Source organism: Silurus meridionalis, chromosome 11 (assembly GCF_014805685.1).
Source record: "Silurus meridionalis isolate SWU-2019-XX chromosome 11, ASM1480568v1, whole genome shotgun sequence".
In the NCBI taxonomy this organism is placed as follows: Eukaryota; Metazoa; Chordata; class Actinopteri; order Siluriformes; family Siluridae; genus Silurus; species Silurus meridionalis.
In genome coordinates, this window is record NC_060894.1 from 20942862 (window position 1) to 21087040 (window position 144179).

Sequence of the window (144179 nt, forward strand, 5' to 3'; positions counted from 1 at the left end):
TTGTCTCACTGGGAAGTGGTGTAAAGACCTTATTTCCTGTCTGTTTTTTTTTTTTTTGACCAGTTCTATATAAATACCAAGGGTCCTCAAAGCATTTTTTATGTTGATTATTCCAGATCTGCAGTTTAGCATGTAAAACTTTGAAAAAAATGGTGAGATTTTCTCGAGGTCTATGTTAGATGCAAATCCGCGGTTCTAGCCCCACCTAGTGGATGATAATTATGTTGTTTTCACGTCTCTGTAAAGGAAAAAAAAAGGAAAAGTCCACCATGAAACAAGTTTTTTGATATCTTTTTTTATTTTTCCTACAATATCAGTTCTGTTCTAACCTTCAGTTAAACTGAGAATTCTTTAATTTATCGAGTTCCTAAATTTATTCACCTTTTAGATCATATCCAAACCATGAAATCACGTAGAACTATGAATAATGCCAACTTGGACATGATGTGTTCTGTAAGTGGGGAAAAAAAGCTGTCCGGCTCAAATAAGAAAATACCTGTAGACTTTTAAATAATGCAGGTGTGTAGAATAATTTATTTTTTTCAGTTAAATGATTTCCTTCTGCAAATAATTTGAAAACCCCAGTGCTAAATAGTGTACATCAAATTTTCATTGTAGAAATATCAGATATTGTAGGTGCTGATTTGCTCATAAAAAGGTGTGCAGCAATGTCCAGCACAAATCATAATGTCCAGATTTTCATGGACTCACCTGTTGGACACAAAGTCTCAGATTGCAATGCAGCTGTATGAAGCAGTCGTGATGAATTAGAGCTCTGGGTGTTAGCAGTGTGCAAGGTGACCTGTTTGAGCTAGATGTACCAATAGGTTATTTGGAAGGTTCGTGTTTTAATCCCCATGCCACCAATCTGCCACTATTGGGCCCCTGAGTAAGGCCCTTAACCCTTTCTTAATCTCACTTTGGGTAGAGACGATGCAAATCTCACACCACTCTCAGCAGGTAGACGAACGGTATTATATGTAACAAAGGAATCAGAGTTGACATGAACCTACATGTCAAAGAATGAATGAATTTTAATAACAGACAAATCTGAGGTTACTGAGGATCGAATGGTGCTTATAACGGTTTATCTACAAGCTCTTCAAGGTGGAGTTTTTCCTTTAAGCTAAAAAAAAAAGCCCAGACACAGACTAGACGCTTGCTTTTCATTTCCGCTCGTAACCAAATCCTTCTTTTAATCTCTCGAAAAAGATTTCCGTGTGGTGTTTGTGTAATATCTAAGGCAGCTACACTACACCAAGTTGTGTGTGATTTTGTGGAAAATGAATGAATTTGCTGATTATTACACTAATTCTTAAGGGAAACCCACCAACCGAATTTAGCTTTTTTGTTTTCTTTCTTTTTTTTTATTCACAAATGCTTATTGGACGAATAAAGCAACCAATGAGGTGTGTTTGATTGTAAATAGCATTTTGTGCATATTTTGTTGAAACGCTTTGTAAAACCCGCTTTGTATTGCAGAGGAAACACCGCGTACGGCTCGAGGGGGAGAAGTTAAACACGACTGCGTATTTTATAAAATGAATATAATTTATAGACCAAAAAACAAAACCCCAAGGTTTTTAGCCCTGTGTTCTCCCTTCTTTGTGTGTAAATTGTTTACTGTAACATTCATGTAAATGTCAACGTTTCGATCGCGGAGGGAAAAATGGCATCGATGTTTCGAAGCGATATCTTTAACAAACATTTTAAATATTGAACCGATTAAAAAGGATTGTGTAAAAGCTTTTTTTGTGTATTTTGTCTGATTGAAAATGTTCCCCAGTTCATTGTGTACAAGGCCGAAATGTTTCGAGACTAATGGTGTAAATGGTGAACACGTGCGTGAACACGATTGAACAAAGATTCATATATTTTTTTTTATACATTTATTTATTTATTTTTAAGTGTTGACCTTAAAGTTTAAATAATGTTCACAAGTAAATATAATCAAAGTATTAATAACAGGTTTGTATAAATAAAAAGCTTAGAAATGATATTTATTTCAAGAGCTTTTTATTTATTCTGAGCGGTAAAGAGATCCTCCGATAGAGATTTTGCCTTCCAAATGTCTAGAACCGGCCCTGGTTTGACGAGACAATACGGCGAAGCTGCAACGAGTCGTTCGAGGTGTTTCGAGCGGCATTTGATCGGAAGAACATCACTGGAAGACGACCAGAGTTCAGGAAGACCTTGAACCAGTTCAACCCCTGACAATGTCAAAAACCATTCAGCTACTTGTGCATGATGATCGTCGGAAAACGATCCGCATGATCTCATCTCCGCACCCACACTACTCACCTGATTTGGCTTCTGCAGATTTTGCTCTCCTCCTGAAAAGGAGCTCAGAGGTTGCAGTTTTGAGAACATTACGGAGATCCTGCTCAAATGGCAGAAGGTGCTTCGAAAAGAAGACTTCTAGGACACATTGCAGTAGTGGCAGGAACTCTGCGAGCGCTGTATTGCTGTGCAAGGGTGATCGTGTGTAAATATAGATAAATAATGTACTTTCTTGAAAAGAGCTTGAGTCTCGAAACTTTTCGATTCCACCTTTTATGCTACAAATTCTATAGACATCAGTTTTGACCATGAACAACGATTTTCAATGTCACACAAACAAAGTCCTATTGCAATATAGAGAGTGAATACTGAAATTTAACGATCGAAACTTTTTAACGGAATAGTCACTTTTTGTGCATTTTCATACAAACCCTCTCAAATAAAAAAACACACCAAGTCAAACCATATATATATATAAAAACTACACACCACAGTGAAATAAAATAATGAACAAAATCTGCCTCTAAAGATGACTTCAGTAATTAAAACTTTCGCTGTATGGAAATGTATCACACAAAGTTTAATTCGTTCAGCATTTATTCATTCTTACTAAGTAACTGCTTCATCCTGGTAAGGTCCATGTTGGATCCAGAGACTGGGAATACACCCATGATGTGACACCAGTCCACAACAGGGCAACTTATTTGCAAACACTCGCACCAAGGGGCAATTTATTTGTGGTTCCACCTACTAGCAACTTTGGTAGATGAAGGAAACTGGGTGAACCCAGATGAACACATGGAGAACCTGTGAAATTCTGCACAGGCAGAATGTTGAACTCAGGATCAACCTCGGAGCTGCCTTGCATGAGGGTTCAGTTCCCTTTTAAAGTCTCTGATAGCGTTCCTGCCTTGCGGTTCGGCACCCGATAATGCTGCAAAATAAATAAATAAATAGAACATTTGTGATAAGTTTTAGTGCTGAAGGACTAAAATTTTTTGGGATCGCACAATCCATCTTACCTGATGGGAATCATAGCGAGGAATGTGATGATGCTCGATAAGGTAAAGACAAACCCTGGAAGGAAATGCAGTGTGGACTGGTAGACTTTGGTGTACATAAATGTTGTACCCAAACCGACCAATTGGAAGGACAGCTGGAGCCCAGTGAAGGTTTTTCCTGTGGGTATAAGACAGTACAATTTTGAAGACAAATGTAGCAAAGCACTGCTCAACAGCACCACCTAGTGACTGAAGTTAGGGTTGGCCTAATTAACTGATAATTCAAATATAAGGCTGAACCAGTCATCAAAGTGTGGGGCGCGCCCTCTAGTGGGTAATGAAGATACGACAGGTGAGGCACAATGAATGGCAGGATTTATATAATTTTTAATTAATCTTTATTTTTGATAGAAAAAATTATAGATTTAAAGTTCATACACTCAAAACACCCACAAACAAAATTATTTCATTAATGTAAGTAAATTAAACACATCAGTTAGGGTACCTTACACAACTACACAACGATTTTATTTTTGAACTTGATGCTGTTTGATGTTATAGATTTAGAACTTGATATTTCAATAAATTTGACATTTTTAAACTTGAAGTGTTTCATTACCTTTTTTTGGGGTAAAAATGGGTGGGGCTTAAAAATCCACCCCCTCTAAAGTGGGAAAAGTGAGAACCACTGGGCCAAACTGTTCTTTCACTCCAGCCCTCACGATCAAGAACAATGAAACATCAATATATACAAAAAAAACCCCCCAAAGAATATATTTGTACATTTTTTAGGTTTTTTTTTTTTTTTTTTTTACTATCTGTAACCAAGGAACTCCTTTAACTGTAAAAAAAAATATTCAACAGACCCACATTTTTTTTTTTTTTTAAGTATTTTGTGGTTTTATTTGAAAAGATTTTATTCTTAAGTATTATTTAAGAGACAGCAATATTTCCCCCCTTTTCAAATCATTCTTTAGTCATACGGTGAATCTGAGACTTGGCCAAGAGACACAGTAGTGGAGGTTGTCTGATTTATCGGTTTTGCCAATTAAGCGGCACTGATATTTAATTGCTGAAACTATCTGCAAAAATCCATACCGATAGTTTTTCTGGGTTGCATTATACAGCACGAGAGCGACATCTAGAGGCAAATCACTGACATCATGTGAGATTTATTTGAAGTGTCTGAACTGTTTTTATTTGGGTCACCTGCCCTTTCCTGATATATATGGTTCTTTTCCAAACTTTTACCACAAAACTGGAGGCCCTCAATTGTACAGGACGTCTATAGATGGCACTATAATAAGATTTTGCATTTACTTAAACTTGGAAACCCAAAACCTGTTCCAGCATGGTGATTCCCCTGTGCACAAAGTGAGGATCTGTTTTACATGTTTTGAAGAGGAAGATCTTGCTGCTATAGAGCTCTGATCTCATCCCTACTGAACACCTTAGGGATTAATGTGACTGCACCCCAGGTCTCCTCACCTTCATCAGTACCTGCCTTTCATAACACCCTTGTGGCTGATGAACACAAATATCCATAAACACACTCCAAATCTAGTGGAACATCTTCCCAGAAGAGTGGAGGGAATTATAAGAGCAAATTGAGACTAAATGTGGAATGTGATGCAGACCAGGTGAAACAATACTTTTGGCAATATAGTGTATGTTCATACTATAAAGTGAAGTTAATTTAACAAATGAAATATTACACAATATAAAAACACTTGTAGGCGGAGTTAACCTGAGGTTGTAATCTAGAGTACCAGTGTGGATTTATTCAATGATTTAAAATTATAATCTTGAACATAATTATGCAATCGAACAGAAAGAAAAAAACCTCACTGGGGTCTGTTGGTGCTTGAACAGCTTTTGCCCCAAACTTGGACCCCACATCTGTAATGTCCATGCTGTTAAATTGATGGTCAAGTCTTCAGAATGTGAAAAAACAAAGAGGCTTTTACTTGTCACATATACACTATAGCTGGGGGTCTGAGCTCAGGGTCAGCCATGATCCAGCAGCCCTGGAGCACAGACAGGTAAAGGACTTGAACAAGGGCCGGGAAATGGCAGCTCGGTGGTGCTGGGTCTTAAACCGGTGACCTTCTGATCAGAAACAGTGAGTTCACTTCACCTTCTCACTTCCAGTCTGGAAAGTTCTCATGTACTATTCTTATAGTTTCATTTGTACTAAGAAGCATTCTGGAACACAGAATGCACTTCAGACATTTGTCTCTGGGTTTAATCCTTCTACTCTAGCAGCAGAATGGACATGTTCCTACAGCTATGATTAAAATAAGATCTAGTAGAACGTCTGCCCAGAAGATATATAATGCCTTTGTGCATCCATTCACACAACAAGATGTGAAATCAGATGAACACAAACACATGCAGTACAAAAAAACAGGAAGCAGTGATTCACGCTGAGCAGCTTCACTTGCTCTTAGTCTAATGTTCCTCTGGTGCACAAAGTAATCTAGATTAAATAAATGGATTATCAGAGAGCCTCTTATGAGCACCCAGGATCAGATTGAGAGTAGAAGATGGATGGATTATGGATTCTTCATAATTACACCTTAAAAAAATAAAGGGAAGTTCTACTGTAGCTCAACTTAATTTTAGCTCAACCCAATTCCGTGTCTGAAAGTTGATTTATTTTGGGTTTCACACAAATGGTGCAGAGATGAAGACAGCAATGCTTTTGTTCCCAGAATACAAACACTGAGGCTTCGAGCAAGTGTCCCCTCCCCTCCATTCCTTCCCTTCCCTCGAATGCACTGGCATGTGCTTTCACTTCTTCTTTTGCACTCAGCCTTATCAAAAGGAGCCCCCTAAAAAAGTTTTTGAAAGCTGTTTTCAACCCTGACGGAGGCCTTAATGATATCGTTTCAACCTGAAATCTAATCAACTCAGTGAGATGCAGTGTTCACAAAACGTGCATCACATAAGAAGGCCAACAGATTAAAGGTACAAGAGAACTTACCATATGATGATCCATGGATCTGCTTGGACAGTAGCGAGCGAATGATGGGCATGGGGATGAGTGCGAGCAAAGTGAGGGAACGTGCTGCAAAAAAAAAAAAAAAAAAAAGAAAGAAGCAGAAGATTAATAAAATACACAAAATTTGCTGAGTGTTACATTTTAACACGTCATGATATTTTTCCCCCCAGGCTGAATAATGCCTCGTGATGGATCTCGTTTGACTTCTTTGCTGAATGGGTTGCTCGAGTGACTTCGTTCACATCATTCACACATCACTGACTGCTGGCTTCCCCATCTCAGTTCCTCATTTTGTGTGCTTTAGATTCACGTTTTTATGCTTTCTTCATAGCCTGCTTTTCTCACCTTGAAATTCAGGACTGTATTTATAGCCTAGGCTTTGTGCATTTTGTTTTACAGCTACACAAGCATCATTTATCTCCAACTACATTCGAACGTCCAAATCTATCCAATCGCATCGTATACATCCGAGAATGCGTACAAGAAGATGGTGAATGTCAGTATTTATTTTTTATTGTATCTTTTGTTTTGAACTGAATAATTAATGATAGCTACACTGAACAAAATTATAAACACTGTTTTGGCCCCCATTTTTCATGAGCTGAACTCAAAGATCTAAGACTTTTTCTATGTACACAAAAGGCAAAAAGCCTATTCCTCTCAAATATTGTTCACAAATCTGTCTAAATCTGTGTTTGTGTGCACTTCTCCTTTGCTGAGAGAATCATCCACCTCACAGGTGTGGCAGATCAAGATGCTGATTAGACAGCATGATTAATCATAATGCTTTATGATTATTGCACAGGTGTATATATATATATATATATATATACATACATACACACACACACACACACACACATACACTCACTATATTTTATATATACACATACATACATACATACATACATACATACACACACACACACACACACACACACACACACACACATACACACACACACACATACACACACTTATCTGCACTGTCTATTTACACAATTTATACTTTTTGCACTTCTGGTATACGCTAATATGCATTTCGTTGCTGTGTATCTGCACTTTGCAATAAATAAATAACAGTAAATATGTCTCTAAGTATAATGTATCTATTAATCAGAAGTGATTGAACATAATTAAATGGCATAATTACTTGGTATATTCCACCACAATGCCTCAAGTGTAAGACGCAGAAAGAAATCACCACCCATTGTTTCTGGTCCTGATCAACTTCAAATGCACGCAAAGACACTTCATTAATTTATCAGCACTTTAAAGTGGTGTCAAAGTGGACTCCCTTATCCTCATCTTTCTTCTCATAAAGCTCATTGTACAGTAATACTTAACCCTGCTACAAGGAAGAACATCATTTTGGACAGGGTTACTGATGAACACCAGACTATGAAGGGCTGCTAATTAACTTTATACCACTTGAATGAAAGACGTCTCATGGTACCTTCACTGCACCAAGCTTTTATCTGTATCTTTCCTCATGACGTTTCCCTTCAGGACATTAAAAGCCATTCAAGATATTTGGCACTGCTTCTACCTGTAGCTCGAGCTTCCATTAATATCAGGATGATTTAAACTGTACCTCTGGTTTCTATTTCACTGGTAATGCGCTTGGTTTGAGCAGGTTTATAGTCAGGATTTAAGTGCATCTCTGACTAACAACTAATGTTCCTGAGATGGGTTCTGGATCTGGACTTCCTACTAAATATGAACAGAATAACAAGCGTTTGCTGAATAAATAAATGCAAGCTGAACTAATTATCAATTTCACCATAAAGTAATGATTTAGGATTAATGTTCTAAAATAATGTGGTACTGAATGCATTTATTTAAATCCTTATTTGCAACTTGTGGAATAGTTGGAGAACTTTGTTTACTAGTTTTGAAATATTATGCCTTTTTATTATTATTATTATTATTATTATTATTATTATTATTATTATTATTTATTAGGAAGCTGGACATAAGGGTGATTTCAGACAGTTGTTAATTAGCAGATCATTGGATTGGTTGTAAGTCTATTCCAGGAACAGGATCAGGATCCTGGAGCCTGGACTCCTTATCAAATGCGTAATTGGAAAGACTTGGCACGGTATTTACCTAAGAAATACGTGGTGGTAGTTGTAACGAAAGTCATGAAGTAGATCCCGGTGAGGAAGGAGAGCATGCCTATCAGGACCATGCTTGTGTCGCTCATGGAGAGCCGCGTGAACATCTTGACGCCCAGGAAGCTGGTGATGAAGATGAGCGACCCGGCGGCGTTGCCGTAGCCCACCTGGGTCGCGGTCCAGCTCAGCGGGTTGACCAGCACGTAGATGCTGAGGATCTCCACGCCGCCCGTCACCGCCACGTCGTACAGGATCCCGGCGGCGAACAGCAGCACGATGTTGCCCCTGTCTCCGGCCGGCGTGCCCACCCTCTCACCGCCCAGCGTCTCCTCCGCGTCCTCGTGCGGCGCGCGCGTGCCCACCTGGAAGACGCACGCCGCGTACACGAGACACGCGAAGTACAGCGCCACGCTCGCGCACGAAAGCACGACCCCTTGCCCCGGCCCGTCCGCCTCGAGCTGGAACAGGTGCCCCGATGCCAGGCTCCCCAGGAAGCCCGCGACGCCGTACGTCAGCTCCGTGCGCATGATGCGCAAAGACCTGGCCTCCTCGCTCGTGCTCAGCGACACCAGCGCGATCACGCCGGGCCAGTAGGACGAGAAGCCGCCGCAGAGGCCGCTCACCACGGGGGCCGCGTACATCACCTCCACGCGCCAGTCAAAAACGATGACGAACAAAAGCAGCGCCCGTGAAACAAAGTAACCGATCAAAGGCATGACTACAGGAAGCTTCCGGTTGCCCTGGTCTGCAAGTCGTGCCAGGAGACACGCTGGGATAATCGCCACCAGTTTGGTTAAGATGTTGAAGATCATGTAGAAGCCTGCGATGGACTGTGTGTGCTCTTCTCCACCTCCAAGGCGGGTTGTGTTGTTCTCGAAACGCTGCTGGACAACCAGCTGGAGGCCGGTGTCAAAAAACGAGCTGGCGACCTGCGCGCAAAACACCACAGGAGCCAGGTGTCTACGGAGGAACGCCATGTGTCCGGTACGGTACGGTACGGTATGGGGTGTGTGTGTGTGTGTGTGTGTGTGGCGGAGGAGGTGAAGAGAGAGACAGAAAAAAGTTTCTAAAGTTTCGAGTCACCCGGTTTTATTAGCGCTTCCGCAATGGCGTCACTCCCACCGACATCTCGCATTCACCTCCTCCATATGATCACAACCAGCAGCCAGTCAGTGAGGTCGGGTTTAGGAATGAACAATTGCACTGACATTTCCGTGTTTTAACTCCAGCCCAGCCTTCAGATCGTGGATTGGAGAAAGTAAACATTCATCCATGAGGAAGTTGCACAAGCTGAAATAACCTGCTGATTAATCATGGTCTACAGAGATAAAGTGGAAAAACACTGGACCACCATATCAGGATTTTTTTACAAACCATATATGAACTTTATCTGGTCCAAAAATAGTTCCTTGTGACTTATCTTTATTTCTTCAATTGTTGCTCCTTGGTTCTTAGTGATGTCAGTAGAATTTGTATCTCCACCTGAAGAAAGAAAGCACTTCTTTACTTCAGTCCTTTGTTCTATTTTGCTCTTTCGCTTTCTCCTCTGTCCACTTTCCTCATCACGTTTCCAGCCACTAGCAAAAATCTGATTAGAAGGCAAAAGTATGTAGACACGTGACCCCAACAGCGACATGTGGCCACAAAAAGCAGGAAGCACACTCTATGTTCAGTCACAGAAAACTCCAAGCCTGGTCAAAAAGCAAACTCAAGGTAGGATTGCCAAGGCTGGAGTGGAAGAACTCAAGTGTCCTGCATGAAAACTTGAACATGACCCCATGATCATCTTTGGGAGGAACAGAAATGGAGACCGTGCCTCAGGTTTTCACAGCCGACATCATCTTCTGGCTGAAGAGCTCACTTGAAAGTAAGGAGTGAAGGTTATTAAAATGGCAAAATATGGAATGTTAAACATGCACATATGTTTTTTGATAGCCAGGTGTCTACAAACGTTTGACCATAGAGTGTGGTGTAGATCATTGGAAACTTTTCCTCTACTAAATGCCATTGTAACTCTGCATCACTGAATTTGAGAGAATGTTCCCAAACTGGTACTTCAACAAAGACGTGAACACGTCAAAAGTTTATTCAGACTCTTGAGAGTCTACATTTAGCTACTTATTATTGGAACCATGATCCACCTTGTAAGTGTTCTTCCTTGTATTGATCAGTGCTCAGGTTCTGACAATAGAATGACTGAACATGGACTACTGACCTCCTTCAGGAAAACACTGCACCCATTTCCTACTGTATTTGGACTTGGTTAAAATAGTAATGACTTTTCATTTTCAGAACCAGTCGGTCCTGTTTGTAATTTCTTTTTCCTTAAGTGTAAATCTTGATGGTTGCTAAAAGAAAGAGCTTATAATGGGGTTAGACTGCTGAATACTTTTGTCATGACCTACAAATGTTCTTTGGTTTTTTTTTTTTAACTATACAAGAATGTATTACCAAAATGCACTGATTTGCAAATCCCATTTTTTATTCACAATAAAAACACATCAAATGTTAAAACTGAGGTCGACAACAAACAAAGTCGTTTTTAATCGGATGGCTGCGATACGTTTCCAAAAGATTCAGGACCAAACCATGTTTACCACAATGAAGCATCACCCCTACTTTTATCAACAGCCTGTGTATGTCTGAGAACTGAGAATAGTTGAGTTTTGGGAGAAGAACGTTGTCCAATTTATGTCTGATGCAGGAGTCCAACTACTCAAACTGGGTCTTCTTTGTCATATTTTTTGCTTTATGAATGTTCTGAACAGCAGGCCAGTTTAACACTTGTTTCAACTGATTGGTGAACCTCTGCTTAATCTTTATTGTCCTAATATACTGTTTTATACCCAATCATGTTACTGACATGTTGGCAATCAGACTATTTAGTTGGAACATTTTTATTTTTAGTGGCTTACATTTGTGACTAGCCATTTGTTCCCGTCACAACTTTTCTTAGGCGTGCTGTGGCCATCAAATTCATTTTTTTCTTTAAAATGGCACTTTTCCTCATTTTCAACACCTTGATATGTTTTCTGGGTTCTACTGTAAATCAAATATGGGTTGATGAGATATGGCAAATCATTGCATTCTTCATGTTTTAGTTACATTTTACACACAGCCTCCTATCTGTTTTCTTTAGACTTTAGGTTGTATAAAGGAGACAAATTACGTGACTGGCTGCTCATACAGCTTCGCTCTTCCCAAAATTCACTGGAATTGTGGAGCGATGAAAACCATTCTTCAAAAGGAAAAAGTGTGTAGCGTATAACATGAGCTTCACCTCTTCATCAAACTATTCAAAGAGCTTTTATATCTTGTAAAAAAAGATTTAGTTGGAACATGCCAATGGTTTTCTACACTGAATATATCCTCCTGGTAAGATCTCAATTAAAGATATTGTAATCAATAATCAGCATTTTTTTGTATGGTCCTAAACTTGCTTTATATTTTCAGTCTGATCATTTGCATATGACCTTGTTAGCGTAGTTTTAGTTGTTGTTTTGCATATACACTATTTCCACATTTCCAAAATAATTTGGCTAGAAAAATACAGGTCTTGAATAATCAAGGTACTGAGGTAAAACCGTTTTGAGCGATTGAGCAATAAGACTTGGCCCTGCCTTACGTTCACCAAATTATTATCATCTGTTCAGCAGCAACTTCATGTTTATAAATTTGAGCTGTTTTGCAGTGGCAGTGGCATCTCCAGGATTGTGTGATATTAAAGTGTATTGAGGAACATTTTATGAAGAGCCGCAGTTCGTAATGAGAAAGAAACCATGTTTTTGCATTTTCATTTTTTAATGAGAAAATAATTATATATGTGTTTAAGTGTAAGCCTTACAATTACTATAAAACAAAATAAGCAGAATATATTAACATACAATAAGTGGTTATCAAATGAACAAAAGTGTAAAAAAGAATTGAGACACGAGCGCCTTTCACTTCACAAGTGAAAAAAAAAAGAAAATGTACTTCCATTTTTGAATATTAAAATGTATATTTACCCAGCAGATAAATATTTGGGGAAAATATTTGAATATTTCATTTAAATTCGGAAGATACTTTATGAACTTTTCTGTTCCTGCAGTTCTGACTGTTTTAGTTCAATGACATTTATTCACCCAAATACACTGAAAATGTTCAAATACACTTCAAACTCATTGCTACTAATCTTTTGTAGATTTGTAGAGCTTGTCTGCCCTTTTGATGTTTCCTCCCTCAGATGTTCTCTTTTCTATCACACTACTTAATCACACGTCACTTTTTATATAATGTAGCCTCAGATCAAAATAAATCAAAGGCTGCTTTGTTTCCAGACTTTGTAAAGAAACACATCTTTGGAAAACACAGCTTTATCACAATCAAACCCACCTAACAGTCACTTATGAATTTGTTATATACTAAAAACTGCCTGTGTGTAATATATATATATATATATATATATATATATATATATATATATATATATATATATATATATATAGGCAATTAATTGCTACTCAGGATGTCCTGCCGATTTCTTGCATATATTTCTTGAAATTGAAACTTTAAAAAAACGTCTTATCCTTCAGACACACACCCATGCTCGCAATCACAACATGCACACTCTCGCACAAACGCACACAAAAGGCTATAACTTGCAGGAATGCGAAAACGTAATTATAAAATACCAGCCTCCATAAAACTATGTCCCATTGATAAATACACCGTAAATAGTTCACTGCACAAAAAAAATATTTCCCTCTTCTATAATTCAGAACAACCTGCCCACTAAGGTCACAGAGCACACTGAAATATCTGATTCAGAAACATGCTTTTCAATGCGTATGGTGTTTTTTGATTCCATCGCCAACCGTCAGATCCAGCCAGACTATACATACTATAACACACCATCCAAACGCCATCTTCAACGCCATTCGTGTGGCTGCAGGCTTTCGTTCCAGCCAAGTGTCAGGCACAACGGATAGCAATCAGGTGTGACACCTACATGGCCAGAATGATACCCTGCAGCTACACTGTGGATAATGGTGGTCTATCGCATTTAAAACTTGTTACTATTGAATCAACAGTGTCACTTCAGTCCAGATTTAGGTCGTGTCTCATCTTGCCTTTTTGCATCACAGCGCACAGAAAAATGGTGGTTTTGAACTCACACTTGTGCCTTACAACTAAAAACACATTTTTATATCAGGACAAGTGTATATTAAATACTGCATTTTCATGTATTATAGTATATGCATGTAGAAGAAAAAGAAGAAGCTTTTCTGGTGAACGAGTGTTCTTATAATATATATAATATATATGTACTATTCAGGCATAAAATCCGTAGCTTTATTCCTTTGTAGCTGGAACAAGTCCCCAAAATGAATGTCCAGAAGAGTATCTCACAAGCAGGAGGGTGCTTTATGATTTCACGACGATTTCTCCTTTATTGGCGGTGAATTTTGCTTTTCATTCTATGCTTCAAACTGCTGGTGTTTTTCCATGAAGAACCATCGTTCTCTCTGTTTCGTAGGTATACAATTATCTACAAAGAATTCATAGAACATTTTTATCGTTTCACTGCATAGCATCTAAACATTCTAATCAAAATCTGCTGAAATAAGGCGACGTATAAAAGAGAAACAGTTCAGCTCACTAATAAAGTGTTTACTTCCTAGAAACCTCCAGAGAGAAAGATTAAAGTGATTAATTGTAAGGACTTTTCACTGATAGTGCTTCTAAACACCTGTATTGCTTTTTCCGTATCACAGCCTGACATCGTTCATTTACACAAGCCAAAATCTGACATCACTCTTGTATATGGTGCACTGCACATTGTATTTATTCAGAGTTGCCAGATTGAGGATTTCTTCAATAATATCCTACTGTAGAAAAAAAAAAAGAATGAATATTTGGGGAAGCGTGTTTTTCTACCGCTATATTATTCTCAATCTGGCAACCCTAGCTGTACTTCTATATATCTTACATTTTATCACACATAACATACACACAGTATAATATTGTTGTCTCCAGCCACACAATACAAAAGGAAATTGTTTAAATAGGAATTAGATAAAAACTGAAACTGTATACGCAGTTCAGTTTTGTCAGTCTGTGGTTTCAGTTGTTGTTTTACATGGGATATGAGCAGCCCAGCTCTTAATCCTTTATCTGTTTCTTATTTTGTGCTGACGGCGAAGTCGTCTTTTTAACTGAATTGCTGTATTAATTATTGTGCTGTATTAATGCAATAGCTGACTTTCAGAATACTAATGTGGATTACAAAACTTTACAATGCGGCTGTTGTTGCACTACAAGTCTTCAAGCCAAACATTTGTGACCTACTTTAATTTTCTGTCTCGAAAATATTGCCCATGTAGTCTTTCATTTTCAGTGGATGCCAATATTGTTTATAAAGTCCAGGAACAAATTGTTTATACATCTAATTGGACATATTGTGCTATAAAATATGCATGTTGTTCTAATCTTCTGGAGTATAAATAACACAAACTGCATTCTCTGTGTTCTCATAACCAATCCTTGTTGATTACGAGAAGCGGAACCCTGGCAACCCACTCTACCTGAAATTCTTGCTTATCATAGGAGCAATCTTCGTTATAATTACCCACAACAGCTGCTCCTATTTTAATACAAAATGTTTTGTTCATTGTATAGAAATACTTCACATCACCCCACAAATCTTCATACTGTATATAATCTTTCTTAAGCCATTTGGAAAACCCACACGTTGGCATCGTCGACTCGAAGCTAATTTACATTTTCCCAGCCATTAAAATAATGGAATAATGGAAATCCAAAAAATGAAAATAAGCATTTTGTTCACACACGTCCCAAAATACTGCACACATCAACTACATTTTTTTTTAAATGCTGGAAACTAAGGAGAGACAGAAAGCACAATAATATATCTGAATACCAAATTGTATCGTATTGAGTTTTTTATGAGAACCTTTCCACAGATCCCACTACATGACTGAATGACCTTCTGTGGTGATCATTTGGAAATCCAACGATTATTCGATCCTGCAATATACATATTCTCTGAGCATAAATACTTGGTTGGGGTTCTCCAACACGCTTTTGGTTTTGTTATTTTTTCTTTTTTTAAATAGCGAGCTGACTTCATTCTTCCTCCTCTCCCTCCTCAGCGTCTTCCTGGTTGGCGTAGATTCCCGCTTCCCATCGTAGTGCCATGTTACTTTTCCTGCGGGTAACTCGGGTAGCCTCTAAAACCTGCCCCACACACGACACACAGAGCAAGAGGGTGTTAGCGTGTATGGGTGAATATAAATGATTCACAAAATGTACATTTTTGCTAAATTCACAAAAATAAAATTACAAAAAGCGTCTGTCATCAAAGGTGGATGTAATCCTTGATTTTGAAAAGCTCTCTATTAAAACACATTTATGCAAGGAGTCCAATTGTTAACATTCAGTAGGTTTTCTGCCATAGTACAGTCTTCAAGGCAGAAGTCTGTGGTTTCTCCCGAACTTCATTCAATCTTTTATTTCTTCCTTATTAACTTTACAAAAAGAAAAAATACAGGCTAATGAGACTTTATAAATGCTTTAGCACAAACTATACCTGGAACTAACTCGTTTAATATGTTCAACATGACACGGTCGATCTAAAATAAAATATTTTACATTTCTGCTTTAAGAAGTATAAAACACTTTGGTAAAAATGCTGCGTTTGGAAAATAATTAATTTTAGGCCTGTGGTTATTAAATTCTGCAGTTTTTTTTGCTATATGGACATAGAAATCATATGTTTTTGATCACTTTTTTACCCTCCAACAGGTGGTAGTCTTTAAGGCATTGAACTTTGGATCAGAAGGTCGTGCATTCAAATTTTTAGACATACCAAGATGCTACATTTGGGCCCCTGAGCAAGGCCCTTAACCCCATAGCTGCTCAGTAGTATGAATTACATAAATATAAAACGCTATGTATAAGAGTGTTTGCCAGGTCACTGTGTACCAGTTCACTAAAATATATTTGTTAAAAATCGATGTTTTTTTTCCTCCTTTTGGTTTACAGGTTATAAAAGCAATGTGTAAAACAGGCTGAATTATATAAAATGTAGTATTATGTCCAGTCAAACATGCACTTTGCATCATTGACCTACATTTACATACTGAGCACTACGTCTCTCTGAGCCTCATTTTCCATAAAAAAATGTTTTTAGGCTGTAAATACACTTGGCATCACACAATACACTCCACAGCACACAATACAGACTTGAGTAAGTGTGAACACAAGTTGTCCAGGCTGATTACAAACAATGCAGGGGAACAGCTACACAGACATGCTGTACCAGAACACCAAGTGGAACATCTCGAACTTTCACTGGATTTTACAATCAAGGGTTATGTATATATTTTTTCCAATGAATAACGTCCAATCCAATATACTATTTAAAAAAACAGAAGCAAATCAAAAGTTTTCTCCGCTGTGTTGAACCTGAAAATGTTACATACTGAAGAATGGTAAAATGATAAACAAGGCTGGACAATCTTTGTTCTATGTCAACGATATGAGGGAAGTGAGAATGATGGATAGGGTTAATGGAAAAGAGGTTTGGGTCAAACAGGAAACAGATGAGGTTTCACTTTGTGTTAACAAGGTGGACAAAAAGGTGCAAACAATTTGAGTGACATTTAAAAAAATTATGGAATTGTTCAATATATGGTCAACAGTAAAGTAAAGTGCTTTGCATATATATCTGTCCCTGTCAAACCTTTTCCACATTTTGTAGTTTTACAACCTGGGGAAGGTGTTAGCTTAATGGTTAAGGCATTTGACTTGTGACTCATGAGGTTGTGAGATCAAATCCCAGCCACACCGATCTGCCACTGCTGCGCCCCTGAGCAAGGCTTTTAACCCCATAACTGCTCAGTTGTATGAATGAGATAAATGTAAGTCACTCTAGAAAAGAGCATCTGCCAAATGCCTTAAATGTAAAACCTGGAATTGAATGTCATGAAAACCCATAACGTTACAGTTGTAAATGACTTCTGATGAAACCAGTTACCATCAGAACTCACATAAATACATGGTCTCAATATAAATACACCTTTTTCCAAAAGGCCCTAAAGTTTGCTAGAAAATGTACTTGAATAAACAGCATCATAAAGACCAAGCCTCAGAAAAAGGTCTGGAAAAATTTCAACTCTAAATTATACCTCAGTCTGTAAGAAGCTCTTTAAATGACATTCATAATGCAGGTCTTATACATGGATCTGAAAATGCCTTTTCTGTTTGGAGAGTTGTAGGAAAAGGTTCTCTGGTCTCATGAGACCAAAATGGATTTGGATTTGCTACAAATGCTAAACACCATTCCCAGCATGAAGCATGGTGATGGTAGGATTATATCTGTGGGGATGATTTTCATCACCAAGGACTAGAGAAGACAAATTGATTTAAGGAAAATCCAAACATTTCTGAAAAGAAAACCTGTTCCAGTCTGCAAGTGAATTTCCAACAGGACAGTGAGTCTAATGATTACTGCCAAAACTATACTCGAGTGGTTACTATAAGGGAAGTGGTGGCTGAGTGGTTAAAGCTCTGGGTTACTGATCAGAAGGTCTGGGGTTTAAGTTCCAGTATCGTTAGTCAAGCAGACACTGTTGGGCCCTTGAGCGAGGCCCTTTGCTATATGTGTTCCGGGGCAATGTATCATGGCTGATATGCTAAGAAAGAATTTCAGTGTGGTGTAATGTACATGTGACGAGTTAGAAAACCCCCACATTTTTCATAAAAACATTCATTATTTGCAGCTATACATATGCAGACGTATTACTTATTGTGCAAATCGAATGGTAAAATCCAAACAAAACTCATTTCAGATTCAGGTTGTAACACTACAAAATGTGAAAAGGTGGAGCAAATACATATGTAAGTCACCGTACATAATAAATAATACTGCACACAACATGAATCATTACTGACGTTAACTTCTCGTATGTCAAACAGTTTGACACCAATGAAACGTTACACCATTTGCAAAAGGCAAAGAAAAGGCATGCAAGGATGTGATGAAATGGACAGGTCAAGTTTTCAGGCAAGCAAAGTACCAGTACCTCAGATGTAACATCTTTAGCGAGCAATAGACGCACATACTGACAAGAAGGAAAGAGGAAGTGTTAGTCAATGATAAACACTTGCAGAAGAGAGCAGCTTTAGAAAAGTACATTTTTCACAAACAAGTACAGTGTTCTTTATTTTCCAAATATATTTATACAACTCCAATAAAAAAAAGTAGGGACAATGTGTAAAAGATTTATAAACCAAGAATGCAATGGTTTGCAAATGTCATAAACCTATATTTGATTTGCAACATTACATAAAATACTGAGGAAATTTATAATTTTTAGAAAAAAATACGGTAACTTTTTATTTGATTGCTGCAAGTCTGAAAAGAAAAAAAAAAAAACTCTGTAGAGCATCACCACTTATTTTTAAAAAAAAAGTCTGTATACGGTATGCCTGGCAACTAGAGAAACCAGTTGCTGACGTTTTGGGAGAGGAATGTTGTCCTATTCATGTCTGATACAGGATTCTACCTGCTTAACAGTCCTGGGTCTTCTTTGTTGAATTTTTTGTTTTATGATGCAACAAATGTTTTCATTGGTGAAATAGCTGCTGTTGTAATAGATGCAGTACGCAGCATTGTTTTGCTAAAATATGCAAGGCCTCTCCTGAAAAAAGTCATCTGGATAAAAACATATATTGCTTTAAAACCTGTATAAACCTTTCAGCAATTGATGGTGCCTTTCCAGATGTGCAAGCTGCCCAGTCCATATTCACCCCCCACCATGCTTTTGATCTGAGTTCTAATAACAAGCCCTCATCTCAGCCTTTTTAAGACATGTTGCAGCCATTACATTTTAAATGACCTAAATTAAGATGACATTGCATTCCGTGTTTGTTGACAGTATACACAGCGTCCCAATATTTTTGAATTGTGGTTGTAATATTGGGTAGAATTTTTTTTTAACACACACACACAAATAATTTGTATATGTGTATTTTAATTCTATATTTGAAAAAGATGAGATTTTAAAAAATTGTTTTTTTAGATTCACAATATTTTATTGAGAAAAATCCGCCTCAGACACAAGTTAGGCTGTTCAAATAATTAATTGAAAGAAAAAGTAAAAGAATTCTTAAAACTGAAAAGATACTTATTAATAGGACTTCTCATGTGCCTCAGCCTGTTGTAATTCTTTCTCTTTTTGGTGGTGACCTGGAAAGTCCCTTGCCTTTCCCTGTCTAAAAAGTTTTCAGTTTACATATGACCTAAAGAGGAATTGCCATTGAAAAGCCACAGAATTGCAACACTCTCAGATGAGGTATTGGGGGCAGAATCATTCGGAGAATTCCATTTAAAGTTGAACATAACAGTGCTACAACTACAGTACTGTTGGTGAGCTAACCAAACCATATTAAACTGCTCGTTTCAATTGAAATGCTAATATCATTACATAAGCGGAGAAAATGTATCTTAAATAAATAGCCCTGTGAGACAGTTAAATCATTTCGATGTTTTAGGGAAGAGGTCACCAGCCACCAGGTCCTGACTCAGTACTTTCCTGTGGAAGGATCTCAAGTACATTCTGAAGAAGATGTCTATAGATATGGCACTGTATTATTTATTTAGCATTTTGCCCTTTAACAATGACTGTACAAATGTACATATGTTGCGATCTGATATTTAAATATTAGAGGTCGACTGATTTTACCGAGACCGATTCAAAAAGCTGGGGTTGGTCATGATACAGTGCCCCTGAAGGACCCAGGGTTAAGGGCCCTGCTCACGGGCCCAAGAGTGGCAGATTGGCGATAATTGGGTCTTGAACCTCGACCTACCAATCAGTAACCCAAAGCCTTAAATACTGAGCTACCATCTCCCAAACAGTACTGAATCATGAAAATGTGCTAAATGCAATAGATATGAATATATTGATTTTATTAATAAATTATATAGTAAATAAATTAGAATTAATGAATATAATATACCGCTCTCCGTCTCGCATTTCAAAACAAACAGCATGTGGCATCAGTGATTCGCCTCTTCAGGCCGCCCTTGTAATAACAGCTGACTTTCTCAGTTGATCCAGCAACCCGGAAAAACTATCGGTATGGATCATTGCTGATAGCCGATAGTTCCAGTAATCGAAGATCAGTGTCAATAAAACTACAAAATCAATGAATCTGTCGACCTCTAAATAACACCCTCCATCCCCCCGCATCTTCATGAGAATATATATAAAATAAAACTGGTGTAGAAAAGGTTTGGAGTGCCCTTCACTAGACCTGATCCATGTCCAGTTGTGGAGATCTGCTTATTACCTCAGTTATAATAATTCCTCTTATTTTTAAGCATCAAGCTATATGCGGTGTGTGAGGTGATTTGGGTTCCCCAGCAGAAGAACCCCTGCTGTAGATGATACTTAACTACTATAATGCAAAAAACCCTGCTTCTCTATTTATCATGAAACTCACAGTGTTGTCCTCAGCCTTCTCCCGACGCCTGACTTTGTGTGTCTCATAATCTTCCATTAGGGTCTGCATGAAGTTTTTAGGCCGCTGGTTTCCACCTGAGTCATCGCTCCCCAGATCGGAAAGAGGGGATGGGAGTGCACCATCTGAAGAAGCTGGAGATACCGGCGGGGCAACACGGATCTTTTCAATTTTACCTGAGCCAACGGAAGTAGAAAAGCATGTAAATGAGGGTAGAAAAGCAAGATGATGTTAAGTGAAAGAAGTTAATGAGTAGGTCAGTAATGGATGGAGCAAATGGATCCAACAGTTAGTATCAGGATATCCCATGCCTTACAGAACCAGCTGGCTACTCTCGCTAAAATTTGCTAAAGCACTTTTTTATATACTAAACATGTTTGTTGTTGCTACAATAAAAAATACACCCATAACAGTAAGGAATTATCCAGTCCTAGGCCAGTTAGCCTTGTATTTCAAGACTGAGAGCAGATGATAATTTAATGAGGAACAGAGCAAATGATGATGATATAATTAAATATAATTTGAGGTGCAGAACTCAGACTACAAAATCCACAAGATCGCTCATATTGTAACACTTCCTTAGCGCTAATATTCTGTTGGGTGAATTTATACCTCAATAACAGTATCTCTTAACTTTACTGGTTTCTTTCAACAAAAACATCAAATGTTCCAGCATCAGCTAACACACAGGAGAGAAAATATGAAAGCTGGTGTAATAGAAGAACTTTGTTGGCCTAAAGACCATGACTTGCTAATATTCTAAGCAAAATCTTAAGCAAAACATTACAAAACGGCAGTATTTTTTAGGAATTGAAAACAAGTCTTCAGTGACGAAATCCTTTGAAAGTCTTTAAAGGTTTTTCGATTACTGCCGTTAGCAATGATCCAGAAATGGTGTTATTTTACAGTCTTGCATTTGAGCATATATATATATAAAAAAAAAAAAGGTATAATATAAATATGGACTGACTAAAGGTTCTTTGATAATAGTAAAATGTATAGAGCCACTGTTTGCTCCACTGTGAGCCTTGAATTCAAGTAAAACCATAATCATATTGTGCAACTCACCACCAGAGGGCAGTAATTGACTGCAATTTAAATAGAAGCACGCCATGTCACGCCTTACCGCGTGACTCAATTGTACAAACTGTTTATTCAAAAACAATTCACAAAGCATATTTAAGTTTCATAAAATCAGCCCATTCCTTTGAATCTGAATTAAAGGTGGAATGTCAAAAGTAGGTTATGATGCCAATTAGGTCAGGGTTTTGGTACAACCTTCTGTGGGATCCAAAAGCAGCACAGGTGGTGGTATGATCCTTTAGGTATAACGATTCTGTGACTTGTACTGCTGTTCATGGTAATGATATTATTCTGGGGCATTTAAGACCAATTACTTTTAATATTCCTCCTTTGGGTGGGTTCATTTTGAGCAGGCATCTCAAATATCTTATTATTCGTTATAAACGGAATATAGAACTGGCTTACCAGGAGCTGTCTTCCCACCAAGGACCAGTTTGGCTGGAAGGCTGTTGGTCTTTCGCTTGTGAATGGGATTGATGCTGGGACGAACAGTTTGGGCTTGCCGTTCCTTGCGAAGCTCTTCCTCACGTTCCTGGGCAGCTCGGATCTCTTCTTCGATCATGGACAGTGTCCTCTGCTTGCGTGAGCGCAGTTTGAAAGGCCCTGAGGTGATCTCTGGGCCTTGTGCAGGAGTCACAGATGCTGTGCTTCGAAGCTCTGCTGCTTCTGAGTACTTACTGAAATAGCTGAACTCTGATTTCTCGTTTGGTGGGGAGGACGGACTTGGGGACCTGTAAGCATTTGTGGTTATAACAGGAGTTGTAGGCACATGTACAGTAATATTTGGAGTGATGGTTTTCTTTTCTTCCACTGGGAATGGCTCTGGATCAGGTGGTATATAAGGAGATTTCTTTTCAGGTGTTGCTGGGGAAGGTACTGAAGCCTCTTCCTGTTGCACTGGGATTGGAGAGGACTGCTGCATTGCCTGGAGTGGTTCCCATTGATTTGTTTGGTGTGCAATAGCTTGCTGGATGGCATTTTGCACCAATATGCCGGCGTGATATTCAAGATCCTCTTCCGTGTAGCTGTCTGTTTGGTAGGGGAAACATGGTGATTTGGTGCTGCTTTCCAACTTTCCATTAATTGGTGTTGTGGCCTGTGGAGTAGAGGGAAAAGAATAGTCGCCGAGCGAGTTCTCCATGAAGGCACTGATGATTTCATTGGAGGCACCGCTGTCGCTTATGTTATCCATGCTGAAATCATTGGACAAGGTCTCGAGTACTGTAGTATCTTGTGATCTAAGAGATAAGTCATCCAATCCAGAGTCTAACTCCTCAGGATGATAGGAACTGTTGATTGATCGCTGGTGCAATTCTGAGTCTTCATCCTTGAGGATGGTCATCACTGCTTTGGCACAGGTAAACTCATCACTTTTTACTTCGTTGTCAGACGATGGGCTTTGGATGGGAGAATCTCCAGAACTGTAAAACACCTTTTCGATTTTGACATTGTTCATTTCGCCACCACTGTCCAGGGTGACTCTGCCTGGGCTGGTGACTGTAATAGAGCTGCCTGACCGATCAATATCAGAGGACCTGAAGAATGGTCTGGCAGAGTATATCTGAGGAGACACATTTCTTTTTGTGGCTGGCTGTTGCTGTTTGTGCTTACTGTGCTCCGTCTGAAGGAACTGTTGGCGGGCTACAGAGAAATCAATTCCCTGAACAACAATGTCGTCCTTATTTACTATTTCCGACTGGACGAAGGAGACCGTTTGTTTAGGGGGTGCTTGCGGTACCCTGCTTGTTTCGGGTCTCTTCTGCTTTCTCTCTTCATATCGTTTTAGTGACTCTAATTTTTCTGGTTCCAGTTCCTCCTCTAGTGTCTTTTCCTGTGGTGGGTTCCACCATTTCGCTGCAATTCCTGGATTTTTCTTTACCGCCTGATCACGAATGAGCTCTAAGCGCTCTCTCTCCAACTCTGCGACCTCCTCTGAAGGCCTGACCTTTTTCACCCTTATTTCTTTCTCTGTTGGTGTATCGAAAAGCTTTGCTGGCTTTTTCTCTTCAAAGAAGGGACGGAGCTCAAATCGGGCCTCTTTCTTGATCGTTTCATTGTCAGGTGACGTATTGTAATCATCACTCATCGTTCTGGGTGGCCATTTGGTTTGAAACTGTTCACATTGCCTTCAACAAAGATGGTCTGTTGTTTTCCTTCTATGCTTACATCACTGCTTATTGAGGATGGTGCATCAGAAACCTGAACAGATGGCCCATTTCCATCAACATATACTGCTTGGAGCACCGGGGAATAAGTTCCATTTGAAGTCATCTCAGCTCCGGTGTCACAACAGTTGGCCTCAAGGACCTCATCGAGATAGCGTATTTCCTGGGCGACTTCACCCTCATCCAGCACTTCTCCTTTGTGCTTCACACCATTCTGACCATTTGTTGCATGGTTGAGCTGGCTTTGGCTTTGTACCTCAACCTCCATGTCAATCTTATCTCCACTTATAACAGTGACCGGATCTAAGAAACTGACGCTTTTCAGGCTCTTCTCTGAGGTCCTTCTGCTTTTTAGTTCAGTGTCATCCTCTATGAGCTGGCAGGATTTCTGGGAAAAAAACAACAAAACAGAAACCTGAAGTGAACTAATTTGTTTTGACTTCTCACACTAGTAATGGAGCCACCATTTGCGAAACATAAACGTAAGCTCACGTATTATTCGTATGTTTATGTAATCTGTGCACTGCACGTAACTGACAGGAAGCATTGCATCAGACCATCATGCATAATGGAGGAATACAACATGATAAGATGTGAAGGATAATGAGTTTGAATGGGCTTGTTGAACTCTGACCCAGGACATCTGATGCTAGCTAGAAATAATTCATGACGAATCCACAGTGACAATCGAATTATAGGATCCCTCACAGAGTGAAGTATACAATAAACCTATTCTTATGGAATAACATTATACTCAATTCTACTTATTAATAGTTATAATAGTTTGATAATAAAACTTTATTAAAATTAATTAATTAATTAACATAAAATTCATTCAACAGATTTTATTATTATGAACATTTTTAAACAGCAACAGTTTTAAAACTATTTTAAATAAAATGCCTGCTTGGTTTATATAAAAAATAAATACAAATATTTTTAAAATAGAATAAATCAAAATAATAAACAAAATAATATGATTATATAATAAAACACTTTTTTAATTATATTGATTAAAATAAGTAATCAATTAAATTAAATTGATTAAATCAAATTAAATAAAAAAAAAACGTTTTATTTAATAGACCCCATTTTGTTAGACCATACAGATGTGTATATAAATGTGTATGTTTTACATTAATGCTTTATTTTCTAAAAATATGATCTACTTAACTGTTCTACTTATCTTAGCATACTTTAACAAACGTCTGTATTCCTACCATCCTTCATTGATTCAGTCCCTTGATATGCGGAATTGTCGAAAGAATCCATATTGCTAGACGACCGTAAACGTTGGCGAGGACGTGGCAGCGATTTTAAGCATGTGCAAATCAAAATCGTGAGTAGCTACAGTAACATGGCGCTCAAAGTTCGGGGCGGAGACTAATACAAACTTTGGAGTCCACCACTTTCGTGAGGGAACTAAAATTTGAACTGTGGTACGCATTTTATATTTTTATACTTTAAATTATTGTTATTTTTTTTATATATTCTATTTCTATTTACATGTTGGACAGTCATAATAAGCATTTCGCTACATCATACTCTGTATGAATGTGTATGTGACATAAAATTAGATTTGATTACGTAAAAGGTAAAAAGGATTGCGTTCAGTACGTATGAATAATTGGACCGTTACACCCCTAGTTGCAAGGTATTTGCAGCATATTATGCAGCAATTGGTACCAGATGAACATTTCTATAATTTAATTATCTTGAGTAGAGAAGTAATATTCATAGGAACCTTTAAAGGCCATTCTGTTGGGCTCAATTCCCTGTCTGCCCCAGATGGTGCTGTTTAATGTCCAAACAGTGAATAATTCACTGAAAAGGGCGCATTGATTTTAGGTCAGCGGATTCTTCTTTGTTTACAGGGGACTAATAGAGGGATAACCTACTAGGGGTTTTGACACACTCTGAGAAGCTAAGTGAAATTGAGTCTCTGATGTGTGAGGTCTAGAAGGGTGTCACAAGGCTCCTAAAGCCCATCAGTCCACAGGGGAAATACCATAGAGTGAGCTCATTATGATTTGAAATGGCTGGTAACCCGATAAGCCAGACTGCTTTTGAGGTCAGAATAATTAATATAAGCATTATACTGTATATAGTAGACAGACGTAATCCCAGATTAACCAAAAAATGTAGCTGATAAAAAATAAAAAAAATGATTGTACTATATTATAAGGAAACCTGGAAAACATGGTAAAGCGTTAACGTTCTTTCTATATATAGGTCGGAAAAAGTATATGTAAAGCTTGCTTTCAAAGGAGCATCACAAACATTTTCTGAGTCGATATCTGATTACAAAGAGATATATTAGGCTTATTGTGCTATGGCCCAGAGCTATCTGGCAACTTCAAGCGCCTTCATTCAAACGCCTGACATTCACTGTGCAAGGAATCACGCTTAGCTCCGAGGGATTTAGATATCTTTGTGACTTTTCATAGACCGTCACATAAAATCCTTGCGATCCTCATGCAAAGAGGATGGAGCAGTAAAATTCCAAAGAAGTTTACAATGTCAAATTTTACCGACGTTCCGTACGAGTGCACGCTGACAACGAAAATTTGATTGCTCAGCAATTATGTTTTACTCGTTGGTCTGCATGCATGAGCAGTTTTAGTTGTTTCCTTTTGGTTAACGGTTAATGTTTGGAAAAGACTTCGGGTCTGTAAATAACATGGCGTGTAAATAAGACCTCATGCAGATAACAAGAAGGGATATACGTTACGCGTCAACTCGCCGCATGCCCACGTGTCCTTTAAGCGTTCTAGTGACTGTCTCTCGACAACCAGACACGTGAATATCACATGAGGTACACAACATGACCTTTTTTCTCTTAATAAATAAAATATATCAGCAGACAGCATTGTGTTATGTTTGTATTTTTATCATTAAATGAACCATGTTCAGTTCTTCAGAATGTGAATATGATTAGGATCTACATTCTCAAATGTCTAGCAAACCAGATCATTCCAGTTTCAGCACTTATTCCCAGGTCTTTGTTGTAAAACTAACATCTGCACAATGTTTTGCATTGTGCAAGTCCTCTGCAACGCTCTAGATAAAATATTCTCGGTCCCTTAATACCCACGAAACTAATTTGCACCAGACAATTCTGTTTTGATTCTACGGAGAGACTAATGCTAGTGAAACGTTCGTCTCGTTGTCTATACGTGCTAGCAGGGGTCATGTTTTTAATGCGTTTATATTGCAGATTGTTTTCAGTGAAAGTCCTCGTCCTCTCCCACTCGTCTCTGCCTCAGGGTGTGTTCGCTACCACAAGATGATCCGTCTCCTCTATACACCCTCCTGATTTTAAGTATACTTCTGAGTCAGTGTGGAAAAATTCTGTCATGTGAGCCTGTCACAAAAGATTAGTCTACTGACTCAAAACTAGCAGTTCCTCTAATGACCTCTGACACTGTTATCGTTGGTACAACACACATCTGGAGAACTTGATTATTTGATCTCTGAACCCAAACCATACAAACGCAACACAACATAAATCAAAGGCTCAAATGAAGAAACACAATACAAAATGGCCTTCGGATCTTTTGTGGAAAAAGTTAGTGGACACATTTTCAGTGTGAAGGAACATTTATTGTATTGCTATACAGGGTTGTTATTGCCCTCAGTGGCTATTAGTGATGTAATGCAATGACACTATATCCATCTGTTTAATAATCACAGTAAACACACTGGAAATCATTAAAGGAAACTCACACGTGTGGGAATATCAGCTGTAGAGATGCCCTCATTTGTCTTTGTACCAGTCACTTGTGTACAGAAGTCCTAAGAGGGATTATAATGTTTTTGTTTCTTTCTTGTTTTCTTTCTCACGACTTAATTTTCTCCACGCGTCCGCACTGGTGCGCATTAACGCGCCCGCTGCCATAAACGGTTATTATCTATGATGCTGCATCTGGATTATTCCTTATGATCAATACTTATTTTTTCATGTATTTGGCCTAAGAGCATGTTCCAGAGGCAGCATTGTCCACGCGTCTGCTACCACAAATGGTTATGGATATTATCCATGATGCTTCCTCTAGAACACGCCCATATGTCGAATACACAGAAAAATTAACTGCTGATCGCAAGGAAATGGTGTTTATGTGAAAATTACCAGAAAACGAGAAAAATAATAATGATAATGCACGGCCTCATAGGACTTCCTTACTTGTGCCTGTCTGAAAGTAAAACTTCCTGCATCCTTTTTTTTTTTTGTTGTCACATCCCTGCCCTGATTCAGACTTCTAGTTTCAATCAGATGCTTACACTCCTAGCTATAGGGAGGTAATAGCTTAATTGTTAAGACATTGGGCTCTAAAGGTCATGAGTTCAAATCCCAGCCACATCAAGCTGCCACTCTTGGGCCCTTTTAGCAAGGACCTTAACCCCAAACCTGCTCAGTTGTATGAATGAGATAAATGCAAGTTGCTCTGGATGAGGGCGTCTGCCAAATGCCATAAATGTAGTGGATATACTATATACATATGCATTTGTAAATATGACATGAATAAGGCTGCAGCACAATCATCATCATTCCAACACATATTTTCATCATGTCATAAGCAAAAATTTTAACTGCTCTCTTCTCAAGCCATGTGTTTCCTGCTCAAACTCCACCTATTTCTTCGCAAATCTCCCTTACTCAGAATTCCCCTCGTAAAGTTTTTGACCCCTGCATGCCTCCCTTCTTTCTCTCTTTTTTTCATTTTCTCTATGTCTCAGTCCTGGTCATGCTACTTTGGCAGCATTAGGCTGTAATAAGTCGCACTCTCAGTGGGGGGATGTGGACACCCACTGAGCCGCCTCTGACATTCCCCACATAGCTCAGCTGTCCTCGAGGCTCCCGCAGCCTAATACAAGCGATGAAGGATACCTAGCCCTGGCACCGTTAATAAAAGCATGTGTTTCTATGTGTTTGTGTCTGCAAAGTAAACAAGACCACCAGACGCAGCATTTAAATCGATATCACTCTGTGATTATTCGTAATATTCTTGAAACTCTAGCATTTGGAAATGATTAGCAGATTATACGTGATTTAGACAGTCGAGCCTCCCTCGATGCATGGGGATTCTTTGAATAGCTCGCTCAAACAAAACTCGCTGAAAGCATGTTGGTAATGGTAGAAGCCTTTGGTCAGCACTCTGAGGGTCTATAGGGCATAGAAGACAATCAAAAGAGCATCAGACAACACCGCTAAAAGAAAAATCCTCAATGAGATCCTCATTGTCCTTACAGAAATAACATCTGACCAAGATTAGAAATTAACACCTTGGTTTTAATTCACCAGAATATTATTGAGATTTGTCTTGACCATATCAAAATGACCAGGATTCTAAAAAACTAAACAGAAGATGTAGATATTGAGGCATGGTTTACCTTTCCCTGAAGAATTTCCTCCAATTCGTCTTTCAATCTTCCTCTAATTCGTCTTTTAATCTTCTAGTCAATGAGTGGAGAAACTGAAGGGTCCCTTTCCCACCAGGCAAATGATAAACTCCTAACTTTAAAACCAAACTTCCTTTTTAATATATATACACTGCAGAGCAGTCATGACTCAAATGCAGCTCTTCATAAAAAGTTCTGTTGGTCTTTCTGACCCACAACACAAGCCCTTTCCTGGCTACTCCTTCTATTTCCCTCTTTTCCTCCTCCTCCTTCAGAGTGTTTGTGAACCAGAGGCACACCTCACTCACCCTCCATGTGCTGTTTCCTCTTGATCCCCCCCTTTCCTCTACAATGCCTCTCTTCTCTCTGGCTCTCTGATTTCTTTCCTTGCCTGGCTAAGGGCTATGATGTCATAAGCAGAGGGGGTTTGGTCTTGAGAGAGGGGAATGTGCTCCCTGGATGCTCATGCACAAAGACCCCTGTGTCAGAGCCAGCCAACTGTCCCTCTGCTCCAACTACATTTATCCTTATGCTACAACAAAAAGCTCTCAAAACACACTTTAGACAGAGGTAATGGAGTTGTAACACCACGTAAAAAGACGATTGCTGGGTGGAGAAAGAATGTGACATCCAGTCTGCATGTGCACACTCATGAGCCAGTCTCTATGAGCCAAGCCTAAATGTAAGCGACACTTTCCAGATCATCTGACCGTGACGGAATAAGGAGTAACCTAAAAGTTTTATCTTGGAAAGTTACACCAACAATTACACTGCTGAAAAACAAACACTTCCCCGCTTTTAGCGGGTGGTTCATCAACTGGTGGAATCTAGTCTGGGCAAAAAGTACCGAACACTTACTGTAGCAAAGCTGACAAACATATGAAAATGTGGGCCGTAGAAACCTTGCAGATTCTGGAGCAGCTCATCCTGTTGTTTCTTAACGAGTCACAAAATGATTTTACACATAAGACCAGAGAGTAGCGACAGACCAGTAAACATGAAGTCAGAAAGGAAAGTGTTTTCACAGACTTCAATACATTTTCTCGCCTCTGCTTTGATTAGCAAATCGATTCATAACTTGTTTAATCCTCTTTAGGGCTATACCTTCATCCCATACTGCTGATGTAATCGAAAACGACGTATCGAACATTTTCAATAAGTGTAATCAAACGAATTACGAGGCGGTATCAAAACGTTTCAAAATTAACTGGTGCAATTCTGTGTAAAACAGAGACGTTTGACATGACATACGTTTGACATAAGGCGATGCTGCAATGAGTCGTTCGAGGCTTTCGCATCAAGAGAACATCACTGGGAGACGACAAGAGAACAGAAAGACCTTCGACAAACTCTACCCCCGAAAAACTATTTGGCAACTTGTGCATGATGATCGTTGGCGAACAATCCACATGATCTTAGTTCTGCACCCACCCTACTCGCCAGATTTGACTCCTGCAGGCTTCACCCTCTTCCCGACGATAAAGATCGAATCTAGGGTACTCAAGGTTTTAACTAATCATGGCAAAAACACACCAGACCCTGTAATGTTGTGCAGTGTGCAATGACTTCCACTTTTCATTTTGTGTATGTAAAAGAGTGAACCTCATTATTGTCTATGAAATGTTGCAGCTAAAATTAGCACAATGAGTCCTTTCTCACAGGGAAAATGCCATCAAACACTTTTAATGTCCTTGTGGCATAATAAATGAACTGACTATTTTTTTCTTCTTTCAAATTAAACACAAGAGACAATTGCTTACGGATAAGAGTACTTGAGGTTACAGAAAGCTCTCACTGACAACTGAATGGTGCTAAATTTACTCAAGGTTATTGACTGGACGTTATTCTTTACTAAACAGTCTCGTTATTTCAATTAGAAAGTGATACTGTATCTGTCCTTTCAATGAAAATAGTTAGCACTTTACCACTCAGAAGTGTCTTTACTGTGAGTCAAATACAAAACTTTTATGGAGCCAGGAATGGGCTCTTTTTTAGACTTTACAGTTTACTTGGAACATTTTGTGAAAGAGAAAAATATGAAAAATAAAAACTACTGAAAATACTAACATATGGTACACACCAAGTGAGCTAGCCATCGGAACTTAGCCTAAAATATACAGTAATACAGATCTACTGATTTTTCTATAGGTCATTTTATAAACTCCTGAAAGCACTTCGTTCAATTTTAAATCCAAAGTCAGGATTTGCATTATAATAAATTTAATAAAAAGGAAGAAAACTTTGATTTCAAAAAGTTTTATAATAAAATTCATGAATAATATGCTACATGTGGTTTAGTTTACAGCCTCTAGCTGGAACATTTCAGGGGAAATTTCATAAAAAGCAATATCTGGATTTAATTGCCATAGCCTGCGTTCAGTTACATATTTGTGATATCACTGAAAGGGGAATTTCAAGAAGCTTTGATAATCAAGCAAAGGCCTAATACATCTTATGTAATGCAGATTAGCTGCAAATGATTAGCTCAAAAGCCATATTTCTGTTACACACAGCCGGTTGGATCGCCACCAAACTGCACCAAATGGATGTTTTACCAGTTTTGCATTTCACTAAAACACCACCGACGCCTGAAACTCACAGCCGTGTGTCTAACAATTCTGTCTGCCAAGTCACAGAGTTGCTTCCATTAGCAGCCCACACAGATAAATCCCTATTGTTAAAATTAACACCTAGCGTGTTACACTGGTCCCCAATGCACACACTGTAATTACACGAGCCTGTGATGTACCAGATATCGCAGCTAAAAGCATGTACTCACTTATTACAGACCTTTTTGTCTAGTCATAAAAGTCCATTTGATGTCTAATGGATGGTGTTACACATCACAACAAGCCTACAATACTGTTATGCAGAAACAAGTGAACGAAAACAATCAAAGGGACAGATACTGCTTCAGAAATGCGTACCCTGCAATTACCTCAGAATTAAATGCTTCACAAAAAGCTTTTAGAGATGCTTTTAGATCTCAGAGAAAAAACTAAGCAAAGAACTTTGAAAGCAAGAATGGTTTGTGAAGGTCATGACTAGGAGGTTTTGCTAAAATGTAGGTCAGTGAGAACAAATCAATACACAAGGCCTCTGAGGGCTGTTACACATGATTCAGAACAATAGACAACACATAGCTACTGAAACCAGGTTCCACCCATTTCTTAGAAACCTTAAAGAAACAAACCAAGTGCTAAAGTAATCAAGTGGCCAAAGATTAAATGGCATCCAGTAGCATATAGGAAAGGAATTCTGAAGGAAAAAAAGAGCTCATTTAATTTAAAACAGGACTGACTGTGAGGTTTGTGAGCCATGTGAGAGTTCTTTATACTGGCCAGCACATGGATACTGTATACTTTGAAAAGACCTCTGGAAAGCTCTGGAGAAATCATTAAATGTTCACTTGCGACAGTGTTTCTCCAGTAGATAGACAGGCAACCTAAAACCCTCAGCTCTTTAAAGTATAGAGCCGTTTACATTTATGGTGTTTGATGGACACCCTTATGCTTAGATATATCTGAGCAATTTAGGCTTAAAGATGCTTGCACAAGGGCCCTGGAGTGGCAGCTTGATGGCAGTGGGATTTGAATTGGGTTACAGTTCACCCTTACATGCTTTTGTTTATGTGGGTTTTCCTGATGTAGCTAAAAAATGTACATATTTCGGTTGCCTACGGATTTGGATTAAACCCTTCATAACCCTGAAGAAGATGAAGTACTTGCTGCAATACACAAGATCTTGAAAATGGACCTGCATCAGGCTTTCTTTTAATAGTAAAACCCCAATAAAAGATCACTATTACACCATGTACATTTAAAAGGCCAAAACCAGATTCACCAATACTATGCTGAATGAACAAACACGTGGTAGACATGGTAGGAATGACAAACTCATAGCAGCTCTTTAAAGCTTTGCGTATTGAGAGGTAGATAAGAGAGAGGACATACTGGGAGGACAGGCAGGCTAAGGCCTCACACCCTGCTTCAAGGACTGCTGCAAATATAACCGCTAATCTGGATAAGGTGGTTGCATATACAGTGTAGGATGCTCCTCTGGAATACTGTCAGCAGCCTGAGACAGTCTGGCAGCACATAAAAACGCTTCAGACAAGAAAAGTGACACAATTTTTGTCAAATTTGTTTCTGTATTTTTCCCAGTGTGTTTACTTCTGCTTAGATCATTCATTTTCAATTTATATTTTTCATGTGTAATTGTTCTGGACCCGTCTCAAAATACAGTTTCCTGTTGGAAAGTGGTCTGTTTCCATCCAGTAGTACCTGCCTGTCATGTATACTCTGAGACTTGTTCACAGTGTTATATGAAAATGAATACATAATATTGAATACATATGTTTTTGCACATTTTACACACTTCCATCCTGCCTCATATAACCGCTAATTACAGTTTAGAATCAGTGTTTTCTGAATCATATGAGTTTAATCGGAAGTTCTGTAGGTGTCAAATCATTTTGACAATTTCTAAACCAATAAAAAACTTAATTGGCAAAGATTATTTATCCATAGATTATTTTAAACCCGACCTGGCCCTCTTTTCATTTCCACCCGTCAGTATATTTGGCAAACATCGAACTGTGGAATGCAAATCTGAATCCATAGAAGACTGGGCTTGCTGTATATTTCTGGAAATGTTGACAGCTTGATCTTTTACTTTCCTTTGAGATCTGTCTGAACACATTTCTAAAAATGTATCATTCTGCATATTGTTGGAAAATCCGGGTCGCTATAATCACCAAGACTTGTTTTTACTCTTCCTAAATTCACCCATAAGACATTGCCAAATTCACAAGAAATATCTGAATTTTTTAATGAAAAAAAAAAAAAGCATGAATCAGATGTTTTCTTCGGAAAGATACAGCAGTGTGGTCAGTGGAAGCAGAGTTTCATCTTCTTAATCAAATAATGAACATTACACTGGAGACATCAGTGACGCAAGTAGCCCAGTGAAATTCAATATTGCAGATGGACAGCGGAGCCGAAACTGTCTCTAATCACAATAACGATTACAACTTTGTTAGAATCAACATGACAATTCTACATGACCTGATTTATAGCTACAGGCTGATCTTAGCCAAATCCTGTTTTATTACTATTCTGTAATAAAAGGAATTTTACAATAATAATAATAATAATATCTGACATGCAGGACGATGAAGGCTGAGAGAAAAGCGTTGGTTGATTCTATGTCCTGCTTGTGATTTATGAAAGTGCACTGTTCTACAAAGGTTCATCCTCAGATGTAGCCTGCTTTACAGCCCCAGGGGAGGATGGGAAATGGAGCACTTGCCACTGCTCTAAATTTGCTGATCAGATAGCAGGCTTATACACAGTGTAAAGAATTCTGCTTTTCAGAAGAACCTGCACTTCACTGAAAGCTCCAGACAGCTTTATCATCAAAATATTTCTAAGTATGATGACAGATTGCATTGCAATAACCAGGGTTACCTGAGTTTCAGAAAGATCATTATGCACACTTTTCATACAGCCAGACGTGGTTGCACATTCTGGATTGGATTTTGATTGGCCAGGAGGCATTTATTCATTTTTGTATAGCAGCACGGCGCTGACAAAAGTGAAAGACAGTCAGTAGCTGTTAAAGGGAGGTAGTAGAATTGGATATTCCACAAAATGAAATGGATCATGTGTTGTTCTTTAATAAATCTAAATTGTGTTAGAGAAATAAAACACTTTAGGACTTCCATCATTTTGGGTTTTTTGTCACAGCACTTATTTATTGATTACTTTCCTTAAACAGCACTCTCTGTGTTGCATTATTTCTTAAATAACCAACCAATTATTACACAGATTAATGATCGTAGCTTCATTTCTATAACTGATTAATTAAATACAGAATATTATTGATATAAATCAACTCATTTACGTTTAGAGCATTTGGTAGACGGTAGCTCAGTGGGTAATGCTATTGGTCCCTGATCAGAAGGTCGGGGATTCAAATCCAGGTATCGCCAAGCACCAACTCTTGGGGCCCCTGAGAAAGGCCCTTAAGGCTCCCCAAGGGGCACAGTATCATGGCTGATCCTGTGCTTCTAACTCCTAACATTTCTGAGATATGTAAAGAATTTCACTGTGCTGTAAAATACATGTGTTAAGTATAAAGCACCTTTAAGGGCCTTGCTCAAGGGCCCAGCTATAGCAGTGCTGGGATTCAACCTCATCTTCTGATCAAAAGTCCAACACTTGAGCTACCACTTCCCTGAACCCCAATATTAATATTATAAATACTTCCATATTAAAATAATTAATATTAATATGTATAAGCTTTGGATTATTGACTTATTAATTAATTAATTAGTTTATTGTCTATCTAGTTTTGTTTGTATTTGGAAACTGATGTAATTACAACATCTGCGACTGAATATTGATATATATTTTAGCAAAATCTTAAGCAATTATTATACTTCTATACAACTACTTCAGCAATTACTATACATAGTTGCTAAATACTATACTGTACACAATACACAAGTACAATAACTTTCCCTTTATAAAAACATTTTCAGCCACTCTACAGCTGTAAACAGACCTGATCTGAAATGACTATAGCTTTAAGGAGTTATCCTCATAAGAACCATCCTCCTCTGCTATCACATATCCTTAAAGAAACATTTCAGGATTTGTATGAAGCAGGAGGTTAATGCTGGAGGACTCTCCGGCTAAAGTTCAGAGAGGTTTACATGTTTTAACAAGACAGGTTATCTCATTTGTCTCCCAGTGGAAAAGGGGAACAAGTGAAGAGTTTGTGTCCAGAATGCTCATCTTTTATTCTGTATTCACATAAAAGCATGTAGGCTTATTAAAAACTTTCACATTAGACTGCTATTATGAACATAGAATTATTTTTTGGAACAGGGATGTCAAAGCCATTTAGCATAACATTAACAATAATTCATATGGACAGCAAAAGTTAAAAAAAAAGCTAAAAAAAATACAGTAAAATAAGTTTTTCTTACCAAGCGACTTTTAGCCATTGTACCAAAAAGGACTTGCCAAGGTGCTGTATACTTCAGCATGTTCTTCTATTCCTTGAGGCTTTTGCACTAAATACCAATTACTTCACCAGCATTTTCATTACATGCAGGTTCCTCCTTTAATTAAAGCTCACCAGCTATCTGTACTCCTTACAGGATAGAAAAATAAAAGCAGGCACACTGGGAGTATGTTCTGCCATACAGGAGACGTCAGGAACAGACGGACATTCGTGCGAAGTCATCCGCGAGGGCTTTTGAGCGGAAAATCTTAAGCTTAAGATCAAAAGTAATTATATGGTTCTCCTGCATGTTCTTGTAAGGCAAAGGATTAGAGCTGGATAGCATTCGCCTGATCTGGATTGAGATCAAAAGCAAAGTGACACGGTTCTTCCTTTAATGACGAAGATCTGCAACACCGAGGCTCTACAGGCTCTGACTGAACAAAGTAATGTTCTACAAATAAGTAAATAAATAAATAAAAGTAAAAACTTCCATCCAAAGCACATGAGTAATGACTAATACCTTATTTAGGATGCAGTATATTTAGAGAATAGAGTACAAAAGTACTCCCCCACCCCCCGCAAAAAAAAAGAACTGCATAATTAGAACTGCGATGAACTTCATTAAAAATATACCTTATATTATAAACCTGTGCAAAATAAGGGCCTATGAGGAAAAAGTGGGCTGAAAAATCAATGAGTGGTTGCACACATAAGTATTGCTGTTGCTGTAAAACCCAAAAGTTAGTTCTAGTGGAAGCACCTGTCATTAGAATCAATGCTTTGGGTTTTGGACCTGAAGGTCATAAGTTCAAATCCCAGCCATAATAAGCTACCACTCCTGGGCCCCTAAACAAGGCCCCTGCTCAAAAAAGCACATACTGTACTTATGACCAGGTGAACTACTTTTTGCAATATTGGAAAGATGACACAGACTGACAAAATCAGTGCTAATTTCAAACATTGGCTACAAATCTGAAATGGATGCACATAACTGAGTTTCTGAGGAAAAAATCTAAATAAATGGAATTAATGCTCTTTGCCAGGGTACGTTAGGATTTCCAAAAAAACAACCTCATAGCACACAAGGCCATTAATGGCTCAACCCAGTAACAGACACTTTCAATGGAGCTGAGAGAAGGTCGTCCATAAGGGACTCATCCTGTGTGTGTGTGTGTGTGTGTGTGTGTGTGTGTGTGTGTGTGTGTGTGTGTGTATGCTGCTGGCAACCTAACTGAATCTATTCGGCTGTCAAAGATCAGAATGTATGTCCTTGTTACACACAACCTCCGAGAACCTGTAACTCTAACACACTTTACTTCCATATGATTTTACTCTAACCAAATCCAGCCAAAATGTTTTGAGCCAAGCATGGCGTAAACACTAATACAGGTCTTCAAAGCTATCAGACTGTACAGAAACACATGAAGGAAGGATGGACGATTGTTTACACTCTGAGGAAGTATTTTTGCATTGTCTCTGCAGGACGTATCCGCCTGTAGCATACCAATAGCTCAGACAATGCTGGGCACTTTTTTCCAGATGCAGAAAGCACCAGCAGAAAATGCCACTGCCTCTTTAGAGAACATTAATAGCAGGACGGAGTGAAGGAACAAGATGATTTGTTTGTGCCTGCGGAACAGCGCGAGAAATGAGTTCGGAGAAAATGAATTTAAGGCTGTAGCCATGGCTCAATGCACAACAAAACAAAACAATAAAACTCATTGTGTATTTCATATTCATTTTATATATTCATAAATCAGAAGAGGTCAACCGATAGTGGATTTTAACAATACCAATAGCTAGGTTGTATTGTACTTGCCGATAACCAATAGTTTTTAAAATTGATACAGGATATATAAGGAATATATTAAGTAATAAATATAATTAATAAGTTATAAATTATAAATAATACATTTAATTAATATAACGCTCTCTGTGCAGCGCGCAGTCTCTCGTGTAAAAACAAACTGCACCCAGCAACGGACGCAACCCGGAAAAAATATCTATATGGATTTTTGCCATTAGTTCCAGAAATCAACTATCAGTGCCGTTTAATCTGCAAAACTGAGAATCGGTCCACCTCTATAATCAACCACAAACCCCTTCTAACAACTCCAAATGCACAATCATGTGCATAAACATCTAATTCAAGTTAATCTGCTTTCTAAGGTCATGACCCCGTCTGGAAAATCAAACTTCGGGTACGTCAGGACCACAGGATGGTCAACATTATACCAAATGCACTTTATGATCAGAGAAATTAACATTTCAGTGTCATTACAGTGTGTCAACGCATAAGTGCATATTATACTACTATCGTACATCTTCTTTAAGCTGCTCCCATTAGGGATCTTCACAGTGGATCATGAGTTTCCATGTCATCCTGTCCTCTACATCTGGCTCTTTCAAACCCACCACCTGCATGTCTTCTCTCTTCACATAAATAAACCTCCTCCTTGGCCTTCCTCCTTTCCTCCTTAACATTCTTCATTCTGATGTCCCCCATGTCCCTCCTCTGCACATGACCAAACCATCTCAATTGCATCTCTCTCACTTTGTCTCCAAAACGTCCTACATGCTCTGTCCCTCTAATAAGCTTGTTTCTAATCCTGTCCATGCACTGTGCATCCCTCATAACATAACGCACATTAATTCTTGAATCCTGCACACAAAATAATCTTTAAAAAGTCCACCTTGGCAAGTATTCAGGTAAATTGCATCAACATTACACAAAAACTTCATTGTGCAACAAAAGCTAAAAGTAGACTAAGCTTAAATATCTTTGCTAAGGCTAAGCACATACTGCTGAGTATACATACTGTGCACATGACATATTTTTTAAACAAATCCCATTGGAAAGACAGGCAAATGGCCAATTGGAGAATAAATCAGTAGTGATTGAAGACTGCGGACGGAACCACAAAAGGCTGTGGTTTTGCTGTTCATTTCTATAAATCAACAGGGGTAATGAAATGTCTACCATTCCTACATAATCCCATTCGGTTCCTATTGGCTGAATGAACATGAAAATGACTTTAGATTCCCCAGACACAGTTGGTGATGTAAATAAAAAGAGAGCAAAAATGACTTTTGTGCACGGATTAAAGAAGGAAAAACGCAGCCATAAAATTCCCGCCCAAAATAAAAAGAGATAATAACAGTGTGTCGACAGTTTTTTTTTTCATCCTGCTAAACAGATGAGCTTAAAGCAGAATCTCAAAGTTCCACTTGGTTTCAGAAGCGCAGCTGCAAATGCCAGCTTTGTTCGTTTTGCTTTCAAGTGCAGACGCACTCTATGCTTTTATATTCCTATCCTCTCTGTTCAGATTATGCAATTAATTCTAGCCTTTGCCGTGACGATCTATTGTGCATGTGCCATTTTATTCCAGGGTTTGCTATAGAGAACAGTGGTAATGGATGATTTTTAAGATCTAATGCAGTTATGTTGGGAATATCTGTGTAAACTCTGCTAGTTTCTTTAGCAATGTTACAAAAGCCTGGTAGGAATTAGATGAAAAAATCTATATTAACTGTGTTAATGTGGTTATGTGTGTTGTATCTTCTGTTGGAAGTTTGTGGTTATTACATTGGCATTAAACAGAAGAAAAACTGGGACATAAGACTTCACACCCATATAACACATTAAAACAATAAATGGCATTGTTAATGATAAATCCAACATAGAACTAGTAGAACATTGGACTCAAAATTCCAAATTTCAATGTAGCTACATGATGCATTCGTATTGATGCTCATCTTAGTACAAGATCTATGAGATAACAAGCGAAGTGATGTTCACAGTGGTATCTTTGGAAACATTTGTGTTTGAGGACTGTTATTACGAGATGGTATCAAAAAGATTTAAGACTAGTAACATGCCAACAGATGGCAGCACAGAGCTGCACGCACAGTCACAGGGAGCGGCGACCTTCATAAGTCAGTGTGCCAAAAGTCATCATCCTGCGTACAACGGAAGCTGTCCAACTGGTGTTCTACCTACCATGTGTAGTACCACGTCTGCAATTTCATCAAGTACAGCAATTTAGAACTCCCTGTCAACGAGCTCTCCTCGCATGTAAGTTTCTCCCCAGAACCAACATGATCTGACTTCCTCCCTACTTCCCACCCTATTCTCCAGATTTGGCTCCTGCGGACTTTCCCGCAAGATGAAGATCCGGCTCAAAGATCGGCATTTTGACACCATTGCGGAGATCCAGAGCAAATCTCAGAAGGTGATTGAGAGGCTTCGAATAGGAGACGTCCAGAACACGTTCCAGTGGCAGGAACTTTGAGAGCGCTGTATTGCTGGAGTGCAAATGGACTATTTTGAAGGTGATAATGTGTAAACTTCAATAAAATACTTTCTTTTATATATATAGAGCTAGTTTTGATACCGCCTTGTACAAGTGTATGGCTGTGTAGCATAGAGCATAAACAGCTGTATTAGGTAATAAACTATTGCACTATTAAAGGGATTGTTTCCTGGTTTATATTGTTCTCTTTCTAAGCTTCATTAACCTTGAAAACTTTGAGAATAAAATTGCATTAGTCAAGCAGATTACACAGTCATGTTTTATATTTATTCATTTCTAAATATTATGAAATCTTAAATGTGGTGAACGATGAACTTTTATATTTATACAATACAGATTGCTATAGTGCAGCATTTAATTTTGTTTTTAAGCCCTTTTGCTTTAGCACATCTGCTGGTTTTGTGAACTAGTGAATGGAGAAATATGTGTTCATTGTTTCATTGGTGATTTTATGAACAAATGAACCGAGTGGACTTGGGTGGACTGTCATCTTGATAATATTTTTAAAGTGAGTTCTTGGCTATTGGAGTATGCTATTCATTGGGTTCAGACTGGCACTAGGAACTTTTTTCCATTTTCGTTCTTTATAAACATTCACACAAAAGGCCTGATGCCTGTGAAACAGCAAAAGGAAAATTTCTAAAGATGTGATTTGGCCTTTAGCTCTCGTCCGGTACACAAAGATCTGAACAGCTTTGAGGAAAAGCACAAACTAGACTCCTAATTAAGGTCTTATGAAAGAAAGTCCCTTTTCTTGCAGTAGTATTACTATTGGAGCTTAAAACATAACTCTATTCTGACCGTAACAGCTAGAACAGTGCATTTAAATTTGAGTAGCCCCCTTGGCCTAGGCAGATGTATGATGGCACACACATGATGAAGACATCAATGGCCCATTTTTTTACTGTTCAGTCAGGATTTATTGCTGTGCTGTCATCTAGCATTGACTAATGAAGCCATATGGCCTCCTCATAACTGTTGTAAACACAACAAAGTCTATATAATCTTCATGTGTAAAGCTTTATAGACCTTCTGTCAATATGGCTGAACGTGCATCATTACCCTAAAGAAACTGTCAACCCCAAATAATCTCTTATTAAAGGAGCATCTGTTCAGTTTTTTTGTCATCAGTCCTACCCACATCTGCAGAGGCGGTTATTCTTTCAGTTAAATTTCTATGAATGGACGACATCATCTTTTCTGAACAACAATCACAGAGGTATGTGGGCATTTACAAAAAAGAAGGAAATCGTCATATAGCATCCTGTTTGCACAATGCATTACATTATATTACATTAGCGACTTTGCCTCTAGTTACCGATTACCCCAACTAACCACTGCATAGTAGCTTTTCTCTTTCTTCTCATTTAGCAGAATGGTTTTGCTTCAGCTAGCCTGCCAAGATGTGTGATCGCAAAAAAAAAAAGAAATTATGAAGTGCTTTGTGATCACATGTAGGGAAGCCTAATTACTTTTCTTATTCAGAGTGTCAGAGAACTCTTTCCATTTGGGTTTGGTGTGATTCAGGAACAACCACTAAACTGAGACTGATAAATATTATATGCTGAAGCTTTATGTTGAAGCTTTACATTTACATTCACACTCTTATTCAGAGCGACTTACATTTAACTAATTTATAACTTATAAATCATCTCTTTCTCTCCCCATCCTGAGGTTGCTCCAGCCCCAGCTCATGAAGATTGTGGACCTTTTAAAGAAGTAGATGCCGACCCCGCAAACATCCCGAACCATCTAGAGACGTACCAGTGCCAATTGGATCCCACCTCATGTGGAGTTTTGACATTGGACCTCCTTGAGTGTTTAAAGGCTCTGGCATGGAGAAGCTGGTGTTGGATCTGTGATGATCGCAAATTTTGAGCTATTTTATGAGTTGCTCAGTAGCTCCTAGTTTTATAACCACAATGACTTAAAGACTGTAGAAAGAACATTACTCATAATCTTATATTACAGTGCTCATGTTAGTTCTCACTCCAGTGTTCTGTAGTGTTTAAAGACTATAATCACACTCTTGATGTCACCCAAATGAGGATGGGTTCCTCTTTTGAGTCTGGTTCCTCTCAAGGTTTCTTCCTCATAACATCTAAGGGAGTTTTTCCTCACCACAGTCTTGATTGCTCATCAGGATAAATACACACCATTCACCTTAACTGTTGATTTCTGTAAAGCAGCTTTGAGACATTGTCTGTTGTGAAAAGCGCTATAGAAATAAACTTGAAGTGACTTCATACAACTGAGCAGATATGGGGTTAAGGGCCTTGCTCAGGGGCCCAGCAGTGGCAGATTGATGTGGCCGGGATTTAAACTCAATGTCCAGTTTTTAAGTCTAATGCCTTAAAGTCTGACCTACCACCTCCCCATTACTTGTTTGAAAGGCATTTTGGAGATGTATTTAATGTGTATGTTTATAGAGCATTAATTAGCAGTTATTCCTAGTTCACATTTGTCCTAGCAAAGGTTTGAACCAATTTACAACCAGTAAATTGTTTTTTTTGTATAAGCCTTTGTTTAAAGCACACATTTCATAGAAATGCTAAGTTGGTTGGGATTAATTTGAAGGTTTAGTGCCAGGGAAAGATGGTGAGGAACTTGAAACAAGCCGGTCTAGACCCTAAAAAGGTCAAGTTTGGACTTGTTCATAGTGACGAAGCCAAAATCACACACTCGAGGCCGATATGCTAATACTGTAATATTATAATTTAATGACAGCATAGCAATAAAATGTAGTCCAGTCAGAATTGATCCAATTAACTACAGCCATTTATCTGTAAAATCTTTGGTATAAAAGATAACAGCCAAGAAAACAGAGAAGTAAAAATGTTCATTTTGTGATTTTTACATTTTACATGATTTTTCTCAGACTGAGCAGTAGAGCATAATCCTTAAAGCATGACTCACGCCATTGCCTTAATTTGTATTCTCTAACAGTGACCCAGCATTTTGCTATCATCGCCTTCATTTCAGAGCGCTGCCAAACCCAATTTGGAGCTCTTTTTTTGTCCCCAGGGTATCTTTCACCAGGAGGCTATACACAGTAGATACCTCTAACGAGCACAAGATGGAAGGACAGCTGTGCTGTGTGTGGGAAAAAAAGAGCAAAAGCTTCTGGTGTACCATCACCAATCCAGTATCATCAATCCTATTTGCAACCACTGATTACACTGCTTTATTTAGCCAGAGTGAATACACTCCCTGCCTTCATTGTCTTGTGATGGGAGAAAGTACAATTCAGTCACGCACTACATTTTACTGGGATCTTCAGATAGCTTTTTATGGAGTCACTAATTTTTCTTTTTATATAATTTGAAAGGTTTATATTATAGAGAGTCTTATGGAGGTGAAGTAACCTCAGCTGTCTAACCACACCCAGAACATTTTGAAATTCCATAGGAAATGGGCTTCTCTCTAGTTGGGTCATACGTTGGGTCATGGCTATTAAATCCAAACTAGATTTCTTTATCCCTATGTTTTTGGCAGGATGAAAGGTGTGTGTTTAAAGGCGATACTTTAGTCCAGGGGTGTCCAAGCTTACTGGCGAAGGGTCAGTGTGGGTGCAGGTTGGCATTCCGGCCAAGCTAAACCACACCTGATTCCACCTGTTTAAATGAAACTGATGTTCACTTTCAGTGCAGTATCGGGTGTTAGCTCTTACTTGGTTGGAATGAAAACCTGCGCCCACGTCGGCCTGGTAAGATCAGACAGCCATGGTCTAGACTCCAGTCTTGAATGTTTCTACTCGAAATAAATAACTGCCAAGGAGACGTGAGTAACAAGGTCATTTTATGATCTGAATGAAGAGCTTAGAAGGTGCCTCACCAGCCATTTTTTTAAAAAGCCATTTAAGCCATTTATTTCATCCATACAATTGAGCAGCTATGGGGTTAAGGGCCTTGCTCAGGGGCCCAGGAGTGCCACTAACCACTAAGTAAAACCACTTAATAAAACAAAATGTGTACATTAAATATTAAATTATAAATGATCAGTTTTTCCATCTTCTCCTCTATTCCATTGGGGGCCAAATCAAAAGACCACAGGCCAACTTTGGGTCCATTCCCCAGTATGGGCATCTTTGCACTATAGAAACAGATTTACACCAAAGTCTAAAGCATTAACCATAAAGCTATCAGCTGCTTAATTACTGCAAAAGCACTTTCCAGATGGGTTTGGTGTAGATCAGAAACAACCACTCTGCTAAGATAAATATTACATGCATTGGCTTTTTGGTAGCTGCAGAAAATTTTATAAGATTGTTTGAAGCATTAAAAGCATTTCTTGTTGCTACTGAAAGATTAAGGCATTTTGGATATGCATTTAATGTGAAGGTTTTCAGAGCAGTAATTAGCACTACTACGCCTTTTGTCCTAGCAAAGGTTTCAAAACAATTCACAGCCATTTAACTGTTTCTTTGTTTAAAGCTTAACTACTAAGCTACCTAACATTTCAAGTGTACATATGTAATTTATCAAAATATAAATGTACATATTATTCTTTATTTACTCTCTCATGTGAAGAGAAAGTTATTATGTAGTGGTTTACAGCAGGTGGGCCACCAAACATGCCTTCACAGCCAGACCCAACTACTTTAACTCTCAGCTATTTAGTCAAAGTCTAGCCAAGGTGGCAACTGTCTCCCTCCTCTGCATGCTCCAATAGAGCTCTTTCAATGCCTGTCAGATGACAAAACCCTCACAAGATGCATTCTACCAGCACTTTACAATGTGGAATAGTATAAGGATAAGGAACTATAACTATAAGGAATATATGTAAAGAGAAATGTAAGAATTTGCATTCTGTATTTGCCAAAAGACATTTGGTAACTCCCACAGAAAAAGGTGGGGCTCCGAAGAGATTTTAGAAATGTGCTTTTAATGTAATGCGAACCACATGGTCTCACGCGCATCCAATATATAACTCACGGATATTAAACTTAAATACTCAGTGAGGAAATATCAATTATTATATGTGTGTCTGCTGTCTAATCCCATGCATTTTTTTTACCAGAGTGGTTCACATGGTAAATAATTCAAACTGATGTCTGGCGACATGTTTGCGGTAAAGAGGTGGCCGAATGCCTGGCTGGCTGGAAGACACGTAGCTAGTAAGTGTTTTCACAATAATCAGGGTCGCGTCCCAAAAAAAATCCAGCTGAGACAAAAGGGGGAAAAAAAAAGAAAACACAAGAGAGACAACCTCCAACCGTTTCCAAGACGTGTGTGTTTTCCATCATGTTTAACGCTGATTTTAAAGCCTCAGAACACTTCAACTGCTGGGTGCTACATGAAAATATTCTGGAAACATAAACACTTGTATATATGTGTGTTTCAAAGTAACTATGGGGACGGGCCGCCCGACCTCGAATGCGACAGTAAGGAGAAATGTTTCTGCTTCTGCAATGTCGTTTAGAGTCTGAGCCTTAAGTAGATCACATACGCAAATGTAGCCTGCAGGTTCCACTGTCCTTGTTTCTAAACAGAGCGCACATGATACCCCTCAGCTCACATCTACCCAATGCTCCTCCCATTACAGAGAAGGAAAACAAGCAGAGCCTACATCCTTCCTACTTCCCAGTAAGAAGTGACAGACAGAAATTCTCATTCAGCTGCCAATGTTTAGAACTGAAATATGGAATTTGTATTAAATAGCACAAGAGTGTCTTCCAGTTTCCAGCCTCCATATACATTATGTGCTTAAATGGGGGCTTCTCTTTATAAGTGAGACCACAGTGCAAGACATCATAATCAAATCCCTGAGATTCTTATAAAATAATTCATAATATACATAGGACTATAGTAATTTGAGTAGAAAGTGTAATCATTAGTTGTCTGCAAAATCATATTCGCCTCTTTTATTATTTACTCATCTTTCTGAAGAAAATCGAACTGCAGCCTGGAGGTGACAGCTGGTGGGTTGGATCCTCTGCTGGCACTGGTTACAAATTCCTGTGAGCATCAGCTTCCTGTTTTCTATTCTTCTTTTTCTCCTTTTTTTGCCTTTCAATTGCAAAAGCTTTCAGCCGAGTCTGCTTTCACTTCATCAAGGACACTGGGATTTTCCATGTAGTGTCATAATCACGTTGTCGTACCAATAGGATTCAACAGGGTGTGGTGAACCGAGAGCTCTACTTTTAGGGGAAATAAATATCAAGAGGACATCAGATTTCTGTGGAAAGGCCTGATAAGGGCCAGGATAAGGGAAATACTGTCTTCAGTGACATCCAGACATTTTACTCTTAAATACTTTGCATTAATGGCTGTATGGAATTGACCATAAAGTCAGCTGGTATTTGATTTTAAATGTTTTAAAGCCAATGCCAGGCTTAATAATAGTTTTATTAGGGGTTGACAAATTACTAGTTAGCAGGTACAAGAACAAGCAAGATTAGCGATCCAGTTTATTTTATTACATAGTTATTATTTTATTATTATCATTGTCTAGTTATTATTATTATTGCCAAACCCCAGAAGTGGCAGCTTGGTGGTGCTGGGATTTAAACTCCTGACCTTCCATTTAGAAGTCAAACATCATATACATTAAGCTACCACTTCCCAATACCACTTCATACATCTTAACAGCTATGGGGTTTAAGGGCCTTGCTCAGGGGCCCAATAGTGGCACCTTGGTGTGGCTGGGATTTAACCTCACAACCTTCAAATCCAAAATCCAATGCCTTAACCACTAAGCTACCACCTTCCTCACCTATTTATCTTGTATTTAAGTTTCTCAACTTCAATCTGACCCCCTGCAGCACTTCATACATGAACCTAAAGCTATACTTTGGCTCTCAGTAGGAACTTTCGGCACTAGATACTAAACAGTCCTTCTAGAAACTATCATGCGACAACTTTTTACATTTACAGCAGTCATCTGTATCCAGTGCAACTTATTTTTTATTACTATTTAGTAATATATTATATAGATATGAGCAGTATAGGGTTAAGGGCCATGCTCAAGGGCCCAGCAGTGGTGCAAATTGGAACTCTGAAAGGTGGGTTAAAGTTTTAAAACCTGAACCACCACTGTCCACCACTGAATGTGCATTTAAGCTCCTGATCAGCAGGCCAGCATTTGAACCAACACTACTCTGAGATTTTCTCTGAGAGACTCCATTCACATGTGTATTTGTGGCAAGACAACATCAGAACACTGCAGAGTGAAGGGTGCAAACATGATGCTTCATCACCAGAGATATTATCATGTGAAAGCTATATTAAAGCTACTTCTCCAGAAATCCAGCTCCTCTCTTCTTTCTCATACTCTCTGGATTCACCAGACTGGATTAGCTCATGACTTTCTCATTTGCCCATTACTGTTTCTCATTCAGCTCAGGTACTGTGGTGCTGTTGCTCTATTGTTTTGCCTGTTTTTTTTTTGTTTGTTTTTTTGGTTGCCATCCTAACCACCGGTTTGGCACATTCCTGATTGTGGATTTAAACTATTAGGATGCCTCATGGAGAAAGCATTTAAAGGTGGTTCTTCGGGTTTGTTAGCAATAACATGTCTATTAGATGCTGAACAAATAATTGCTGCTTTCTCCATGTCCTTTCAGGTTTCAGGTTTGCATGCAGTATCAATTAACTCTTGGCTGAAAGAAAAGTGCAAGTCGAGCGCTTTGAATTCAAGGCTAGATCTTTTTTTTTTAAACTGCACACACAGTATTGCATGAAATGTTGAAAAAAGGCATGAGACAAACACACTTTATATACAGTATGATGCGAGATCTTGGTGGGCAAGTTACTGCTAACCTGAGCAATGCAACAAAATCAAGTGAAACTAAGACACATTTTAACGTTGTGTTCCTGCAGAAGACCGATGCCAAATTTACACAATCGACCCTACAATAAGAGAATACGTTCTCTTCTTCTCTTCAACTAAACAAGGACATTCTTATCTGGGACGAGGTACGATTACCGGGGTGTCGATATCAACACATACCATCAGCATTATCAGTTCCGGTCCATTTTTATATCCTGTGCCAGTTGCAGAAAACAAAAAATATCCAACGAGCACCACGGTGCACTCATGCACTAAGAGATAAACACAATAATTATGCATATAAGCATGAAATCTGAACATAAATATGCAAGACGCAGGACAGGATGCAGGGGTGTGCCCATGTCTGTGGCTCGGGGTGGCAATAATAAGTCTTGCCCCTCCACCTCTGTCTTGGATTGTGTGTTATTTCTGCTGTATTGATTCTAGTATATAATGTAACTTGATCGGTCATTAGGAACAACACATAATTAACAGGCTATGAAGCCTATCCAGTTATGTCATAATATACAGTAGTCGTTCATGATGCATTAGTAAAAAAAATACTGCAAATGCAGCAATGAAGTGTTTATATATATATATATATATATATATATATATATATATATATATATATATATATAAAATATATATTCAATGTGTCCAATGCATGAAATGTTTCAGCAGTGTATCAACTTCTGAAAGGAGGTTATGAACACGAAAATGGTGCAAAGAAGAAAAGCTCTGCAGTCGTCCTCGTTCCCGTATTGTGATCTTCCCAAGAAAACATCAGCAATAATGAATCGACTTGTGCACGAATCGAACTCATCAGAAAGGACGCAATATGAAACTACAGCATGTGACGCTTCTGTAAGGAGAAGGTTACTGGAGATTGGTGGATTTGCCCTTCGCCGAAGTGAAGCAGTGAGCAATGATCAGGATGTCACGCGTTACCTCTGAGCAGCGCGCGCGGCGTCGAGTGTGTTTCTCCTCCGCTTCCTCGAGTGACAACGATCCTTTCCCGGACTGAAAGCAGCGCGAATGAATAGGAAGAAACGATGGTGAGGAAACCAGAGGAAGAAGCTCGGGGAGGAAACGGCACGAGCAGCTCGTTCCGTGCGTGCGTGTGTGTGTGCGCGAGCGCACGCGCGCGCCGGCTCTTCCTCGCTCGCGCACGGCGCCCCCTCGATGAATAATGAATGCCTCGTTCTAGAGCATCGGCGCGGGCGGCGGCGCGCCCGGCGGCCTCGCGCTCGGGTTACAGGTGTACAGCCCTATTCAGGTGCAACCCTGACCCTCATCCCGCTTTTGTCCACCCGGATAAGGTGCTGAACGCATGCACATGCGGGTCAAAACAGTGCATGCTGGAAAAGCAGCTTCTTTTGTTGTGCAAACAATGTGCGGGACAAATGCGACTGGCAAAAAAAACTAACACGCGCACCTGCAGGATTGCAAACCGCAAACGGCATGCGAGGAATGTGCACAAAACAACGTCCACATACTTTTAACAGGAAATTAAATACTTCCAGAAATTGTTTGCATGACCCCTACATCTCTCTCTCTCTCTCTCTCTCTCTCTCTCTCTCTCTCATACAGTGTATTGAGAAACATTCTGTTCTGCAACACGCATTATAAATTCACATAGATTGTATAAAAAGTTGCAGAGCGAAAAAAGGTTAGGACATGGCTGACATTTATACCCTGTCTTACAGCCTAATTCATATAATACTGAATAAAATCCAATCACATTGCATTTACTTGCCCATATTGATAATCAATCAATCAATCAATCAATCAATCAATCAATCAATCAATCAATCAATTTAACTACACAAACGCTTCTCAAGCATCAACAGGAATAAACATTTTACAGTACATATAAAGGGCTTATCTGCTGACCAGAATCATCGACTTAACATATGGTTTCAATGAATATTTATTTCTCTTGTGTATAAATTAGATTAGAAGATAAGATTAGGTTAGAATCTCTTGCAATTCAGATTTCAGGCGTTCCAGCACCTGTTGCTCGGGTCAAAGACATCTGTCTGCCTTGACCCTTTACAGTCACCACCTGCAAGATCTCTACCCTCATCTGTAGCAAACTAAACAAAATCAAATATATCCGTGTTGCTTTAATAGCTGTTTATTTATTCCACAATGGCTGAAAGAGGAGAAGAGGAGGATTTACAAGACGGATGTTTCACGAAAAGCTGAGCAAACGTCGGTCAAAACAGTTCAAAACAGACGTTAAGCTTTTTCATGAACCATTTATACCTTTGCGTTTTCATTCCTGAAGCATTTGCACAAAAAACACACAATTTGCCTTTATTTTAAATCCCCAGGAAAACTGTAATGCACGGGAAAAAAGCACAAAAATGTTAATATCGATGCTTCTGCTACAGATGATGTATGCGGGAGGTGCAGCTGTGGCTGCATTGAAAGGAGAATTGTTAAATTGTGTGCATTGGTTGCATTCATTCGCACTGTAGGAAATAACTGTCTGTGATGCAGCGCTCTGTTATACATATATATATATATATATATATATATATATATATATATATATATATATATATATATATATAGACGAGAAGCAGAAATAAGGCATCTTCTCTCAGTCCACTTTATAGACTGCATGCCTGATGAGCAGCATTACGCCTTACAACTACACTCTCAAGTCTCATGAATGCTGAAGTGTCACACAATAGCGCTATTCAATAAGCAAATCTATTAGCTCACTAATCATTTTGACAGTGCAATGAGGTTATGATAATTATAGTAGAACAGGGAAGGAAGCAGAAACATGAATCGTTGTCCAGAAACAAACCAGCGGTTAGAGCAGCAGTACTCCAGTGCTCTCTAGATTCTTTTATTTTATTTTATAGATAATTTAATTGGAAAGGCACAGATTGGCTACAGCTCAGTGCTGCACTGGTGATGAACAAAAGATTGCTTGTTTCTAAAATGATATCAACATTTTCCATGTTTTTTATGATGTGCTGATTGCTCCCTGATTGAAGATAATTCCATTTATGGAAACAACAACATTTATTTTTTTGCCAGTTATTACTATAATAAAGTTCATTTCCTAAAAAAAGTATTAAATTTTTATCATTTCTATGCAGACAGAGTAATTCCTCCTATACCCTTGATTGATAATGACCTACATACGTGGTTATTAGGCCTACTTAAGGAAATGGTGTAAATGAAACACCTTATTGTGACGGGAATAAAAGCAAAAAAAAGTCTTTAAAAAAACATCTGCAGTGCACCCATAAGTGCAGCTGTGACAGATGGCAGGTTGCAGATGGAGTTTGTAGATCAGACTCACCGGTGGAGTGTTTGACGGTCCTGCAGCAACTCCTGGGAAAAGACCATTCTCTGCTGTCAGCAATACACAGCGAGCTTTCTCACTACCTGCAACACAAAGTTACACTGATCAAAATCTTCAGCATAGTATCAAAGACATCATAGCGGATTTTCCTGTGAGCATCCACAGCTGGAATCGCTCATAATTAAGGCAAATTTGTTCATGATCATCATGTTCATCATGACCCCTATTGTGTAGGTGGACTAATTATTATATAAAATGTTTTCACATCAGCAAAAGCAATATTTATCAAGTACTGACACGATTTGTATCTTTTTGATGCTCCAAACATCTGTATCCGCATTGGAATTCTGGTCCGTGCAATTCTTCAATCTCAGTTCATAATCTGTCTCGATTAGAGACGTGTGCCGGCTTGTTTATTTTTTCAAATTCCACTCAAGCAGATATTAGTTTGGCTTCCACACAATATTTCCTAACTAATTGAATTCTATTTTATAAAATAAAGCTGAATTAACACCAGCATGACTCTGACATTTACTGTACTAAGGGTTGTGTACTAAAGGTTCATGTTTCATATCTGACTCTCTAATATCCTATTTACATGCATTTATTTGTGTCCTTTTGATGCACACTTGTGGTGACTTGTACATTTTTTACACTAAATCTTGCACACATGCACTATGAAGTGTCCTATTTATTTTTGTGTTTTCTTGTGTTTTTGTAGCACCTTGTAGGAACCTTGTTTCATTTCACTGTAAATTAGGGATGTTCATCTCCATAACTAAGGCCGATGCAATTTAGGTCTCGATGCATAGTGTTCGATACGATACAATAAGGATACATATAAAGCAGCTACAGATGCGTTGATACATGATTCAAGGAAGATGCAGCTCTACCTCTGCCATGTTAATCTGTATTCTATGTGACTGCAAATATGTTAAAAACGATGCATGATGATACAAATGGCAACTTGTATCCGATGCATGCTTTTTTCACTTTTTTTTTTGCATCACATCGTTAACTTTTATGCTGATGCACCGATGCGAATCGCTGAATCTTACCGTCACTACTGTGAAAACCTTTCAACTTTTCTAAAATGTATTCCTTAAAGACCCCAAAAAAGGACATGCACCTTCTTTTCTTTTGTATCCAATTATCTGATACATTTTCTGTCATTGTCATCATAGCACTAGTAAGTTAAAATCCACAAATATTGAGCGCACAGAACATGTCTTAATAGGAAACCAAATAATTCTTTAACGTTCCTGGTATTTGCATCAGTATTTGTATCAGTGTTTTGATTGAAATTCCATACAGCAACATGGTGACAGTCTGATTTGGCCTTGTTGATGACTAGCATGTGGAGTGTACGTGTGTCAGAGTGCATTATCGTACTAATGTAGATCAAGACATCGAGGCTCTTTGAAGGAAAGTAAATGATAAAAATGATAAGCAAGGGCCAGGAACGGAAGAATAGTTATTTCTTCCACTTTGTCTTTGTGCATTCATGTGCATCTCTTTCTGCATTGTACATGATTACACCAATGTTGATGTTTTAAAATGATATGGGTTTAAAATGTGTTTCAATGCGTCGATTTCAATGTGATGTAATCCAAAATGTGAAATAGCGCTTTAAATCTGATATTTCAAGTAAGTTGTCTCTCAAAGCATTTCCCGAGCTGCACATGATGCTTGTGAGTGAGCACTTCTGCATACTCTGATACGCAGCCTTCAAAAGGGTGAATCTGCTCAGTCAGCACTCTCATTCATTCGGCCTTCCAGTGGTTTCTCGCTGTTCTTCTGTCACCATAGCGCTCAAAAAAACAGCAGGAGTTTCTCAAATCATCAGAAATATCAATAATGATCTAACTGCAACTAGAAAGCCGTTAGCTGTGATGAACAGACTTTTTATATTAGAATAATAGCGACAATAGCAAGCATAATTAATATCTGCATATATATTTTTATATACAGGTAGTCTTCCTGGCTTACAATGGAGATGTGTTCCATTGACCACAGTGTGATGCATCGTTTTTAACATATTTGCATTTGTAAACAATCATTTATTTATATACCATTATAGATTATGCACTGCACTTTTAATATTAAGAAAGTGACCATTGTGTGCAATATTTTATTTGTTCTCTCAGCACCGCTGCTGCGACGCATCACAACACATATACGACGCATCACAACACTACGGAGGCCGAGGCGTGTCCTGAGAGTCACATAGAATATAGATTAACATGGCAGAGGTAGAGCTGTAACTTCCTGGAGACACAAAAGGAAAAGAACATCTGTTTTTTAATCTTTTTTTTTGCACTACAAAGGTGTGCTTGTGAAAGGGCCATGCGTTAGAAGTCTGAAGGCACTTAAATTAATGATTTGCTGTCTGTCCCAAAGAAATAAAAGCGAACAGAATTGCGGAGCAGCATATTCTGTTAATTGAATTGTATCGTATTGAATCGAATAGAAATCGATCGCACTGCATCGTAATGAGGAGAATCGTATCTTATCGCAACACATCGGTAACTGCTTTATATGTATCATTAATGTATCGTATCATTGGCTATGCTTTGAGATGTAGAAACGAATCAGCCCCAGTTATGGAGATCCACATCCCTAGAATTATAGATTTTCGGGGTTAGTGTGTTTTTGTTAATGTAAAGAATAAAACTGAAATACGACTTCTCTATGGTCTAGGAATCTTGTACTGACCTTGTGCTGGTGTCAATGGCTTCAGGTGTAGTCAGCCTTGGTAGTCAGTATGGTAAGAGCGATGGAGAAACTTAGTCTGGCATGGGCATGCAGTATGACGGCAGGGAGAAAGAAGGAGAAGAGGAGGCCTATGTGAAGTTAGTGATGTTGAAGGAAAGGTGTGAGAGATGCCACTGGCTAGGAATGAAAGAAAATGTAGAGTACTAGTAGAGTGCTGTAGTAGAGAGTCCTGTTTTGGAGTGTGTTAGAGAAAGAACCAAAGGAAAGACGAGTGGTCAGGTGAAAAAAGTCGTTTATTTAACTATTTTTTTTTTTTTTACGATACAAGAAGTAGAAGAAGGAAAAAAGCCAATGTTACAGCATTGCAACTGGCAGTCCAGTCTGAAGGAAGTGTGCAAGAGTGAGATACACAGAGTGATTATAATTGTTGGTGATGGTGTTTTTTATTTGAAAAAAAAAAGAAGGGTGAAATGGAAAAGTTAAAAAATTTCCGGTTTTACAAAAATACAGCAGAATCTTAGTTAGAAATCATGGCTGTACCATGAAAAGAGGATCCACACTCACATGGGCTCAGTTTGGCAGAATGATGCCGAGCAAATGGACGCCAGATAAAATGTCATCATACTGAAGATCTACTGGGAAATTACTTATAATTTTTAAAGTCTAAGATGCTCAGAAACACTGTAGGATTTGAACTCATTGTAAAAAGGGGCTTAACCTGAAAACTAGAGTGCATACAGGAAACTCACTCTTAACTCAGATATGTTCTTGAAAAGTTCAAAGAAAATTCAACCAAAGATGTTTCATAATATTCATGCCCATTCTGACACGTGGTTCTTTGCTACTCAGATTCTTTAAAACATACGTACATTATTTTACAATAGAGCAGCACTTATAGCAGCAATATAAATTACATACAGAAATACGCGCTAAATACATCCTAAGCCAGAATCTAAATAAAAAGCGCAATGATTGTTACATTTGCCAGTGCCTATAATATGTAATATCGAATATAACACACTTTTTTAGTTTGCACAGATTCAATTTAATTGCATATTTTGTATATTTTTATCAACCGTATTTTGCTGAACAAGCATCAGTTTTGTCCACACCTAAACAATACAATTTGGTGTCACACATACTTCACCAATGATAATGGGAAAACCACCAAAATTCTATTACAGGGGTCCCCGAAATTATTTTTGTGAGGGCCACATAATTTATATATATATACATAATGTCGGTCTGTACCAGTATTTTGTGCAGATTTTATTAAGATTTTAAATGTTTCTATAATTCCTCCTAATGCTGATTAGTTTATTATTTTGTTATGCATTGTAAAGACAAATAAGCATAACTTTTCAATAGATATATATCGCTTATTAAAAGACCATTATTACTATCACAATGATATTTTATCATATTAATTGCTATTGAAATTGAAACATTTATTTACTAATGCATTTGCTCGGTGGGTGAAACTAACTAATACAGTACTTAGGCTAGGTTGATAATTAAGGGGAATTTTAGTTTGAAATCCTGCCTTGATTACCAAATACAGATATGGTATATATATATATATATATATATATATATATATATATATATATATATATATATATATATATATATATATATACACACAGTACAGACCAAAAGTTTGGACACACCTTCTCATTCAAAGAGTTTTCTTTATTTTCATGACTATGAAAATTGTAGAGTCACACTGAAGGCATCAAGGGCTATTTGACCAAGAAGGAGAGTGATGGGGTGCTGCGCCAGATGACCTGGCCTCCACAGTCACCGGACCTGAACCCAATCGAGATGGTTTAGGGGTGAGCTGGACCGCAGAGTGAAGGCAAAAGGGCCAACAAGTGCCAAGCATCTCTCGGGGAACTCCTTCAAGACTGTTGGAAGACCATTTCAGGTGACTACCTCTTGAAGCTCATCAAGAGAATGCCAAGAGTGTGCAAAGCAGTAATCAAAGCAAAAAGAGGCTACTTTGAAGAACCTAGAATATGAAATTTTTCAGTTGTTTCACACTTTTTTGTTATGTATATAATTCCATATATAATTCCACATGTGTTAATTCATAGTTTTAATGCCTTCAGTGTGAATCTACAATTTTCATAGTCATGAAAATAAAGAAAACTCTTTGAATGAGAAGGTGTGTCCAAACTTTTGGTCTGTACTATATATATATATATATATATATATATATATATATATATATATATATATATATATATATATATATATATATATAAAATAATCTTTCTGGCATTCTACAGAGGGCCATTCCAAATGTGGCCTGTATTTTGGGGACCCCTGATCTAGTACCTCAAGTATACCTTACTGAGCATTCAATTTGTGTCATAAAGTCAGTTCACCAAAAAAAAAAAGGATAAAAAAGTGTGTAATTGTGTCAATAAAAATAATTTCACCTTCTCATAAAACAAAATAAAATTCTTGTCATGAACTGGTACAGTCAACTTTAACACAGAAAAACGTTTCCATAAATGTATCATCTCCATAAATAATCAAATGTAAAATAAATTAGTTTATATAGATATATACAGTATTTATTTTAAACAGCTGTATGTTTCTGATTTCTTTTCATTGCCTTTTCTTTTGTGCGATACAAAGCAATATGGCATAATATTCAGGGTTTTTTGTTTTCTTTTGTTTTCTTTTGTTTTTTATTTTTGTTTTTTTCCCCCAGACATTAAACCAGACATACACAGCAAAGCCTTGGATATGAGTGAATAAATTTGACATAAATAACAAGTACACACCAAGTCTATATGGCATTTGGGTGTGCATTAGAAATACAAACTAGGCATATATATATATATATATATATATATATATATATATATATATATATATATATATATATATATACTGTATATAGTATTAAAATCACTTCTGGAAATAACATTGGCACTCGTTTCGAGTAAAATCTATCTACATGGTTAATTTATAAGTATTTATATTTATTCACCAAATTCAGGGTTCATTACAGAATGTTGTTGCAGTGATCAGTTTTCTATAGTCATCAGCTCAAAACAAAAACAATGCTATAGAGGAGCTAGACACTGTCATTTCTCCTGAAACTATGCTTCTGTCTCAAATAATGCATCAATTATAATGTAGATTGGTTATGCTTCTCGGTTTGCTGGTGAAGGATCATCATCATCATCATGGATCATTTGAGATGATCACGATTCTGAGGGCAGTTTAGTGATTGATTTAAAAACTGTTTTTCAGTGATGCTATCTTTTTTTAGACTATTAGGCCAAAGTGCCAAAAGTGTCCTTCAAAACTCAGCACCAAATTTGATCTTAGTCAGAACCATGGCTTTTGGTTGTTGTTGTTGTTGTTTTTTTATTTTTAGGAAATGGCAGTACCTAGCGCTTTAACTCAAATCCAAAAGATTGTCATGTTTTTTTGAGGGTTTGTTTTTCACCTTTCTTTAAAAAAAATTACGAAATCAGAATTACGCCTCGTCCCAGAGAACCGCGTCCTGAAAAATCTGTTCATGTCGGGACGGCATTAGTGCCATCCTCAGAAACAAAACAAAACAATAAATAGATCTATCTTGGCTGTGTAAACAGTAGACAATGAAAGTCTTGCTAATCCTATGATGGTGAAGGTCCAATGTTTCAGTAAGGCCACTGAACAAGATAAGAAATTGCAAACGTACAGATCTACCACCATAATAATACAGATTTCAATGAATTCTATGTACTTTCATGAACTGCAGGCAAAACTACTGTATGCTACTGCATTGTTGTAAAGCTATACCAAAGTATCAACGTCTGATTCAACGTCTGCCCAGGCTTGAGACCGCCTTTCAAAATGTGTGGATTTTATGCTGATGAACATATTCTGGTAGTGTTCTCCTTCACATTATAGAACACATTCTTGTGTTTTTTTATCCTTAGAGCTTTTTGACCCACGCTATCCTATATCCCAGCTTTTCAACCTTCTTCCCTCAAACAACACTCCTTCAACATCCTGCGCAGTGTCCTGAGACCTGACAAGAGAGAGAGCCAGCATTCTGAGGAAAATAGGTCAAAGGAAAGAGAAGAGAATGTGCTTTTCAGACGTCGGAGAAATGGAGGTGCTGTTAGTAACAAGGTGAAGCTTTTTGTTTGGTTTTTATTTTTTGAGAGGCAGAAACTCGGTGCTCTGGAAATAGAGAAGTTTTTGGGAGAAGTGGGAGAAGGAAGGAGGGAAGTGAGGAAGGTCACATGACAGTACAGCACTGGCAGCGTTTTTTCTTTTCGGTACCTGTGGACGGCAGCTCCTTGGCTGTACTTTCATCTTGGCCCTCAGAAGAGAGTTCGGTGGCCTCGGATACCGGCCTTCCTGAGACGAGGTCTGCGGCGTTGCCATCCACGGTGGAGATGTCCGTGACGGTCTTCTCACGCAAAGACTTCTCGTCATCCTCGTCAATCAGAACAATCTCAGCTTTGATGGTGCCGTCGAAGCCCAGCAGCTTCTTGGTCTCCTCTTCATCATCCACGCTGTGATAACCCATGAAAATCATAGTAATCGGCTGGTTAGCGGTGGCCTCAGGAACCTCTTTCACCTCACCCTCGAAGCTTTGGTGTGCTTGTGGACTATCCTCTTGTTCGATCTTCATTTCACTCTCGTGGCTTTGCGGCTCCAAATGCGTGCTGCTTTGATCCCTGATCCCAGACTCACCTGGCACGATTGTGACACGTGTTCCGTCTGGTCTGTGGTGTGCCTGACCCATTCGATGTATCAGTTCCTCCACTTCGTCTGAGCTCAATGGGTGCACACCGTTCTCTACTGTAGTGGAACTCCCAGAATGCACCTCGTAGATCACATTGCGCCCATCATCGTAGACCTTGACGCCGCGTTGGCAGGCGGCCTCAGGGCTGATACGTGAAGTGGACAAGATCTTGGTGTTGCCTGTCTTGTGGTCCTTTTCGACGTTGATCTCCATGGCGTACAACGCTTCAGACATGGGGAAAGTGCAGAGGGGGGTCGGGTTAATGTTGGCTTAGTGTGACTGGTCATGCATTAACATAGTGTGGCAAATGGTTAAGTCATTAATATTCACCAGTAGGGTTAGAATTAGGAATCAATACAGGATATACACCGACCAGGCATAACATTAGGACCACCTGCCTAATATTGAACTCTCTGTGGCTGCGCAGCCCCATAAGCAAAAAACTTCTTCAGCAGTTTGAGCTACAGAAGCTCATCTGTTGGATTGGAACCACACGGACTAGCATTCGCTCCCCATGTGCATCAATGTTCCTTCCTTGGAGCACTTTAAATAGATTCTGACCACTGCAGACCAGGAACATCCCACAAGAGCTGCAGTTTTGGAGACACTCTGACCCAGACGTCTAGACGTCACAATTTGTCAAACTCGCTCAAATCCTTACGCTCGCCCATTTTTCCTGCTTCTAACCATGATAGGGAGATCATCAGTGTTCTTCACTTCACCACTCATAAAGTTATAAAGTTATAATGTTATACCTGGTCGGTGTACATTATTATGAATGTGCACAACATCTAGTCGGTATTAAATATAGATTATATGTTCATGATGATGATGATTATGATGATGAAATTCATTACTTGACTATATATGCATTATTATGATGCACTGGATTATTTCACTCTGCTGTAATATGTTTGCATGATAATATTAATGAAATAATAATAATAATAATAATAATAATAATAATAATTATTATTATTATTATACTTTGGCTCTCTGGACAGCTCTCCAAATCTCTATCTAAACAAGTATCCCTTTAGTTTGCTACACCAAACTGCAAATTCATAAACACCCCTAACCCCCCCACCCCCACCAATCACTTACCAGGTGTTCTTGAGTGCTGGTGATCTCCTGAAGCAGAGGACAGAGTTTGAGGGTTCAACCCTGGGAGCCTGGGGATCTGGGAGCAGGTGTGAATTCTTGCATCTGTTGAGCAAAGGTAAAAAAAACAGTGATAAAGGTGGATCTGTGTAAGTTTGAAATCTCTGCACCTTTTCCTCTTGCTGTATCTTTTCCTCTGGTCTCTTGTTATTTCTCGGCAGCAGCTCGGTGCTTCGACAGCAAAAGCTGAGTTGAGCGTATTAGGCAGAAACAATGTTGCTGCTGTATTGGAGGGATTTTCTGTGAATAGGCGGCTTATTGCAAACAAAGTTCAGAGTCAATGACTTGTGTTTGGTGTTCAGTAGTCTCGCTGAGGCAAGAGGGAAATGAGCCAAAGGGGGCAACATAGTGTGTGTGTGTGTGTGTGTGTGTGCTGGAGTGTTTATTTACTTTAGCACCTCCACCTAGTAGATCCTTCTACACGATCACATAATCATAATAAAAAGTTGTTGCTTTTCAGGACATGATGGGGATTTGGAGAAAACCCTGTTTAAATATGAATCATCATTGTCCATTAGATGGGGTGAATTATATGCCCTCCGAACAGTTCCATTTTAACTAGTTAAATTTTTTTCCAAAAGAAAAACAATCTTTCATGAGTTTTAACCCAGAACCTTCTCCCAAAAGTTTAGCCAGAAGAGTACAATAGACTTTCGGACCCGTACCTCCGTCTTGGTTCTGCAGACTCTGCAAATAAAAAGAAAACGAAATAAAGACTAAGATTTCTTTCATGGTACAAGAAGAGATGGATGGCAAGTTCATACATAGCAAACCATGTGGCTTGGATTAAAACGTTGATTATGGCCTTGATAAAAATCTAAAATACTTCCATTGCAAGCTAAATAAAGATGGCCACATATTTTCTTGTGACATTTGGCTGCATCGTCCTGTGTGCAGATGTATGTGCATGGGCAGGTTTTTATATCTTGGTGGGGACCAGATGTCTGGTCAGGGAAAAGCTTATAGTTTAACAATAAAGAAAAACAAAAAGTTTACTGATTGAGGTGAAGGATAAATGTAGGCTAATTTCAGAAGAGCGTTAATTAGATGCATAAATTATTGTCAGTGTAACAGCCTTAAAAGTCTGTGTGTGTGTGTGTGTGTGTGTGTGTATAGTAATATCTTACTTTCTGTAGATCTTCAATAGAGCTCTCTGTTTCACGAAGTCTCTCTCTGAGCACTTGCTCTTTGGCGGATATTTGTGATTCCTCATTCTCCAGTAAAATGATTTCTGATTCAAGTCTGGACAAAATAAAATAAAAAATAAAAACATCATCTCATCTCATCCATTATAACTATTAATGTACACAATAGATCCATCAGGCATGTTTCACGAGACATGAACCATAAAAACGCATTCACAATCCCTTGGCATCATGTCCCCAAGACTCCAGGACTGTTTTGAGGATGATGATGATTTACAATTCTGGCATTTGGCAGATGCCCTTATCCAGAGCGACTTACACTTATCTCATTCATACAACTGATCAGTGGCAGCTTGGTGTGGCTGGATTTTGAACTCATGACCTTTGGATTACCCCTAAGATACCACCTCTTGTGGTTGGGGTCATCCTGGAAGAAATCCCTGATACCAGAAGGTATCTTCATATAATGAAGGTGATCAGCCAGAAAACTCTAACCATGTAATAATGGCTTATATTCTATAACATACACATTGTTCTTTAGTTTGTATGGAAAAATAAAAAAAGTCGTACCAATACCATACTAATTAAAGGCCCAATTGTGGCAGTGGGATTTGAGCTCATGACCTTTTGTTTATATTTAACCACTGAGTCACGCCTTCCCAAAACATTTAAGCATTTGGCAGACGTCTTTATCCAAAACGACTTGCAACTGAGCAGCTGAGGGTTAGCGCCTTGCTCAAAGTGGGATTTGAACTCATGACCTTGGCAGTGGGATTCAAACTTATGACCTTCTGAGCAATAGTTTAACCTTTTAAAGCACTGAGCCACCCCTTCCCTAAACATTTACATTTATGTGTATTTGACCTACAGCAGCTGAGGGTTAAGGGGCTGTGCTCAAATGCCCAGCAGATGCAGTTCAGTTCAATGTCTTAACCACTGAGCTACCACTTCCCCAATCAGGAACCTACAGAAAGAGATGCTTGTGATATTAAAACCCTAAAAAGTTGCACCAATGCAGCAATGTCATGTAATATGACATTACTATACATGTTTATAAATGCATCTAATAACTATGGTCATTAAATATACAGAATGCAAATCTAAAGAATAGAGATTGCAATACAAAGTGTACTGCCACATTCCTGATCGAAGGGTTTTGTATGCCAGAGCAGTATGTCCTCACCTTTAAAACAAACCCCCTCAGGTGATTGTCGGTCCTAGCAGCGTGAGTGTGTGAGAAAGAGCCCAACTATGAAGCAACCACAACGCTACAAAGCTGATGCTACATCTTCTGCACCAAGTCAAATATTTATGGAGATGTGATGAACTGGAAATGTGCATGTAAATTAGTCTCACACACACACACACACACACACACACACACACACACACACACACACACACAGACCAACCCTTGGGTTATTTCTTCAGTATCATAATAAAGACAACTATGCGGAGAGGTGGGGGGTTTGGACGCCACACCGACGTTCTCAGTCCAAGCTCTTTGATAAATATGAACTCTAGATTCCTCGCAGTAATCTCAAAGATGAAGCCGGGACTGAAAACTGAATGGCGTGATGAAGTACGGTATATTTGTAGCAAATAAGTAGTAGCAGTAGTAGTGTAGATCCTTATGATATGAGCCGTTTATGTAAATTTATAGAGCTAGAAAACTACAGTCAACAGAGTCACTGAGATTCCAGAGTCTCGCAACTAAAGTCTGAAGTTTTTTTTCAATGAAAAATCCTACAATGGGTTGCCACGTTGCCCGACAGGTCACACAGACAGTCATCGAGTGCAAACAAGAATGCCATCCATAAAACACACACACACACACACACACACACACACACACACACACACACACACACACACATTCTTCCTTTTTTCCCAGTGGAACAGCGACTCCCTAGTTCTGAACGCTGGCAGCCAACGAGGAAGGCAGCGGCCGAGGAACCCGTCCTGCCTCCACCCTAGTGAATTTCCTGCGATTGTTAGCATCACTGAGCTTACGTGCTGTACAATAACACAGGCAGAGGAGCCTTCCCACGATGCCTTGCAAACGTTCTCTGAAAAAAATAAAAAGGTGTCTAAAGAATACAGATAAATGATTATTAGGCTTTAAAATAATACTGCCTTGTCTTAGTTGCTTGGCTTTGCATTTAGATTCCAATTCCTAAAATAGTCAAATATATAGTTTTACATTAAACACACACACACACACACACACACACACACACACACACACACACATTAAGTAGGCCTTCGAGTTTCCAGCCTTTCGACATGAAGCAGTATCAGGAAAACTTCAGCAGCTGAGCAGGTGTTAATGTGATACAACGGGAACTGGATGTGCGAACGGTAACACACTGAAGTGCACTTTCTTCCAGCTGCTTCCTCACACATATGGGGCAGCAGATCTTTTTAAAACACACACACACACACACACACACACACACACACACACACACACACACACACAAAATTAATGCTATAACGAGGAGATTGCAGTACATTTTGTTTCACATCTCACTGGATCTGCAATAAATCCATTAAATTCGCTACCAAGCACACACAAGTACAATTATTTTATGGACCTTTAATGCCACTTTCTCAGAACATTATAAGGTTTTATGGTCCTTATTATGTCTTTAAGACATTTGCTGTTAAACACTCATTGGATAAATTGAGATTTCCAGGGGAATTATTTTAGGAAAAAATACAGTGTCTTTTGTAACTTCATAGTTCATACATTTATTTCATTTCAAAATAACAGACACACACACACACACACACACACACACACACACACACACACACACACACACAATGTTTTGATTGTAAATAAACACTCAGTCTAATTCAATAGAGGGTTTGGTCCGAAGGCCCAGAAGGAAACGATTCGCCCTATTAAGTGTTGTTCTTTTCCTCACTATGGAAAAGGCGACTTTGTCTTTTTTAAACCTTTGATGAAGCCCCTCTTTTTAATTAAAATTATATTCAATAAATGAGACTTTTTCATTGCATTGTTGAACAACATGATGCATTGTGTAGTATGAAGCAGGGGGAAGGGAGAAGATTTATAAATGTTGAGCTAAATGGTTTTGTGAAAGTGTAATAACTCTCTTCCGCCCTCTTGTGGTGAAATGATGCCAATACTTCAACATTTGGAAACAATTCTGTCATCACATGAAAAAATTCTTCAACAATAAATGGAACACTATTAGTACATCATTAGTTAGTTATTATAACAGTTATAATTAGTTCGTTATTATTAGTTATTTATAACAATGAATTTTGTTTTGGGAAAGCATTGCATCACGTAGCAATGCAAAAGTAACTGTAGAGTTACTGAAGGTTTAGGAGAATTTCAGCACAAAATTTATACCATGCGAATGTCTTAGAACAAGCGTTCGTTTATCGCGGTTTTCCGTTTATCGGGGGCGGTTTTGGAACGTAACCACTGCGATGAACCGGGGATTACTGTACATCATCTGCCACTGAGCTCACATCCTCGAGTGGGTGTTTCTGAGCTCTTTGATGCGAACAGCTCTCTCATTTTCCATGGTGCATGGTGTAAAAGTCAAAAGGCCATCTTTTGCCTGGCAAAACTGTGCACCATGACCACTCCTGGCTTCCTGCTCTGTTGTTCCCACTTCCTGTCTGTCAGTGGCACTGGTCCCAGTTGTCTCTGATTAGTGGGAGCAGCCACTGGGAATGGCCTCCTCCACATTACATCATTATCGGGGCATTACAGAGAGAAAGTCTAGAGGCTGGATTAGAAGTCTAAAAAGATCTCGAAAGATTGGGCCAGCTTCAGTTGTGTCCCACCTCGTGAACATTTCAGACCTTCAATGAGAAGATGCCGAACCAACGAGGATCCCGGGGCATCTAGAGATGCACCAGGTTCAATTGGATCCCACTTTATTAACATTTCACACCTAAACCACCTTTAAATCAATACTTAAACATTATAGATATGCTGTTTCTCTATCAGTGAACACTTAAAGGCTCTGGAGGAGCTTGGTGTTAGATCTATAATGATCTCAGCATCAGTTCAACAGCAAGCAGAACATTTAGAGAGGAATAAATGATGAAGAAACGCCAGACTCGAACTCACTTTTTTTAGTTTGTTAAGGTTTTGGGCTCGGGTTGGGGTTGGGGCTGATCATTTACTTAGAAATCAATCAGTGTTTGACTCATTATTATTAATTTATTAATAGATTGTTGGTGCTCAGAGTCACATTAGAGTCTTTTCACATAAAGTTGATAAAGCAACGTATTAATTATAACTGTGACAAAAATGATAATATGAACATTATAATCATAATAAATCATAGAACTTTGGATAATTGAGTGCATTGAAATACTTTTGTACTTTTACTCAAGTGAACTTTTACTGGAGTCACATTTGACCTACATGGTTTGTGTTCTTCATCCACCACTGGTCTCGAATAATAATTCAGTGCTCGATGCAGCCACGAGAACGAGCTAATCGCAGAGGAGGAATTCAAAACAAAAAAACGTTTTTATATAAAACATTAAAACTATGTCGTTTTTTTCACTACAATCCAGTAACACATACAAATAGCTGACATGGGTTTCTCTTCACTACATCTGTGATTTTGGTTGCGTTGACGTCGAATCAGGTGACGTGAAACATGCTACCTTACCATATTAGGGAATCATGTCTCACAGCGGTGTACACAGAACAGCGTGTCCTAAATATAAACTCCATATTTTTTTTCCACCCAGTGAATGGAATCCTGATTTGTGGTAAAACACAAGTCTTATAAACACCACCATGGGACTGGGCATATTGCTTCTGGTTCTGGAGTTCCACGACACACTTTTAGATGAAAAATTGTTCCATATTACTTCAGCGTAGAAGCCCATATTGTGGTACGGCTCAAAAAAGAAAAATCGTTTCATGCGTGATTTATAATTAGGTTTGAAAGCAATCACAATCATTGACTTGTTTGTTGTTCATAGCTTATTACATTATATTGCTCCAGCTACAGTCACGTCCCACCTCATGAAGATTGTGGACCTTTAAAGAAGTAGATGCTGACCCTGCAAACATCCCGAACCATCTAAAGACGTACCAGTGCCAGTTGGATCCCACCTCATGTGGAGTTTTGACATTGGACCTCCTGGAGTGTTTAAAGGCTCTGGCATGGAGAAGCTGGTGTTGAATCTGTGATGATCACAAATGTTGAGCTATTTTATGAGTTGCTCAGAAGCTCCTAGTTTTATAACACAATGACTGTAGAAAGATCATTAATCATAATCACACACTCCAGTGCTCATGTTAGATCTCACTCCAGTGTTCTGTATTGTTTAATGACTATAATCACACTCTTGATGTCACCCAAATGATGATGGGTTCCATTTTGAGTCTGGTTCCTCTCAAGGTTTCTTCCTCATAACATCTAATGGAGTTTTTCCCTTGCCACAGTCTCCATGGCTGCTCATCAGGGATAAATACACATTGTTCATCTTAAAGTCTGTAAAGCTGCTTTGAGACAGTGTCTGTTGTGAAAAGCGCAATAGAAATAAACTTGACTTGACTTGAGTACGTGTTGGAGTTGTTTCCTTCTGCGTGGTCTACAGTAGCTAATGGATATGGATTGATGGATGTTTTCCAGCCCTGAATGTGAATCCTACTAATAGGTATATTTCTCATAGTATTTTATTTTACACATTTTATTTCTGTAATCAAATTGAAAAAACCCAAAAAACTAAACGACTGCAATTAAAATTTAACCTTAACACATCTCTGAATCCCTGCCTCGTTTAATTCGAATGAGTAAAAGACACAAAGCGTATTTATCCCACATAGACTGTACATAAAAACAACCCAAACACGCCACAGCTTTGCTGTTCTTCCGCTGCTCATGAATCGGCCATAAACTTTACGCTTTCAGCTCCGAAACAGTCAAATGTAAGCACGAGTAGACAGCATTCTGAAAAACAATTCGCTTTTACAGAAGCTGGGAGCTCAAGGATAGGCACAGATTACCTTCCCGATCCTGAGCGTTGACCCCGTGCCGCATCATTACCCTTTTGACCTCGTTACATTCGTCATTAACACATGGTGCCAATGGATTTTCACACAATATCATTCTGAAAATTAGACACAAAATGTTAGTGTAATAGTATTAAGGCCAGTATTTTATTGCAAGAGTGTTGAAGATGATGTGTTCACCATAACAGTGACATTCCTGTGGAATTGCGGGAAAAGTGTGTATAAACTGTTAGTTTTAATGATGATAAAAAGGAAATCCCACCCAAAAATGTTAATAATAATACACACACATATTCCTAACTGAAGAGTCATCCTGTAATGACGTCATGCCGTGTCATAACCCCTTTGACCTCGTCGCATTCTTCGCTACCACACAATGCCAATGGATTTCACACATGTTGTAATTACGAGGACTCGCCCTCAGACATATCCTCATTATAAAATCACTTATATAATCAGGATTCGGTGCCAAAATGAAAAACAATACGACACCTGTTTTTAATTCGCTTCACAAAAGCCAGGAATAGAAAGCATCAATGATGAATTCATTTCTAGGGGCTTTTCACACGTCATCCTTTACACACCGTAAAGTCAACGTTTAATCAGTGCTTGTGAGGCCACGGAGCCTCGAGGTCTAACCGAATCAAACGCACATAAATGAAAACATATGCAAACGTAATGAGCCCCAATTAGGGCGCTTTAGTTGCTTTTGACAACCAAATAGCTTCTGTGTTGTTTGAGAGTTTGCAGTCCACTTCATCTTCACTGAACAGACCAGAAGAATGCGCTTTTAATAAGCAGACGTAGGAAGGCATTTTATTGGCACATGTGCGAGTGGGTGCATTTGATCTCCAATGAAAAAGAAAAAGGAAATACAATTCATACTGGAATTCATCAAACTCTAGCTGCCTTTATTCAACGTTACATACTGTTCACGTAATGCATCATATGTAGTGTTTATAAACGCTTTATATCACCGTGAATAAGTTAGAAATCAGCACCACTGCATTAGTGTGGAATTATTTTCTTTATAAAACTTACACCAGCAATATTTAGATGTTTGTGAAAGGGGCCATGCGTTAGAAGTCAGAAGGCACTTAGGAAAACAGATAATGATTTGATGTCTGTCTGAAACAAGGAAACGAAAGTGAACTATCTGTAACAAACTTCTATTTTCAAATCGCATTAAATTGCATTGTGTCGAATAAAAAGCAAATCGATTCGCATCGGTACGATACATAATTAATGTATCATATCTCTTTGAGTGTTAATAATCCATTGACAATTGTCCTATAAACCTTACTTAGAAGGCGTTCTGTTTGACGTATTATAAATACTTTATAAATGTTGCCATAGACCCTAATTCAAAAATCATTCTCACAATGTGCCTTATGTCTTCTGAATGCATTAAAACATGCTGCAAATGTTTTCCCAGGACATGTCCTTTGTACAAAATGCTACTGAATAGTAAATGATCTACTAAAGCAAGACATGTTGATGACATCATCATACTCTTAAAACTGTAGGAGTGAGTTATACTTATCTACTGTTACTACCACTTCATTGAGATTTATTTAGGAAAGCTCTGGCTACTGTATGAAGTCATGTCTCGGCATTTATTTTAGTTTCTGGACTCAATTCAGCCCTGGCATTTGATTTTAAAGTCATTGTTGGTGCCCTTGAACTCTCAGTGAATCTCAGTGAAGTAAAAGACACACTAACTTTTTTTATTATACATAAGGACAAACAGAAAAAACACCATCTGTTTAGATTCAGAGAATCATTTGGAAGGAACCCTGGAATCGCATGTGGAACCCAGAGCGTAATGACGTTATTATTCCCCAAAATACGTGCAATCCGACACCCTTTCGAGGTTTTCTTAATGAGAAGCGAAGTTAACCAGAAAACCAAATCCCAGCTTGGACCCTTGGATGAATATAGTAACTCCTGTGTTTTAGCAAATGGTCACTAAATGGATCACAGGACATGGGGTATAGAAAACCTATAAAACCTTCTTATAAACACGCATATAGTCAAAAACAGCTGGAACTACAGTCAAATTTGGCAAAACTTCAAAAGTATGAGGCTTTGGCAAAAAAGACTTAACTATAAAGAGTGCAACAGATACTATACTGCTTGAGAATAGTGTACAAATACCTCTGAATGGAGTCTTCTAGTTTCTTGATATGAAGCTCATCCTGCTCAACTTGTCTCCTGCTTTCCTCATCTTTCTCGTCAGGCCCCGTTGGAGTACCTTGTAGAAGCCACCGTTCCCTCATGGCTTTGGACTGAAAAAAACAAAAAAACATTTGTTCAGTTTACTTTGTATAAATGTTTTTCTAGAATATTACCTTCCCAGAGAACTCTTTCTGATGGTCCCTGACCTCTCACAGAAACTCCTGCTTTCTGAGCATTTTATCCACAAACTCAGCATGCAAATCTCTGGTGGAAACACTATGCAAACCAGCCTGCTCCAGATAACGGACAGTATGGCATGCAGGATCTCTGGTGGGGTCACATTGGCAGGCTTTTTGTGGTCTATTTTTGCTGGAGTTGTGAAACGCCATAAGACCAGTGAACCTCCAGTCAGCAAGTCTCATGTTGACGGTCAGCCCTGAGAATTCAGAAATGCTCCTGACCATTTCACAACCTGTTGAAGTTATGTAGCAGCAACCAGAGCTTCTGAGATTTCAGGGCCGCCCTCATGCTATGCAAGAAGACCCTGGTGGATGGTTTGCCCCATGAAGCAGCTTGAAAGATTTTCTAAAATAAATACACACTGTCAATTTCAACAGAGCATGTCTGCTTTGGATCGCGGTGCCGTTTCATTGTATCCATGCTATTTACATTTAAAATAATATTATAGAATACTTTTGTCTTTTTGCAAAGTGGTTCACTTTATATAGCTGTTCTGCTGATTTACAGCAAACTGACAATAAGGCTGTCCATCAATAGCATAGAAGTGAAATCCAGTCTCAGAGCACGTTGTGCTAAAGGCGCTAACTGTATTTAAACCTGCAGTCATTGTCATAACACATCATTTCCCACACATAGGCTATACTTGTCTCACCACCAAAGTAAAATGCTGACCACCCATGTATACCTTGAACTATTATATAATCAGAAAAGATTTTTCAGATATTTTAAATTAGAGGTTATTTATTATCTTTTACAGTTTGTTATAATCTATCAGATGGCCATCAATATGCGTTATAAAACAGTTACTGATAAATCAATATATAAATTAATATAAACAGTCTACAGTGGTACCTTGACATATGAGTGCATTAATGTACAAGTTTATCGAGGTACGAGCGGTCACTCGGTCGATTTTTTGCTTTGTTACGTGAACAAAAAATTGAGATCTGCTTATCTCCTCATTTGGTGAGGATGAGTTCCCTGAGACTGGTTTCTGTGTTATGGCTGACCCAGTGCTCTGACCCTAGCTTCATAAATTGCTGGGATATGTAAAAAAAAATCCCAATTTCTCTGTAGGATCAATAAAGGAAAAAAAAAGAGTGGTGAGCATCCCAGAAAACATTCTTTAAAATATAAAAAATGCTTGGTCAAAATGCTAGATTGAAAAACCTCCACGAAGCATCAGGTAGCTTTGCGTTCATATGGTTTATTACTGACAAAAAAACAACTTGTCATAAATGTGATATAGTCCATGAAAATGCAAAAATGGAGAAATTTGGAGAAAAAAACTAAACAAATCTAAAAACAGCCCTGTGCTTTTAAATGGGTTACAAGGTAAAATTACCTTTTACAACTTTCCAGTGGGAACTTGGTTTAGACTCTGTAAACACCCACGACTAAAAAAAAAATTCCACTTCCTCAATCTGTCGTCCGTATGCAGAACAAACTAATCCCTCGTTTGTGCATTACTCAGCCTTCACACACCAGCTGAACATCTCTGTATAAATACCCAAATACTCGTACATGTTGTATGAAGTTTTTATAATGTGGTGTGGATCAGGCTAGTTGTCAAAAGCTGCTAGCAATTGCATATCCTTTGATTTTCTTTTAGCTATGGTACATTGCAACATTGAAATATTGGCGACTCAACAATTTCACAATGTTGATCTTTGTGTTCTGGATCAAACGTTAGACAAATCTTCTAACAAACACTTTGTCCTGAAGTACCGAAACTTTTTTAACTCTGAAATCTTCTGCCACTGATTTTCAAACAAAGGCTGCACTCCCTTTTTCATGTTCAATGACATGCTAAACATTTACTGGAGGACAAAAAAAATACATATAATGCGAAAGAAAACTTGAACTGTTTATTCTCTGTCTTTGCTCTGTCACAGTCTGTTGCACATACATGCTGCGAAATGTCCTCCAGCCATAATTTCTTTTGGTTATCAGATGTTTCCCAGCCTCTCAAAACAAGTGGCTCAATGCCTTTAAGTTGTCTTTCCTCAAGAGAGCTCTAGAACAAAAACTTGTCAGAAAGTCAAACTAAACTTGGCCCGTTTTCATCTTTGCGAAATCAAACTAGCAGAAAATACAAGCAATTACACCACAGAGCTATTCGGCATAATGGAGGCAAACCGCTGTTCATCTGATAATATGTTAAGCGTTCCTAAAGGAGGGGCTGCAGACTATAGTTAGCTTTGCACTCGTTATTTAAAAAAAAAATTCTAGGAAAGAAAAAAGTAATCTCATTGATCTAAAGTAATCTCCCAAGGATCAGAATGTTAACCCTGTGACAGGTAAATGAAAATTAAACTTTTTTTTTAAAGAAACTTTAACAATCATATTTTTGGAGAATTCTGTGCTTGTCAGTTTATTTCTTAGCCCAGTCTGTTTGAATGCTCGTAAAGCTCAAATAGAATTGATTTGGAGACATTTCTTACCCTAAGATGTTGAAATTGCAGAACAAGATCATCCAACTGTCTTCTTTTATCCTCGATCTCGGTTTGTCTTTTTCGTTTTTCCTACAGAAAAGAAGAAAGATGATGTTACATTCGATGATCCCAAGCAGATATTTAGGCAATATTTATCTAATTTCACATGACGTGAGGTGGGTTTGCTTGTGTTGTGTAATAAGAGCGAACTTGAAAAACGTACACAACAATGCCAGGGATATAAACACTAAAAACTAGAGTTAGCGCAGTGCACTGTGGCTACTCGCGCCGTACCGGAAAAAAGATTTGTTTTGCACATGCAGGAAAACGCACAAGAATACACTGTGCTAGCGTTAGCCATTAACCAGGAAGTGCACTCTTTAGTGTTTTATGTCCAGCTTCCAGAATTTTTTATCACAAATGTTAATAATGATAAGAAAACCCTAACAAATTCCACATATCCAGGAGTGAATAAATGAATGAAGGATGGAAGGAATGAAGACATTTGTTAAATTTGCTGAAATAATTACATTTACATAATTAACAGTTAAGTAGATCATATCTACTAAATTAAATATTAAATAAAAACACAAACACACACCCTAATATACTGAATATACAGGGAAATTCGATTCTATTTATATCGTGGAATTATTTTTGCCGCATACCTCAGCGATGTTAGGAATCTGGGGTCGGAGCGCAGGGTTCAGAGCACGTATTTAATTATTTAAAATAATTCTTTATTTAATCATTTTAATAAATGCATGCATTAATTTATATTTAAATAAATGTGAACCCTAAAAAAGAAGTCATTTTTCATTTACAAAATCTTACAACAAATAGCAGAACCATCAACTCATTCCTTTTTTTCTCAACTGTTCCTAAACAGATGAAACTAATCTTTTAAAACAACGTCTTTCCCTCCAAAAAAAGATGAGTATTTATTATAGTTGACAAGAATTTCCACCTAATAACATCTTATCTGATCTACTTTATTTTTTATGGAATTGGTGTGTTACAGAAAAATGTAAAACGTTTGCACTTTAGTTTTTAATTATTTTTTTATAAGCTGACGTTTCATTTAACACGTCCATAAAAGGCAACATTCTATTATTTTGATTCTTGAAGTACAGTATGAAACAGTATGAAAAACGGAAATTGCTGTATTTCCCTGTAAAATGTAATATATTGTTGTACACAACACAGTTTAACGCTGTAAAACTACAGGATATTATGGTCTGGTACTATTTGGTAAATACGGCACTATACTGTACAACGCAAATGTTGATTATGGCAATATACTTGTACAAATACAGTACATGTCTGGCGACCCGACTGCCAGTGTTTCCCACTACATGTGTGGAGTTTTGACATTGGACCTCCTGGAGTGTTTAAAGGCTCTGGCATGGAGAAGCTGTTGTTGGATCTGTGATGATCACAAATGTTGAGCTATTTTATGAGATGCTCAGTAGCTCCTAGTTTTATAACCATAAAGACTGTAGAAGACTGTAGAAAGAACATTTACTTATAATCTTATACTCCAGTACTCATGTTAGTTCTCACTCTCCAGTGTTCTGTATTGTTGAAAGATTTATGATCAAACTCTTGATGTCACACAAATGAGGATGATGTTCCCCTTTTGAGTCTGGTTCCTCTCAAGGTTTCTTCCTCATAACAGAGTTTTTTCTTGCCACAGTCACCACGGCTGCTCATCAGGGATAAATGCACACCATTCACCTTCACTGTAAAGCTGCTTTGAGACAATGTCTGTTGTGAAATGCGCTATAAAAATAAACTTGACTTGACTTGACTTGACTCCTATAAATTTACACCAAAAACTTTTTAAGTGTATATATTGTCATTCGATATTAAAAAAACTGTAATGTAGACGAATGTTGACGTGCACAGTGTGCAGTAACAGACCTTTTACTGTTGCCTGTTCATTTTAAATATCTTCTTTACTGTATAATATCTAAAAATACATAATAACAATATAAATTTACCGAAATCTAACAAACAGCTCATCCGTTATACATGCAGGCTTTACAGAATGAGGATCTCAAAGATCCTCAAGGGTCTAAACCCTTGGAGTGACTCCATACACTCACCGTTTCCTGCCTTTTCAGACTCATGTGTTTTCTATATGAGCAGTTTTTCCCACAGTTCCTTTTGACCCTCCGCTGAGCAAAAAGGGGGCAGATTTAGATGGGAACCTTTGGGTTCAAAAACCAAATATTTCCCTTTTCAACTAATATTTTTTGAAAGGCTAAGATGCGAAATGTTAATGTCCCTGCGGGAATGTGACTGAAGTCATGAAGTCGAGTAACAAACATAAGCAGGAAGTCAGTGATGGGTCACAGCACTAGGAGGACTGATTCATTAATCACTTTTGGAATGACCATTCAGAATTATAATTCATAGCAAACGTTGGGGAAGTTTGACAATATTGGGGTTTTAAACCTTGAACCAAGTTCATGTGCTGACCAGTGTACACAAAACTAGCAGAACTCACAGTGGCCAGAGATCATTTAGAGTCAGCATTTAGAAACAGTCGTGACCCGTGGAGCATTAACAGCATTAATGTCTTCAGCAGTTTGAGCTACAGGAGCTCGTCTGTTAGATCGGGACCATCCTTCGCTCCCCATGTGCATCAATGAACCTCGGCCAACCACGACCCTGTCACTGGTTCACCACTGTTCCTTCCTTGGAGCACTTTTGATAGATACTGACCACTGCAGACCAGAAACATCCCACAAGAGCTGCAGTTTTGGAGACGCTCTGACTCAGTCGTCTAGACGTCACAATTTGTCAAACTCGCTCAAATCCTTACGCTTGCCCATTTTTCCTGCGTCTAACATCAACTTTGAGGACAAAATGTTCACTTGCTGCCTAATAAATAAATCCACGCACTAACAGGTGCCATGATGAAGAGATCATCAGCGTTATTCAGTGTTGCAATGCCATAATGTTATACCTGATATATATGAAGGCCACTTAGATAAGGATGATAAAAGTATTTAATGTACCACACTACAGAAGATAGCACTATGTTCATCTTATACATTTGTCACTCTTGGATAAAAACGGCACATAATTTTAACGCTTTCCTTCTTTTCTTGTTGCATTTCTTGAAAGAACAGCATCAATTTTTGCTCACGTTCACACACACACTTATTGGACAGTAAAAAATTACTGCTGAAATCCCTAAAAGTCCCCACCCCACAACACAATATAGTGCTTTGTGTAAAACCAATTGAACAACACTAATAATCCTTTATAAACACAAGATGTATGGCGTGTACAGAGGAAGTTGTGGGGGCAGTGATGTTGACTGGTTCCAATGTTCAACAGATGTAAGCTTTTTTCTACAGTAAACACCACAAATGATTCACTTCCTGTCCTCAAATTCCAAAAAAAAGGGTCCAGCAAAGCAGCATGTTGCCTCATATGAAGGCTATTCTTCTTTCCTACCTACCATCTGAACAAATGGCTACGTCTGTGCTGACACCGATTCACGGCTGCATTCCAGACCTGAGCTACAGAGCAGTTTGTTCTCCCTTGGGCATTCTCATGAATGTGAACTAATATGGAATCCAGATGTGACTGAAAAAGCACATCTAGCTTTTCTTATGGGAGCCCCTTGTTCAGTGAATGATGTCACATGAGAAAGAAGGACCTTTATTACTACTCTTGGTAATTATTTACCCCTGCACAAGCTTCATGGACTGGTCACATCCACACACTGATCTGCAAACATGCACTGTTGATTTTACAGAGTAGATCTGGTCGTCTTTATGCAGTACAAGTCTGTCCTTGTCCTAGCAGACACATCTGAGGTCTGTTTAATCCTCAGGTTATATACACTCCATCAGATGTTTACCAGTTTGGCAGCAAGAGTAAAAACTCTGACTCCTTGATGTTCAACCTTTTTAGAGTTTACGCATGGAAGTGTTTCAGTGTTTCCGCCAAAATAGTCAGGAGTGCAGATGTTGAATATACACAGATGCAGGTAAAATTTTGAACTTGTTACATTATCAAGAGTTTCTGAACCTCATTCATTTCTAGAATAAAATCTGATGGTTCTTATCTTGCTCATTTAAATTTACCTTTATTACATTTGGCAGACATCTTTATCCAGAGCGACTTATGTTTATCTTATTTGTACAACGGAGCAACCATAGGGTTAAGGGTCTTGCTCAGGGGCCCAGAAATGTCAGCAGCTTGGTGTGGGTGGGATTTAAACTCATGACCTTCAGATCCAACGTCCAAAGACGTATACACTTAGCTAAAAACCTCCCCCTGGTCATGGTGGATCGAGAGCATAGCCTCCTATACTGAATACTGTGTAATCAGATGCCAGTTAATTTCACAAAACCTAAATAACATATATTAAGTTAATATCCAGCATAATGGATCACATACCCTGCATGTCTTCCCTCACCACATCCATAAACGTCCTCCTTGGCCTTCTTCTTTTCCTCCTTTCTGGTGGCTCCATCCTCAGCATTCTTCTACCGATATACCCCATGTCCCTCCTCTACACATGTCCAAACCATCTCAATCGGGCATCTCTCACTTTGTCCCCAAAATGTCCTACATGCACTGTCCCTCTAATAAACTCGTTTCTAATCCTGTCCATCGTCGTCACTTCCAACAAATACCTCAGCATCTTCAGCTCTGCTACCTCCAGCTCCACCTCCTGTCTTTTACTCAATGCCACTGTCTCTAAACCATACAACATCTCAGGTCTCACCACAGTCCTATAAACTTTCACTCTCACAGATACTCTTCTATCACAAATCACTCCTGCTATCACTCTTCTCCACCCACTCCACCCTGCCTGCACACTTTTCTTCACTTCTCTAACATAGAGCACAACAACAAACACCTATTAGTATTCAGAACCTGCCTCTCATGGTTTTCCTGTGACCACAAGGCTATAATTAGCTAAACAGTTTCATCTTGACCACGTGACCAGTGAAATTTCACTGTGGAATGGCAGTGGCCTCCACACCCAACCTAACACTGCTGAAGGATCTACTTCTTGCCAAGCACGCTGACACATACTGAAGATCGGCTTAAAATACAGACCGAGCCTGGAGCAACACTGTATACCAGCACACAAGATACATTCTTCATTCTGGACTTTGGTGGTATGACCACCATGTCATGTAATACAGTCCTAGCGAATATGAGATCATTGGAGATGTAACCATGCCTAATTTCCAGACTGCATCTGCAATGAATTAGGTAAAAAAGGCTGTGCAAGACAGAAGGTAATATTCACAGTAAAGATATATTAACAAGGCACGGTAAGTGGGTAATAAGCAAACAAAGAGCATTTGTGGAACCGGATTGAAAACATCTGCTTTGCAGTAATGCAGCAACACTTCTTTGCACTGGCAACACTTCTTCTCTTTTTTAAAAATAGAAATCTAAGTATGTCTAAGGATGGTTGAATAAGATCTGTGGTCTAAAAATCCTGACCAGACAAACCCAAGAAGTACAATAACCTCCTGAACCTTCTTTATAAACCTTTTTGTAGCACCTAGGCCTGTTCTTGGCAGCCTTCCCTGTAAGTGATGCACCCCTTAAGGACTAAATTGTAAGCTTCCACACTGTCATTTTAAAGGTATAATTTGTATTGAAGGTTCATTAGTCTAATCTGTCGATTAGCACACCAACAAATTTGTCCAGATTTACAACAGCTCCGATCAGGGCTAGCCACAATGTTCCAAAAACGCTACAAATATGTTCTAAATAGTTTTATTGCGTATCCATGCTAGGAAACTCACCATTTAGCCAGTAATCACACTACAGTTGACACATTCTGTAGTGACATTCTGTTAAGTAGGAGTTGAGATTTGTGACGAGTCATTGTTAACGTCGATGCCTCCACAGGCAACTATGCTGACCTTTGTAATGACTGTCCCTCCCTCATTTACTGAAAAAAGCAAACAATACCATAAGTAGCCTGAATGATTTTGTAATTAGAATAAATACATACAAATATTAAAAAATCTGAAACAAACTTTGGTGTCCATGTTGTAGGATTCGCTGTTATAAACTGCTGAGAAAGCTGCATTACTAATACAGGAAGTCCCTCACTTATTCCGTTCCAGGAGCACTGTTCGTTTTGTTCATGAATCCCAAAAGCGAGGTTTATGCATAATGCACGCCCCATGATCTTGTTCCATGATCTTGTCTTTGTTCTATAGAATTATGCTGATGGTTGACAGTTCATGTTATAACAACGAGCGATGTCCACCATCTTTTCCAGTCCAATCTCTCATTTCTTTTAGCTAACTTTTGTTTCATGGTTATTACTTTGCATTTCTTGGCAGTCCCCTCCACTGCTTTTCCACCTGTTTCCGTGACAATTACTTTGATTGAGCATGGTACTACAGTACAAACTCTGGCAGAAGAGGGCCCACGCATGTGACAACGTCTGGCAGACACGTGAGCTACTTCCATGATTTGTTCGCATCTGTGAAAGTTTGCAACTTAATTGTTCATAAGTCGCGGTAATGCTGTAGTCATAAGTAAACATGCACAGACTGGCATGATGTAAAGGCTGGGGCTGATTCCTTTCTAGCCCAGACTGTAGATTCAGCTTTGAACATGTTTTTTTTTTTTACAATTATTGCATTTGGTTGATTATCATTGGGGATTATCTTAATATATTTTATATTGTATTATAACTTTGCTGCAACATACCTAACAAATCATGACATAAATGACTTTAATGACAGCTGTTTTCTTCAAAGCTGCTTTAGAAGACAATTTTAATAGTAAATAAAGTAGACAATTATAGTCCATTTATGCTACATAGGCAAAAATGGCAAAAGTACACACATCCTTCACTCTAAGTGCAGACACTCATGTTTTAAAAGACTCTGGTAAAAGTTGAAGTTCTGCCTGCACTTTTTCACTCTAGTTAAAGTAAAGAAGTTTGGACTCTGACACGTACTTCAGTAAAAAGTAGTGATTACTACTACCCATTTTAGTGTCACGCTGGTAAATAGATTCCACGTCATATTGATATAAAATTAATTTAAAATAATGTTACCTAATGAATGTATCCAGGCTGAACATCCACCATATAAAACACAAGCAGAGAAAAGATGATGATGTGATCAGGAATGTCTCTGTGCTCAGTCATGTTTACATCACTGACTCCCTCTGTCTCATCCACGTTAGCTAGCACGTGCTTCTGTCTTTGCTCATTGTTAACTTCATAGTCTAGTCTACATCTGTGGTGTGTGAGAGCCAGGAAATGATACACCAGTGGTAGATTAAAAAAGCTGCACAGTGACAAGGAACAGGTTGATGGGCTGAAAACGTATATTAAATATTGAACATGTCATCAAATAGAGTGAAGTAACGAGCCTTTTTTTTTTAAATGTAAGAAGTAGAAAGTACAGATATTTGTGTAAAAATATTTATTGAGTGAAAGTTAAAAGTATTTGTATTTCATTACTTCCCATCTCTGTGCATAAGTGACACATTGGGATAAACCAAAGTTTTGTGTGATTTGATTAGATGACTAGCAAAAATTAGCTGATGAAAAAAAAAACTGCATATCTGTCTTGCACTAAATCTTTCCCAAATAGTTTTACGCCTATATTAAGACCCTGTGCCATGTTAAAATACAGAAGTTTATCTGGATAAGCAGCAGTTTTTTGGGTCCTAAATTCAATAATGTGACCATTAGTGCTTTAGTGATTGATTAATTTGCTGTTCTGAGGTTACACTTTATCTACATACAGTAGCTATTTCAAGCACCATGCTTGTAACAGGTTTGTAAATTGAACCAGGGAGTTAGTAGCACTTCTACACGTCCACAGACTTATCAGTGTAGAAGAAAACAACCGGCAGGGTGAAGGTGTCTGGTGATCGAAACAGACACAGGCACTCATCTTTGTGGACGAAAATAGAGCAGACTAACATTTTCCTCTAGAAGCAGTTTGAGAACGGAAACCACAAATATGCCGTTTTCTTTAGTCCGTGTTTTTTTTGTCCTTACTCAAATAAAGACATGCTGCTGACTAAATATTGACTGTATTTAAAATCTCAATAGGGTTCTGACCAAATACGATTTCAGTATCAGGCGACATTAGAAAGCTACAATATTCATAATCAGAGCTCACAGTAAGAACTGCAGGAGGTCGTGTTGTGGATGTGTGATTCATTCATTCGGGTGTTTCCTCCAAGCAAAAAATAGAACTATAAAAATATAAAGAGGATATTACATATATTCACAAGTACTTTAGATATTTGCTTAAGCTATGTTAGATGCCTGTAGTGACTACCCACACAAACAAACCTCTTTATTGTGTTTACTATATTCTCAGGAAAGATACAGCTTAAAGTGTCACATAAGCTAAAAAAGAACTTTTCAGATTAAATATAAGAACCTCACACATTTTTTCACTACATGAAAATTTTATTCAGAGTAGCACACTAAGTACTGAAGTCGAATCTGATCACTGGGAGTGATTCTGGAAAGAAAAGCAGCTCAGATTGGATTAGAATCGAGTCGAGTGATTCGAGAAAACTTTTCCAACATACAGTAATTCGTAATGATTTATTTTGAGCTAAAAGACCAGATGTGAGTTATGAGTCTTGCTTATTACCATTTATTGGTCAGTAACTTTTTTATGTGGATGTTAACAACATTCCCATGATCCTTAGCAGCAAACTAAATCTAAGCTATACAAACAAAAAAGTCTTACAGTGATTCCAGATTTCAAAACATTTCAGATAGATAGAAAAATTCAGCATGAGTGCTTCATTCTTTAGTGAGTCCATAGATTTATTTGCAAATCAATGTGGCATGTGTTTGTGTAAATCTTGTCTATATGTATTCATGAGTTAATTTAATTTGAACAAACAGCTTTTTACAATAGTAATGAGGAAATGTGTTGCTTGGACAGAGACAATATTTCCAAAAGTATTGGGTCATCTGGTCAAGTACGGTATGTGATTTTTGAGCATCACATTCCACATTTAGTCCCAATTTGCTCCTATAATTCGCTCAACTCTTCTGGGAAGATGTTCTAGATTTTGGAGTGTGCTTATGGATATTTGTGTTCATCAACAACAACAACAACAGTGTTACGAAAGGCAGATACCGAAGCAGGTGAGGAGACCTGGGGTGCTGTCAGCGTTCCAATTCATCCCAAATGTGTTCAGTAGGGATGAGATCAGAGCTCTATAGCAGCAAGATCTAACTCTCCAGAGCATGTAAACCAGATCATCAAGGAGCTCACTTTGTGGTAACAGTTTGGAGAAGAACCACATTTTAGTGTTATAGCGTTGTGTTTTATATTTACGGCATTTGGCAGACACCTTTATCCAGAATGACTTAACCTAAGGGGCCCAGAAGTGGCAGTTTGGTGTGGGTGAGATTTGAACTCTTTACCATTTGATTAAAAATCTAAACCCATAACCACTAAGCTACCACCTCCCCACTTTATGTTTGGCTCACTAATGAAGAATTATGCAACAGTTGCACATTTTTTTATCGTGACCCATATAATACAATTTAAAACACTTTTTGCATGTAATCTTAATACTTTTATCAGTATATTAAACGCTTTTTGCAGCTTTAGATAGCCTTTTTTTCTATCAAAGGTGCTTATGACACACTTTATAGCCATACGTTTGTGAATAGTCTGTTTAGGATTTACTCCTCCTTTGTTGTTATTAAAGCTATTTAGTTGGGTTCAGGTCAGGGCTCTGTGCAGGCCACATGAGATCTTTTACTCCAAACCTGGCAAACCGAACATCTTCATTGGTGTACATTTTTTGCACAGGGGCATAATCTTTTTTTTAAACAGGTTTAGGTTCTTGGATCCAGTGAAGAAAAATCACAATGCTAATACCGAGATATTCTACACATCCTTCCAACCTTTGGGCATATAGTGTATATTATATATCAACCCACTAAACTCTTATATATATATATATATATATATATATATATATATATATATATATATATATATATATATATATATATAGATACTTAGTTCTTGACAATGAAATAATAATGAAATAATAACGAAATGCGGCATCCTTCATTTCTGGTATTGTTACTGCGTGCTTTTATAAATGCCTAATTAGTATTTCAGTTGTATTTGGAAGGCTTTCTAAAGCACCTCACACTTCAGTGCATCAGCTCTGGTATACTAATAGCTATCGACTTAAAAGTATCATATATCAAAATCTAAAGCAATCTTTCTGCTCAAGTGGCAAAAAAACGTTCAGAAGTAGCCTTTGATCCGATTAAAGCTATCCCTTACACGTTCACATTGTCATCTGCAAATCAGATTACTCGAGCCACATTGTAACGCGATTTCCATTAAAATATGTACGCACAGTGAAGCCAGAGCCGAGCACGGACTGCAGCATGTAAAATGTAGTATGCTTATTTTACCGACGCTACACCCTGCACACTGATGTGAAAAATGCATTGTGTTGTGTTTAGTTACAATACAGTGTGAGATTTATTAACTAAATTTCAGCTCAACTTAATGAGGAAGGTGGTAGCTAAATGGTTAAGACATTGGACTCAGTATCTTTAATGTGAGAATACACCATTACAAGATTACTAGGCAAAAATATAGTTATCGATTAAAATAAAATTATAAAATAAATAAAATACTAAACAGTAAATTTACTAGATAATAAAATTCATCCAGGATGGAAATTCACAGAAAACCGCCATATTATTCTGTTAACATATATGAATTAAATTATTTTTCAGAATTCTTCTTAGATATTGACTGGCCAAGATCACACTGAGACCTTCAAGAACCATAAAATGTCTATGATGTAACTGCTTTTTGCAAAACATTTGATGCTTCCTGGTGCACAAGGAATGATGACATTACTGTACTGGCTTCCTAGTTGCTCTACATAGTAGTTTCTTGGAGGAGTGTAAAGTTGCAACGACAATACACCCTGTCACCGAGCTCTTCTCATACGTGGTCTCATTTCCACACCCACCCTACTCGCCAGATTTGGCTCCTAAAGACTTCACCCTTCGATGAAGATCCAGCTCAAAAGTCCTTGTTTTGACACCATTGCAAATATCTGGCGCAAATCGGGTAAGTGTAGATTAATAAAGTGCGTATCTGAGCTCAAAAACACCTACAATTATGGAATTCGAATTTGAACTTTCAATCTCAAAATAATTAGAATGAAATCTGCACATTCATATTGAATGCAAAACCAAAATAATGAAGTGTTTTGTAATAAATGAGAACCAGCACAAATGTATCAAGATGCACCATCCTTTCCTTTGTAGCCTGTCCTTCCTCTGTGTGGACGTTTGATCTCTGACTCCCACAGAATGTTCTAATGGAAGACAGGCAGCTGGACCTCAAACCCCAACATCTACAGAAAGCTGAGCGCACCTGAATGGAGCTCACATGCCTCCACCCTTCTCAAATATGCTGAAGCCTAGTCAAGCTGGCCAGCACAGCTGCTGCTAAATTTAGCTTGTTCATGATAGTGGCCCTGCCCTTTCTAGCAAAACCTCTATGCAGTATACTTCGGTTTGCTCGTATCTATTAGCTATATAAAGTAAGTTCATCTAGACTGCTTGCTGCAGGTGTGTAGACTAGACCAGGGTTAACTTTCCAGTCATTATTTTCCACCCTGTGCTTTGCAACCAGCGAGACACTAGATTGCTAGTTACGCTACTGAGATCATCTCAGTCTGTGGACAAACCGTGCTAAAGGTTTTGGCTGTGGCTTGCCTGAATTGTGACAGATCTCAGGCTAAGGTTTAAAGCTAAAGGTTGAAGAAATGGGAATGTTGAGGAATGTTCACTACAGTTTAATAAAGCACAATGGCTGAAGACACATGAAATGTGAGGTTGAAAAGTGCACAACATTCAGTTAGCTGTCTATACTTGGCTGTGCTAAGGATTGCAGTGATGTAATGCTCACTTTTATTCCCTAGCATGCCCTAAACATCCTGCAAATTATAATCGTTGGCAAATCGGATCCCACTAAAATATAGCTTCGGAGCTGGTTGGCTTCAGAAGCACAGCTGCTTTTGGACCGCTTGCTAAACTTCAAGCAGCCCACAGCCTTTGGTACTCTTGAGAGCATGGGAAGACGTAGAAGGCTCCGATTAACTATACGGTCGGGATAAAATACGCTCTGAATGGAGAAAGTAAGAGAAACTTGAGAGTAACTGTAATCCTTTACCTTCTTCATGAAAAAGTCAAATCAAAGTAAAGCCAGACACAACAAATATTGCTTTTCTTTTTTTTTTTTTATGTGTAAACATACCACTGTAGTAAGGTTTAAATATGTTTTCAGCCTCAAGTTCCCCTCTATAGTGAGTAATAAAACTGTCTTGGCTATGCAGACATGCTAACCCTCTTGGCTGTTGTTGAGAAACATAATATCAGCCCCTCACTCGTTCTACAGGCACATGGAAAGTTTTTAAATATTTATCGCCGTACAACACAGCAGTATATATTTATATATAAAACACAGCATATGTGGCCTGCTTTAAATGCCTGTAATTTCATAGTTGCATACCACTTTCACTAAATAAGCAGAAAGATTAGCTCGCAAAATGCAGGATAATTGGAATTCATTGGCTTGCTATTATACACTTTAGCTTGATATTAGTATGACTTAACATAACTCAGCCTTGGTGCCATGCATCATTAAAAAACGTGTGTTGGTCTTTTTTTTCCACCAAGTTGCCATCTAAACAGGCAATGCAAAAAACTTCGGCAACTTCAGTTCCATGCTGAACTTCTTACAGCAAAAAATCTAAAGAATTTCAGTGTGTAATTGCGTTCGGTTGAGTGTGTTAGAACGGATGACCTAAAATGTTCTTTAGACGTGAGGCGCAATGGATGAACCGCAATCAATGACGTGATTTCCAGTCTTTTTTTCGTTTCTACAAAATGAGCACGTAGTACTTGGTATTGCATGTGGTAATTCCTTCCATCTGTACACATTCTTGTTTCGGGTACTGTCAAGCATACCATTGTAATGATCTGAATCGTTTGAATTGAATCTATGTCTTTTTTCTAGAGTGTTGAGAGATGGCTGTTTTTTTTTGCAGTGACTTAAGTGAAAAAAAAAAAACAACAATTTTGAAACCCTTTGTGGAAAAGAGCTTCCTCTCGTCTCTTGGCTATTGAGTTTCTTGGCAGCCCCTCTTCAACTTCAATTATCCACACTTCCTCTGTCTCACCATCCTTAACCTTAGCAGTCAACATCCTGAACTCATTAGTCTGTTTGCAATCTAATCATCAACTTCAACCAAAGAATTCTTATTTTTATCCCCATAAATATGTTTATATTATTTGTTTTTCCATACAATCCTTCCTTCCCATGTCTACATTAGTAGCAGCTTCTCTTGCAGACATGTTCACCTCGGAATCGTAAAGATGCTAGCGACGCAGCCAAAATAGTTCTCCATCTGTTGCTCGCCACTCCAGCGTGCACCGGAGTCCTGCGGCTGCCACCAAAATTAGCCCCCTCATGACCATACTAAGCTCCAACCCCAGTTCTATGTGCATGTTCAGAACTCTGGGATCAATTCGCACAGGTATCTAGGTGAAGTCTACCAGAAGCCTAACATTTCTAATGGAACTGAGGAACTCCAGAGCAAAACCCCAACCAGTGGTAATTCCAAGTGTTGTTCAGCAAAACAAGGAAACAAAAACAAGTTACAGTAGATACAGAGTTACTGAACTTACCGCCAGGGCCTGGAGCCTCTCTTTATGAAGTTCAGCCTCAGCCATCCTGGAAAGACAAGGGGACAGGTCTCAGTAACCGCAAGATACACTGTTCCAGTGTGTTTGTGTGTGTGTGTGTTTGGTCGTTCACTGAAATCCAATGAGACTCTGTGCTGCAAGCAAGTTCTTCTCATTTACTGGCCATGTGCCTGCCAGATTGCTTCTCTTTTCCTCCCTCTCTCTCTCTCTCTCTTTCTTTCTCTCTCTCTCTCTCTCTCTCTCTCACACACATTCTCTCCTCCCACCTCCCTTGCCGTCATTGGCCATGTATGTGCAGGGCAGTTGGGTTTAGGGAGGGAGAGGTGAAGGAGAGAGGAAGTGAAGAAGGGAGGGAGAGATGGATAGTCAGTTTTCCCTCCTCCTGACGTTTCAGACAGAGCTGCTAGGCGACACGCAGGGCTGCCACTGAGGAGGAGCGAAAGGACAACAGCACATCACACCTCGTCTAACTGCTACCACAGCTGAGGATGTGTTTATGTGTGAAGGAGAGAGAGAGAGAGAGAGAGAGAGAGAAAGAGAGAGACTGCTGGAAAGCAGAAGGGAAAGGAATAGTGTGCCTTACACTAGGGATAAAAATGGAGAGAACTACTATCCATCCATCCATCCATCCATCCATCCATCCATCCATTAGGGGTTGCCACAGCGGATCATCCGTTTCCATACTTCCTGTCCAATACATCTTCCTCTTTCAAACTGCATGTCTTCCTTCACCACATCCATAAACCTCCTCCTTGGCCTTCCTCTTTTCCTCCTGCCTGGCAACACCTCCCCCTTAGCCTTCTTCTACTGATACACGCCATGTCCCTCCTTTTGGTCAATGAAAATCGCAGAATATGAATCTGGACAGTGTGGACAAAATAAAGTGTAAATGGAATTGAAGTAATGATGAGATGTGATGGTAAAGTACCAATAAAAGGCTCTTCCTTATTAGTCAGGTATAACAACTGACAGACACAAACACAAACAAAAAGCACCCATGGGAATGATTTTTTCGATTTCCCTCTGCGATGAATAAAGTGATTTATCTGTAATTCAAAGGATGTGGGATGAGAAATGTTCCTGGTTGTATGTTTCTGCTTTACTCTGACTTTACAGGAAATCTGTGCTCTTGCTCAGTGGAAAAAAAGATGGTAGGGTTGATGTCTTCTTCTTTTAAAAGCACAGGTTAGAAGGTTTCCGTTATCAATTATGCTGTTCGCATTAAACATCCACAAAACATATGCTGCTGTTTTTATGGTCATTATATTTTTCTTGCCTCATTGTTGGGTTTAATAATAATAGTGAACATTGCCATATGTAAGTGTGGCATTCGAAATCACTGCTTATTGAAATCACTGCTTCTTTTAACTAATTAGCATTGTTCTTTTTAATGAAAATAAACACCTATTTATCTCATCAGAGATTCTTTGCCATGAGGTGCCATGTTGAAAATCCAGTGGTCAGTATGAGAGATTTGTACTCAAAGCACCAGAGTTTAACTGCTCTAATACAAGATACACAAATTTATATGGTTCTGTCAAACAGACAAAAACATGAACATAGTGTGGCTTTGCACGGTTACACCACATACTGTGATCAATTAGGGTGTACTCACTTTTGTTGCCAGTTATTTACACAATAATGGCTGTATGTTGGGTTATTTTTAGAGGACAGTAAATATTTACATATGCCAGCGATGTTAGGAAGCTTGGGTCAGCCATGATAAAGCACCCCTGGAGCACAAAGGGTTAAGAGCCTTGCTCAAGGGCCCAAAAATGGCATGTTGGTGATACTAAGACTTGAACACCTGACCTTCCGATCAGTAGCTCAGACCTTCTGATCTTAACCACTGACTTCCTACTTCTTAAATACGTAGAACCAAATCAACCTGGAAATCATGTGATACTTTATTATCTTTACCGGCATGAATCTTTACAGTCATCAGTTTGGGGGGAAAAAAACAGCAAGAATGTGGCCAACAGCTCTGTTCGGTTACAACCACAGGTATCTAACAGCATTTCAGTGATCACCGAATTACATTTTTACTACTGTCACGGTAAAGCCGAGGGGGCGGCAGGACAGGCTTTTTTTCCCCCACCGTTTTTTTTCCTCCGTCCATGCTCTCAGCTGTAGAAATATGAAAAGTCCTTATATGGAAAAGGCTGAGCTACGCGGCCCTCTCTGTGTGTGTGTGTGTGTGTGTGTGTGTGTGTGTGTGTGTGTGGGAAAAGTTAGAAATGCAATGGATGTGATTCCAAAATAAATGTTCTGCACTACTACAGATTTTTTTGTACTGTAGCAAAGAATACAGAGGGGCTTACTATTTTCCTCATGCATTATTCACATTTTGGTCCTGAATGTCCTGAACATATTTTAAAAGAACAGAGAAGTGGCCTCTGTAGCATCCTCCAGCCACCAATATAACCGTGCTAATGGCTCTTGGCGCATTTTAACAACATAGCACTTAGACGAACTTTAAAAAAACAGAGGTAGTAGTTTATTAATTAAAAGCTTCACTCTGCAGAATGAAAATGAATATTTAATCTTTCACCTGTCATGATGTAACCAATGGAATCAAACACTTAAGCATGCTACCTGTTTGCAATTATTTTGTATCCACAACTAAACATTTAGCATTCGTACCACTTCTGTATGAGTAGATATTTCTATACACATTTATAACTTATTATTAATTGCACTTGTATCTACTGTTCTTCATTATTTACATTTATATTATGCCATTCTGGCGGAAGCCCTTATCCATTTACAGTTATTCCAAATATACAACTGAGCAGATGAGGCCTTGCTCAAGGGCCCAGCAGTGGCAACTTGGTGGTGCTGGGATTTAAACCCAGGACCTTCTAATAAGAGGTCAAAAACACCAGACTGTAAGTGACCGTTTCCCTGTTACTTTATTTTATAGCACACCACTTTACTCTCAGTGATAATGTCCTCCAGTGTTTGCATCTACCTTATCACATTACATCATGGTAGCTTAGTACCAAGCTGCCAGGTCTTGGACCCCTGAGCAAGGCCCTCAAACCCATAGCTGCGTAGTTAGCTAGACTCTGGATCAGAAGGGCACAAGTTCAAATCCCAGCACCACCAAGCTGCCACTGCTGAGCCTTTAAGCAAAGCCCTTAACCCTCAACAGTTCAGTTGTAAGTTGCTCTGGATAAGGGCTGAGCTGACGAATACAAGCTGCATGTACCCAGTGTAATAACAAATTAATGACTCTTGATATGTTGTTACCCAGGATATGGGAACAGATGAAAGACCAGTTTGGGCCAAGAATACATTTTTATACCTTTTTGCAAACATGTCAGAGTTACATCTCTCATCAGCCACTGCTTGACTCATGCCACATGTCTGATTTCAGCTGTTTCACATTCAAGAATTATTAGCATTATAATTGTGCTAATTATAATTGGATAAAGTCTGGAATCTGGGATCTTAAATTCTGAAAGCTGAGTGTGATTTCTTTCCACTGTGAATGACAGGCTTTGATCAGGTTGCTGGATAGTTATTTACGGTAGTGAAAGTTTAACAAATCAAATTCATGCCGTCAAAATGTCTGTGAATCTGCTGCACATGAACGAATTTACATTTTTTGGCATTAAAGAATTTACTTTGATTTACTTTTTTTTTGGTTAAATGCTGTAAATTAGTTTAAATGCTAGAACACATACTTTTTTGTTTAGGAAAGCCTGCAATTTTCAGACTTTTCACTATTTGAAGGCTAAACTACCACACTTTATTACACTTAATGCATACCAATCAAGCATACACCTAAATAGCATTTAATTTCCGACAATGATTTGTGCACTGTAAGGAAATTTTTGTAAAAATCAGAAAGTATCACAGAACCTTAATGCGAGCTGATGGACTGAAATACATAGCATGTCGTGATCAACCAAAAGCTCACAGAGGTAATATCTAATGTAGCATTAATAATTGAGTGGTAGAAGCCATTTGGGTTAATGCTTGTAAGGGAAAAGGGGGCACTAATAATAATAACACTGGCTAATTATTATCCTGGGATATCTCTGCTAGCCAATATTTAGCACCCGTCAGCTAGCATTATATTTGGGAGATTGCCAAAGAGTACTCTGTTGGATGACAAGGAGATGGATTTTTTTTTCCTTCTTAGCAGGCTCTGCTATAATAGAAATACTTAAATTCCATAATAGATGTAATAGAATTCCCTGGCTTGCTCACAGAGTTGAAGAAAAAAAATCAGGTCTGTCTGGATGGAGGATCATAAATCGCACTGGTGAGTGCAGGAAATTCCTGGTCATTCACGTAACAACTGGAAAAAACAGGCTAAAAGCCACAAAACATGCAGCTCCCGCACACTCTGGTTGCACACTTGAGAGGCTTTTTTGAGTCTGCAGAACAGCGAGTTAAATCATTTGGCAGGCCCATGTGTAACATATTTCGCTGGCTTGTTTGGCCAGGTCTGTGCTGAAACTCCCAGTACAGTAGGCTGACTTGTCGGCGCTACATCCTTACACACCATTTGCTAGAAGCTCAAAAGCATTAGCAGGAAAAAAAAGCACAATCTGACATATATCTATTTTCCTGATGGAACTATAATGTTTGTCTGTTTGATGGAAAACACCATTTCAGGTACTGTATCTCTTATTTGTGGCACACATATTTGCAAGTGAGGTCATGTGCCAAGAAAAGCCCTTCATTCTCACTTAGTGTTCTGATTGGCTGCATTATCTTCCTGCTCACAGTTCCCCCTGACCACACCGTCATCAAGATACAAAAGCAACTTTGTTCCTCTGGCACAGTGACTTCATCCCACGAGCCAGCGAGGCAGACTAATGCCTTCCAGATGTGCAAAAGCTGGGAATCAGAGACCAAATAAACACACACTGAATGGCCCTTACACTCATCTGAATCAAAACACACTACTAGTGAGCCCCTGCCAATGTTTTCAAGCTCTGTTTCAAACAGTGGCGACTTCACGGCCTCTCTGTCAACGTGTCATTTTTAATGCCTGATGTGGTTTCATTTAATGTGCACCGAGATACACCATGTTTAGGTGGCTGCGCTGAATTGGGAATGTACTAACTTTGTAATTAGTATTTCATACAGTTGCTCGAATGTGCACTCGTTTTGTTGTCTTTGGCTGTTTGACAGATTGACAGTCAGACGTTTAGTTCGCTGTGGAAAATTAATCACAAACTGGATAAAAAAAATTTCAATTTAAGTGATATGAAGTAATGTATCCCATATCCCATGTATTTCACTGTATCCCATATCTAGCTCAATGCTCAGGGGTTCAAGACCCAGTATTGCCAACCTGCCACTCTTGGGGCCCCTAAACAAGTCCCTTAAACCTCTTCAGGAGCACTGTATCATGTCTGTCCCTGCACTCCGACCCCAGATTCCTCACATCGCTGGGATATGCGAAAGAAAGAATTTCACTGTGTTGTAAAGTACATATAACAAGTATAATGCACCTTTTTTTTCTTCTTAATGAAATTAATTTTATTGTTATTTCGATTTTTTTTATTTACATAAATTTGCGCAAACCATACTTGCTTCCATCCCTCGTTTTCTTTATAATAAATTTTTAAATGCACATTCTTTCCTTCCTTCTTTCCCTTTTACATATGTCATTGCCTACATACTGCTTCTGTACTTACGTACACACTTTAATGCTTCCTTCCTTTCCTATTAACTTCTTTTTACATACTTACATACTGTATGTACATCCTTCTTTTCTTCCTTATGTCTTTCCTTTTCTACATTTTATTTTCCCACAAACTAGTTCATATACAGTACATGTACATGATGTAAGGGCTGTCCATATCTGACAATTAAATCAATTGCTTTTTTGAAGAGAAATCTATAATTTATTATATCACCTGTAAAATCTTGCTTCTAATAAGGTTCTTTTAATACTAACATATTTCTCTTCAATAAGAGACCACCCACTGCAGCTGAGGAGGGATCCAAATGAACAGTTTAAAGATCCATAAAATTACCATGAAGGGTTAAACTCAAGAACCATGAATATGGATTTGGACTGTAATTAATATAAAAAGTTTGTTAAAATGGCTGCAATGATCATGAACTGTTTTTGCATTTAAGTGTCCATCGGTGAACAGTTGATAACCTCAGGAATGATGGAACTGTAATGAATAGACAATTGATGACACCTAGATGAGGATGAGTTTACTTTTTAGTCCGTTTTCTCTAAAAAGTACTTCCTCATGAAGTCTCAGGGAGTGTTTCCTTGCTGCATTCGGCCACTGGTTTGCTTATTAGGGATAAACTTATAGGGAGTAATTTATGATGGCAAAATTTTTATTTGTAATTGTTGTATTTTTTGTCAAGCTGCTTTGTGACAATGTCTATTGCTAGAAGTGCTATATATTTAACATTTAAATGAATTAAATATAATTGTATTTATTGTGAATAATGTTGGGTTTTTTTTTTGTATTTTGAGGCATTTCAGGCTTCGTCACCATATTGATTCTAGCATAAGGGTTAATAAGTTAATAACATATCCTAATTTAATTGGACGAGTGACATTTCTAACCGCATTAGGATATTTCACTCTTCGCATCAGTCCATTTGTCAATTTCCGATTAGAACAAAACATAACACTGAAAGCATTGTAACAGCAAAGTTAGCGATGTCTTCAGTGGACATGTTGCATTTTTCTGAATAATTCTCTTAACTTAAAAAATAAAAGCTCATCAGATGGAGATGGAAAACGAAAAATGGATGCCAATTTAAGCGTAAGAATCTTTAACAGGAACAAACAAATCGGCGTGAGTTAGCTAGCCAGATAGATGACAAGCTATCGGCGAGTGTGACTTAAATAAATGAACAAAGGAACAAATTTAGAGATATTTAGAAGCATGTAATATTACATTATCTAACATGTATTCAAATTTAAAGAAACTTCAAAAGAACTTTATATGGTTTACATTAATTAGCTTATAATTAAAGATTTTTTTTAAATAGGTTTTCTTTATGTTGTAGTTATCAAAAAGGAAAAGTTCAGGGCATGACCCAGGAAATGTGACGCACAGTAACTCTGGTCTTTCTCTCATGGCGTCTAACCCTGTACTTGTGCTCCTTGTGTTTATGTTTGAATTTGCTCTGGACCTTGTCAGGCTTCTGGCATCATTGCATGTCTCTGTACTTAATGTAAACGCAAACTGGCTGCCACCTGGGAATTTTCTTCTCTTTCCCTAAGTGAAGGTGACTGATCGCTCAGCATTAGGAAATCTGACTCATATCCTAATTGCAATATGATGCCGCTTTTAACGCATCAATTAGACAGCATGTGTGTACGATAGCTTGTTTTTTTCTCATAGCATTTAACTTAAATCTCTTGATTGCATCTAAATGGCAGAGCACTGAGCAATCAGTGCTCGAGTAAACACAACATATTAGAGCTTATCTGCAACATTTTATTGACTTTAATCCTCAATAACATTCGTTAATAAATTAAGAGTTCTACAAAAGATTTTCTTCTGTGTCTTGGCTGTGGCTAATCTAATGATTCATGCTAATTTAAGGCTGGAATGTGACAGCTGCAATGCTGCAATGGCTAACTATATGCTTCAGGTCATTCTTGCGAATTGTAGCACCAGGAGGTACTACAACTTCAACAGGCATGCTATTAACTGGATTTAATTCATTCAGTTCAACACTACTCCTATTAACTCATAAAATATAGTGAAGTAAAAATATAGTGCACGAGCCTTAGGACATTTACTGAGCTAAGGTTCTGATTAAGCGATTAAGCATGCTGCCAAGCTATGCTCTTATTTCTCTTTATGCTAAAACGTTTTTATGCTAGGCCTGGATGTTAAAAAAAACTACAATTCTTATTCAGTCTTAAAGTGCAACAGATTTTTGTCTTCGATTTGCACCAGGAGAGCTAAAGAAGTGCGGCAGCTGTTTTTGCATGGAAAACCATAAATTACCATGATGTCCTTGGAGCTCTGAGTGGGCTACTAGGATACCTTCTGGCCCTCGTAATCTCCACTGGGTTTCTCTCAACACCTGTTGGACGGCAGCTGTGCTGGAGTGACAGACTGTATAAAGAGCTTCAGGGTCACGTGACGATGTAGAAAATATGATGCCTATAAAACGTGTTTTTGAGTGTAGACTCAGGAAATACGAGGACTTGGCAGAAACCGTGATTTTTGCACAAATTCTTTCCGATCAGCATTAATGGATCCATGTTCATACACATTGTCGTATTAACCTTTTTATGATTTCAATCCATGAACATAGTGAACTGAAAATTACCAATTCTATATTCAATGAGACATGTAACTTAGCATAGACTTAAGCTTGCTACAGGTTTGTGTAGAACTCGAGATACGGAAGTTAAATATATATTTGCAATACAGACATCAGGTTCAGGTAAAGTCAATAAGTCTTTATTTATTTTTTTATAGGCCAATATAAAGATGTGATACACCGAATATGTATATCAATCATTGAATCCATAAGAATCCATGCAAAGATGCTAGCATTAGTGTTGCCACCCCTTAGAATTCTCATGTCACCCCTTTGCCACCCCAATGTCTAGATCTGCCCCTCCTTCTGACCAATCAGATTTGACAATTGAACAGTGCTAAGGTATAAAGGTATTTCTTTTGACTGCTACAATATAGTGACCTCTGTCTTCAAAGGCATTCTTAAGCCAGAAAGGATTAATTTTATTAAGGACAATAATTATGTAAAGAAATAAAGACGATGAAAAGGAATAGAGAATAGAGAATATTCTGAAATAATATCAATCTGCTAGAGTGGAAAACCTGAATATGCTGCTTCTATATGTTGCTATGCACATTGATCTCTTTCTACTCTCTGCCACACACAGCAGTGTATATGTATGTAACGTGCTGCAATCCGCTAGTATTCATTATACCCCAAAACGCTTCTGTTAACTGAATCCCGATATGCTTCGATTAGGCAAGAACAAGTCAATCGGCTAAACGGAGACAACGCCCCAGTATAACCTCCTTCAAGGTGTGAGGCTATCAGAGTATCCTTTCACAGTCTTCTCTCTCTACAGATAAAAATGCAGCAATCGTTTTGTGTAACTCCAGATTCATTTTCATGTTTCGAACACACACACACACACACACACACACACACACACACACACACACACACACACACACACACTGATACAGATGAGCATGCAGGAAGCCACCGCAACAGACAGCAGCCACCACATCACATCACCATCCTCCTGTTGCCCCGGCTGCTGTTGCTATGGCAACCCGGCCATCATGTCCAACCCTCTAGAGGAAGGAAACAGGAAAAATGGAAATACTCACTCAGAAGCCGGGGCTTTCCTTCTCAGGGGTGTGCCCATTATGGCTGCCTCGTCTCTCTCACTTCTCGCACGTCTCTCTCACAGTCTTTCTTAGGCTCTTTCACATTTCTGAAAGAATGAGAGATAGTGTGTCCTTCTTGCGGAATCAGTCAGACTCTGGGTGGCAGCGAGCGGTGAGCATCTCCTCCGACTCGCCTGCAGACAGAGAGAGAGAGAGAGAGAGAGAGAGAGAGAGATAGAGAGAGAAAGTGGTGTAAAAGAGGGAGGGGTCTAAGTTTAATACTAAAGACAATAAAATATAAAACCATTTACATTTATCTTAAATTATGAAGATGCTGGTGTAGAATATCTTTCATGGTCTAGGATACAAGCATTCACACACATCCTGTAGAACAAACGGAAGCAGGATGACCAGTATGAAATGGGTTTTACAGGACCAGTGTTATATTCCACAAATTGCATTACCCTTGATGCATTTATAAGAGTCATTAAACTCCTGAATTTTGAAATAGCCTTCCTGATAGTATTCAGGGCTCAGACACACTCTTCCATTCAAAACATAGATAAAAAAGAAGTATCTCTTCAGCCAGGCCCTGCAAGGACCCCGAGGCATCTACAGATCGATCAGCACCAGTTGGATCCCACCTCATGAAGATTTCGGGCCTTCAGAGAGAAGTTGACGTCCCCGCGAGATCTAGAGATGCACCAGCACCTTCACCAGTTGTGTCCCACCTCATGATGATTTCAGAACTTCAGAGAGAAGATGCTGAGGATCCCGAGGCATCTAGAGATTGTGCCAGATCCAGTTGTGTGTGACCTCATAAAGATTTCATACCTTCAGAGAGAAGTTGACGTCCCTGCGAGATCTAGAGATGCACCAGCACCAGTTGTGTCCCACCTCATGACGATTTCAGAACTTCAGAGAGAAGATGCTGAGCATCTAGAGATTGTGCCAGATCCAGTTGTGTGTGACCTACCTTCAAAGAGAAGATGCCAACCCGGTGTTGAGCCCGAAGCAGATATATTAAGCAGCAAATACATTTTTTTTTCTCAAAAAAACCAGGAGAAATGGGCAAGAAGACCACACGGATGATCATGCTGTTAATGCTCAATGGATCGCGTCTGTTTCGGCAACAAAAGGGGGACCAACACAATATTAGGCAGGTGGCCACACAGTTATGCCGAATCAGTGTAAACCCGTGTAAGCAACATTTTTCAAAAGAGAAAAAACCTTCGAAGACCTTCATATTACACGCTCTCCAGTCTGATCTTGTCTGTAGTGTGTTTAACTATTTTTATAAACCAGGTCCTTCCTGACACTTTCTTTATGTTTAACTGCTTTTAGAGGACAAACCCAAGGTCACATTTAGCATTTAGAGGCTCTGGGCATGCATGTCAGGCTCTTAGACATCTGAGATTATGATAGCCATTTAGGAGAAAGTTTTCATCCTGTCTGGAATGCAAGAGTAGGATTTTCTAAGCGCTTGCTGTTTCTTAATCTTCAGTTAATTGTTGTATGAGTCGAACATCATCTCTGGCTTAGTTTATAAAATGAGGTGTAGAGTGTAATATTTAATTGTCATACTGTTTGAGTGCCATGACCACATAATACTATTTACATCTGATATACAGAATATTAGCTGTGATATAAAATCTAAAGAAAAGTGTGTGTAAATACTACTACTAATAATAATATAACACAAAAACTTTAAAAACAGTTGATGTGGTTGTGCATTTTTATTTAAATTTTTTTTTAAAGCAAAATGTGCATTTTGTCATCAGTTCCATCTACAGCTGTTTACAAAGTATTAAAAAATGTATACATTTTAGGAGCAGTTTGCATTTAACCAGTTTGGACCAATAAAATATTTTAATGAGTTTCAGTTTGTAGTTATTGAAAAAAAATATATATATTTTAAAGAAAATGTCTAATAATACGGATACACTGTTATTCTAGCAATTTACTGTAAAAAAAAATAAAAATCATGCAAGGACATTTTAGTTTTTTTTACACCCGAGCATGGAATAAACATCCAATCATTTGTATCCCAAACTATTAATAACACAAAGTCCAAAAAATGTAGTGTAGCAACACTTGTGTGTAATTTCATCTGAATCAATGTCACATAGAAAGAAGTTTTACCAAAGGAATGCTAGCTGATTAATTTTGCACCTGAAAAAGAGAGACGTTGAGAGACAGACGCATGCCTGAGATAAGTGAAATGTCGCGCAGGCTAAACAAAGCACGAGCTGAAATAGCTCTACTCATAGGTCCTGCTGATAAGCTGATGTCCATGAAATCCGAGAGTGCTACATGACCTTCTGCAGGACCTACAGGTCCTACATTCCTGCACACACACACATACACACACACACACACACACGAATACAACTCCAGAGGAATGACAGAAGCAATTATAATAAATTTCCGCCTCCAGTTTTCAGCTATATTATATGTTTATGGATTATTAGATGATCCAATGTAGCGGGATTCAATCAACAGTTATAGAATCAGCAGTAAAAATAAAATAAAGGACAAGCTGTATAATGGTCTTGTGAGTAACAAGGCCGTGCACCGAGCTGAACAAATATAACCATCTAACACAATGTTAGCATTGTTTTCTTACCCGTGGGAATTTCTATTTAAGGGGAAGGACGCTTTTCTCTCGTTTTAACAGTGAGTGGGTTTTTCTCGTTTCAAGGAAACTTGAGGATATGGGATATTAATGTTAGCTGCAAAACTGGCTTTTTTGTAACCTTGGAAGAAACATATCACATATATGCATCTTCATTAGCAGCTCATTGATAAAGCAAATATCTTTCCATTTAACCTTTACCGTTTTTACAGAGCAGCACTTTTCTGACCCTGTAGGACATCATCTCCATCGTGTGGACACGTGTAATTATTGCTATTGCACAGGGATTGGTTTTTCTTTGTAACTGAGAAATGTTCCTTTTTGGTTCCTCTCAAGGTTCCTCTGGTTTATAGCACCTCAAGAAGTTTTTCCTTGGCACTGTCACCACTCCCTCATTAGGGAAAACTTAAAAGCACTAATGAACAAACTAAATTCTAATTTTTTAACTTTATTTGTGTAAAGCTGCTTTTGGATTAAGTCAATTGTTCATAGGGCTCTACAAATAAAATTATTTAATTATAGTGGTGCAAAAACAAACAAAAACAATTGATATTTAAAATCAATTTAAATAAAACATTAAAAAATTCAATATTAAAATCAAATTAATTATCTGAACTTTTTTTTTTTTTTTTTTTGCTTAAAATCCAATTTTTTCTGGTTGCTATCACATTTATTAGATTTTATTGGTGGTGTTTTTGGTGGTTGGTTTTCCTTGTTTTTTTGTGCAGATTTCAAAAATATTCAACTCATTTGCAGAAGAAGTTCTTAAAGCACTATTTGTTCCAGGTGGTCGTTTTAGTCATTTACATTTTCTTGCCAATCACATACATTTTTTTGCCTTTTCTTTGCTAACATGATGGAATAAAAAAAAGATCTATGCATCAGTAGGACCGAATTCAAAGACAAAACAGTAATAGTCATAATAATATAACAAATAATAGCATAATATTACAGATATTATAATGTTTAGTTTTAATATCAACCAACATGTAACGTAATAAAAAGTGCAAACGATTTGTAGTGATATGATATATGAAGAGGAATCCGTATAAAGGCAACTACTGTTTTTTTAATAATTCTGTGCATCATAAATCCAGTAGGTCTGGAAACAATGCTTGGTTTTTACACTCATGTTTATGCAAAGCCCACGTACTTACTCAAAAAATGAAATGAAAGCTCTCAGGATTCAGTGCATTTTGTTTGGACAGAACAGCAAAAGCTTGTATTTTCTCATGGGGAAAAAAAATTCAATAACAATTTAGGGATCAAATTGTCTGAATCTGTCACTGTGTGGTTGGTTTTATCATTCTGTTCTGTACAAATGGCATATATCCATCACATCATACTTTTCTTTCTCATGCTACTGTACATTTGAGGTTTTAACTCTTTCAGGAGCTGTTACACTACAGCAGAAGACCTGGTCCATGAGTTTTACTTGAAAGCTCTTCTTCTTTACAAGGTGGCATTTGTTTAAAAGGTCGGATCCATCTTCAAGTCGGCATGGTGGTCAGTACCACCACTTCACGCTGAAATTTAATGAGCACATGGGTTTTTAAGCACAACAAATTCTCCTCTTTTAAATACCGATGCTTTTAAATCTTCATGGTATAAAAATATCTTAGTTTTTTTGCGCAAAGAAAAAAAGAGCCTCCATCTACGAAACATATTAAACAAAGTGTAAAGCTGAGCACTGCACAATCGATGCCAATAATTAAAGATGCTAATAAAATGTATTCTCTGACTTCTAGGCTACTAATTCTACAAGTTAAGTAACATTTCATTGCATTTTTTTTATATCTTAGTTTAAACAAATAAACACTATCCAGTGAACATCTACACAACTCGTTCTGAAAATTAACGCATTTATGTTTCGATATTATAAAAAGTAATGCGAATGCAGTCTGTTTCTTGCGAATAAAGTATTTATATGCAGCACTTTATTTAAACACTTTTTGTGCTCATAAGAGATTTTATGCCAGAGATGCACAAAATAGGGCGCATGGGTCAAAGCTGGTATATGATGGGCTTTTATTATTATAATTTCTTTTAAATTTTAGACTTTGCTATTCTAGGAACTACTAGAAGTCCAGAGTTTTGAGATCTTAAGGTTTACAATGTACAATTTTGGTAAGTTTACAATTGAATAAATGGACCAGATGAAGACCCAGATGGTTAGAAATTTACATTTGGGTAAAACAGATCCAGTTTGTTCACAAGCTGAGCAATATTAGTCAACATGTGACAAATCAGTCTGTTCCAGCCAGAAAAGGTAAAAATATGCAAAATGCTACACGGATCTATAATAATTGTGAGATCTCAGTATGCTTGCTAGCAGTTTTAATGCAGTTTTAATGCATTTATTGCATCATCACTGTTAGCAATATGTTGCATTGGGTCAGTGTCTCAAACCAACAGCAGAGGGCAGCATTTCTATGACTCTATATAAAATATCCATGAGCTAAAAAGTGGCTCTGGAGCATCACATTTCTGCTGCTCAGGGATTTGATAAAGGCTTGTCACAAGTATTTCATCACCCTGTGTCACATTATGCAGAAGGCACAGTTATCTGATCTTTCACATATCTCAATGATCAGTTCGTATCGTACATGGATTATTCACATGAGCGGAAATTAGCATTCTCCACTAGTAGTGTGAGATGCATTATAACTGAAAGCAATTTAAGCTTTATAATGCTGAAAATCATCAAAGCAGATCGTAACAGTTTAAAGATATAATGGGGAGGAATCCCCCGTTTCTGCATTCTACTGTATACATTTGACACGCTGTTTTTTTCTCCATCAAAATATGAACAATGTGACAGAAGATGCCTTCTAACCATACAGTAGCTGCTGTCATATTGGGAGCTAACAGCCATAAAAACAAGGAGGAACATGTTTGCGCGTGCGCGCGCGTGTGTGTGTGTGCGTGCGTGCGTGTGTGTGTGTGTGTGTGTGTTCTGCCAGTGTGTGACGCATCTTTTCAGGCCAACTGTCACATTTGGTTCTTTCCAAATACATGTGAGTGCACAGCTGAAGCTTTCACTTTAGCAGGTTGGGCCACAGTCTCAATGCCATGCACACACAACACACACACACACACACACACACACACTCACTCACACAAAACACACACAATGAAAAACAAAAAGCTTAACACCATGTGTTGGTGATTCAGCAACAGAGGCTGTGACTTCTGTTAAATGAGTGAGAGTTAAATTACTCAACTGACCCCACATCACTTACACGTACGTCTCAACACTGATGTCTTTCATATTCAATTCTTTAATTATATTGTTTGTTTTTGTTTTTTGTTTTTTATGCTTTTTAATGATTATATCCAGAAATGGAAAGTAACAAATTACATTTACTGTAATTGAGTTTTTTTCCCTTAAAAGTAGATTTTCAACCCTGTCATTTTTCCTTTACTTTTTTTAGTATTGTACTTGTACCGCAATTGTTTTGTACCGAATCTACGAGTTCTGGCTCAAAATAATATTAACCCTGGCCTGTGAAATATTTGTAAAAGTTATTTAACTGCTATATGTTAAGCATTATATGAGAGGTAAGTATACTTCGAGGCTCTTCTCTGTTCTGGCACCGAGGTGGTGAAATGAACTTGCCCTAGATGTCCATACAGCGGAGTCCCTGACTATCTTCAAGCGACGTTCGAAGACTTACCTCTTCCTGAAACACTTCAATTAGCACTTTCCAAGTTTGCTTTGTGGAATTTAAGAGTTATATTTATATTAGGTTTGTAATCTTGCATACCGGTGTAGATTTATTCATTGCTAGAGACTAACCCTAGAGCACTTTTTGTACGTCGCTCTGGATAGGGGGCGTCTGCTAAATGCCGCAAATGTAAATGTAAATTATAAGCAGTAGAAGTGGTCACTTACTGTAGAGCCTCCAAATTCTATTCGGTCCATTTCATTTATAAAGCACTTTTAACAATAGACATTGTCTCGAAGCAGCTTCACAGAGATAAAGAGGTTATAAAGTTGTATAAAAGAATGTATACGTTTGGTGCTTATAAGTTTGTTCCTCAAAATTGTCCCTAATGATTGAACCAGTGGCTCCTGTGGTGAAGAAAAAAACGACCTGAAGAAAACCAGAAGAAACCTTGAGAGGAACCAGGCTCAAAAGAGAACTCATCCTCATCCTTTGAAACCTTTTAGGTTCTGATTAGATTTTTCCGGCCCAGAAATGATTTCCAGTCTCATTTAGATAATCAGTTTTGCCCCACAAGGCTGAGGCCAGTGCATCAAACAAGGAAGGAGGAATGTGGTAGTGGTTAAGGCAATTGGACTTCTGAAGCTCTTGAGTTCAAATCCCAACCCCGTAATTGTAAGAAGGCTTGTCATTGTAGTACAGAGCTCTGGGGAAGCTATGGTTTGGGCTTTAAGCACTTATTCTCTAATTCTTTTTCTCTCTTTCACTCATCGGCGTTATGAAATATGCATGAGCATATGGCTTAATAATTCATGCTATTTAAATTGCTGGCTCTTTTGAATTTATATCGTTTTCCAAACCGTTTTAATATCTTCATCTTTAGATCATTAGTGCTCAACATCTAGCTTTTGTGTGAAGCAGATTTTCTGGATAAGTGTTGGTTTATGAATTGCATACACATCATTCACTCACTATTTTTGACTTGATAGACTGCTCATGTGACACTTGTAGTGACAATCTCAATTTTTTTGGAAAAACGATAGGAAAACCTCTCCAAAAAGAAAAACCCAAATTTCTTTCCTCACATAATCTAGAAAAAGGTTTTCTTAAACATTATTATCATAAAGCCTGATCCTGGAAGCAACCAGTCATCAGTTGCCACTATTGGCTCATCGGCTTCCACTTCATTTTTAGGATAAAGTATTGGGTTTTATTGTTTGTGTTCAAACCCTAGCTGCATTTACTTGTGTATGATATTGTATACGCTTGGTATACTGTAAATACCACTTTTACATCATGCACATTTTCTTTTATGTCTATAACTGGCTAATATGGATTAATTGGTAAAGTGGGAAATGTGTGTTATTATGAGAGTCAAGGATGTAAATCTGGATAATGGGATTGGAAAAAACTGGCGCTACAGTTACATATAATTAATTAGACTTTGGACAACATTTGAGATCATTTGTATGGAGTTGAAGATGGTAGGAATTACACTATATGCCCAATGATTCGTAACAAATCACACCCTTATGTGCTTGTTAAACTCATTCCGGATTTAGTCCCCTGCTGTTATAATAACCTCTGCTCTAATGGGAAGATTTTTCCATTAGATTTTGGCTGTGAGGATTTTTGCCTATTCAGCTACGGGTATCAGTGAGGACAGGAACTGATGTCAAGCACCAATGCCTGGGGCATGCTAGCATTCCAGTTCATCTCGGAAATCTTTCATCAGGCCACTCAAGTTCTTTTAGTCCATTCTTGGCAAACCTCGAGCAAACTCATTGGCATTGTTGGAACAATTTTGGGAAAATCTTACTATAGCATACACTGGCATTCTATACAACTCTGTTCTTCTCTACGAACTCAGATAAAAATATTTGATGGTCACATGCAAATTTCAGTCAACATTTCACTGCTGTCACACTGTCCTCATACATGTCCTGCACCACCCTCACATACTTCTCTGACACACCAGACTTCCTCATACAATACCACAACTCCTCTCTCCACCCTCGTACACTTTCTCTAAATCCACAAACACACAATGCAGCTCCTTCTGACCTTCTCTATACTTTTCCATCAACATTCTCAAAGCAAATAATGCGTCTGTGGTGATCTTGGTCAGCATAAGAACCATACTGTTCCTCACAGATGGTCACCTCTTCTCTCAGCCTGGCTTTCATTACTCTTTCCCATAACTTCATGGTGTGACTGATCATTTTATTCCCCTGTAGTTACTGCAGGTCTGCACATCTCCCTTATGCTTAAAGATCAGTACCAGCACACTCCTTCTCCATTCCTCAGGCATCTTCTCACCTTCCAGAATCTTGGTTAAAACTTAAAACGTACAATTTATCCAATTTACTTGAATAGTAAATAACACTTATTTGAGTATAGACAAGCCCAGCTGTATGTGCTCATATCTGCGTACAGTGCCAATTTATATGAACAGTGTCTCCATAATGTAATAATAGCATTTTACATATTTATGAATGTGTACATAAACAGTAAAAGCCTGCAAATCTGAAGCTCTTAGACCCTAATAAAATGTAATTAGTCTTCTATTCATGCGGTAGTTTAGTATCTGCAGGGAAATAATAAATATTATCACTGTGTAAAATGCATCTATTGTGTCTGCTGTACAAAAGCTTTTAATTCACTTCTGTATTCTATAAAAAAAATCTAATGTAACATTTCTTCATACCAAAAAAAAGCATTTCGGTTTTAAGTGTAGTATTTTATACTGTTGTTAAATCTCAAATATCTTTCAACATTCAGAGTATTATTGGATATTTTAATAAAATATGAATGTTTGAGAGAATCCATGTTTTCCTGGAAACAGTTTTGTGAAAAAAAAAAAGGGAGAAAATGTTTGACAATGGAAAGGAAAGATGATATAAGGAAGAGACTCAAAAGGGAACCTGTTCCAGTTCCATCATTGTTGAGCTTATCAACGGTTCTCTAAATTGAGCATGGAGAAATTATTTCTTCGCATATCCCAGCGATGATTGGAAACTGGGGTCAAAGCATGTCAGTCATGATACAGCCCCTTGGAGCAAAAAGGGTTAAGGGCCTTGCTCAGGGGCCCCAAGAGTGACAGCTTGGTGACACATGGGGCTTGAACTCCCAGACCTTCCAATCAGTAACCCAGAGCCTTAACCACTGAGCTACAACCTCCACCTCTTTTAGTAATTACAGTCCAGATCCATCTTCATGGTTCTTGAGTCTAACCCTTCATGGTAACCTCATAGATCTTTAGGCTGTTCATGTGGAACGATCTTTAGCTGCAGTGAGAAGAGAATTGTGTTCTATGTTATATGAGTTAGTACTAAAAGAATCTTCAAAATTTTACAGGTGAAATAATAAATGATAGATTTCTGTTTATCAGATACTTCATGGAGGCAAAATTGTTTTAAATGTTGAATCTACATCTTCTTCTGCTCTCGTTAGGAATCAGCATAGCGGATCATTCGTCTAAACATCACTCTGTCCTTTACATTTGCCTCTTTCAAACCACCTGCATGTCTTCCCTCACCACATCGTCCTTCTAAACCTCCTTCTTAGCCTTCCTCTTTTCCTCCTTCCTCAACATTCTTTAACCGATAAACCCCATATCCCTCCTCCTCTGCACATGACCAAACCATCTCAATCGGCCCTCTCTCATCCCGTCTCCAAAATGTCCTTCCTGCAAGGCACCTGTAATAAACTCATTTTTAAATCTGTCCATCCTCGTCTCTCTACAGCATCTTCAACTCTGCCGACTCCATCTACAACATAGCAGGTCTCACCACCATCTTATTAATTTTCCCTTTCAGTCTTGCAGATACTCTTCTATCCCAAATCCCTCCTGCTACTCTTCTCCACCCAATCTGAATCTGGAGTCTACTGCAGAGAAAGACATGGGAATATACCTTGGATGAGACGTCAGGCCCACAGACAGTTATTTGGGCTCAGGATCAGGCTCAAAGATGAACCTTTAAGATGGAAATTAATGTTTAGAAGTAAAAAAAGAAACGTAGTCACATTATGACGTGTTTAATGTTAAAATGTCCCTCCTTGACTCACTTCTTCCGTTCTGCTCAATATTTTTACTGTTTTATTTTTTGCACTGTATGTTGATGACATGACTGGGAGCTATTTGTTTGAATCTGAGGCTGCACCACATCAGGATAATTAAACAATGATTTGCTATTGTGCACCATACAGTGTGGAAATGTTGAAACTCAGACTTTGACGAAATCATTTTAATAGCAAGAAATCAGAATGTACAATGAAATCATTGCAAAAAAAAAAATGCAGCACCATTGTTTTTTTGCCACTTTAAATTGTTTTTGTCTCCTCCATCCAAATCCTGGAACACCAAGAATTTCTCAAGCCCATATATGACGGTGATGGAATAGAACAAGGCTCAGTACGATTGTTCTGGCAGATGAAGGAGAAAATCCCTGCTTGTGTTAATTGCTTCGATGGGGGATGAAACAGCTGTGATGTGTGTGTGTGTGTGTGTGTGTGTGTGTGTGTGTGTGTGCAGGAGAACAAGGCCAAGTCCCGAGGGACAGCAATGCCATTGCACGGGTTTCAGTTGCTATGGTGACAAGGAGGGGGGGTCATTGAAGGAATTGCTATTACAAAAAGAGAGGGTGCGTGAACATGGTGTGGCACTGAATGCCTTCACAGTCACAGACGGACTGCGCATACAATCACACACGCACGCACACACACACACACACACACACACACACACGCACACGCACACGATCCTTCACACTGCATTAAGAGCTAGCGAGCTGTGATCCACAGCCCTGTATATAAACGCTATGGGCTTTGAGACAATCCCTGGCCTCTCTGAATGATTTTAATGGAAGCCACTTCAATATTAAAACATTCAATTGATTTGACTTTTCTGAACTCGAACAATTTATCATGCATTATTTTAGCCACTTGTGCAAACATCAATATGTAAATCTGATGACATGTGAGAGCACTCATGCACTGTGCTTTTTATCCACTGTTTTATTTTACTGTAGTGCTGATTCACTGTAAAACATAACATTACTCCTGAAGTGCTTTATTCCAGTGGTGAAGGAAGTACACAAACCATGTAGTTAAAAGTAGAGATACACGTTAAAATATAACTTCAGTAAAAATAATAGTTTTTCCTTCAAAATGTACTTAAGTATCCAAAGTGCTGTGATTTATTATGACTATAATGTTCCTATGATTATTATTTATTGCTGACTCAGTTGATTAAGTAAACAACGTTTGATAGCAACAGCTTTTCTCTGGTCACGCAATAAATCTGACACATGCAACCATGCAACCATTTACATACGCATCCCTGTGATTTCCCATAAGAAGGTTAGTTTTAAAATAGACAACAGTTTAATGTTGAACAGTTTGTGAATGAATCATGGTACACAATTGTATCCTAATTTAGTTACTCAGTGTTTGGTAATGAAGAGCTGCTTTACTTTACTTTAAAAAAAACAACCGATGGCTCCTGTATTCATAGCAACTAGTTTCTAACTAATGAATCATTTGATTGTTAATCATAAATATAATAATATGTGTCATTAATGCAGTATTATGCAAAATAATGATCCGAATAAACAGCTACTTCAATTAGGGTGCAATATTCGACAATTATAATAAAAACAATACCATATTAAAACAAATACATTAATGATTTGATTTGACCTGTATGGATTTTTTGGACCTGGCCCCATCGTCTGAGCCGCTAATAAATATAGGCATGGTAACAGTGGCTTAGTGGTCAAGGCATTTGGAATCAGAAGATCATGAGTTCAAATCCCAACCACCCCTGAGCAAGGCCCTTAAGCACTCCGCTGCTCATTCGAATGAAAAAACAAATGTAAGTTCGCTTTATAAGGACGTAAATATAAATAACACGTAAAAAAAATATGTAATAAATTAATCACTTTAGACTTTAAAGAAATCCAATTAGTCTTTCAGATCTGCTAAGAAAGTATGAATATAATATATATCTGTAAAATGCATGGTTCTGCACACATCACGGTCAGTTCGCTCACATATTATAAAAACATCTGAACAATTAAAATTCAAGCACCGAACAGGATCTGAATCAAAATAATTTATTGATGTCACAGGAAATATGTCAGGTTGCAGCTGTTCACAGTACCATGAAAGTAAAATGATGTATTAAAAATATACAATTTAAAAAAATATATACACATTAATCTATATATTAAGTGTAATTAAGGTTAAGTACAACTTTAATTGAATTGAAATTAAAATTCATTTACTAAAGATATACTGTACCAACCCCAGCCACTCTCAGTGCCGGTCCCAAGCCCGGATAAATGGGGATGGTTGCGTTAGGAGCGTAAAACATGTGACAAATCAAACATGCGGATGATCCGCTGTGGCGCCCCCTGATGTAAGAAGCCGAAAGAAAGTTCTATACTGTATATCTTTAACTTTTTGGGTTAAATCTGCCGTACACCTACACTCACACATATACGTATATCTCGCCAGCTGAACGATTCCGAGGCATGGGGTTTAAATGTGTCTCCTAAGACAAGCAGCGAAAATTAGCATCGATCTCCTCAAGTCTGGATCAATGAGGCACACCCCTGAGTGATCTACTGGCTCTTGCTATCGAGTGCTTTCTAAAGGGTTTTTCCCAAGTAGATTGTCCACCCCCACGTTTCTATTTAAGTCTGCCTGAAACCAAATAAAGCCTACATGTTTACTGTATAGGAAACTTTCCCAGGCTCCTCTATTCTCCTCTCTCAATGTCCTGTGTTCCAGGCTTATTTAAAACTTCCTTCACTCCGCCATCTCACTGAGTATACCCGGTGCTTACATCTTCATGAATATGCATGAGGATAGCTGTTCTCATGACATTCCTTGATTTAGTAGGCAGCTTGATGGCCTGAATGCCTTTAGAGACTTCCCATGAAATGACTCTCAGTGCAGATTTTTTTAACCACTTGCACATGAGATTTGTATTTTTTTTTTTTTACTAATGGATTTAACACTATACATTGTTCCAAGTCATTTACATACAGAGCCACTGAGGTGATACCGTGGATATTTTTTTATAAGGTGCGACCATGATTTTAATAATTTAAGGCCATAAGTTAATATTTCAAGACCACAAGTTAATTGTCTTCCGGCTACAACATAAAAATTTGACCGTGAACTGGAGCTGATAATATGTTGCTATTATGCTAATAATTTATAATTTATTAATGAAGAAACAAAAGAGCATGTGGGAACAACTTCCCAAGTTTGGTGTAAAGTGTAATGATATCTATGCTTAGGTTTTACGCAAACCGTTAATCACTTGTTTAATACAATTGAATTCTCGGTCTGTCTTTTTTTTTTTTATTCAATTGATTACCTGGTCTTCCTCATTTTTATTATTATTATCATTATTATTATTATTATTATTATTATTATTATTATTATTATTAATAATAATTTTTTTTTTTTTTATTTAATACAATTGATATCTTGGTCTTTTTTTTTTATTCAACTAAATTCTCAGCTTTCCTCATTTATTTATTTATTTATTTATTTATTTATTTATTTATTTAATTAATTAAATTGATTTCATAGTCTTCCTCATTTTCTTATCTCAACTGATTTCAAAGATTTTTTTTATATTTAATTGATTTCTCTGTTGTCACAATTATTTCTTTTTAAATTCAAATCATTTCTGTCTTCTTTTTTATATTCTTTGATCTTCTTCTTCTTCTTCTTCTTCTTCTTCTTCTTTTTATCCTTCTCCCTTTTAGATCGCCTTGTTGCTGTTTTATTTCAGGACAAACCCTGTCTGAAAGCTCTTCATCACCATCATCTTCTTCTTATTCCTTTAAGAACGCCTTAATGCTGTTTTATTTCGAGACCCTGTCTGGATGCTTTTCTTTTTTTCTAGAATGCCTTGTTGCTGTTTTAATTCTGGAATGTACTCAGACAATTTACATTAGTATTTGTGTTTTGTGCCTTTTCCTGTCGTAGTGTTTGCAGAAATGAAGGGCAAAGCAGACTACATCTGACCTGAAAACATCCACAAAAAAAGCTTTAAACAATGACTGCGCCATGCTGGGGGCTTAAACTGAATATGTCAGCACAAAGAAAGTGTGGTCATGCGGCAGAAAGCAAACACCTCTGAGCAACAGAGCAGAGCAGAAATGCACTCTGTCAGAGAAAGAAAAAAAAGGAGACCAGGTTCATTAACAGTGTAATAAATGACCTTAAAAACAACTATTTAAAACACCTTTTGAATGAATTCGCCATTTCCATCTTTTTGCTGATGCCTTATATGATTATACATTTAGTTTGCATATAAAGCAGGTTAATAGCTCATCAATCACGAGGAAAGTGCATAAAAATGGCAGTCACACACTCTTGCAGCTTGAGGCATGCATTTATTTTGGAGCACATACTCAGTCTGCCCTCTCAAAAACTTTTCCCCTATGCCCTATTTGTAACCGGTGCAATATTGAATTTTTTTTTTCCTTGCATTAAAAAGTGCTATCTTTCAGCGTTATTCTGTGGCTCATTTATAATACACAGCATTGCTTCCCAACACGGTGTTTCCATGCAGGAAATTCTGCTTGTGTTCATCGAAACCTTAAATGTCACATGTTAATAGTGTTCCGATTCAACACCATAAAGCTAATGGCAACAGAACGGCATTGGGAACCTTATCTATAATTCATGGCTTTGGTTTTTGCATGAGACTGTTGGTCATTTTATGAGGATTAAAAATGTGTCCTGGTGTTGACACACTGGCAGTTTAGTAAAGAGGTCTTGAGAATGAAATTCTGCTTAAACCGGTTAATGCAATAAAAGGCTAACGGGGCACTGGTTCAAACGCTACAAGCAATGAAACAAAATTAGCACAGAAAACATTTTTACTATTATTATTATTATTGTTGTTACTATTTGTATTATTATTAGTATTTAATAATAATAAAAAAAATCATTAAAACCAGAAATACACAGTGTAATTAACTCATGATATAAATGTTGTAAGGAACATATGGAAAACAATAGAAAGAAGTTTTTAAGTAAACCCACATATTTACATTTACAGTATTTGGTAGACACCCTTATCCAGAGCGACTTACAATTATCTACTAATACACTGAGCAGTTGAGAGATAAGGGCCTTGCACAAGGGCCCGACAGTGGCTGCTTGTTAATGATGGGTTTGGAACTAACAATATTCCAACTATATGTTATGTAAAGGGTCTTTCTAGACAGTAGATCAGTGTGTGCTGTATTTAAATTGTCCAATTGATAAGGAGGGTCCTCTTTCTCTTCTCTTCTCTTCTCTTCTCTTCTCTTCTCTTCTCTTCTCTTCTCTCCATTCAGATTCAGGCTTATGTCCTTGAACCTACCAAACCTTCTCAAACATAACACCTCTTCAAACATAACAAACCTGTTCACAGCATAAAACACAAAAAAAGTTAAATATTGAAATATGCACATGCAAACACCGCTTCAAGGTGGACAAAATAACAAACAAAACCAACGAAATGTAAATCGCCTACAACAACAACAAAATTAAACCACCAAAAGCAAGACAAACAACTTCCAGAAACCCCTCACAAAATACCCACCCCCAACACAAAGGCCGATGAACCCTTACTATCAGTGAACACAACACAGATACATCGATTTACACATGTTACAATAGAGCAATTATTTACTAACAATCTAATCACAAGTACACTATACAAAAACAGAATCACAACACGATCTGAGAAATATTGCGGGTTGTAACAATTCTAATCGAAGCTTTTGACCAATTTCTGTACGACTCTATAAAGTGCGCTGCTGCCACACGATTGGCCGGTCCGATAAGTGCCCGAATTGAGCAGGTGTTCCAGGCGTTAAATTGTCTGCTAGTGTATTGTTATTGTTAAACACAAGCTCTGCAATTTCACCTGCTTTAATAAATGCCCTTCAGAGTCCCATCTTGGTTCCAGATCAGAGTAACATGACATTTCTGGCCTCTATCCCAAAAATTTCAAGAGAAAAAAAATAGCCTCGATCCAGTGCAGTGCCGTATCTGATGACAATCTATAAGCACTACACGAAGGCAGTCAGTTGGTGATTTATTGGCTGTGCCATTTGACCTTTATGGGGTAGCAGTGTAATTAAATACGGGGCAGTACATTGAAAAAAACGCAGCCATATCGCACATATTTACTGTGCCGTGTTGACTTTCTCTCCTGCATTAGATTATCAAATAAAAACCCTGTTGAAAAACACGTGTGTTTAAATGTTGAGTTTATTCATGTGAATGGTGTCATGTACAACATAAAGACTATAAAAAAACATGCAGGTGAATTGAGGAAATGTTACCTGCTGCCTAATCTTAACATCTTAACCAGAAGAAACATACTGTATTTAGTGTTTTCATTTAAAATCAATCAAATCCATTAATAGCAATCAATATTGTTATTCTGTCCTTGTCCACAAGTCATTTACATGTCTGATGTATCGAGACATTGATATCAGCCACTGATTATAAAAATGAGCAGTAACCAGTATTAAATGGAACAAAGTCAATATTTGGTGTGACAAAAATATTGACTTTTCAATTCCTATTCTTGGCATAAAACAGTAGATCCTGACGTCGTCTTCTTCCTTTGTTGTTTTGACATTTGCTGGTCACATGCTCTGAGATTCAAAGGTACTATAACCAGACTTGCCATTCTTCTTTGCTTTCTATCATCAGCAACATATTTCTGCCTGAAGAAGTTTTACTTCTTGTGTTTTTCACACCATTCATTGTAAATTCAAAAGGAAAAAAAAAAAGAATTAGTGAAAATACATGACCAGTTTTGAAATATTCAAGGCTTTGTCTTGCTGTTGCATTTAAATTTAATAAACCCCAGAGTCCGCTTCATCCAATATTTTGGTTTGGGCTTCACCCAATGGTTTGCTTTGCTGATGGTCTGATGTCAGCCCCATAAAAAAGAAAGAAAAAAAAACACCAAATGCATGCAGTTTGATTTGCGACACCACAAAGCTTTTATCGGGTTTTATTGCATGTTTCGAATCCATTTACGGTCTGTAATTATTTATTCATTCACTCATTCGTTAGGGATCCTGACTTATTTCACTCTCACTGTTCTTTTTTGTGAGACATCAAGTGAGTAATCATGAAAACGATTCTTTTTTTTTCTTTCTTTTGGTGCCAACGTGACACATTCACAAAAGCAAAAAGAATTATTTTCTTTTGGTCCATGAGGTGCACTGGGCTGCGAAGTGAGATGGCTCACTTGCCATTTCCGTATCAGTTTTGTTGCTTCCCAACACCCACCCTCCTCCTTTCACAGCCAGGTTTAGGACCTTCCATGGCAGAGTGCTTTATCCCCAGTTCCACATCTGAGCACCTATGGGGGATTAAGGGCCTTGCTCAAGGGCCCAAGAGTGGACGCTTGGTATTGCCAGAAGTTGAACCCACAACCCCAAGCGCCAAAGTTCAATGCCTTAACCACCAGGCTGGCACCTCCCCTTTAATGGTTGTGGAGATTATTAAAAACAAGGTGCCTGAAATCATCTAAATCATATTTCCATTGGATTTGAATCTAAAAAAACAAACCAATATGCAGATAATCTTATTTCGATGCATGCATTTACTGTCAGCACCAGTCTATTTCACATAAATGGTACAGTAAAATCTCCCATCCCCCATCACCTTTATTCTCATTCCCCTGTAGCTTACCTCCACATGGCCTTCAGGGTTCCCAGCTGGGAAAAGCTGTAAATTAATTCCCTTTTTATCTCCTTTCCTTCAAATGAATATCAGGGGACCATGAAAGTCCTAAAGGTCAGCTGGCTGCCTCCCTGCATGCTTCTTCATCTACAGATGAGGTATTTGGGTAAAATTGTAAAGGCCCAGCTATATAAAATTCCATCAAAAGGTTTCCATAAGCATCTCACCCAAATGAAGCGTAACAATAGTCCTCTTTTAATGCTTACAATCAGTGTTTAAAAATCGAACAATTCCAGATGGTTATACTCTGTTTTACATTCATGCTTCATTAACAATTTTTAAACTCACATGTTACCGACTCTGAACAGAAGAGACATCTGCCTCGAATTTCAATTGAACCATAAATGCCTAATTCTCGATCCACTTATCTTGAAAGTCTGATAATGAGACCGTAGGAAAGTCTGTGGAAATCCTTCTATTGCTTGCTTAGCTGCTGTCAGCTAAATTATTTACATGCATTCATCTAAAATGCTGAAACTCAAAATCTCAGCAAAAGCTGAAGGAAATCGGAGTTGCTGAACTTTTTTATCATTTTCTTTTTTCAATTGTTCCTCTGAAATATTAAGCTGGATCTAGACGATGCTGGCAACCACCAGCTCACAATGTCCGGTTTAGACCACCGCTTTCTAGACCCCAAACCCAACTGCAGATTTTAATAAATGTTCATCCCCGATCAGGGAAAAAAACCCAGCCATTAGGGTTGCACAAGCCTTAGTGCCGGTCCCAAGCCCGGATAAATGTGGAGGGTTGCGTTAGGAAGGGCATCCAGCGTAAAAACATATGCCAAATCAAACATGCGGATGGTCCGCTGTGGCTACCCCTAACGGGAGAAGCTGAAAGAAATTGTTTGTTCACTAGGACACTCAAATAGAAAGTTGCAGACAGTTCAGATATAGATTTAGAGGAATGGGCAACTGCTCCTGCTTCCTGGTAACCATCGTCTCTCAGGACCTCAAGTGTGAGCTAAATTTCAGCACTCTGATCAAAAAAGCTCAACCTACAACAAAAAATGGTGGTGCACTTTTTATACCTTTATCAATGAGTCCATATTTCATACTCTATCCTACTCCATCACCACTCCAAAGCATGGTGCAGTGTGTCATCCACTCTGCTGAGAAGGTGCAATCTAGCAAACTAGGATTGCCACAGAACCAGTTTCTTCCCAATCGCAACACACATCATCAATAATACCAAGAACCCACCATCGTCTGACCTGCTTCCATGAAACACTACCATTACAGTAATGTAAAAGCAGAACTGTTCATTATATATACTATGTGTTACATTAACACAATCCACATGGACCACTATACTGCATCCCTGCACTTTGGACTTATTCGGGAAAAATGATCAATGCCCTCCATCACTTATAATATTATTATTATCACTGCAAATATTATTATTTGTTCAGCACCAGCACACCATTAAAAAATTCCTTGTACATGCAACCTATAATACTCTGCAATAAAGATGATTCTGATTCTGATGAAAAGTAAGAAATAATCTCATTTGCTTGAGCACCAAAAAACGCCCACATGTTAGAGAGATGTTCAGACAAATTGCGATGGAATTAACGACGTAACGAGCGAAATGCAATCTCAGGAATTTTGAAAACGATAGCAATAAACTACGATTTATTAGCGCGGGCGTCTCACATGAGTGAAGCTGAGGAGTAGATGGTCCTTGCCTTTAAAATATATGTGTGCATATATCTGTGCTCCTCTGGGTGCAGCTTCAATCTATTCGATTTCTCTGATCTGCATTTTAATTGATCATCTTCAGTTACGTGCGAATATGGGATTAGCTACACCCAAAGAAGCTTCTCATTAAAAGTCTTGTTCAAGGTCATTTTTTTTCTTTCTTATCTCCAGAGAAATAAAGAATATCTCAGTGCTGTGTTAATTAAAAGTCACTGGCTCTTTAAATTCTTTTTTTATTAAACTGTAAAAGAAGATTATTGTACTCTTTAATGTCATTTTAAAGACTGATTAGAAAAATATAATACCTCATTATATACTAATACCGAAAGCTGAGCTTTAGATGATATAAGGTCCACGTCAGTTGCTTCTCAACGAGGCCGTTCGTAGATAAGAAATCACATGGATCTGAAAGTGTGCTAGAAAGCAGTCCTGGGGGGAAATAAAGATTTTCAGTGATTGGAAATGAATGGTTGGAAATTAGACACTGTCACAAAGCAGCTCGACAGAAATCCATGTGCTGATTTATATTTAGAGCCCTAATGAACAAGCCAGAGGTAAAACTGTTAAAGAAAAAACTCCTGGAAACGTGATAGAAATCTTGAAAGATAAAAAAAAAAAAAGGGGGAAAAAAGAAAGTCTTCTGGGTGACACCAGATAATAAGATTATAAATCATAGAAATCATTAATTTACAAAACATTATGCTATACATTTGCAAAGTGCAGTATTAAAAAAATGTTCAGTATGGACGTATTGTGAATAAAAGTGATAGGATTATGTCCTGTGACTTCATTACCCATCAGTCCCTACGTGTCACATGGCCTTCACACATCACTGAGCACACACACCAATTTTGTGTTTGTTTTGTTTTTTCTGCAAAGTTGTATTTGTTGTTTCATGTTTATTGTTGTTTCATCCTATTGGTATTGCTCATAATCAGGCTCATATTCATGCTTATGCTCAGGCTTATGACCATTCTCAGGATTATGTTTATTCTTATGCACAGGCTCAGGCTCAGGCTCAGGCATAGGCTTAGGCTCAGGCTTGGGCTCATACACAGGCTCATATTCATGTTAATGCTCAGGCTTAGGCTCAGGCTTATGACCATTCCCAGGATTATGCTTATTCATATGTACAGGCTCATGAGTAGACTTAGGCTCTTAGGCTCATTCTCCTGCTGAGGCTTTTATACTCATAGGCTCAGGCTCAAGCTCTCAGGCTCAGGCTCAGGCTTTTAGGCTCATAGGCTAATGCTCCTTCTCCTGCTCAGGCTTTCAGACTTTCAGGCTCATTGTTATGCTAAGGCTCTCATGCTCATTTTAATGCTTAGGCTTTCAGGCTTTTAGGCTCATAGGCTCATGCTCAGGCTCTCAGAGTCATTCTCATGCTCAGGCTCAGGCTTTAAGGCTTATTCTCATGCTCAGGCTCTCAGGCTCATGCTCATTCTCAAGCTTAGGTTTTCAGTCTCATAGGCTCATGCTCAGGCTCTCAGGCTCAGGCTGTCAGTGTCGTTCTCATGCTCATGCTCATGCTCATTCTCATGCTCAGGCTTAGGCTTATGCTGAGGCTCAGGATCAAGAACAGGCTCATTTCATGCTCAGGATCATGCTCATGATAATGCTCATGGTTATGTTAATGCTCAGGCTCATGCTCATGTTTATGTTTCTAGTTCTTTTATAGTGTTGCTGTTTTCTGTTTTCACAGATAAAGTATATTACTCACTCACATCCACTATCTTCTGAATTACCTGATAGTTGTTGGATGAGCACAGAACAGTCTTTATAATTGCAGCAGATGTACTTCGGTACAAATCTACATCAAAATTATTTATTAAAGCAAGAGTGTGGTTCGGCTTAATGCTTTATGAGAAACGTAAATCTTTACACAGTGATCTAGAGCCGTTTAGAGCAGCAGAAATGAAGTCACAAGTACACTACTGGGCAAAGAAACGGGCCGAACACAACATGGCGAAACAATAAGCATTTAATGGTTTTATATTTTGTCATTTTAGGCTCATGTTTTTGCCCAGGAGAGAATAGATCTCAGGTTTACTCAGTGCTTTCAAAGGAATTTTGTATTATGGTCTTAATAATCATATTGTGGTTGTACTATTTCAATGACTGATACCAAGAATTGAGGAAAGTAATATAATTTCTTAGTCCCAGATAAATAAATAAAAAGTTTGAATGCCTCACTGATTTCAAACAAGACATGCTTAATAAAACATCCAAATCTGAATATTTCTGTCCTCGGGTTGAGATGCTAAAGTCTGAGAGCAGATGGAAACTCACACATCCCTCTGCCTGTAAGCACTGAATGTTCGACTTGATGATAAACAGTTTAATTTCATCTGAAATCTATCTCGAGGCTAATGTATTTACCATACGCCTTTAAAACTTAACCAGTGATCTGGATTGTCTGACGTTACAATTTCATAGTCAGATGCCTGAAGTAGAGTTGGGGTATGTTTTATTAAAGCAGAATTGAAAAATATGAGAACTTCACAGTTGTGACTTTGTTTAGTGGATGCTCATGAGATCACCAGCCTCCAGATACAAGCTGAAACATTGGTAAACTGTGATTGAGTGCCAGTAGCTGAAGTTTTACATTCAAATGACTAAACACATGCAAACAAGTCCATGTATTTACTCTGGATATTGAACTCAGAAGAGCTGAGTCACCCTCTACATTGTCATTACATTTACATTTAAGGCATTTGGCAGACACCATAATCCAGCGTAACTGGTGGTGCTGGGATTGAACCCATGAAATTCTGATCAGAAGTCCAACATCTTACCCAATTAAACTTTGAACATATTCATCTTCAAGACTTCATATAGTCTAGAGGTGGCGAAAATATTTTCGAAATAATGTTCAATGCCTTCACGATTTCTTCATTCATCTTCATACAGTTTTTTGCTATTTTGGGTTGCCCCATTTATTTATCACCCAGAGGTGTATAGTGATGAACAGATGAAAGATAGTAGTGGAGGAAAAATACAAATAAATGAATAAAACGCTCCTGTTTGCTTTAACCTTATGTCTGTAATGTTTATAAGAAGATTCCTGCAGAGTTTCTGCCCTTTCCAGAATGATGATGCTCCTAAACTTTCCAGGTTTAATGTTTCATGGCTGATCTTCGAAAATAATTAATTTGTGTCAGCATTCTATTTAGAGCTTGGATTTCCTCCAGGTTCTCCAGTTTCTTCCTCTGTACTGGTAGGTGGAAGAGGGAGGCACATTGTTTAGAAAAACTGATAAATTCACCACTAAATTTCAGACCAAGCTGATTGTGGTTGTACTGTATTTCGCTTTTCTCATCTACAGTTTCTTGAAGTCGTGCTCTAATTTTGCCTTATGTGTATAAAATTTGTGTTTGGAGCTCTGTACTGGCGTTCCATCCATCTTCTTTCATGTTTAGTGCTTCCAGGACTGGCTTTGGATCGGATCTGGCTGAATGAACAAATGAATTGAAGAGTTAATTAACTGTAGCATAAAAAAAGGAACGTAATGAAATGTGCTATGCGTTAGAGCAGAAAATAAGAGATGGTCTGAAGCATAACATATTTTTCTTCCAATTCCAATCCCACCTTATATCCAAGATATGCTCAGGATTCAGTAGAACGTTCCCCAAGTCAGTCAATATGTGCTTTGATTTCCATTCCGTGTTATAAAAAGGACATGACAGAAGAACCCACGCTTGCTTTTAACCAAGAATTTCTTCACACAGATATTATACTAATAAAAGTCATAGGTTTAATAGAATATTTTAATTGTGTTTGAATAATTATGCTTAAACTTTCTCTTTATACGCTTTATAAACAAAAGTATTCTACACTCAATTTTTCCAGCCATGTGTTCTTCTCAAAACAGCGAGCACCAAGTTGGAGGCACATAATTGTACAGGACGTCTTTAGATGCAGTAGATCCATGAAGATATGCTTTACATGGGTTGGAGTGGAACATCTCCTGCTATAGAGTTCCTATTGAACACTTTTAGTATGAATGTGAATGCTGACATGCTCCCCAGGCCTCCTCACCTCAACTACTTTAGTACCTGACTGGAACATCTTTCCAGAACATCTTTCCAGGTTCCTATAATAGCAAATGGGGACCCATTGTGGAATGGGATGCACAAACCAATCTTATGGTAAGGTGTCCACGAACTTTTGTCCACACATATAGTGTATATATGTTTCTGTATGTACATGCACAAGTGTACATATCCACACTGACTTATATCCCAGTATTTAGAATCCAGAATTGCACGTTTCCTTTTGTTTAACATTTGTAGATGAAGTTGAACGTGAATTAAATCTCTTGGTTAGACATGGGACGGTCTGTAAAGTGCTCTGTCCTCTCACATTTTACCAAAAGCTGTTAGTATGTACAAACTATAGGTGTGAGGAGGTGATAAAGTAATGAAGTAAATGTAATTGGTTGCTGTACTTCAGTAGCTTTTTCAAGTATTTGTACTTTATTGAAGTGTTTCCATTTGGGGAGATTTTTACTGTAACTTCACTACATTTCAAAGTCAAATATTTTACTTTGTACTCAAATCCATTTTGTGAAATCAGACGTTCCTTTTTATTTATGAGGATAAAAACGTAGCTGGTCAAACACGCAGCAAGTCACCAATCAGGGTCGAGCGCACGCTCTGTTTGGAACGTGTTTTGATTGGCGCTTGCAGAACATTTAACGAGGAATAAATGATGGAAGAAACTCCAGACTCGAACTCACCGCAAAACAAATTTGAAGTATTTGAAAAGAAGGTTTGAGGCTCATGATAATATGAAAAGATATCAATCAGTGTTTAACTCATTAATATCATTCTATTAATAGAGTGTTGTGTTAAGAGTAACATTGGAGTCTAAATTGATTAAGCAAAAGTGGTAATAAGAACATTATAGCCATAATAAATCAGCGTACTATGGATACTTTTACTCAAAGTGAATGTTTTATACAGCACTTTTACTGGATGAATATTTTACTGAGTGTATCTCTATTTTTAACACAACTACATGGTTGAGGTACTACATTTTTATAGTATCTTGCTCATGGTACAACAAAAGGAATCCTCTGAACGATTATTTAATTGATTTATTTTCTCTAACCACCTGCCTTTTTTGTTTCAATCCAGAACCTGGTTACTAAACCATTGGGGTTAATTATAGTCTGTTTCATTAGCATTATTAAAAACCTTCCCAATGCAACATCCTCTTGTGATGCTGTTTAAAACATTCTTAACTTTGTTAATTCACACTTCCTTCCTGAGTACTTGCTTTGATTGATTTCCCAAATACATCGAAAAAATCCTGTAATAGCTGCCATTTAGAAGAATCAGCATCATTTGACTTGATTAAATAGCTGTAACTGCAGTGAGCATGCTGTCACTCTCGCTGCCAACAGGAGCCACTGATTGCACTCAAAAACATCCATCACGGCAAACTCTTTTCGCTCATTGGCAGTTTGGTCTTTTCTAAACCTTTGGAGCTGATGCACGTTTTCATGCTCGTCTTCGCTAGAGTTCATTTGCGCCGATGCGTCACACTGCGTTGTTTTGCTCAGTCTTCTGAGAAAGCTTGTCTTTTTTTTTCCAAAACTCCATTCCTACTATAATGAAGATTAATAATACGTCTCTTCCCCATTTGGAAATGTGATTGTAATCGGATAAACTGGCAGACTGGGATGTGAGAACGTTCTGCCTGTGCTGTCATTAGGCTCTGGCCCCGGAAGTACATTTCATTCGCACTCTCTTTTGTCCTCTCTTTTTTTGTTCACGCATTTCTCGCCGTCCCCAATGAGCGTCTTTTCACTTAGGCAGATGGAGGCAGATACATAAGGACGCAAACACAGGATTCCTGGGATGTTTCGCCAGCAACAACATTAGGGAAAGGTCAAGAGCCACGAAGACAATATGGAGCTCCTACGGATGCAGATTTCATTATTTGCGCAAAGGATGAAATGCAGCGTGTATAATTATATCTAGAGATACGAGGTGTTTCGAGACGAGCTCTCTGTACTTTATTTCATCTCCGTGTACACATTATCACCACAATTCAGTGCTTCTGTCACTTCTGGAAGTCTGGATGTGTAGCGGAAGTCTTTTGGAACACGTCATGCACCTTTTGTGAATCGTACTGGATCTCTTTAATAGTGTCAAAACGGCGACCTTTGAGCTTTGATCATCGGGAAGAGGGTGAAGTCTGGAGAGTAGGATGGGACTGGAAGTGAGATCATGTGGATTGTTCTCTGACGATTATCATGCACCAGTTGCCGAACGGTTTCGACATTTTCAGCGGTTGAGCTCGTCGAAGGTCTTTCTGATCTCTCGTCGTTTTCCATTGATGTTCTTCTGCCCTTGACATGAGCTTGCGGTTCAAAACACCTCAAACAACTCGTTGCAGCATCGCCGTATGTCGAACGTCTTTGTGGCAGATTTGCCCAGTCTCACGCAGAATTTCAACCTTTACGTTCCTTGGGTGGTTCCTGATGGAGTTCAATTGTAATATTTGGAAACAAATATTTATGAGCAAATTTACATTTTCCAAATTTCCCAAATTCTAGAACAGGGACTAGCCTTTTTGGTTTGCCTTCTTGCATCGCAATGTATGTTTAACCAAACAAGCGATATATAGACACCTTGCAAACTGCGGGTGCTGAAATGTAATATTTTCATCCTGATGATTCAGATGAGGTTTGTTGTTTGCATTATCCACGCGACAGCACATGCATCGTCACACACACTTTGATCAGTGTGAGTCATCCATGAGAGAAGAATAAGGGAGGAAAGATTTTTTTTTAAGAAAACAACAATGCATCTAACAGTGAAAGTTTTGTACGGATGAGAGACGCTGGAGACGGCACCTGATTTCATCCCCTCTTATATTACCAGAATAATAAATTAATCTGTGGTTGAAATAATTACACGGTTCAGTTCAGGGGGACAGAGACGGAATAGAAAACCTAACTAGTGTAGCTATAGGAAATGTATAAATAGTTTTTTTAAAGAAAGGATGAGAAATAAAATGTATATGTGTGTGTGTATTAGTAGTTATAAAAGGCAGTTGTTTCTAATCACACTGTTATGTTCAGGCCAGAATTGGCACATGAACTATGTCAGCCTCTGCACCTCTTGTTTCATGTCACATGATTGCATATTGCTTGAAAAATGAGCACCTGTAATTAAGTCTAATCTTATTGAAGTCACATCTCACCTATTGCTCTTCTTTTGTCTTTCATGGACATCATTGGTTTGTGATCAGGGAGTTTTTTCTCACCACTATCTTCTTTGGCTTGCACATTATTTTATGACATGGTTCATTGTTGAATTTTTATTAACACTACATATGGCAAGAGATCTTTAAAAGATTAGAAAAAATTAATTAAACTCAGATTAGCTCAATTAGTCGTCATAAGCCATAATAAAAAAAATTTATCCTCAGGAAATACTTTATGAATAGGACCATGGAAGAAACTAAAGGTGCTTTATAATTTTCACATGTACAGAGTGCAGGGTTAGCCATGATACAGCGCCCCCTGGAGCACAGAGGGTTAAGGTCTCTGCTCAAGTACCAGACAGTGGTAGCTCGGCGATACTCCTGCTTGAACCCGATTTTTTATTTTTTTCAACCACTGAGCTACCACTTCCTGTAGCAAATTTAACCAATCCACCTTCTTGTTTCTGGTATCTCATGTTTTTGGGATAGAAACCTGAGATCCAAGAGGAAACCTACATGGACAATAACTGGAGCTAAGTTAAATTAAAGGAGAAGTGGTAGCTTAGTGGCATTAGGCTTTGTATCCAAAGGTCATGAGTTTGACATCCAGGCACACCAAGCTGTCACCCCTGGGCCCCTGAGCAAGGCCCTTAATCTCATAGCTGCTCAGTTGTATGAATGAGATAAAAATGTCTGCGTCTGCCAAATGCCATAAATGTAAGTTGACCTTGGAGCTGTCAGTCAGCAAAACTACACACCATTGCATATATTACTTAAACATAATATAAATCATTGGTTTTAATTGTAAAAGTTATGAAAACAGTTTTGCATTGCAATCCGTAACTTGACACCATCATTCGGTCTTCTATATCTCTGAGACATTTCAGATCAACACATACAATATAACGAAGCCACGGATCTGTAACGTGATTTCTCGATCAACAGATTACATTGTTTGTTATATACGTAATTATCAAATCAAACAAGGAACAGTGTTAAATATTTGTTCGACTCATTCAGCGATGTAGCATTAGGGAATAAAACCCGAAACCAATGACCTGCTGAGTAATCTCAAGAGAAGAGGGATAAGGCAGCTTTAACACACAAATAGTGTGATACACTATTAATCCCTGGAGGCTGAATAGAAGCCTGTAAGAATTGAAGCCCATTACAGCCCTGTTGAAGATTTTCCTTTTAAGCCGTGTTCAGAAAACCGAGGCACATTCGCTGATGAAGATCGAAACAATGGACGGAGGTAAAATCTGTTTCGTAAAAAATAATATACTGAGACTTCTTATTGCAAGTATAAAAAAATCTTGCCAAGTAATAATTCCGGGCAATTGATGTATAAATTAGTAAAAAGCTACTGTAACTGTAAAAATATAAAGTTATTTATATTTAGAATTTACTCAATAAAAGTAGTGTGTGCTTAATGCACATAAGTTTTTGCCACTTTCACAAAAACCGATGACCAAAAACTAATTGCTTCAATTAAAAACTCAGTAACAGTGCTGGAGTTGGGATCATTCAAAAGTTTTGCTTTCCCAGAAGCAGTATTGACAAATCATGATCATTTTAAAGTGAGTGGTCAAAAAAGATTATCAGATGCAAAGTGAGCTGCTGGTGGAGTCTCTGAAGGAAAAGCATTTCACCCCCTGGGCTTTTACTGGTGTCCTACATGAATCAATCCACCTCTTAATACCATCATTAAGATGCCGAAAAAAAACCTATCAATATTATACGAGCCCCAATGAACACAATAAGACACGTCTTCTTTCACTGGAGCCACAGCTGCACCACCCACGTATTGCACAGTACATCATCTCTAGCAGAAGCATCGATATTAACCTCATCGAATCACCCTGGGCTTTCTCTGCCTTTTTGTGCATTTTTTCCAATGCATCACAGTTTTCCTGGGGATTTGAAATGAAGGCAAATGATGTGCTTTTGTGAAAATTGAACAGGAAAGAAATAGCCGATGTAGTAATAGTTCATGAAAAAGCAAAACAACTGTTTTGAACTGGGTTTTATCAAGCTTTCCTCTTGATGTACAGCTTTTCTGGAAAGATCAATGTATAAGGTGTATCTGCATCCAAATTGATTTCTTCTCCTCTGTCAGCCATTACGGCGTTAAAAGAATCCACACAAATATATCTGAGCTTGCGCATTTTGCTACAGATGCGGTTTGCGAGCTCTGACTAGTGCGCTCTCTCACCCATCCATTTCTAAGACGAGAAAATGCCAGTGTGTTTGGACACCTTCTTGAGGTCCTCCGAGTGATAATTATTCTCCCAATTAGACTATTGGGAATAATTTAATACATATTCTTGGACAAAAATAGATTAAAAAGTAAGTCTGTGATTCTGATAAAGTTGAGGCCAGCAAAGGCGGCCTTCCTGACCATGATGGTTGGCACTATTTAAATTGAGGTGCCATTAATTATTAATAACATTGTCTTGAACTGAATTTTACCCATCATAGCAGAATCCTGTGACATTTTCACGAATGCTGCTATTCCTCTTTATATAAAATAATACTCCTTTATCAGCAACATCATCTGTGATACACCACAAGCTACAACAGCAGGCCATGCAGTAATGAAGAAGAGTATGTGTGTGTGTGTGTGTGTGTGTGTGTGTGTGTGTGTGTACACGGTTAAGCTTCACAATTTCCATTCCCGATATTCAGCAGAGCTTTGTGAAGAGCCCCCTAGCCGGTTGTATTGTTACCATGACTACCTCCTCTCGGTCCAGGTTATTTATAGCATCCGCCAGCATTCGCCACAAGCCGATATTTTCACCTCTTAGAGAGGTATGCTTGTGCCAAAATGGTAGCCAAAAATGGGAGAAAGATGTGGAAATATGAAGTAGAGAAAAACAAATAACCCTAAAGTCAAGCTGAAATGTGCTGCTGCAACTGAAGGCTGTAAAAATATTAATGGATAAAGTACTGTTTCTATTATATTAGTGCAGAATCGAGTACTAGTGACTGAAAACTAGGCCTAGAAAACAAGAAACAAGGAAAACAAAAAATCGAATATACACTATATTTCCAAAAGTATTGGGACACCTGACCTTTTCTGTGGTTCTTTTCCAAACTGTTACCACAAAACTGGAGGCACTCGATCGTGCAGGACGTCTTTAGATGCGCATTTACTTGAATTCGGAAACCCAAACCTGCTCCAGCACCATCAGTCATCTGTTATTGACTAATTGTGAAAGCAAATTATTGATTACCAGACAAATTGTAAGCAAATGATTCAAATGCACACAACATCTTAATACCACATCGGCATGCGTGTATTTCCTCGTTATAAAAAACTCAACACATTTCATTCAAGTTGAACTTCAGCAAACCTTTAAAAAAAAGTATGTGAAATCTTTTACACATTTTTTAATTAAATTAGTTGATTTTAACGTTAGAAAATGGCTAAACGATGCCCTGAAACTCAAATGTGTGTTCTACCATCTTGTCCTTTTCATTTTCATTGATTTTCTCTCCTCTTCCTCTAATACTACTTTAATTAAATAAATTTGGTTTCTTCTTCTGACCAGGATCTGACCTTTGCAGATAAAGCAAACCCTGGGTTTTTTTTTGTTGGTGGATCGTGGGAAAGTTTGTTTATTTCCATGGGATGTTTACGTTCCCACATGGAGAACTCTCTTCTGGGATGATCTTTGTTATTGCATAAAAAAGCATAATGCTTTTCATTTGTAATCTAATAATTGCATCATTTAAAAAAAAAAAGAAGCAAATCCACATTGAATTCAAATCCAGTGTTCATGCTACCAAACAAAAACAAAAACCCTCATCAACTTCTAATTTGCTATTTAACATTAGTTTAATTATTTGTTAAATATATACAATATACATTAATTTTTTTTTTTTATAATTTTTCCATATATTTAATAATTTATAGCTATAATGTACCACTTCCTGAGCAATTGTCATGCACTGTATTATGTATTAGTATAAAAATGGTTCAATAAGAAGAGAAAATAAATGTTTTGTGGTTTATTCCATTATCTGGAGCACATCAGTACCGCAATTCAATACAGACTTTTTTTGTGGTTCACAAGCATCCGGACAACACGTGAACCTTAGATCTAGAACGAGGGGGCTGGGAGAAGAACCCTCATTGTCATGGATGACCTGCGTCTCCAGAGTCTCGTTTGCAAAATATTGGCTCAGCCAAAACCTGTCTCCACAATGATTTAGTGCCGAGGCCCAAGATCCCTCAGCCCATGCCAGTGTGTATCGCCATAGTAACCGCTTAGCACCGGGACCACAGAGATCTACACCATTCACACTCGATAGCTAAATCAACAGTAACTTCTATAAGTATAGACTGATTATTACTGAGTTTATTGTGGAAGCGCAAGAGCCATTTAAAGGAGACATATAAGAGACTACACTATATAACAAAACAATATTCTTTTCAGATGGAGCACAAAAAATGAAATGGGTTGCCCTGGAGCTTTACTTTGTGTGGGAAAGTAATTTTCTCTTGCACTAGTTTGCTGTTTTTGTGCTGCTTCTGTCTAAAACAATTTAAAGAAAGTAAAGACAATAGACTCTGGCAGGATTGAGTCTGAGCGCAGGAGTGAGAATGCTTCAATTTTCATCCTTTAATAAATCGAATATTTGATTTTTTTATATGAATACACCATTTATTAAGATTATACTAACAACAAAACGTAGAATTGTTTTTTTAATTAATTTTAATAAATTTAATTATTATTTTTTAATAATAAATGCTTCTATAATATACTCCTGCCCCAGTAATTCATTTTATTTTGTGTGGCACTTTTTACAATGGACATTCTCTTAAAGCAGCTTAATGGAGATATATAATATAGATACATAATACACTCCTGCGTAAATAATACACTCCTGTGTAAATAATACACTCCTACGGGTAAAATGTCGTTTTTACTTAACGCTGTTTAGACATGTCCAGATTGATGCAGGTGCATACTGTTGATATGGGGTGTAATTTTTCCCTTTTAAAATTGAGTTCCAGTTCCCTATTACAAACTACAAGGTGGCATCAAAAAAGTTTCTATTTGAGCTCTGTTTACAAAAAAAAGTACTTAATTAATCTAAATTTACACATTATTACTTTAAAAAGAATGCAAGGCTCCCAGCGTTTTTGCGACATCTGAAATGTGTTCTGGAAGTCTTCTTTTTAAAGCGTGTCAAGCGTCTTCTAAGATTCGAGCCGAATCTCCGCATTGGTGGAGCTGGATCTTCATCTTCGGGAAGAGGCAGAAATCCGCAGAGCCAAATCTGGAAAGTAGGGTGGGTGCGGGAGAGAAATCATCCGGATTGTTCTCCGGCGATCATTATGCACAAGTAGCCGAATGATTTTTCGGGGGTAGAGCTCGTCGGAGGTCGAAGGGCAGAATTTCACAATTATTCTAACTTGCTGTCTGCGATGAAGACGTGGTAGCGCACGTGGTCAGAATAGCATCAGTTACACCTTTAGTCTTGAATCTTTTCCATACCACCTCGTACAGTGTAAGCAATTCTATTAGCAGAAAGATCAGCCCTCTTTACACAATGTAGACATTTAACACGTGATTAACTATCAGTGTTACATAAAATAAATTAATTAGCTAATTTCAGTGTTTGCTAATATTAAGCTATTTTTAGCACTTAGCTTTCAGGAATACAGAGCTACATTATGTACCAAATATATTAATAAATCAATCTGTACTAAAGGAGCACTAGGCAGGAAAGAAATGTTCGAGAAGCCTTTGTTGATGCCAGACCTGAAGGTTATTAGATTTCAGTCATGGTTTCTTTTAGTTTGGCTCTCAGCATTGCACCCTGGGGATCGTTGAACTGTTGATGGACTCAAGTAACTATAATACAATGTGATCAATTGTAAAAAAAAGTGTGATTGAGGTCAAAATCATACTCAAGTTACATAATATGAGATTTACTTGGTGTTATAATAACCTTCATTTTTTTGGGAAGATGTTCTGGGAGGGTGCTTATGGAGATTTCTACTCAAGGATGTTAGTAAGGTCAGGCGAGGTGAGGAGGCCTGGGGTTCAGCCAGGGTGAAAAATTAATCCTAAAAGTATAGCAGATATTTATGGAGCTAGCTTTGTGCACAGGGGTTTTGTTAAGCTGGAACAGTTTTGGGAATCTTAGTTCAGCGTCTAAACTCCAGACGCCCTTTAACTATAGTGTGCCTCCAACATATTTGAACTACGTATGGATGGAGAAGTCAGGCGTCCCAATACTTTTGCTCATAGAGTGTATATATTGTACACCAATTTTTTTTTTACTTACTGCATAATGGCATGTTTGGCATACACAGTAATTTACCATGTTAGAAGCAGAAGAATTGCGATATTGCTATTCTTTTATTATATAAGCATCTAAAATTAGTTTAATATTGCATTTTTAATTACGCAAACGTGGCTCAATTGAGAAATTATTAACATTTAGCAGGAAATATGGACAGCACTCAAAAATATATCTTGGAAATGCAAAGACTCGTTCATACCATATGACCTTGCTGACCCTGACATTGTGAAATTGATAAATGCTATCGGTTCACAGAATTGAATTAGCTTTAAACAGCGTGATTTACATTCATGCTGTGCTAAAAAGACACAGATCATTAACACATCAATGCTTTTTGAAGGACTGCCATTAAATAAATTTGTACATTTTACATTCATTGTAACCTTGAACAGGGAAAATGAATGGCAGAGTTTTTGTATTCTGAGAACTTGAAATATCCAGAAACTCCAGAAACCTTTTTTTTTTTTTTTTTGTAGTTTCTGTAAATACTCCACTTCTACAAATGCTACACTTTATAGAACAATATGACCAAAAATATTGTATACTTTGGACAAAAGTATTGGGACCCCTGACTTTTTCTTCCATATGTGGTTCTTCTCTACACTGTTACAACAAAGCCGGAGACACACAATTCTACAGGACATCTTTTGGATGCCATGTAATAATATATTGCGTTTACTTGAACTCGGAAACCCAAACCTGTTCCAGCATGGAAATGTCAAGTGAGCTCCATGAAGGTCTGGTTTACATGCTTTGGAAAGGAAGATCTTGAGTGGCCTGTTTAGAGTGCTGATCTCATCCCTACTGAACACCTTTCAGATGATTGTGAACATTGACTGCACCCCAGGTCTCCTCACCTCTCCTCACCTCCTCACCAAGATTTTCTGGCATATGAAGGTTATGGAGTCTGGCCTTCAGTGGTGTCCTACCCAAATCAGTCCACCGCTTAACACCATCATTATGATGCCACAACTACACAAACCATCAACATTGTAGGAAAACGCATTAGAACAGAGTGTTGCATCACAGACAGGAATCTCATACAGTGAGAATAAATATTATTACTAAAACAAGAAACCCAGTAAACATCTCCTTTCACTGGAGCCACAGCTGCACCGCAGGCATACATCATCTCCAGCAGAAGCTTCAATTTAACCTCATTAAATAACTCCTAGTTTTCTGTGCATTAAGGTTTAGTGGGGAATGAAAATAAAGACAAAATGTGTGTTTTTGTGCAAATTTAACAGGAAAGAAAAAGTATAAACTGTTCAAGAAAAATGCTTAACAACTGTTTCGCAGACTTTTTCTCACGATGTCCAGCTTTTTAATGAACCTTCCGTTTTGTGAATGTCCTTGCGTATCTGCAATCGAATCCATTTCTTATCCTTTGTTAGCTGTTGTGGAATGGAAAAACAGCTATTAAATGCACACGGATATATTTGATCTTGTGTAGTTTGCTGCAGATGCGGTTTGCGAGTTCTGACTAGTGTGCTCTCTGACCATCTCAAAATATGATTGGTGAACGCAATGTACTTTATGCCACATCTGCTGATGACTGAAATATGATTAGATAGGAACTCTAACAGAAACAAACTCAGAACCCAGGAATACCCAATGCGTCAAAATGTGACTCCAGGGGATCCTGACCAAACGTCCATATGTGATGTTTGGGAGTGAGAGTTGGGAGTGTTGTTCAAGTAGTCCAGATCTCTGAACCGGAACCTGCGGCGTTGAAATTTGACGTGTTGTGGAATCAGACTGCAGACCGTTTTGTGTTATGAACGGGGTCGGGACTACGATAAATAAGAATAAAAAAGTAGCTTGCTATAAATTAATGATGGCAGGGTTACTCAATCCAGGTCATGTTTTTTCCCACATTTTCTATCTCCAAAACTGCCTCTTTCACCAACTTGAAAGCAGTGCAACTTAGATAAAAGCAATGAAATGAAGAGAAAAGACTAGTAGAAATAATGAAATACAAATACATGTAAAAATATGTTAAAAGGTGAGTCAGTGATTCGGATCGTGACCTGAGGAGGGCTGCGTGATGTGTAAAGAAAAAAGCTAACCAGGTTCACTATTGTTGAAAAAGAATCAATTATAGACCGGTGTGATATTATTACCACCCAGAGTGAACTGTTTTTGGACAACAGAATTCACTGTCATGTTTATTCCGCTTACAAAGTCGTATAACAGCAATTCAATGGCATGTTTATTGCTCCGTCAAACACCTTTAAGTAATTTAGTAACCATTCGCAAGTTGCTTCCTATAAACACTTATAGCAGCTATAAAGTCATTTCCTTATTTCACAGTGAAGTCCTCGGACGTGATGAGTCTCCTGTGGCAAAACAACAACGACTTGCTAACCAGTAACAAAGCACTGAATCTGGAGTTAAAAAAATGTCTCCTTTGAAGACATTTTATTATATTGAATTTTGAATATTAAATAACAGCATACATCTTAATGCATTAATTATAAGCCTTTGATTATCACTCCAATGCATTAGATTGAGTGCAAAATCTTTTTCTTGATTATATCTAAAAGAGAAAGCTTTTTTTTCCAGAAAGACTCCTCTGAACATATCAGCATACTCATAGCACACAATACATAATGATTGAGTAGAAGGCCTGCTTTCCTTCTTCATGTGATAGTTCAATAAGATTGCAATAATGCACCAATAAATGAATCTGCAGTGTGATGTATGAGTCGATACTGTTTTAATAAGCATTGCTGTGCTATTCAGCGTAGCTTCAGGACACCAGAAGTCAAAAGCACTTGGCTAATGATGCAGCACAAAGGAGGGGAAGCCGCCCCCTTTTGTAAACAGGCCTGGAGGCGTGGTCAGCTCAAACACAGCAACATGCGCTAATGTGCATTCCTGCGCTCTTTGTCCTCGCGCCAGCTGCGGCCATCGCAGAACCGACTCACTTTAATGATTCGAATTCGATCCCGGAAAAACTAAAGCGTTAATTGCATTATTTAGAAATGGCGGAAGATGCGTAGAAGTCTTACTCGTGTTTTTACAACTACAATTAACAATTATTATAAATAAATAATCAGTTAGCTATTTATAAAAAAGACCTTTTCGAACAATAAGTACATTTAGGCATCGGAAAAAGTGAATAGGGTTGAGATCTTTTACTTGTACCAGAAATGAGAAGAAAACTAACAACACAACAACAACAACAACAACAACGATAGGGTTGTTGCAAATCCAGCAAATTTAGGAATATGCTAAAAAAACCACAAAAAAACCCCCACAAAAAGTCTACACTAAAACCTTGTGCAGAAGCAAGAACATAGAAGATCATGAGTTCAATTCAATTCAATTCATTTTTATTTGTATAGCGCTTTTAACAATGAACATTGTCTCAAAGCAGCTTTACACAGATACTGTGGTGAAGGAAAAACTCCCTGAGACGGCATAAGGAAGAAACTTTGAGAGGAACCCAAGACTCAAGAGGAAACCCATCCTCATCTGGGTTGCACCGGATGTCCATTTATAGCAGATGTACGATGTTGCAGGATGCAGTGATGATGTTCAGAAGTGAAAAGTAGTCCTGAGTTAGTGTAGCAAAGTGTTAACATTAACTACAGTCCAAATCCATCTTCAAAGCTCCTGTTCTTACTCCGAAATTTCATGGAACCACCCAAGGCGTTGATGAGAAACCGTTCCAAGCTGCACAGATTGGCCTCCAAACGAAGATAACACTATCCAGAGGACGGCCTGGACGAAGTGGGAAGATTCACGGAAGGGAGAGGGAACAGTGGTCACTGGAACCTCAGGAGCTCAACTGCTCTGTTATATAACATGAGATAAATATCATTTGTTTTAGTTTAAGGTGTCAACTCAATACTGGTTTTGTTGTAACTTTTATTCTGATTTGCACCCCTTACAGACCTCCAGACTGCCTCATTAATTAAACCAGACTAAATCAGCAGCCTACGGATCAGTCTGATCTCATTAACCTCTGAAGTTTCTGCACATCTTACATTGTAGCACTTTGCCAAAGTCCAAAATAAAACTTTAAATGATCTTAATGGAACATAATACAGATGCACTTTTGAGACATACTGGAAGAATATTATATTGAAATATTGGAGGAAACCAGAAAACATTTATCTCGTGCCGAAATGATCACATGATGCATGCACCAATTTAAAAAATATGCATTGGGCTACTAATCTAATGCAGCAAGTCGCCATGCAAGTTGCACAGGAGTGTGATCTAAAACCCAGCGTTTGGTTTGCAGTCACGAACTGCTCTCTGGACTGGAGAAGAACCAACCCACGCGCGTGCAGGTGCCAAATGCGCCAATCAAAAGTACAAATAATGGGATAAAAATGACGCTGTAACTGATGCATGGTGATTTTTCATCTCGAAGGGCATCGCAGGGATGTTCTACTTCACTGAAAAGTGTGTGTGTGTGTGTGTGTGGGCGCTCTCCTCTCACACACACACACACACACACACCCTCTCTCCTCGTGCTTGTGTGTGTGTGCGCGCGCGTGTGTGAATATCAGCTCCTCTAGCGTTCAGCACTGAGTCTAATCACCGAGCTGAGACTCGGAGGAAACACTGTAGCACCGAAAAGCACCATGGAGTAGTCCTTATTTTCTCCTTTGATGGATTGTGCATTCTGGCCGGAGTGTAAGGACACAGCAATAGCGCGGTAAGTTCAAAGAGATGAGATAAGATGAGACGAGATGAGATAAGCCGCGAGCTTGCGGAGGGACGGAATGGCTCGAGCGTCGTGTCGCGCCTCTTTGCAACCTGCCATTGTGCGTCGCGCGCTTCGCGTGTGTTCTCGTTTCCGTGATCGTCCGATCGGCGTGTGCACGAGCTCGCATGGTTCGTGTAGAGAGGTGAGGGAAGGAGCTTCATGCACGAGCCTGCAGCAAATTTGGGTTTCTCAGTTCCTAAGTGGAAATTTGCATGTTAGAGACGAGCATGTTTTCCCAGGGAGCTTCCCCTTTGAGACTAAGGAAGATCACACACACACACACACACACACACACACACACACACCTGTCTCCATGGAAGATTTCACCTCCATTTCTCACCTGAAATGTTCAATATTTTACTTTTTTCAATTTTTTTATTTCAAATATTTCTTCCCACCGTCTACACACGGTTAAATATGGCCTTCAGAACAGTTCCTTGGTGTTCTCCAGTAAGGAAAAGCATTTAATAATCAAGAAAAACCTACATCACATGTAGAATATTTACAATGCTAGAACCATCAATCAGAGAAACCACCTAAAGAACCACTGAATAACCTCTTTTCATTCTTCATCATTCGTTCATGTTCAGTCGCTGCTTGACTCACATGCGGATACAGAACCCGTCCCGGGAACGTCAGCTGTGAGTTGGGATGACACCCAAGTGGCACGTGACGTGAGGTCCAACACTCTGGGTTTACACCCAGCACGTTTTTGAGAGGTGAAACGAAACCGGAGAATCCAAAAAACCTAGACGGATGAAAGGAGAACATGTGAAACACCAAACTGATAAAAACTCAAGCTCAGGATTGAATCAGAGACTTCAACTGTGTGGATGTAATGCTATTTTATAAGTAAAAAATAATATATTTATATATATATATTGAGAAATATACAATCATTAGGACTGTGAGAGAAACATTTGTGAGGATTTTTTTTTGGTTGAAGGTCATGTCTTGTGAATAATTCCACCAATATCTGAGAAATAGGGATTGACTTATATTTGCTGTCCTCTTAGCTACAGAAGCTTGCAGAAACCAGGCACGGTTACTTGACACACGTTTAGAGAAACGTTATGAGTATGACGCTCGGTTCTGTACAATACGTGCATCATCTGGTTTCGATGGCAAAACATCAAGGATTGGATTAAAAGAATGGGGAAAAACTTCATGAGGTGGTAAAAGGAAGAAACCTTGAGAGGAAACAGACTCGTGTGTGTATAAACAATGTCTTTTCATTACAATTCCATCACTGTTGAGGTTATCAAATGTTCAGTGATGGACACCTGAATGCAAAAAAACTGTTCATGGCAACTGTAGTCATTATATCAGACTTATTATGTTAATTACAGTCCAAATCTCATCAATATGATTTATAAGTGGAACCCTGTTTAGAACCTTCAAGGATCCATGTGGAACCATCTTTAGCAGCAGCGAGCGGTCTCTAATGGAAAGGAACTCTGTAAAGAGACCACGGGTCACTTTTAGCATCAAGACTTACATTTAAATTCATTGTTGACGTTGCCAAATGCAGTGTTAATGTATTTATTTATTGATTAATAAATGATTTGAGAAAGCAGAGCTCCGTATAGGTCAGGATTGTGCATGTTTACACTGAACTTTAAATCCTTTAGCAGTGACAATATTTTCTGTAGGAGATCAGTAGGTTTGTGTAAGGAGTAGTTTATTACAGTCTTTTTTTCTGATAGCTAATGCTTCTGTGTTCGTTTCTTGGCTCACGAGACGAGACGAGACACGAGATTGGGTTCACGAGAAAGAGACGGGGCGTGATTTTTACACACAATTTTTCAAGAACATTTTTATTTGTTCGACTGAAAGTCACAAAAACAATTCAAGTGCATTTTGAAATCAACTTGTAGCGAACGTCACCTCACTTCTACTTTTATTATGCGGTAAAAGCAAAATATGTTAAATGTTTTGCCACACGTTCATCTGACTGGCTTCTCCTCTGTGTTTTCACACAAGATCTTTGGACTTCCGGTCCACAAATTGGACATAAAAAAAAACACAAATGAGTTTGCAAACAAGAATAGCAGCCATAATGAAAGTAGTTCTCTCATGAAAAGTGCGTGCAATTCACCAAATATTTCTAAAAGCATAAAACAGCGCTAAGAGACACAGCCTAAAATATTGTCAAGTTCTTTTTTCAAGAACATAAATATGCCTGTGTGTTCCTTCAGGCAGGAACTGTGTCTGCTGCAGCTTAAAAGACACGCTCACTTGGAACAGAGGTAGCAGGGACGGAAAGCTATGGATTGGAAAGTGGAGCCAGTAAAGGATATAGTGTATAGAGCAGTTTTCTCTCTACCAATTCCAGATTTCTCACTAGAGAAAATGGCTTCATACGGAATCAGCTGCAGTGAGAACCAATGAAAACGTCTCTGTCGTTCGGTTTTGTCGTGGCTCTGGTGCTTGAGTGTGGAAGGTGAGATCCAAAAGCATTGTCTGTCACGATTTCCCCCTCTTTCCACTGGATAAACAAAACGCTGTCACGCAAACGATTTTAGAGCGCCGCAAGCGTCAATTTAACCCTCACGAGAAATTTTATCACAGTCCCAACATAACGTTTTAATATCACGAGATCTCGTAGCATGAAATCTCGTCATACACCTGCTAGTTAAACCTACGTTTGGATTGTGAGTGCTTGAATACTGTAGAGGGTTTTGCACCTTAATATCAGAGCATACGTTTTCAAGGATGGTTTAATCCTTGTTTCGGGAAGACAAATCTCTAGATTTTGGCTAATCTTGATTTACATACATTAATCGGGCTAAATCAGAAATCCTGCTTTCTGGAGCAGAACCCTGGAGATTCACTGGCCTACACTGTGTCACTGTGTTTTTTGCTCGGAGAACACCAGATTTAACTCATTTTAACTCCAGAAAGAGTTCTAGCAGGAATCTAACATCATAATCTGGGTGTACAGAAATCAGGGTTGCAAAATTCCAGGACATTTAAAGACTGTAAACTTTGGAATAAACTTGGAATTTCCAAAATTACATTTTAGCATATTATAGGGAATTTAAATGTAGTTAATAATATATCTTGCAGGATAATCTTAGATATACAGTAACATGCAGTAACACAGAATTTATTGACTCCTGCACACAAAATAATGCCAAAAAAAATGTCCATCTTGGTAAGTATTTATGTAAATTACATAAATATTACATAAATCTATGTTGAAAACTTCCTTGTGCTCTGTGTAAGCTACTGTGGAAAAAAATTCTACTAACAATTAAATCAAAGTCAAAATATGTAATTTTTAAAATCTCTATTATTTTGCATGCATCACCTCATGACCAAACAAAATGTTTAGATTTATGATTGTATATGAAAGTTTTTACAAATTTCCCAAAATTTCCAATTAATTCCCCAAACAATTCTTATATATTCCTGATAAGGTTTAGACTTGGAATATTTCAAAAAATTCCCAAAATAAGGTTCCCATGGAAGTTTCTGGAAATTTTCCAGAAATTAACCAGCAATTTTCTGCTCCTTTGCAACTCGAAACAGGAATGCAGATTAGAACGCTTTGGTAAACAGTTTAGTGAAGTAGTGACCAACCTAGAAACCGGTCCAGAGACGGGGAGTAACAAAGTACAAATTCGTTTTTCTGGAGTCCGCACTTTATTTCACTATTTATTTTTCCGACAACTTTTTACTTTAACTCATTAATTTTTTTACACAAATATCAGTATTTTCCACTTCTTGCATTGTCAAACCAGAATCGTTACTTTAGTTTGAATCTATTTGGGGACATGATCAATATTTTTTCATCTTATTGTGCGCCGGCTTTTTCAATCCACCACTGGTGTATCATTTCTTGGCTCTAACACACACCACAGATGCAGACTAGACTACGAAGCTAATAATGAGCACGGCAGAAGGCAGCAATAAGTAAAACGAGGATGAGACAGAGAAAGTCAGTGATGTAAACATGGATAATTTCATTAGGTAGCAGCATTTAAAATGTTTTTATATTAATATATTAATATGATTTAATGTTCAGTTTCCGGCATGACACTAAAACAGGTAGTAGTAATGACAAATTTTTACTTAAGTACGTGTCAGAGCCCAAACTTCTTTACTTTAACTTGAGTAAAAAAAGGTGCAGTCAGAACTTTAACTTTTCCCAGAGTCTTTTAAAACATGAGGATGTGAGTATTTTTTCGGTCTCAGAACCGGTAATTGAAATTTTTTTCAATTCATTGTAACCTTTTCTTGGTGGTCATTAGATTTCTTTCCAGGGACACCTGAAGAGTTCTGCACGGTTTGTTTATTTTTCCCTGTCAAACACACCTTCTGTGTACTTCTGCTAATGGTCAAGTTTCGAGAAGGAAACCAAACCATCTTTTAAACCATGTGCAGAGGATCACTCAGGGATGAAACGTGATCCTGTGGGTTGGGGGTCAACCATATGTCATGCTTTAGGTTGATATTGATCAGTTTAAGAATTAGAAGGGTTTTAGTTTCAGTTGTATGTAGGTTTTATTTCTAACTGACAGAATTAATTCTTGATTAGTTGTCATTTATCCAACTTTTGGTGCAGAAAAATGCTTCTTGTAAAACTGCTAGTCCCAGTCTAATAATTCTATTGCACAATTCCAATCATCTATGATCATTATTAAAATTCCAGTTCTAGAAATAGTTCAAAACAGTTCTAAAGCAGAGTTAATGACCTCATCTACAGGTATAGAAAACAATATATTTTAGGAATAAATCCTTTTTTTTTTTTTTTTAACAGGAATAGACAAATCAGTGTGAGTTTCCAATTAGCCACCTGTGTCCTCTGAAGTGCCTGTAGCTCTTCTGATAGTGGAGCAAAAATAAATATAGCATCTGTCTATATTGTGTTTGAAATGCCATTTTCTCAACAATAATGTATTGCATATAGAACTGTTGTATAAAAGGAATGTTTCTCTCAAATTCTGCAGTTATACTGAACGTTGTAGCTGTGATTACTGAGATTCAGTATCTCCACTCTCTTACTTGTGAAAAGCTCTTGTTTGCTTATACCCCAGTGCCATCATTTCATCACGGACAGCAAGTTAGAACAAAGGATTTGACACCGTTGCGGAGATTCAGCACGAATCGCAGAAGACTTCCAAGACACATTCCAGAAGTAGCTGGAATGCTGTGTGTGCAAGGGAACTAGATTTTAAGGTGATAGTGTGTAAACATAGATAAATAAACTACTTTCTTATAAACAGAGCGAGTCTTTTTGATACCACCTCATATTTATATGGCAGAGGGTTCTCATAAATGCATTATAAAAGGGTGTAATTGTTGAGGGGAAGTGGTAGCTCAGTGATTACGGCTCTGGATTACTAAACAGAAGGTCAAGGTTTTCAAGGCCCCTGTATCGCCAAGCTCTTGAGTCCCTTAACCCTCTATGCTCCAGGCATCTGACCCAAGCTTCCTAACCTAAGGTAAAAGTGCCTACCAGGTAAAAGGCACCTTTATCTGGATTTCTGTACGAATTTTCCCGCATATTTGGAAGCTACCTTTAGTATTGGTACATTGTTAATAAGAACTAAAGATGATCTGATCTCTGCTTTTGTGCACGAGAAAAACATTTATGTGAATTTACTAGCTTTTCCCACACCGGTTCGCTGCATCAAAAGTAAACAAGCACCACAGGGGTTCTCAGGAGTGCATTTGCTAAATTCTTTCTCATTTTCTAGACAATGATTTGTTGTTAACCCCCTTAAAAGCTTAATAATTTGCCATTTGGCATCAGTCCATTTGTTGATGTGTAGGAATATAGTTAATATAAAGCCTCTTTTTCACTGTGTGTGTTGTTTGCAGGCAATATATATGAGGATTAAAACAAGCCAGGGTAATAAAATCAAGGTTTCTGACTCAGTAGCCAGCTTAATGAGTGTTGTTGCTCAACACTAGATTTGTACAAATGGAAAAGTTCTGCTATCTCATGCATTTAAACACTACATTAGCATTCATTTATTGAACTCTGGCTAATGTTGTGCTGTCCAGGGCTGTGTTTTCCAAACGAGGTGATTGTAACGGTCTGTGATGTGAAGTTTTGGGCTAGTCCAGACCTTTTGAATCAACTTGTTATTTTCTTACTGGATTTTCAATGCATTTTGTGTTTTACAAAATAATTTTTTAACACTGAATCTAATAAAGCAAGCATTTAATGTTTACTTCGCCCCAGGCATCCACAGATTATTATTTTTTTGGATGGACATAGAAAATACGTAATGTCCTTAACTAGCGTTAATAGCATGTTGATAGCATGAGGACATTGTGGACATTCTATTGATTTTCTTCAGCACATTTTCTTTCATCAATAATTCAAAAAATCATTTACATAACATGTCTGTACCTTCAGTGTCCTCATTAATCAGCATCACAATATAATTAAAAATAAAAATAAAAATCCTGAGATTTTCAGGATATTGGGATGATGCTACTTCTTGTTCAAACATCTGACCATTCAGACTATTTCATAGGAGTTATTGTGCTGAGAAAACGGCTAAAAAATAGATGTTTCAGGTGGTGAATGGGTTCACACCTTAATGCAATAATACATCTGAATTATAATAGATTTTGAAGTGGGGTTTGATGATTATTTATGGGTGTTAAGGAATTTAGCATAAACATGAGCATGTTATGGCAGACATTTGTTTGTCTGGTCACTGTGCATTTGACCTTTTCTTTCAATTCGGTATATTTACATTATAATATACTAGGGATGTTAAGATTCACCGATTCGCATCAGTGCATCAGCATAAAGTTAGTGATGCATTGATTTCAAAAAGTGCACATCAAAGTTGCATTTTAGCGCATAAAATATATTTATTTCCCTGTACCGTAATTAATAATAACCATATATAAGCCGCACTGAATTTTACAAATATTTTTATTTTTAACATAAATAAGTCTACACTAATGTACTTTACATAGGCTTTAACAAAAGACACGTTACACACGGTATAATGGGTGAAATAGGTTGCGCTTCCTTTAGGAGCATAGCGGTATTTTGGGAATAGCATGCCAGAAGCGAGCTCTCCCTTCACCCCAACGCGTTACAACGGCTTGTATCTAAACAGTAGCCGACCAAGAAAGTCATTGTTCACTGTCTTCCTCCTTCCTTTCACAACTATCTCTCTTTTGGCATCGTCGTGCGTTTAAAAATCACCCGATGGAAGTTTTTTCTCCCGATGCCGTGCAGCTCAGAACACAGGTGAGGTGCGTTTTTCCGTTCAAAACGTGGGAAAAAAAGTAGCGGCTTATAGTCCGAAAAATACGGTAATTATACTTTTATTATTTAAAAAATAAAAATTGTGACCGATATTTTATATGTAGACTGATTTCTCGAGTGCGTTCTCTCAGCACTGCTGCTGCTACGTGAATATGATGCATCACAACACTACGGAGACCCTCCTGAGAGTCACATAGAATACAGATTAACATGGCAGAGGTAGATTTGCATTTTCCTGGAGACAGAACAGGAAATTTTATAGTTAACTGTTTGTGAAATGGCCATGCTTTAGAAGTCAGAGGGCATTTAGGTAAATTGATGATTTGTTGTCTGTCTGAACCCAAAACAATTACACTATTTGTACCATGTTAAACTGCATAACATTGTGTTGAATGGAAATCGTATATCGCATCGTAATAGGGGGTGAATCGTATCGCACCAATAGCTGCTTCATATGTATCTTTAATGTATCGTGTCGTTGGCTGTGTCGGTTCAGTTATGGAGATGCACATCCCTAATATAGAGTGTCAGTAGAACACAAATGGCATCCCGACATAGCTTTTGTTGTGTTGTAAGTAATAGCGCAGGGACTTCTGAAAGAACATGTTTATGTAGTGGCCCAGTCGTAATAAAATCCCCTCCAGTCGTATTGGAAATGTGATAAACCCTGTATGATCTAATGCTCCTGGAGTGTGAAGTCCAGTACAGCATCTCCTAGACGCCGGATGATTAATGGCACCAAGTCTGGCACAATAGCAGGTTTTACATATCCACCGAGAACCCTCTGTTCTATCTCGCACTCTAATTCATCGAGGCGGTTAATGTAAAACACCTCCGTCAAGTTTTTAATTACCCAGCACCTGAAGTGCATGTGGGTTGCTGCGTCTCGTTTGCAGAATGCTTTTCCCAGGCAGGCGCCGACTTCCCAGTGTGAGTCAGTAATGGATTTTCTCCTATTGTTAGATCGTGCTGAATGTAAATAGATATTGAAGTGCAGAGGTTTCGAGGCGTTTTTGTTCGTGTGCAGAGCTTGGCATTCACGCCAGCCAAAAAAAGATTTCTGCTTGACTGCCCGAGTCCTTCATTAGTATGCCTTCATTTTGTAAACAGGTCAAACGGATGCACAAAGCATTTCACAATATTTTTCAGCTGTTCTGGAATTAATTTGCATTTTTTTGCGTATTAAAACAAAAAAGATTTTTCTTTTTTCTTTTTATAGCTATAATTGCATCCAGTAAAGTTCCTTCATGAATATTATCCGATATTTATGGATTCTTGAACCAAGACCCTGAGCTAATCTAACATACTCTGCACTTTATATGCTATCTAAAGGTCATCATTTGCACTGGTGGACAAATGGTTTTCACAAGTTTAATCCTGCAACCAGCGGAAGTGAAAACTTCATTAAAATATAGGACTCACAAATGAGATAATGTTATTCATGGTGCAAAAAAAAAAAACCCTTGAGAACGGTGAATCTGGTGTGACTGTTTGGTAGAAATCGATTTATTATTGTGGAATTTGATCTTTGTTTTAAATGTGCGAAGTTTATGTATTAGAATGGATTTCGAGACAAAGACTCCCGGAGCAGGAATGCGATGGAAAACAGTGCTATACGAAGCAAGTAAGAGAACAGTGCAGCACAAATGCTGTTATATAACTCAACACCCAGTTACCTCACATTTAAACACTTCATTGAGCAAAAAATAAAGACAGCATCCAGGCTTGAGTAATGTCTTCACATGCAACAAGCAAATGGCAATTCAGTCGACGATGTGAACATGATGTGAACATGATTATCAGGAGAGGATCGAGGCTGAAGTCTGTGGCTACATGATTTCGACCCAACCGTGTATTCCCCATAGTTTTCCATAAGACATTCGAACATGTTGGGGCTTTGACTTGCCCAGTTCTTTACCTGACTCATCAAATGTATGATGATATGGTAATCGTGATGTCATGCTTGCCAGCATAGACTGACATATACATTGTTATTACCCTTATAATGACCTCATTACCTCAGCCAATACCTCAGCATGTTCTAAATGAATCAATATTCATTTACTGATTAACAGGGTCCCGCTTGACTAATTGGACAAAGTCGAATCGGCCAGTGGTCCTCCAAGAGGTATTGTAAGTTACCCAGATACACGGGTACTGCTCCTGAGAAATTCTGTTGCGGCCATTAGGGGCCAAAACACCTTTTCTTCTTCTTTTTCTTCTTCTCTTGGCTAGGTTGTCCATGGCAACCCATTGAACCATCTGGTAAAAGGTTGTACATTTTGGCACACTGATTTTAGAAGGTCAGAGGTACATTCTGACCAAATTTGGGCCAAGTGCTTTCAAAATTCCAGCCCCACCATTGGGTTAAATTTGAGTTCAAATTTTTGTTTCGGCTCATAAATTGTGAATTGTGTCTCAGCCCAATTTGGATTTTATATAATAATGTTTCTTATACAATTATCTGACCTTTTTTTAATTACTTCAAATAGTCCAACATGAAGTGATGCTTTCCGTCATTATTATTAGTAGTACAATTCGCAATATAACTCTCAATACAATAAAATGAAATCTCCCCAAATCCCGCATGGTTTGTTTTCCCAGATTTAACTGAAACTGACTTACGAACCTCAGTGGCTATGATTGTGTGCTAACTGCTATCACATTACGCTAATGGCAGTCAGGGAGACTTGCTGATTCGCTGGGTTTTAGATGACAGGTGAGTCATGGTTTGTCCCTCAGGAGGCAGCTTGATCACACAGACAGAGACAGAGACAGAGACGTAGGAATCCTCTAGAGACTGAAGAAGAGATTTCAAGATGTGTGCTGAAGTTCAGCTGTCCCTTTTGTAAGCATATATGGCTTACTCTCAGCCAATCAGAACAAAACTACTGGAGGAAGCTGTAATAACTAAACATTCCATCAAAAAACTTTGAATTTAGTTTTCTATTTTGTATGTAAATGCTTTATTACTAATTTCAGCTGGCTAGATTGTTGCTAGCAAAGGTTTTTATGTTTATTTGTAGCCTGATTAGCCAAACGCAAAAATACATACATAAATCTGAATACAAACTTCACTCTTGTGAGCCGAATGCAGCATTAATGCAG

At 38.2% G+C, this 144179-nt stretch overlaps 3 protein-coding genes across 3 annotated transcripts in view; 1 reads left to right on the top strand and 2 right to left on the bottom strand.

Annotated features, from left to right (window-relative positions):
• Window positions 1–2859: 2859 nt before the first annotated feature.
• LOC124393215 (thymic stromal cotransporter homolog) lies at window positions 2860–9482 on the bottom strand. The gene is made up of 4 exons (XM_046860788.1): window positions 8398–9482; window positions 6268–6351; window positions 3303–3459; window positions 2860–3214 (listed from the first exon to the last, which is right to left on the bottom strand). The coding sequence occupies exons 1-4, from the start codon at window positions 9380–9382 to the stop codon at window positions 3166–3168; spliced, it is 1275 nt and encodes a 424-aa protein (XP_046716744.1). The 5' UTR covers window positions 9383–9482; the 3' UTR covers window positions 2860–3165.
• Window positions 9483–14115: 4633 nt separating this feature from the next.
• Window positions 14116–95947, bottom strand: LOC124393906 (A-kinase anchor protein 2). The gene is given in 14 exon segments (XM_046861959.1): window positions 14116–15644; window positions 18494–18532; window positions 20919–21112; window positions 22425–24113; window positions 24116–24572; window positions 52010–52095; window positions 59024–59716; window positions 60597–60698; window positions 61319–61340; window positions 61781–61895; window positions 69984–70114; window positions 72689–72769; window positions 86421–86466; window positions 95771–95947. Coding segments are annotated over 14 exon segments (3804 nt in total). The 5' UTR covers window positions 95809–95947; the 3' UTR covers window positions 14116–15533.
• Window positions 95948–133572: 37625 nt separating this feature from the next.
• Window positions 133573–144179, top strand: part of plppr1 (phospholipid phosphatase related 1) — a 42283-nt gene continuing 31676 nt past the window's right edge. Inside the window, exon 1 of the mRNA XM_046860393.1 lies at window positions 133573–133774. The gene's annotated coding sequence lies outside the window, so the exon portion shown is untranslated. The remainder of the gene's footprint in view (window positions 133775–144179) is intronic.

Excerpts from the sequence above, each read along its gene's own strand:
- LOC124393215 (XM_046860788.1), bottom strand. The coding sequence starts at position 9,382 with ATGGCGTTCCTCCGTAGACACCTGGCTCCTGTGGTGTTTTGCGCGCAG. Across the intron at positions 6,352-8,397 it reads TACCACCACGTATTTCTTAG|CACGTTCCCTCACTTTGCTC; the intron begins GTAAATACCGTG and ends TTTTTTTTGCAG. Across the intron at positions 3,460-6,267 it reads GATCCATGGATCATCATATG|GAAAAACCTTCACTGGGCTC; the intron begins GTAAGTTCTCTT and ends TTATACCCACAG.